The 139,332-nt window shown below is 34.3% G+C and overlaps 19 protein-coding genes and 1 long non-coding RNA gene across 33 annotated transcripts; 9 read left to right on the top strand and 11 right to left on the bottom strand.

Moving 5' to 3' along the window:
* Positions 1-5,863: 5,863 nt before the first annotated feature.
* Positions 5,864-8,638, top strand: LOC108225295 (uncharacterized). 3 transcript variants are annotated; one of them, XM_064079641.1, is made up of 4 exons: positions 5,872-6,256; positions 7,663-7,855; positions 8,092-8,253; positions 8,459-8,638. In XM_064079641.1, the coding sequence occupies exons 1-3, from the start codon at positions 6,206-6,208 to the stop codon at positions 8,220-8,222; spliced, it is 375 nt and encodes a 124-aa protein (XP_063935711.1). In that variant the 5' UTR covers positions 5,872-6,205; the 3' UTR covers positions 8,223-8,253; positions 8,459-8,638. The 3 variants fall into 3 exon arrangements, with proteins under 3 accessions (XP_017255621.1, XP_063935711.1, XP_063935710.1); XM_017400132.2 differs by having other exon boundaries at positions 5,864-6,256; positions 7,663-7,750; positions 8,092-8,638; XM_064079640.1 differs by having other exon boundaries at positions 5,873-6,256; positions 8,092-8,638.
* A 376-nt stretch (positions 8,639-9,014) lies between these two features.
* Positions 9,015-10,306, top strand: LOC108225341 (NAD(P)H-quinone oxidoreductase subunit N, chloroplastic). The gene is made up of 4 exons (XM_017400183.2): positions 9,015-9,554; positions 9,646-9,762; positions 9,857-9,942; positions 10,064-10,306. The coding sequence occupies exons 1-4, from the start codon at positions 9,168-9,170 to the stop codon at positions 10,125-10,127; spliced, it is 654 nt and encodes a 217-aa protein (XP_017255672.1). The 5' UTR covers positions 9,015-9,167; the 3' UTR covers positions 10,128-10,306.
* Positions 10,307-20,692: 10,386 nt separating this feature from the next.
* Positions 20,693-26,636, top strand: LOC108227769 (heat shock protein 90-6, mitochondrial). Of its 2 annotated transcripts, none has more exons than XM_017403096.2 (20): positions 20,693-20,991; positions 21,524-21,703; positions 21,788-21,861; positions 22,441-22,566; positions 22,653-22,746; positions 22,824-22,907; positions 23,015-23,158; positions 23,245-23,358; positions 23,432-23,497; positions 23,595-23,672; positions 23,755-23,859; positions 23,939-24,079; positions 24,172-24,264; positions 24,359-24,436; positions 24,588-24,842; positions 24,939-25,041; positions 25,309-25,486; positions 25,571-25,676; positions 25,775-25,864; positions 26,216-26,636. In XM_017403096.2, exons 1-20 carry the CDS (start codon positions 20,893-20,895, stop codon positions 26,414-26,416), a joined length of 2,409 nt encoding a protein of 802 aa, XP_017258585.1. In that variant the 5' UTR covers positions 20,693-20,892; the 3' UTR covers positions 26,417-26,636. The 2 variants fall into 2 exon arrangements, with proteins under 2 accessions (XP_017258585.1, XP_017258583.1); XM_017403094.2 differs by having other exon boundaries at positions 20,745-20,991; positions 21,512-21,703.
* Positions 26,637-27,936: 1,300 nt separating this feature from the next.
* On the bottom strand, positions 27,937-30,827 carry LOC108225308 (uncharacterized). Its single transcript, XM_017400144.2, has 5 exons — positions 30,675-30,827; positions 30,475-30,545; positions 30,283-30,363; positions 30,138-30,181; positions 27,937-28,237 (listed from the first exon to the last, which is right to left on the bottom strand). Exons 1-5 carry the CDS (start codon positions 30,712-30,714, stop codon positions 28,138-28,140), a joined length of 336 nt encoding a protein of 111 aa, XP_017255633.1. The 5' UTR covers positions 30,715-30,827; the 3' UTR covers positions 27,937-28,137.
* Positions 30,828-31,879: 1,052 nt separating this feature from the next.
* Positions 31,880-36,335, bottom strand: LOC108227630 (uncharacterized). 3 transcript variants are annotated; one of them, XM_017402875.2, is made up of 3 exons: positions 36,197-36,335; positions 35,816-35,891; positions 31,880-35,247 (listed from the first exon to the last, which is right to left on the bottom strand). In XM_017402875.2, the coding sequence occupies exon 3, from the start codon at positions 35,143-35,145 to the stop codon at positions 32,194-32,196; it is 2,952 nt and encodes a 983-aa protein (XP_017258364.1). In that variant the 5' UTR covers positions 35,146-35,247; positions 35,816-35,891; positions 36,197-36,335; the 3' UTR covers positions 31,880-32,193. The 3 variants fall into 3 exon arrangements, with proteins under 3 accessions (XP_017258364.1, XP_017258365.1, XP_063935318.1); XM_017402876.2 differs by lacking the exon at positions 35,816-35,891 and having other exon boundaries at positions 36,197-36,332; XM_064079248.1 differs by lacking the exon at positions 36,197-36,335 and having other exon boundaries at positions 35,816-35,956.
* A 2,312-nt stretch (positions 36,336-38,647) lies between these two features.
* Positions 38,648-39,097, bottom strand: LOC108226829 (F-box protein SNE). Its single transcript, XM_017401823.2, has one exon. It carries the CDS (start codon positions 39,095-39,097, stop codon positions 38,648-38,650), a length of 450 nt encoding a protein of 149 aa, XP_017257312.1.
* Positions 39,098-42,587: 3,490 nt separating this feature from the next.
* LOC108226952 (F-box protein At3g07870) lies at positions 42,588-43,934 on the top strand. The gene has a single exon (XM_017401948.2). It carries the CDS (start codon positions 42,795-42,797, stop codon positions 43,914-43,916), a length of 1,122 nt encoding a protein of 373 aa, XP_017257437.1. The 5' UTR covers positions 42,588-42,794; the 3' UTR covers positions 43,917-43,934.
* Positions 43,935-44,176: 242 nt separating this feature from the next.
* Positions 44,177-47,270, bottom strand: LOC108224358 (receptor-like protein 6). The gene is given in 1 exon segment (XM_017398939.2): positions 44,177-47,270. A coding segment is annotated over 1 exon segment (2,769 nt). The 5' UTR covers positions 47,084-47,270; the 3' UTR covers positions 44,177-44,314.
* A 3,241-nt stretch (positions 47,271-50,511) lies between these two features.
* LOC108224357 (receptor like protein 22) lies at positions 50,512-54,066 on the bottom strand. 2 transcript variants are annotated; one of them, XM_017398938.2, is made up of 2 exons: positions 51,060-54,066; positions 50,512-50,801 (listed from the first exon to the last, which is right to left on the bottom strand). In XM_017398938.2, exon 1 carries the CDS (start codon positions 54,018-54,020, stop codon positions 51,108-51,110), a length of 2,913 nt encoding a protein of 970 aa, XP_017254427.1. In that variant the 5' UTR covers positions 54,021-54,066; the 3' UTR covers positions 50,512-50,801; positions 51,060-51,107. The 2 variants fall into 2 exon arrangements, with proteins under 2 accessions (XP_017254427.1, XP_017254426.1); XM_017398937.2 differs by having other exon boundaries at positions 50,512-50,811.
* A 2,076-nt stretch (positions 54,067-56,142) lies between these two features.
* Positions 56,143-66,076, top strand: LOC108227951 (transcriptional adapter ADA2). Its single transcript, XM_017403359.2, has 13 exons — positions 56,143-56,381; positions 56,890-56,948; positions 57,269-57,447; positions 58,467-58,532; positions 58,755-58,880; positions 58,964-59,039; positions 59,600-59,660; positions 59,745-59,800; positions 59,917-60,027; positions 61,247-61,457; positions 62,238-62,448; positions 65,073-65,327; positions 65,637-66,076. Exons 1-13 carry the CDS (start codon positions 56,329-56,331, stop codon positions 65,826-65,828), a joined length of 1,656 nt encoding a protein of 551 aa, XP_017258848.1. The 5' UTR covers positions 56,143-56,328; the 3' UTR covers positions 65,829-66,076.
* A 412-nt stretch (positions 66,077-66,488) lies between these two features.
* Positions 66,489-67,322, bottom strand: LOC108226223 (nuclear transcription factor Y subunit B-3-like). The gene has a single exon (XM_064079351.1). The coding sequence runs from the start codon at positions 67,218-67,220 to the stop codon at positions 66,636-66,638; it is 585 nt and encodes a 194-aa protein (XP_063935421.1). The 5' UTR covers positions 67,221-67,322; the 3' UTR covers positions 66,489-66,635.
* Positions 67,323-77,226: 9,904 nt separating this feature from the next.
* Positions 77,227-78,228, bottom strand: LOC108226457 (uncharacterized). Its single transcript, XM_017401420.2, has 3 exons — positions 77,970-78,228; positions 77,791-77,860; positions 77,227-77,657 (listed from the first exon to the last, which is right to left on the bottom strand). The coding sequence occupies exons 1-3, from the start codon at positions 78,109-78,111 to the stop codon at positions 77,513-77,515; spliced, it is 357 nt and encodes a 118-aa protein (XP_017256909.1). The 5' UTR covers positions 78,112-78,228; the 3' UTR covers positions 77,227-77,512.
* A 2,656-nt stretch (positions 78,229-80,884) lies between these two features.
* On the bottom strand, positions 80,885-81,950 carry LOC108225317 (uncharacterized). The gene has a single exon (XM_017400153.2). The coding sequence runs from the start codon at positions 81,866-81,868 to the stop codon at positions 81,131-81,133; it is 738 nt and encodes a 245-aa protein (XP_017255642.1). The 5' UTR covers positions 81,869-81,950; the 3' UTR covers positions 80,885-81,130.
* A 3,364-nt stretch (positions 81,951-85,314) lies between these two features.
* Positions 85,315-86,406, top strand: LOC108226994 (uncharacterized). Its single transcript, XR_001807772.2, has 2 exons — positions 85,315-85,607; positions 85,896-86,406. It is a non-coding gene; the product is annotated as an uncharacterized LOC108226994 (long non-coding RNA).
* A 3,181-nt stretch (positions 86,407-89,587) lies between these two features.
* Positions 89,588-91,953, bottom strand: LOC108226894 (nudix hydrolase 2). The gene is made up of 8 exons (XM_017401888.2): positions 91,531-91,953; positions 91,071-91,136; positions 90,845-90,982; positions 90,658-90,735; positions 90,503-90,553; positions 90,335-90,369; positions 90,129-90,237; positions 89,588-90,028 (listed from the first exon to the last, which is right to left on the bottom strand). Exons 1-8 carry the CDS (start codon positions 91,930-91,932, stop codon positions 89,813-89,815), a joined length of 1,095 nt encoding a protein of 364 aa, XP_017257377.2. The 5' UTR covers positions 91,933-91,953; the 3' UTR covers positions 89,588-89,812.
* Positions 91,954-93,619: 1,666 nt separating this feature from the next.
* LOC108226802 (nudix hydrolase 2) lies at positions 93,620-95,758 on the bottom strand. The gene is made up of 8 exons (XM_017401794.2): positions 95,343-95,758; positions 95,186-95,251; positions 94,886-95,023; positions 94,682-94,759; positions 94,533-94,583; positions 94,377-94,411; positions 94,183-94,291; positions 93,620-94,076 (listed from the first exon to the last, which is right to left on the bottom strand). Exons 1-8 carry the CDS (start codon positions 95,523-95,525, stop codon positions 93,861-93,863), a joined length of 876 nt encoding a protein of 291 aa, XP_017257283.1. The 5' UTR covers positions 95,526-95,758; the 3' UTR covers positions 93,620-93,860.
* Positions 95,759-100,697: 4,939 nt separating this feature from the next.
* On the top strand, positions 100,698-109,876 carry LOC108227901 (protein ACTIVITY OF BC1 COMPLEX KINASE 7, chloroplastic). 2 transcript variants are annotated; one of them, XM_064079983.1, is made up of 18 exons: positions 100,698-100,915; positions 101,543-102,190; positions 102,377-102,515; positions 102,617-102,742; positions 103,009-103,096; positions 103,183-103,276; positions 104,510-104,603; positions 105,418-105,472; positions 105,605-105,696; positions 105,897-106,067; positions 106,886-106,942; positions 107,042-107,125; positions 107,478-107,562; positions 108,421-108,482; positions 108,579-108,653; positions 108,796-108,900; positions 109,304-109,445; positions 109,544-109,876. In XM_064079983.1, the coding sequence occupies exons 2-18, from the start codon at positions 101,565-101,567 to the stop codon at positions 109,615-109,617; spliced, it is 2,169 nt and encodes a 722-aa protein (XP_063936053.1). In that variant the 5' UTR covers positions 100,698-100,915; positions 101,543-101,564; the 3' UTR covers positions 109,618-109,876. The 2 variants fall into 2 exon arrangements, with proteins under 2 accessions (XP_063936053.1, XP_063936054.1); XM_064079984.1 differs by having other exon boundaries at positions 101,551-102,190.
* A 2,576-nt stretch (positions 109,877-112,452) lies between these two features.
* On the top strand, positions 112,453-118,780 carry LOC108224323 (acetyl-CoA acetyltransferase 2). 2 transcript variants are annotated; one of them, XM_017398881.2, is made up of 15 exons: positions 112,453-112,660; positions 112,789-112,861; positions 113,520-113,618; positions 113,717-113,890; positions 114,005-114,110; positions 114,734-114,872; positions 115,681-115,758; positions 115,839-115,904; positions 116,274-116,359; positions 117,018-117,117; positions 117,242-117,352; positions 117,453-117,494; positions 117,735-117,821; positions 117,907-118,013; positions 118,557-118,780. In XM_017398881.2, the coding sequence occupies exons 2-14, from the start codon at positions 112,813-112,815 to the stop codon at positions 117,994-117,996; spliced, it is 1,227 nt and encodes a 408-aa protein (XP_017254370.1). In that variant the 5' UTR covers positions 112,453-112,660; positions 112,789-112,812; the 3' UTR covers positions 117,997-118,013; positions 118,557-118,780. The 2 variants fall into 2 exon arrangements, with proteins under 2 accessions (XP_017254370.1, XP_017254371.1); XM_017398882.2 differs by having other exon boundaries at positions 112,482-112,660; positions 117,907-118,009.
* Positions 118,781-119,016: 236 nt separating this feature from the next.
* Positions 119,017-125,314, bottom strand: LOC108226485 (transmembrane emp24 domain-containing protein p24beta2). 3 transcript variants are annotated; one of them, XM_017401452.2, is made up of 5 exons: positions 125,154-125,312; positions 124,824-125,021; positions 120,644-120,830; positions 120,425-120,532; positions 119,017-119,410 (listed from the first exon to the last, which is right to left on the bottom strand). In XM_017401452.2, the coding sequence occupies exons 2-5, from the start codon at positions 125,019-125,021 to the stop codon at positions 119,277-119,279; spliced, it is 627 nt and encodes a 208-aa protein (XP_017256941.1). In that variant the 5' UTR covers positions 125,154-125,312; the 3' UTR covers positions 119,017-119,276. The 3 variants fall into 3 exon arrangements, with proteins under 3 accessions (XP_017256941.1, XP_017256940.1, XP_063936055.1); XM_017401451.2 differs by having other exon boundaries at positions 124,824-125,313; XM_064079985.1 differs by lacking the exon at positions 119,017-119,410 and adding an exon at positions 119,445-119,601 and having other exon boundaries at positions 124,824-125,314.
* Positions 125,315-126,711: 1,397 nt separating this feature from the next.
* Positions 126,712-136,922, top strand: LOC108227993 (GBF-interacting protein 1). 4 transcript variants are annotated; one of them, XM_017403439.2, is made up of 12 exons: positions 126,849-127,152; positions 127,582-127,631; positions 128,066-128,168; positions 129,111-129,240; positions 129,408-129,493; positions 129,677-129,814; positions 129,942-130,106; positions 131,129-131,504; positions 133,346-133,643; positions 134,057-134,218; positions 135,163-135,654; positions 135,975-136,922. In XM_017403439.2, exons 1-12 carry the CDS (start codon positions 126,987-126,989, stop codon positions 136,260-136,262), a joined length of 2,454 nt encoding a protein of 817 aa, XP_017258928.1. In that variant the 5' UTR covers positions 126,849-126,986; the 3' UTR covers positions 136,263-136,922. The 4 variants fall into 4 exon arrangements, with proteins under 4 accessions (XP_017258924.1, XP_017258927.1, XP_017258928.1 ...); XM_017403435.2 differs by having other exon boundaries at positions 126,712-127,152; positions 129,408-129,814; XM_017403438.2 differs by having other exon boundaries at positions 126,749-127,152; positions 129,408-129,814; positions 134,144-134,218.
* The last annotated feature ends 2,410 nt before the right edge of the window (positions 136,923-139,332 follow it).

A 139,332-nucleotide genomic window follows, 5' to 3' on the forward strand; every position in this document is an offset into this window, starting at 1 on the left:
AAGAAAGTTTTCACCAGGGAATTTTCTTTATGACACTGGATCATAGTCTAGCAAGTTAAACCTGCATATAATCAATTAATTATCTGCAATGCTTGGCAATATCTTGAATTACAGGTAAACTTTATTTGCAAATTACTGTCGAGCTTGCAAGATGTAAGAAATGTGCATTTTTTGTTATTTTGGCAACTAGTAAAAAGTTAAAGAACATAGAGATATTTTTATGTTTCCTTTATACTTATGACCCAATTAAATAAAACATAATTAATTATAATTTGTCATATAATATATGTAATTATATTTTCAATTTTGTGTTAGATTCTATTCACGATTCTATAACATTTGATTTTAATAATTTGAATGAGATTTAATATTAAATATCATGTTAAGTTCAATTGTTGTTTAAATATGTGATTATATTTTTTTTTAAATCACTTTTTGAAACAAAAATAAGTGTTATGATAATTATTTTTGTTGTATTTTTCTTAAAGTGTTCTCTAGTACAATCTACATATATGACAAAAATCAAAGAAAACTTATTTTCGAGAGGATGAAGAAATTAATCAACTATTTGATCAATTTCTAGAGAAAATTCAAAAGGAATCCATTGTTTATAGAGTCGAGGAACCTATTTTCAGAGAGAACTAAAGAACCGTTTTAAAATATTTAAAAGCATGACTGAAAATATTAATATATGATATGTTGCATCTCTATATAATTAAAGATTAAATAGATGTTTTTTTTTGACAGAAGATTAAATAGATGTTTGATTGCATGTTAGTTCATGTGCAGTATTCAGGAGATCAAATGACACTACTGTTAGTTTAAGGGTTAATTATCTAATTGGTCATTCATGTGGGCATAATTTATCAAATTAGTTAGTGAACTCAAAAAGTATCAAAATGGTGACTGAAGTGGTCATAAATATCAAATAAGTACCTTAAAATATGAATTCAAGCAATAAAAATATTATTTATAAAGTTTTACATATTATTTTTGAATGTTACCAAAACCAAGTAAAAGGTTATGACTTCTAATATTTATGATAATATATTTAGATTTTATCAAGTTAAATTATTATTTATTTTTAAATAAAACAAAGAAAATAACTATATAACAAAATATAAATAATAAAAAAAGTTGATAAAATATAAATATATTATTTTAAATACTAGAATTCATAACCTTATAGTTGGTTGTGGTAACATTTAAAAATAATGTTTAAAATTTTATAAATAAAATTTTTATTACTTGAAATCATATTTCAAGGTACTTGTTTGATATTTATGGTGATTTTAGTGATCATCTTAATACCGTTTTGAGTTAAGTGACCAACTTGATACATTAAGCTCACTTCAATGACCAACTAGATAATTAACTTTTAGTTTAAGTGGGAAGTAGTCAGATGAATAGGCACAATGCACACACAAAAGTTGAAACAATAGAAAGTTTTATTTTGCCTCTTCCTGATGTGTATACGGATGACTCTTGTGGGATTGATGTATGCCCATGACAATACATGAATTATATAGTTTTTGGATCCCTAATTTTTTTTGGGTCCTAGGCGGTTGACCTGGATATCCTCCCTCTAGACCGGGTCCGTTTAATTATTTCTAAACAAAAGGTAATGTAAAATTGCATGATTGGTGAAATTAATTTGAGAAAATATGCATATGATATTCAAGTCGTCAAACAAGATTTATTCAATCAATTGAGCAAAATAATATCGTGCATCTCATATTATTTAGTATATTAATAGATTAAGATTATTTGCCTCTTGATATTAGATCTCCAATATTTTGGGCTTGGTTAATTATCGGGCCACAAAAAGTATTGTTCATTTATTTAACTATTGGGCTCGCAGCTATTTATATCATCTAATTGTGGCCCAATTTCAGGTGTAAATTGTCTTTATCCGTCCTCTAGCATCTTCGAGAAGTTTCCGTATCATTTAACAACGCTATATGTATTCATTACTCATCTGTCTTCTACCATCTTCGGGAAGTTTCTATATCATTTAACAACACTATATATTCATTACTTGCACTCTTCAATTGTATGTGATGAAATACAGATCCCCTACATTCTTTCCTTAAAACTCCTCTAATGTCTCAAATTTTTATATAATTAGCCACAAAAATAGTTACATTCCGGGCTCGAATACTTGAATTTGTCAAGCATTTCATTTTTAGCCGGATTTTTTTTTGTTTACAGGATATAATCTTTTCAAATGATCATTATCATTACTTTTCATGATCCAGATCGGTAAGTGAAAGATCCATAGTTTTTTTTAATGATATTGATTTATGGTCAAATGCGTGACCGTTGGTTACTTACTTGATTACTTTATTCATGATGATCCAATTGATTAAAGTAAACTCAAATAATGGATTAATGATTTTTAACCCCAAATTCTTAACTTTCATTTATTTTTAGAAATCAAAGTTGATCTAAGTGTGAATATATTATATATTAATATTTTTCCATAAAGTTTTTCAATTTTCGTCGATATTTTAGAATAGTTTGAATTTTTTATACAATTGATTACTTTTTATGCATTTTTTGGATTCAAAATACATTTTAGTTAAATTTAAACCCAAGAAATGCATTAGTTAAATTTTAAATTTCTGCAAAGATATGATCACGAGTATACATTTTTCCTAAAATGAACGCATTAACTATTTTTAATCCCATCAATTTAATCCATAAATTATGCTATACTAAATATGTGTATATATATATGTGTGTGTGCGCGCGCGCGCGCGTGTGTGTGTAATACAGTTCTTTTATTTGGTGTGTATACAGGGTATATATAGTAAACAATGAAGAGAATGCTCCACATCCGCTGGTACGTAGTTTACATATAATTTTCCAAGGATCATAACTCTAACAATTCATAAGCTTTTGTTATTTATATAATTGTTAAATTTTCTTTCATTACTTGCCGCATTTGTTAATCAAGGCAATTGGATTTCTAAAGTGCAAAAGAAGCAAGGACCATCAAGAGCGATTCAAGAACTTACTGCACAACTCCATGAACAGCTCCAAAGCGGAGTGCTAGATCAAGAGCAATTTGTGCAAGCGTCATCTGATTATGATGAGAACTTCATTTACAAGCCAAACTGGATGACGCCTTCAAACGAGACTCTTTTAGGAGCTGTTCTACACACTTCGCCAGCGAAAAAGTGAAGTGAAACTGGCAATTAGTACCAGTTCTAATTTGTGGAAGGATGGTGTAAAAGTTTTGTGGAAGAATGGTGTAAAAATGGTAGCAAATTGACATACATTAGTTATTTGTTTGTACTTAAAAAAACTCAAATACTTTTTAACTAATTGATTGGGATGTTACAGTTATGTAGAGCACATATAAATCTTAAATGTTTATTTTTAGAAAATTTTAATTATTATTATTTTTATATTAATTAATAATTTTATAATAATAATAATATAATATAGCTGAATCGGGTTTTAGGTATTTATATGAATATTTTTTTAATATTATATCTAACAATTCAAAATAATCTTAATTGAAAAATTTTAACACACAAGATTTAAAAAACTTGTGAAATAGATTACATACCAAATTAAAAATTTATACATATAGTTGATTATTATAATTTAGCATAAATTATATTATATATTTATATCAATAGACATGATTAATATAATCCAAATCAACATCTTGACAATTTTTACCTAACTACTTGAAAACGTATCGAACTCTTAAAAATATTTGTTAAAAATTGTAAAAAAGAAAATGGATGTATTAATTATACTCAGAGGCTTCATGTCAAATCAAATAATTAATGACCAAATCAATGTAAGGGCAAACCCAGCAGTGATCCAAAGATCCAAATTTGGGGCAGATTACCCCAAATTCTTCTCCAGCAGTGATCCAAATTTGGATCAGTGAATAGTACTGATCCAAATTTGGATCACCACTGTTCACTGATCCAAATTTGGATCACCTACTTTATTATAAAATAATGATTTTGTTATTTTATATCTTTCATTTATCGGAATTAAAATTAATTTATGATTATTTTTTTGACAGAAATTTATGATTATTAATATTTAATTAATAATAGTTTATAATTAATAATTGATAAAATTAATGTTTTAGTAAAAACTTAAAATAATAGGAAAGTAATTTCATTGAAATTAAAAAAGAGTAAATTACATGTATAAAATAAAAGGTCATAAAATGTATAAAATAAAATTATAATATCGGGAAATGACTAGAAAACAATACGATAAATATAAATTTTGATTAATTAATTAAATATAATATAAGTAGTTAATAATGACATTAAATATAAGATTATATAGTTTAATATAAAATTTATGTAATATAATATACAAAAAATAATTTGGATCGAAATTTGGATCACGCTGCTGGAGTTGGTCAGAAATTTGGATCAGAATTTGGATCAGTTGGTGATCCAAATTTGGATTTTTGGATCACAACTGCTGGAGATGGCCTGATTAATGGACTAATGGTGAATGTATGAAGTACTCCTGCAATTGATAAAAAGGAATCGTGAAATTGATAATTTCCCGTGGATTAGTAAATCTTCTTGTTGAGTACATTGACATGTAAATGCAATATAGTGGGTGTTTGGACGAGGCTTAAAAACCTCGCTTCTAAAATTTTAAGTTATAAGCACTTATTTGTACTGTTTGTATTAAAAGCCGAAAAGCACTTAAAAAGCTAGGATCCCTAGCTTTTGTTTCATGATTCTACTTTTTTCCAAACACTTTAATCACTTATAAGTATTAACTAACTTCTAACTTCTACTTCACTTGTTTTACTTTAAGCAAGAAGCACTTATTTTAAACTCACCCAAACGGCCCCATAATTGTGTTTATCACAACATTTTTTTGAGCATTTCCAACTTTATTGTTAATATATATTACAAATATAAATATAGAGACTATGTTAAAAAAAAACACAATTCTAATGAGATATTTCTTATCCCTGTAACTATAATCAATCTTCTGATATTGATTATATGTCCAATTTACGGAGCAATGCAGTAATATTTCCAATCATCTATTATTATATTGAAATAATATATTATAACTATAATAATTTGAAATAATGATTATTATATAATACAATTGGTATGATAAGTTTTTCTCTTCTACCGTGAGAGGTTTTTTTTTTTTTTTTTTATTAACGTAGGAACCCGCAGCCGCTACCCTTCGGGTGCGCACTGGGTAAACCCACGAGTTCACGCAATAGCCTGCAAACTACGTGAACCAAGGTAAACCGCACCTAAGCGCGACAGGCTCTGATCCAGGAGGCATAATCACAAATTCTGCTCCCTTCGGGAGTCGAACCTGTGACCAAGAGGATACTTGTCCCCTCTTTAACCAGCTGAACCAACCCTTGCTCCTACCTTTCTCTGGTTTGTGAGAGGGATTCAGATTTTTAATGAAAGTTCCATTGCTTCAAAAAAAAAAAAATATAATTAATATCATAAAGACATAATATCTCACATTATAAACAAAATTTATACAATATCTTAAAAATCTAATTTAACCGATGAAGACGGACACTTTGCTAGGATATGATAGAAGTATGGATGAGCAGAAATCGGACCGAAAACCAAAACCCAACCGTACAATATGAAACCGAAACCGCTCATATTATAAACCGAACCGCACCAATGGTGCTTGGTTTGGTTTCGGTTATTAATTTTGGAAACCGCACTTTCATGGTTGCGGTTTTAAGTGCAAACCGTATCAAACCGCACCACGTAGTCTAGGAGAATGATTTTTTTTGTACGCTGCGATATTTTTGGTTCGGTTTATTACTCTTGTTTGTAGTGATATCGAGTTGATGTGCCATATTAACGGTCCTAGTTGGCTAGTTGTGACCTGTGCCAAAGGCTCGCGGTTAACACACTCCTCCCGACTCCCCTGTCTTTAAATTAAATACCAGCAGCTCACGTACAAACGCAAACCCTACTTCTCAATTTCTCAAGCGCTTTTAATCTCGATTCTCAATCTTCACTCGTTTTCATTCAGGTCAATTCTTGTCATCATTTTATATTCTTAAAAATGCTTTTAATTTGTCTCGTTTCCCAATTTTCTAATCACAACTCCAACATATCTTAACCGTTGAGTTCTAGTTAAGTCGCACACACTGACATCAATATATTCAGTTGAACAAGTGTTTGTTTACTTCTTGGGTTTGTAAGAAATGAACAAAGATCGCCCTGAGCCGCTTGATTTCTTCATCTGGACTGTTGAGGTACTTTTTTTTACTTCAAGTTTGTATCTTTTTGCTTTTAGATCTTATTTCCACTTTACCCTTTTCGTGATTTTTCTGCTTTTGTTTATTCTTGTTTTACATGATATGTCAATTTTTCTGTATGCATATAATTATATGGCAAAGAGCTGGTTAGTTTTTGCGAAATTGAGGTTAGGTGAAGCGAAATAGGATCATAGGTTCTTGAAATAGGGAGCTTGTTTGGCCAATTGTGAGTTAGTTAAGAGGGTAATGTAGTCACATAATGTGAAATAGGATCAGAGGTTGTGTTGAAGTAGTGAGCTTTATAGCTCGTTGTAAGTCAATGGTTGTTGCAGATAACCCTTGGGATGGTTTGTGTAAAAAATTTAAATTTTCGCCTTCTTTGGTGTTAATTACAAATTAGCAATCCAGGACTACAATATAGAGAGTATGTGATCACTGAGTTGGACTTCCTGTTATTTGCATACCTCTTTGTTTACCGTGTGTCTGCTTCTTGGATCAGGAAGGGACTTCTTGATACATATATGGTATACCGACATGATGAAGAGTAGTTAGAGTGGGGAAATAAGAGTAAGCAGAAAAGGGTGAAGACTAAATGTTAGGAGACAAATGGACAAATTAGGCTTACCTACTTGTTCTAACTGGTTGTTTCATGAATTAGAAATCCTGCTAAAGTAAGAACAACGTGTCATATCTGTTTGTAGGAACATTTGCTTACGTTTTTTGATATTGTGTTTCCTTCAAAGAATACATTATTGCATAGAATTAGGACAGGGATGAAGAATAGTTTATCTCGCCCTTACTTTTCTTACCGAGCTTACTTATACAAGTGCATAAACAAGTTTTTAGTGATCATTAGAGTTGAATGTAAATTAGCATGTAAAATGCTGACTCTTCAAGTTTTAATGTATAAGTAGACAAGAGGGTTATGTCATAAGATTCCATAATTTATAGAGTACCATTGATCTCAGAACGAATAGGCAGAAACTCGTTTGTATAGTTTGCTTGTTTGATCCAACTCAACAGTAAAATTAGCGTAACTATTGTTAATGCTTTATATTGTATCTAAATATTTCTGAGCAACTAATCTCTTAAAAAAGCGTTTGCGCAAGAAAAGTAAATAACGCCTAAAATTGTTGTAACTATTGCCGTACTGTATCTAAATATTTCTGAGCAACTAATCTCTTAAAAATATGGGTGGCAAAAGAAGTAAATAACCACTAAATCTGTGGCTAAGAGCTATAAAGTAGTGATCTATGAAGGTCAACTGAGTAATATAGGTTGACCTCAAGTGTGCAGATGACCTATATTTAGTCTTAAAGAGTGTACAAAGCAGCTCTTATAGCCTATAGGCCATATTATAGTGTGATAAGTAGCTGAGTATGTGTCTGCTTTTGATTTACCAGGATGTAGGCTTGTGGTTGGAGCAGGTAAATCTTGGCAGCTACCGTCGAATTTTCATGGAAAATGGTGTCAACGGAGAATATTTGGAAGGTATGTCGATGTTCACGACAGAACAAATACTTAGGTTTATAAGACAGTGCCACATGAAATGGGGGGACTTCATAACTCTTTGCAAGGAACTAAGGCGAATTAAAGGTCTCTCTCTCTCTCTCACACACACACACACACACTCACACACACACACACACACACCAGAATCATACAATTTTTTTTAATAATGATAAGAAAAACATGCCCCCTTCCTTCCTCGGACACACACACTCCAGGCATCAACGAATAATACAAATAAAGTAATAGGGATAAGAAATACAAGGAAAATCAATTGATAAATATGTGTTTGTCAACTCTTGACTAGTAAATTTTGATATCAGTGGCTTGCTTGAAGGGGGAGCAAAGAGTGCGCCGCCCTTGGTGGGCTCCTCCTTGTTTCTCAATAGTATTCACTAAAGCTGCGAAGCGCAACAGGCAGGCAAGAGTAGTCTCCTTGAAGCTGGAAGCTTGATTCGAGATCCGCATATATGTGCTTACCTTACTATATTATAACGGTCTTTCTAATGTGTGCCCAAGGGCACACAATAAGCACAAACTTCCATGAAAATGGCTTGTTTTGATTGGTGGAATTGATGTGAATGCAGGGGGGGCCATTTACATTTATTATCCATCCACCAATCAAAAGCTAGAATTCTCATGGGAGTTAGTGACTATTGTGTGCCCTTGGGCACACCATAGAAAATTCGATATTATAATATTGTTTTGTTATAGAGGAAATACAGACTGGTAGGACTTTACGTCGTTTTGTTTTGTATTTATTTTCCTCTCACCCTTGTGTAAAGTATGTCAGATTGGTGCTGTTTTTGTTCTTCACCGGAGAACCTTTTCTGTGCAATCCCTTGAGTATATGTTTTCTCTTATGTTGAATATTTGATTTAGTTCTTGGACCAGATCTTTGTGTAAAAAGAATGTAATAGAATGTTGTGCAAAGTCGTTCTTCCCCTAGAAAAACAATGAAATGTGCAGGGTATCGTTTTCGGATGAATATTGGCCTGTTCTGTTCTTTGGTGGAAATTACATTTATAACTGAATAAGAATATTCAGGCAATTCTGTTAAGAACCTGTTGTGAAATTTTACAAGGGTAAAATAAAGTGGTATCGATCAGTGTCCCAGCTGTTCCTACCACTAGCCTACAGGCTGACTCGAAGGTTTTTTGGATATAATCCTTGATTTTTTGGTGAATTTTGCGTCAGGGGTCCACCTTACCTGGAGTTAAAATGAACCTATAAATTTCTTGGTTTATCATTATGTGAATGGTGGTCTGCCATCGCAAATACAATTTTCTTATCTTATTGTGAACCATACAACTTCCAACAATTCAGACATCTTTTCATTCTTTCTCATTGCAATGGCCTTTTCTTCTGCATAAACACTGTTTTTATAAGCAAGTAAAAAATGGCAACTACAGCCTGCTCGTATCATGGCGTTCATCTCCCATCAATTAATCTCAAAAACCAGCATCACATACACCATAGCATTACATCTACCATAGTGATAAGAAAGCAAGGTTCATTCACTCAAAGATGTCGAAAGGGGATCGTAAAATGTGGTCGGGATATAACAGATTTCATTGGAGGAGATCTGGTGAAGTTTGATATAGGACAATGGTTATCGGATGTAGAAGAGCACAAGGCTCTGGCCATCTATACTCCTCATGAGGGAGGCTACGAGGGGCGGTATCTTAACAGGCTGAGGTACCAGGGATACCAATTTTTGGACTTGACGGCGCGTGGGCTAGGTGATCCTGAGACTACACTAACCAAAGTTCATCCAGTTTGCCCAGTAAGTCTGACAGCTACTTGTAAAGAACTTGTAAGATATGTCATTATTGAACAAGCACATATGAATGACAATATTGTCAGCAATGTCGCAGGCTCACGTCGGGAAGCAACCAATAGCAAGGTGGTACTTCCCACCTGAAGTTGATTACAGACTTTCTTTGCTGCCACCAAATGCCAAAGGTCTTATTGTTTGGATTATCGAAGCCAAGGTATGTACTAAAAAATTACCATTGTGCTAGTAGTGCAACTTGAGTTTTTTACTTATGAATTGTGGTTTTGATTTAAGTTGAAATTGATGAGCAGGTACTGTCCAAAGCAGAACTGCAGTTTCTTGCGCTACTCCCAACTCTGCGGCCAAGAGTTAGGGTAATTGCAGAATGCGGAAACTGGTAAGCCCTATCTTTAAGCATTAAAATTTCTTTTCCATGGTGTTGCAACTCCTAAATGACACTGCTTTGCTGATGATAAAGCCAGTTAGAATCTGAATGTATATATGAATTTATCCTGCAGGAGGAAGGTTATGTGGAGACCACTTCAAGATATTGCACAAGGAACCATAAACGATGAAGCTTGATCTCATCGCTCAGCAACTAAAAGATTGTACAAGTCTTTATGTGAAGCTCATGTTGTATCAGAAACTTGGTAGCTGGATAGAAATGATTATTCACTCAACATTTCATGTGTAATTAGATTTGTAAATTGTCCGTAAAAATTATTTCAACATCCAAATATTATGATTATGATTATCATCAACCGCTGTAATTGATGGAACCCTTGACCACTATTTTCACATGATTCATGGACCTATCACTGAATCATGTAACCTCCCAACAACTCTTCATGCTGCTAAAATTCGTCCTTGTCACCGGAAATTTGGAATAATAATCTCTTCTCGGGGTATATTCAAGACAATGATATATTCATATGTTTCCTTCTTTCTTCAAGCATCGACACTCTAGGAATACTATCACAGATCTGGTATAAGTTAAGTTTTGAGTCGGTTAGTGCACAAAACAAAAGGGTAGTTCCAAAAAAGCAGCCTAATGATTCCATTACCAAAATGTATCAGCAGAGAAAATATAAATATTATAGAACTTCTCAAGAATAACTCTCCTTTTAGCTTTAAGTTAAAACTACTAGACTTCTGAAATATGTCCCGTCCTCTATGACGGATAACTAGATACGGGGTGGCTCATAAAATTCCACGGCTAATGCTTTGGTCGTCAATGGAATATGATTCTATAAACACACAGGGTCAATTTACAAGTATCCAAAGGTAAACACAAGAGAGCAATAACATGACCATTTCAACAACATATCCATCTAGTCACAAACAAACAAATAGTTGCTTTCTTTATATATCAAAAAGCGAATGTTTTGTTATTGAAATATGAGGAAATAGATAGATATCTTCAGCTGAACACTACAAACAAAGCTCCCATAGGTGGATGCATCTTGAGAATGCAAACAAAACCGTTTATGCACAATCTGTAAGGATCTGCATTGCATTGATCACAAACTAACATCTCATGCTCAACATATATATATTCCTCAAGTCAACTAACCAGCCACCTAATAAAATATGTTTCAAGTTAGCCATCTCAATTCTCATGACATAAAAGGGCGAAGAAGAAAAAACGAGCAATTGAATATTATAGAGCTTTAAATTTATATATTTCTGCTGTCTTTTTAAACTATCCTAATGTGAAGCTCCAAATATGCAGTCCAAACTTTCTTGTCTATTTCGTTGAAACAACTTATTTCCCATCAGAAATTCAACGATAGAGGACAAAGAGATAACGATCATAGAAGGACTCAATATCAACATATAATAATGGTGTTGGACTATTGCTTTTCAAGGAAAATAGTGGCCCTTAACCTTTTGTTGGAAGGGTAATGGTCAATCGAAGTAATTCAACTGAGGCCGATTTTGCTAGCATAGAAGAAGGGTATATACTAACGCGACAGGTCTAGAAATGACCCTGAAATTATGGTTTGTGGAGACTCTGATGAAATGAATTGCATTGACATAATAAGACCTGTGCTGTGATCATTCTTTGTTACACAATTGCAATATCAGGCAGATATCAGAGAACTGAAGAAAGAGATGTTTCATGAGAACTGGATCCATGATAGTTACTGTGTAGCCGCTATGTTAAAGAAGTCCAGTTAAGCAGAAAAAAGTAGACAAGTTTTGCAAGGCATTACCTAACCAAATATCAACAGCTTACAATCTTCCAAATGATATTCTCCGCTTTCTTTTGTTCTTATGTTCTCATCATTTTGCTTCCTTAAGAAAATCCCTCATATAGCTTTCACATTTACCAACTCATGCTATACATTTCAACTTTTCTTCTTAAATTTAGCTCCCAAGCAGCCGATTCCCCATCCTCCAGAATCAACCACAAGGCGAGAAATTCAGCAGTTAAATGCCAATACAAAAACCATCTCCTCTTCCTATATATATGCACATTATGGTAGGCTAGCTCTTCATACTCCCAAACAAACATGGCAGGGCAATGGGGTGACCAAAGTTCAGTCAGTGCGTCGATTGCTCTCCTCCAAGAAAGATTCACACAGTTACAAAAGATGAAGGAGAAGAGAGAGGAAAAGGAGCATCAAAGGCTGATTTATTATGAGCCAGGGCATACTATGCCAGCCACACCATTTGAGCATTCAAAAATGAACTTCCAAAAAGATCAGAATCACTTATCTAGACCACCTCGCCAAGAATCATCGTCGGTGTCTCTTGGACTTGAATTGTATGGAAACTTCCACTCCACGAGGAACATGCGGTCTACAAACTTATGGTCAAACACTGCAATATCTGCAGAAAATGTTGGAAATTCTGATTATTATAACAACATAGAGGCAGTTATATATCATATTAAACAAGCCAAGGCCAAGCAAGTTTAAACAAAACGCGAAGGTAAAACACATGCATATCAGTGACTGTAAGACAAGAGGAAGGAGAGAAATTGTACCAGTAGCCATAGCCTGAGGCAACGACATGTACAACACGAAAATGACAAGAACAGCTGAGTCGTCAGGCCTTATACGAAGACCTGACTGCTCTTGAAGAGAATATTGCCCCCACCTGCTGCACTGGGGATGCTTGCAACACCTCCTCCAGGATAAAACAGCTCAGAGCTTTGAACTACAGCACCTTCGAAGCTCAACAACGACTAACTCCTCACTCGCCAGAAAACCAACTTCTGAACTGACTGTGTTTGGGAGAGAAAGTAGAGAGGAAGAAGAGAATGTAGGTGTGGTGTGTAAAACTCAGCAACTTAGTCCTCTATTTATACTAGAGGCTAAGTGTAACTGACCACCCAAATTTAATATAAGAATTTAAGCTGCACATTAAAAATAAATCGTAACAGCTGATTTATTATAATGTAACAGCTGATATATATTAATCCACACATTAAACCAGCCGTTTTATATATATATATTTTAATTTCTGAATATATCATCAGTTACAAGTCCAGGTTCATTGTATCTGACTTAGCCCACAATTGTATAATCCGACCCAGTCCAATTGAGCCCAACAGACACAACCCAGCCCAACTGATAAATAAATTCTAATTAAAATATTATATTAAACCAATACGAAATAAAATTCCCCGCCCAGGTCGCCTCGCGTACGCGAGACGCCGAGACATTCGCCCAAATCGCCCTTCGACCCGACCCGTCCCGTCCCGTGACGTGACGTGCCGAGCCGAGCCGAGGCGTGGCGGGGCGGGGCGGCGGCGGCGCGCGCGTGGGCTCGTGAGAACACCACGCACCATAACACACCTTAGTAGTTATGCACTACCCATGTGTGTTATACTATATAAAGCCAACACCCCCCTTTATTTCTTTCAATGTGGGACAAACAACATTCTCTTTCAAGCTCTTTCAAGCCACTAACTTCAACTTCATTTCTCTTATGGATTTCCTTAAGAAAATTCTTAAACCCATACATGAAAGTTTAAGTTCTAATATCTAGAAACAACTTCCAATCATTAGATTATGGAATTAACAACAAGAACATAATAAAATTATGAACTTAAAACACCATTTTCTAACAATCCCCCACAAATCCATACAGAAATGCGTTTCAGGTTTCTTATCATGACTTGTTTTTCAGAGTCGGTACCCTTCCGGGTTTGAACCCTCCTAAGTTCTCTACTTCAATGGCTACCGGATTCAGATGGAATGTTTCACCTTGAATCTTAATCCGTTGGGTGTAACCACTTTCCATAGACAACGACAAATCAACGGCTATGGAGCCAATCTACGGCTTTGAGACATTAATGGTCATGTCTCGATCCTGTTCGTCGAATGCTTCAAGGAATAACCCTTTCCTCTAATTGCGACCACACAATTACATTCGCTTAGCTGGGCATCTCTAGAGATATACTGCTAATATCTCGTCTAACGACTTGATCCCATTCAGAGTTTGTAACACTCTTACTATCTTAGCAGTCACAGTACCTTCTAGGTTTACAGGGGATAGACTCAGATACATAAGTATCATCTATGTAGCAAAGGTACTACCAATTCACCCTTACAGCTTGTTATTACCACATTGAATACACTTCGAGGGATCTCCTCTCATGTGTATTGGGTTCCCACTGTTGATGAATTATGATGGGTTGACAGTCCCATCCCCAACCTTGACTTAAGGACTACTGCAGGTTCCAGTCCTTTAGTCAAAGGATCAGCTATATTATTCTGAGTTCCTATGAACTCTATAGCTATAATCCTGTCAGACACTAACCCCCTTATAGACTTAAGTCTAACTTGGATGTGTCTCTTTGTTTTAGCATTATGCTTTTTACTGCTAATCTTGTCAATAGTTGTTCGACTATCACAATGAATAGCAATCGCAGGAAGCGGTCTGCTTACTACTGGTAACGTGGACATAAGCCCATGTAGCCATTCAGCCTCCGTCCCAGTGGCATCAAGTGCACACAACTCAGCCTCAAACGTCGACCGAGTCACAATAGTCTGTCTAGTCGACTTCCAGGATACTGCTCCACCCGCAAGGGTAAACACATATCCAGTCACTCCATTGGAACCAGACTTCTTAGCTATCCAACTTGCATCACTGTACCCTTCAAGTACACCAGGAAACCTCCTGTAGTGTAAACTAAGGTACATTGTGCCTTTCAGATATCTAAGTACTCTATCAAGAGCATCCCAATGAGTTCTGTTTGGACAGCTTGTATATCTAGCCAACTTAGACACAGAATATGAGATATCTGGTCTAGTACAGTTAGCAAGATACTGCAAGCTCCCAATAATCTGAGAATATCTTAACTGAGACACAGGAACTCCAGAAGTATTCTTGACAAGGGCAACTTTAGGATCATAGGGTGTACTAGCGATTCTACACTGTGAATAACCATATTTCTCAAGTATAGATTTCTCTATATAATGAGATTGAGTCAAGGTTATTCCTTCAGTTGACTGAATCAGTTTGATTCCAAGAATCACACTAGCCTCCCCCATATCCTTCATTTCAAAGTGCCTTTTTAAGAATGCTTTTGTCTCGTTAATAATCTCAATATTGGTTCCAAACAATAAGATGTCATCCACATATAGGCATAAGATGACATACTCACTGCCTTTAACTTTGATGTAGACACACTTATCGCTTTCATTAACTTTAAAACTGAATGGCAATACAGTATCATCAAACTTTTTATGCCAATCCCTGGGAGCTTGTTTCAAGCCATAGATGGACTTGATTAACTTACATACTTTCCTTTCATTGCCAGATGCAACAAATCCCTCAGGCTGATCCATATAAATCTCCTCTTCAAGATCACCATGAAGAAAAGCCGTCTTTACATCCATCTGATGGATGATAAGACCATGGACCGAAGCCAATGCTATAAGCATACGGATTGTTACCATCCTAGCAACCGGAGAGTATGTGTCAAAGTAATCAATTCCTTCCTTTTGCTTAAACCCTTTTGCCACCAGTCTAGCTTTGTACTTATCTATTGAGCCGTCAGGGTTTAACTTCCTCTTGAAGACCCACTTGCACCCAATAGTAGAGCACCCAGGAGGGAGATCAACCAACTCCCATGTTCCATTAGAAACAATAGAGTCAATTTCACTCTTTACAGCACCCTTCCAATGTCTAGACTCCGAAGAGTCCATAGCCTGTCGGAAAGTTAAAGGTTCGTCCTCGACATTGTAAGTGATAAAATCACTTCCAAAATCCTTAACTACCTTTGCACGCTTACTTCTCCTTGGTTCCTCTACTTCATTAGGAGTAGAACTACTACCAGGTTCCGCCCCCACATTTGTCATCTTTTCCACATGATCGGGAATAGAACTTGATGTGTGAGTGGGATCCTTATCATAGGTCTCTTGAGGTATACCAGTCTTCATAGGGTAGACATCCTCAAAGAATGTAGCATCACGAAATTCAACTATCGTGTTAGCCACTATACCATCTATGTCAGATTTTATTACTAAAAATCTCATAGCTGTAGTGGTCTCAGGATAGCCCAGAAAGATACAATCAACAGTCTTTGGTCCTAGTTTCTTTCTCTTGTGTTCAGGGACAAGTACCTTAGCAAGGCACCCCCACACACGAAGATACTTAAGACTAGTCATCCTGCCTTTCCATAACTCTAAAGGTGTCTTATCCATGTGTTTCAGAGGAACTCTATTCAAAATATGGCAAGCCGTATTTAGAGCCTCTCCCCACATGTATTTAGGCAACCCAGAGTTAATTAGCATACTATTAATCATATCTTTAAATGTTCTGTTCTTTCGCTCAGCGACCCCATTAGACTCAGGTGTGTATGGTGGAGTAACTTCATGAACTATACCATTGTTTTCACAAAATTCATTAAAGGAGTTACTTGTATACTCACCACCTCTGTCAGATCTCAAACGTTTAAGTACCTTACTAGTTTGTTTTTCTACTTCAGTTTTATATATAATGAATTTACTAAGTGCTTCATCCTTATGTTTAAGTAAATAAACATAACAATATCTACTACTATCATCTATAAAGGTAATGAAGTATCTAAACTGGTCCTTAGTCAACACACCACCAAATTCACAAATATCAGTGTGTACTAAATCTAACAAGTCTGAATCCCTAACAATGTTATGAAAAGGTTTCCTTATTTGTTTAGCTGACACACATACTTGACATTTAGAATTCTTTTCTATGGTATGTTTTGGAATCAACTCTAAGTTCATCATATTCTTAAGAGCACCAAAGTTTAAGTGACCTAGTCTAGCATGCCATAAACTTGAGGATTCAACACAATTCACAGAAGGAAGAATAACATTATTTAATGTACCCAAAACGGGTTCAGCATTAATTACAAATAAACCATTTGACAAGTAACCCTTGCCAAAAAATGTACCAGTGTGAATAAGAACTACTTTATTACATTTGAAGGAAATTTCAAAGCCATTGGAAACTAAACAGCTTCCACTTATTATATTTCTACGCATGTCGGGAACATAATGCACTCTAGTTAGGGATAGAATACGTCCAGAAGGGAACTTCAGATCCACGTTTCCTATTCCATGTACTTGAGCAGCACTAGCATTCCCCATCGTCACTGTCAAGCTATGACTCTGTTGATAAGATACAAATAAACTAATATCAGCACAAATATGCACATTAGCTCCAGTATCTATCAACCATTCATTTGACAGATAGGTAGAAAATAATACAGGGTTGTAGGAAACATACCGGTCTGCGTTGGTTTCAGAAGCCGTGGCCTCACCAACAACCATGTTCACTACAGGCCCACTTGTAGTTGCAAGCACAGCATTCGCTTGTGCTACCACCTCAGCCTTCTTCGCCTTCTTTGTAGGGCAGTCCTTACTCCAGTGCCCAACCTGCCCACAAGACCAACACGGTTTGTTTGCCTTGGGTTTCTTGGCCTTGTCCTTGTCACTCTTAGGTTTATTAGCGCTAACTTTCTTAGCCACACCCTTCCTTTTCTGTCCTACAGTAGCTACATTTACCTTCGAGCTCCCGGCCTCAGTTGGCATCACATGTCCTTGTTTGGACTTGTGTTGTTCTTGAACCGAGATGTCCAGCATAAGGTTGGTCCAGGTGATCTCTCCTTTCTGTCTTTTCAGGGAGAGAGAGAACTCCTCCCAAGACTTCGGAAGCTTTTCAATCACACTCATAACCTTGAACTTTTCAGGGAGGTCCATTCCGGACTCCTTCAAAGCATGCACTATCATCTCGAATTCATGCACTTGCTCAGTCATGGACTTGTTGTCCACCAGCTTGAATTCAAGGAACTTAGCCACAGAATACTTCTCAAGACCCTGAGAGTCAGTATTATGTGTCTGGTCCAGCTTCTCCCATAAGAGTTTTGCAGAATAGGCATCAGAGGAATACACATCAAACAATGTGTTAGTGAGAGCAGCCAGAATGGCCGCCCTGGCCACACCATCCTTCTCAGCCCACTTCGCAAAGCCCTTTACAGTTTCAGCTTTCTCTTGATCCACCACTGGTTTCTCATACTCCACAACAGGCCACAGACCCTTTACAGTCAACCACAATTTCATTCTTTTCTGCCAGCGAGAAAAGCCTACACCACCATTGAACTTCTCTGGCAAGCCAGTTAATTCAACGGCTTGTGGAAAACTGTAAGTGGTCCAATCAATGGCCACCACAGATGCACCAGAACCACTACCACCACCAACAACGGGAACCTCAGTTTCACTCGACATTATGCTAAATAATATATAACAAATATTCTCTTCAAGAATGTTGGAAATTCTGATTATTATAACAACATAGAGGCAGTTATATATCATATTAAACAAGCCAAGGCCAAGCAAGTTTAAACAAAACGCGAAGGTAAAACACATGCATATCAGTGACTGTAAGACAAGAGGAAGGAGAGAAATTGTACCAGTAGCCATAGCCTGAGGCAACGACATGTACAACACGAAAATGACAAGAACAGCTGAGTCGTCAGGCCTTATACGAAGACCTGACTGCTCTTGAAGAGAATATTGCCCCCACCTGCTGCACTGGGGATGCTTGCAACACCTCCTCCAGGATAAAACAGCTCAGAGCTTTGAACTACAGCACCTTCGAAGCTCAACAACGACTAACTCCTCACTCGCCAGAAAACCAACTTCTGAACTGACTGTGTTTGGGAGAGAAAGTAGAGAGGAAGAAGAGAATGTAGGTGTGGTGTGTAAAACTCAGCAACTTAGTCCTCTATTTATACTAGAGGCTAAGTGTAACTGACCACCCAAATTTAATATAAGAATTTAAGCTGCACATTAAAAATAAATCGTAACAGCTGATTTATTATAATGTAACAGCTGATATATATTAATCCACACATTAAACCAGCCGTTTTATATATATATATTTTAATTTCTGAATATATCATCAGTTACAAGTCCAGGTTCATTGTATCTGACTTAGCCCACAATTGTATAATCCGACCCAGTCCAATTGAGCCCAACAGACACAACCCAGCCCAACTGATAAATAAATTCTAATTAAAATATTATATTAAACCAATACGAAATAAAATTCCCCGCCCAGGTCGCCTCGCGTACGCGAGACGCCGAGACATTCGCCCAAATCGCCCTTCGACCCGACCCGTGACGTGACGTGCCGAGCCGAGCCGAGCCGAGGCGTGGCGGGGCGGGGCGGCGGCGGCGCGCGCGTGGGCTCGTGAGAACACCACGCACCATAACACACCTTAGTAGTTATGCACTACCCATGTGTGTTATACTATATAAAGCCAACACCCCCCTTTATTTCTTTCAATGTGGGACAAACAACATTCTCTTTCAAGCTCTTTCAAGCCACTAACTTCAACTTCATTTCTCTTATGGATTTCCTTAAGAAAATTCTTAAACCCATACATGAAAGTTTAAGTTCTAATATCTAGAAACAACTTCCAATCATTAGATTATGGAATTAACAACAAGAACATAATAAAATTATGAACTTAAAACACCATTTTCTAACAGAAAATGCAACAAGAAACCCATCGTATAATTATGATAGATGGGATGTTGATACTTCATTACATCTGTAAACAGTATACTCTTTTGATCTATTGCTTTCCACTGAGTCTGCTTTTTTTTTTTTTTTTTTTTTTTTTCCATTTCCAAATACTGCAAAAAAAGATATGTAAGAAATAATAAAAAGTTAAGTATTGCTAATAAATTACAGATATCCTCCTTCATTGTTTCAATATTTTAAACTTTCGAGTTTGGACAGAACTGCGGTACAATGCATAGTCCTGAACCTCATGAAATGATTCTCCATTCTTTATCTTTCAAATTCTGATGATCATCCAGAATTTTGTGATAAACAAACAGAACATGCATTTCTGAAAGATTACTAGGAGACCAACATATGGTACAGAGGAGTCCACCGTGATAAAACTAGTTTTGAGTTCATAGTTCAGACTACATTATTATAACTGTAACTCACTTGTTCAAAATATTCTCATGCATTTGGATTTTTTTAAATCCTCATTAAGCCTGAGGATACTTCATAATTATAGTTCGATACATGATTTGTTCTAATTAGGGTGATACATGAGAGAATCGAACAACAAAGTTTGGAGAAGACAAGGATAGCTCATCTCAAACCATAATACAAATCCATTTCAGGAGGGTGTATTTAGTTATTTTTTTTTAAAAAGTAATACATAAAATCATCAACTGCGATTTAAAAAACTCAACACAAAACCAGCACAAATTTGAGATTATTTAATATTTATTAAAATCTGATGTTATTCAAATGGTGACGGATTTTTTTAAATTTTATGGCGGATTTTGTGAAATTGTTCAATATATTTTATGTTTTTTGAAATTTTATCATAATTAATGAAATTTGGAACATTATACTTAAAATTCTAAAAACTCAAAATAAAATCTGCAATATTTTATCTGGAATTCGCAGATACAATTTATAGATTATATATATCATTAACATTTCAGTTGAGAATGCTCAGTTAATCATGTTTAGCCAAAAAATTATTTTTTTATTTTGGAGCAATTGTGTAGATAGATTGTAGATCTGGCCCATTAAATTGAACCCAAAAAGCCCTAGCCTAGTACACAAATTCGGAAAAACCCATCTTAGCCCTTGGATGCAAGACATGCAAGACCAAATGACCAAAATGCCCAAACAGTCAAATCTAAAAACGCAGAAAGTCTTGTTAATCTCCAGAAGTTTCTAAACCCCTTATCCCTGCTTAAAACCCTAACATCGTTGGATCATATAAACCCCCTTCATCGCCTATACACACATTTATATATTTATACTTACACTTCCACACCAATACTAACTCAGCCATCATTCAAACAAAATGCACAAGATCTCTAAGCGATCCGTCTCATCTCTTCTTCGAAACGGCGCCGTGCGACACCGAAGTGCCGCTGCCCCAATCTCTGCTTTCAATCTTTCGGTATTTAACACATTTAAACTGTAATTATATGTCTGTTTGTTTGATTTATGTAATTGATTGTGCTAATTGTTTTGTGGTGATCAAAATACTTTTATCTCTGTTTGCTATGTGTGTGTAATTGTTTGTGTTGGTTGTTGCCTATTGATCGAAAAGATTACTTGTTTTTCTGTTTGTTTGTGTGTAAATCACGAGACCTGAGCCATGAGTTTACTGACCCTCGAGACTGAGCCTCAATTACTCTAATACACCGTCTCTGTTCATTCTTATCTAATGTCATCAAAGTTTAGTGGGTTAATACACCCCCCCCCCCCCCCCATTTATGTGTTTATTAACTGGGTTAGAATCGGAGCAATTGTAATTTTAGTTTCATTACCTTGAAATCAAAGTTTTTTTGATTAGTGTATAGGCTTGATATTGATTCCCGTTTTGAGATGAATGGACTGCCTTTTATTTAGTTTATGATTCTGTTTGTGTATGAGGTTTCATTTTATTTTTTTCTGTTGAAATTGAGTTAACTTAGAACTGGGGACAGGCCGGGGAGGTTGATACGAAACCAAGATGGTACTCAGTTGTACCAACATCTGGTATTTCTGTATCTTCTAAGCTCATCAATATAAAAAGTGAGTTCCCTCTGGGGATACGCTATGAATCAACTGCGGCAGCTTCTGAATCATCAGACCCGCCCTCTGAGAAATATGAGTATCAAGCTGAGGTTGGTTCTTTCAGCTGTGTATGTTCACCTTGTCATAAATCATCAAGAATATATTGTGAATTCATGATGTTATAATCGTAACAGGTGAGTCGACTCATGGATCTCATTGTCAACAGCCTGTACAGCAACAAAGAGGTTTTTCTTCGTGAACTTATCAGGTATTTATTCCATATTGTCAATTTAAAATCTTTATATATTTGGTGAACTGTTGTGATATCTATGTAATAATTGGTTCTTGATTTATTACTGACCCAAATGAACTTGGTGATTCAAGAAGTGAACGGATAAGAAAGAGTGCTGTGAGGCTCACATTATTGGACATTATATCCGTCGAATAGGATTGTCTTTTGTGTACTGTTTTCTATTTTGTCTTTCATGAAAACGATTCTTGTTTAGTGGTCTTAAGTTTTGAATTACCTTGGGACTAGGAATACTAGGATAAAAATGAGTGAATAGGATGTGCTATCTCTTTTGAACATAATAACTATACCTGTATATTGTGTACTGTTTTCTATTTTGACTTTCATGAAACGATACTCGTTTAGTGGTTTTAAGTGTTGAATCATCTTGGACTAGGAATACTTGAATAAAATTGAGTGAATAATAACTATCTCTTTTGAGCATAACTGGTATATTTTGTAAGTTTGTTATATAGACAATGAAGTTAATCTACAGTTTCTGATTGTGCTCTACATACAATAAAAGATTAAAGTGCTGTTATTTTTATTCATATGCAGCAATGCAAGTGATGCACTGGACAAGCTTCGGTTTCTGAGTGTTACAAATAGTGAGCTGATAAAAGATGAAGTTGATCTTGACATCCGTATTCAGGCTGACAAGGATAATGGCATAATTACAATCACGTAAGTTTTGTAGCAAAATTCAAGTGTCTTGGCCAATTATCTTTTCTTAGTGAGCATAGTAAGTTTGACCAGAGTTTATATTTCAGTGATTCTGGTATTGGTATGACACGTGAAGAACTAGTTGATTGTTTGGGTACCATTGCGCAAAGTGGGACAGCGAAGTTTCTTAAAGCACTGAAGGTACAGAGTTTAGATCCTTTATATGTTTCCATTATCCTTGACCAAAGATGTAGTCCTAATAATTTAATATTTGACAGGAAAGCAAGGATGCTGGAGCTGACAGCAACTTAATTGGTCAATTTGGTGTTGGATTTTATTCAGCCTTTTTAGTGTCTGATAGGGTACTGTTTTTTAATATATTTATACTTGTAAATTTGTATGAGTGGCTTGAAACCATGTATAATATTGTTGGTCTTATAGCCCTTAAACCATATGCCTTTATTTGAAGGTTGTTGTATCTACTAAGAGCCCCAAATCTGATAAGCAATATGTATGGGAAGGGGAAGCAAATTCTAGCTCATTTACTATCCGAGAAGAGACTGACCCTGTAAATCTCCTTCCGCGGGGAACCCGTTTGACACTTCATCTCAAGGTTTGCTTGCGATAATTTTCGAGTTGCTTGTTTTAATAGTCTTTAAAGTGTTCTATGCTTAATATGTGTATTGTGGTTGTTAACAGCATGATGAAAAACCTTTTGCCCATCCAGAAAGGATACAGAGGCTAGTGAAAAACTATTCGCAGTTTGTGTCATTTCCAATTTACACCTGGCAGGAAAAGGGATTTACCAAGGAGGTGATTATTGTAGTTTATGTGATCTGTAATGTTATAAACCTACATATGAATCCTAACGTTTGGTTCTATGCAGGTTGAAGTTGATGAAGACCCGGCTGAGGTGAAAAAGGATGAGCAGCAGGATGTGAATCCTGAAGAGGTTTCTTCCACAATTCCTAGAGTTCTGTTCTATTTACATATTATTTTCATCTAAATGGACTCTTAACTTTGTGGAATATATGTTAATTGTGCAACAGAAGAAAAAGAAAAAAACCAAGACAGTCGTGGAGAAGTATTGGGATTGGGAACTTACGAATGACACTCAGCCAATATGGGTTAGCCTCCCTATTAATTTTTTATGATAATATATTTAATGTGGTATCAGTTCAGACTAATTATGTTAGTTGTTTATGCTAGCTCCGGAACTCAAAAGAAGTTTCTACAGAAGAATATAATGATTTTTACAAGAACACCTTCAACCAGTACTTGGAGCCTTTGGCTTCTTCGCATTTTACAACAGAGGTAAAATAATTCTTGAAAAATGTGTATTGCGTTTTGTCTGAATTTATTTACCTAATCCTCCTTTGAATATTGTAAACAGGGAGAAGTGGAGTTTAGGTCTATTCTCTATGTGCCTTCTGTGGCTCCATATGAGAAGGATGACATCGCCAATCCTAAAACAAAGAATATAAGGCTCTATGTCAAACGTGTATTTATTTCAGATGACTTTGATGGAGAACTGGTAACTACAGTAACATGTTTGTTTAAAGGTTGAAGACTACAAGGGGTATTGCGAACTAATTTGTTTTCATTAAATTTTTGTGGATTGATTAGTTCCCCCGATATTTGAGCTTTGTAAAAGGTGTTGTGGACTCAAATGATCTCCCCCTTAATGTATCACGTGAAATTCTCCAAGAGAGTCGTATAGTGAGTATATTCTGTATCACATTGCTCATATATTTAATTTTCTACATCTTCAATTTGCAATGTCACCCCCTCACTTATTTTGTACTTCAACAAGGTCCGTATAATGAAACGGCGATTGGTGCGAAAGACCTTTGAAATGATAAGACGCCTGTCTGACAGCGAGAAGCGGGAGGTATCTCTCTTTTTTTCCTGCATTCTCAGTAACCTTAGAAATTACTTTATCTTAGTGAACTGTTTGAAACAATCCTATATTTCTGAGGGATTTTTCTGCATATATGGTAGCCATAAATCTGCTCACCTTTAAATTCTTTTTCTTTTTCTAGGATTACGAGAAGTTTTGGGATAACTTTGGAAAACACATTAAACTGGGGTGTATTGAGGATCGTGATAATCACAAATATCTTGGTCCTTTGTTGCGATTTTTCTCTTCACAAAGTGAGGAGGAGATGATCAGTTTGGATGAATACATTCAAAACATGAAGCCTGAGCAGAAAAACATATATTACATTGCTGCAGAAAGTGTGTCAAGTGCAAAAAATACACCCTTCTTAGAAAAGCTCCGTGAGAAAGATCTTGAAGTATGTATTTTGTTTTCTTTACCAAGTTCGTATTAAATATTATACTGAAACCCATGTAATTAGAAAAAATTGTAATATTTGACTGTTTTGGTGCAGGTACTGTTCTTAGTTGATCCCATTGATGAAGTTGCCATCACAAACCTGAAATCATATAGTGAGAAGGAATTTGTTGATATTACCAAAGAAGACCTTGATCTAGGTTAGTTCATTTCTGAGTTGATTGATGACTTTTGTGGACTTCGATAGCAAGATTGTCTTTGGGGATACTAAGTTATAGTTAAATCCTTATCTGTTTAATCTCCTTTTTGGTGGATAGCGTATTTAAGTTTCAAAGTTTTTTTTAAATCTCTTTTAAGATGTTATTTCAGTCAAAACTTGATTTAACCAGACAAGGTGTCAATTTTGTAATTTTATTGCAATTTGTTGGTTGTACTTATTTTTTGTGGATGATAAATTTTATTTAAAGGTGGAGAAAAGGACGAGGTGGAAGAAAAGAAAATTAAAGAAGAGTTTGGTCAGACCTGTGATTGGATAAAGAAGCAGTTAGGTGATAAAGTAAGCAAGGTTCAGGTCTCTCAGAGGCTAAGTACATCACCGTGTGTTCTTGTATCTGGAAAATTTGGTTGGTCAGCTAACATGGAGAGGTGATCTGGCTCTTGCCCCCTGGATTGTGCTTAATTTATTAGGATTTCTTTTCATACACTTATTCTTTGCTGAAATGTTTGCAGGCTGATGAAGGCACAGGCTGTTGGAAACAGTAGCAGCCTCGAGTTTATGAGAGGCAGGAGAATCTTTGAGATTAATCCTGAACACCCAATAATTAGGACGCTAGATGTAAGCTGATCTGTTAGATATTTACCTACATAATTTCAGATTTTGGCAGAAGAAAAGTTTGATAGCTCTCTAATTTTGTGATATGGTGATTGATGCAGAATGCATATAGGAATAGTCCAAATGATGAGGAGGCCTTGAGAGCTATTGATCTCTTATATGATACAGCACTAGTTTCCTCTGGCTTCACTGTAAGTTATTATTTATCATCAAGTCTTAATTTTCTTCATAATTAGTTTATACTTGTTTCTACCATTCACAACAAATTTCCCCAACTCTCTGATATAATATTGTTTCACAATCTAGTATTCTTGTAGCAATACTTATGCTTACAGTGCTATTTTTGTTCTTGCTGAGTAGTTGAGTTGCTCTGCATTATCTTTTATTAGGAGTATATGACCTGGTTAATGTATAATTCATTTGTATAGCAACGTATCTAACATTTAGCATTTGCTTTGTGTTGTAATATGGAAAATGGGAATAGTTTATTTTGGTTGGGAATTGATTATATATTTAATATTTAATCTATGCTATTCATTCAGCCTGAAAAACCAGCCGAACTTGGTGGGAAGATCTATGAGATGATGGACATGGCACTTTCTGGCAAGTGGGGATCTGATAGGACCAGAATCAATGAATTTCAACAGGAAGCAGCAACAAACCCAGGAACTGCTGAAGCTGAGGTGATTGAACCTGCCGAAGCTGAGATAGTTGAACCCGCAGAAGCTGGTTCTCAGAAATAAATGTCTGTTTTCTTGGTTTCAGGGGAAGAAAATTCTAAGAATTAATGTATAAATGAGGGCGGTAGTTTCAGAGGCAGATTATTACTGGATAAAATGTTGTCTATTTTGAGTGGTGTAGTTTTGAGAATATTAGCCCAGATGTTAAATCTTTGTGACAGACAGGCTTAATAATGACATTTGAACTACTCAGCAAGTCAGCTAATTTGCAGTTTGTTTCTTAGGTTATCTTTCTTAATTTTTACCAGAAACAATTGCAAAATTGTTTGATCGATGTCCTTTATAGTTCAGAAATTCAGAACCTGAGACACCGATGTCTGTCAGTCAGCGGCACATGTTATGACTCGAAAACTTTGGTCCCCTATTCATAGCTGTAGTTAAACGTTACTCGTTCCAAACCAATAGCTAGCTCTGTTAACATTTGCCCGGGTACTGTGTGAAGATGTCCTGTTCAAGTATTGTATTGATAATGGACACTAGAGAGTTTTTTTGATAGATATGTTTCTGTAATATGATTTTTGTCAAGTATTACATTAAGTTATAAATATACAAAATAACTAAAGTATATCTTGAGCTATTATTTTCAATATTGTATTTGAACTCTAATATATATATATATATATATATATATATAGAGAGAGAGAGAGTGTGTGTGTGTTAATTTCTTTGGAGTACTTATTTGAGTGGGGTTTTGAAGTCCTCATTCTTCAAAATTGAATAAAATATAATTTAGTGATTTCAAAAATATAATTTTTTGTATTCTACATTATTTTTAAACATCTGACAAGATAAAAATTTTAAACATCTGACAAGCTAAAGATTATGTACTACAACGTAATCAACATGCATAACAATTACTTTTATAAATCGCATGATAATGTTCTACAATATGTTTAATACGTCCTCCTATTTATGAAATTAATTGTTGTGCACATTGATTACGTTGAACATAATCTTTAACTTGTTGGATGTTTAAAAATATTGTAGAACAAAAAAAATTAAAATTGAAACCACTAATTATCCAATTTTGACAAATGAGAACTCCAAGACTCCACTGAAATGAGGACTCCAACGAACTTTACTCTATTTAAATAGAGAACTTCTTAAAATGAGAACCGTGAAAACTTCCTTAATTTATCATATTTTGGTTAATCTAAACATCAAACTAGTGGGTACCCAATATAAAAAATGTATATAAAACTAGTCTCTTCCTAGCTAGTCAAAAAAAAAAATCCACTACCACGTCATCAGTGATTTTTTTTTTTTTTCCGGCTAGCTTCACATTTTTTGTGAAGGTTCCCCTAGCGGGGCTCTTCAAATGAATGGGATTTTGATAAATTAAAAAAGTTCACACGATTCTCATTTTAAAAAAGTTCAGCAAGTGCCTATATATATATATTCTGTTAAGCTCGAGAACATAATTTACTATTTCTCTGATGAAACTTCTCTGGAAGAAACCAGTTATATTTACCAATCACTTACAGATAGCAATAGATGATTAACTCTGGCATGAGAACTGTATATATCTCCGAAACTCCTCTGATCTGAATAAATTCATATCAACGTTACTTTTAAGAAAGCTATGATACAAGATGCTCAAGATTTACGTAAACAAGTGTGCATAAATCTGATCAAATTGTTAATTCCTAGTTCAATACTGTCGAGAGAGGAAAGTTTATTGACTAAATTAAAAATAACCCACATTGTCCTTAAGGTGGGAATTCTTAAAATAGCAAGGTAGCCCAACCAGCAATAAATGCAAAGCCACCAAATGGGGCCAACTTTGAGTATGTTCTGTCTTCAAGATAAGCCACTGCATAACATCTGCAGAAATAAGAGCCCAGCTTTAGTAATCACCTTCATAAAGGAAAAACTGCAAGCAGTAGCTCTTTTTTTTGTTTGTAATTTTACTGACAGCTCATAGAAGTACAAGAAATCAATTATCTTAAAATCTAAAATATTCCCTCTGAATCATTTTTAGAGGATTATAGATGTACACCATACGTGCAAGAGCAAGTCCAATGCTAAATGCAATTTAACTGTAGCCGTTGCTAGAATATGGGACCAAAAAGTAATTCTGACGCAAAAATGAACTTGCATTTCAATGGTAGTTGCAAAATGCAACAAAAAATATCCGTGATGTATATGGAAATTATAAACATATCTATCTAAGGTTGCAAATATAGAACCAACTTTGCTTTAATGCCATTTTGCATTCAAGAGCAAGTCCAATGCATAGCTAGCTCTAATATTGAACCGAATCAACAAAAATACCACTCCAATACATAGCCATAGTTAAATGGAAAAATTGCTCATCTACAATCAACTCTATCGATGAGAGACCTTGTCTACTATCCTCCAAAAATCCACACAACTGTAGGCATTGGAAGTTCAAATATGTAATCACTTATTGGAAAGTAGACTTTTCTATTGCATGTAGTTTCCTCATCTTAGAAAGTATAAGAGATTGATCAATGGTGTGATACTGTGGTAATCTATCCATATTTTGACACCAAAAATAAAATTTATCTATCTAATGGTGTTCTAGACATTGTGCAAAACTAGCACAATGCCATATTTTGAACTAATATAGAACAAATTATAAATAGAGCTATATTTTTAACATCACCATAAAGGTAGAAAAAGGAGAGGGATATGACTAAGGTAAAAAAAAGTGAACAAAATTTGTAGTCAAAAAAGGAAATATCAACAGTTTAGCTAATTTCAGAACTAGACATTGGAGAGATGGTGTTGTTTTTAGCACCAGAAATCACTTATCTGTTTTATCAAAGTGATTTTTGGTGCTAAGATAGAACCATGACTCCAAAAGAGGGAGTTTCAAGTCCCAGGGTGTGAAGGCCCAAATCCCGGGTCTAGATTACATCCAGTAATCTTAACTCTCAAACTCTATATGAGCTTATCCAGTAATTTTGACAAAAGCAGAAAGAGAAGTTTTTGATGATCATGCAAGCAAAGAGACTGTTAAGACAAGGATGTGAAGCGTATTTAGCTCATGTTGTAGATACTAAGAAGAAGGCACCTAGCTTAGAAGAGGTTCCAATTGTGAAGGAATTTCCGGAAGTTTTTCCAGATGAATATATTGTCAGGATTACCACCAGATCGAGAGATAGAGTTTACTATGAATTAGCGCCAGGAGGTGAGCCAGTGTCAAAAGCTCCATATAAGATGGCATTAGTGGAGATGAAGGGGTTAGCTAAACAATTGCAGGAATTGTTGGATAAGGGGATGCTTAGACCAAGTGTCTCACTGTGGGGTGCTCCGGCACTGTTTGAAAGAAAAAAGGATGGGAGTATGAGGTTTTGTATACATTAACGAGAGTTGAACAAGTTAACCATTAAGAACAACTCAAAGGAGAAGTTTGTTTCTTGAAGATTGACTTGAGTTCTGGTTATCATAAGTTGGAAATTAAGCCTGGTGATATTCCGAAAACAGCATTCAGAACCAGATATTGGCCGTCACACAGGCAATGTGTAGTTACAGAAGTTGTTTTAGAAAAAACTAACCACCTGAGAGTACCAAATATGGCCACACCCTTAAAAAAGAATATAAATAATAATGACAGCAGCACAAAACAATATGAAGCACTCAAGTTCTGACTCCTTTGCAGTACACTCTCATACATGATCTAAATCTATGTCTAAGCAAGAGCTTTATGATACACCAATACATAAACCATATATGAACAATTAAACTTAGTACTTACGTTCCAGAGAAAGCAAGAATTCCAGTAGTTAGAAGACCTCCAAACTAAAACAAAAACAATAACACCCAATAATTCAGCAACTCAAGTAACCAGAAAACCAAATCAAACAAATATTCGACAATGAAAATAAATTAAAGAAACTGACAATGTGCGGGTGCGTAGCGAGAGGGGCAGCCACCAGTGCTGCAGTGTGAACCAGATGATAAAGAGATGCAGTGTGCCAAACCTATCCAATCATATACACAAAATCCAAGAATCAGCAGAATACACAAATCAAATAAAAAAAGATTGCCTAATTAACAAAACCATATAACATTAAGTAATAAGAAAAGATTACATCTTTATAAGTGGGGTTCTTGGGCTTGAAGGCATGAGCACCATAAGTACCCAATCCAAGAGCTGCCATACCTGTTTGTGTGTATAATTTCAACCCAAACAGCAATCAAGATTATTATTGGACTCATAAGTAAGATTAACCACTAATACACAACATATAATTACTAGTAAAAATAGGATAAGAGGATTATCATTAGATACCGGAAAAGCCAGCGACTTTGTGCCAGATACGGGGATCCATTTTTCTTCACTGCCCTGTCTTCTCACTTTCTTCTTATTTTCTTTCTTGACTTTCTTTATATATAAAAAGTAACATTATGTTTTAACCATTAAAAATGAAGGCCCAAGTTCCTCAAAGTCCCAACTCCCAAACCGACAGAACTGCATGTGCAAGTAATGTGATATCAATTGTGATGTATTATATCCTAGGTTAAAATTGAATAAAATAAACTAATTTTTTTTGGACACGTCATGTGGAATTATGTATTTCATTTTTAAAATTCCCATTTTTATAAAAATATTCATATTTAATTGTTTATTTACAAAAATAAAGTTTTAAGAACTAATTATGTAGCTGTTCAACCAATGAATCTAATTAAGGAATCAAGAATGATGTGAGTATTAGTTTATTGTAAATAAAGCACGGGAAGCTAAATTAATAACTATAACCTTGTCAAAAGTGTGTATAGTATTGCAGTTGATGTAATATTTTTAATATAGAAATTAAATTTAATTGAAAAACAAGTCATTTTGATCCAATTTGTAGGAATCAATAAAAAATACAAAAAAGCAAATCCCATATGATCGAAGAAAATATGAAACCAATAATTAGAGAAATGATGCCATTTCAGTATCAAAAATCAATTTTAAAACTAAATTATATATAACATATATTTTCGCAAAATCACCATACTATTTAGCGCCGTTTGGCTGAACTTAAAATAAGTGTTTTTTGCTTAAAATAAAAAAGTGAAGTAAAAGTGAGAAACAAGTTAAGACTTATAAGTGATTAAAGTGTTGAGAAAAAAGTGGAAATCGTGAAACAAAAGCTAGCATTCCTAACTTTTTATAAGTGCTTCTTGACTTTTTACAACAGTACAAATAAGTGCTTCTAACTTATAAACCCAGAAGCCGGAGTTTTAAGCACGGCCAAACACCACCTTAATCTATTTCAGCACGACCAGACTCACACTGACTTTCCATCAGTTCTACTAGACTTTCCATCTGATTTATCAGAATCATAGTATAGTAGTGCCTTTAAATACCTGGACCGCTCTTAACTCTCAAGCACTAACCGGTATCAAGTGGCTTATCTCCGAACAAAGCAAGGCACCTGTATGCTTTTGCTAATGTTTAATGACGTTACTCTTTCAGAAGCTGGTTTAACACTACTAATGAGAAACGTATATATAATAATAATTTCATTGGTAATTTCTAATCGACCAATATCAGAATAAAGTTATAATCAACCATTGCAACTCCGGGCGCCACCAGAGTTAAACAGGTTTCTTGTTTTCTTTAATCAACTTGTCAATGAGACTGTAAACTGTTATACAAGTTTTTCAACAAAGTTGAGCCCACAACAGAATCTCGAATCGATGTCGCGGATCAGCTTATGATCCCTTCACTCAACTAATCTATAGAACTCTCTCTCTCTCTCTCTCTGGATGTTTGGATCTATACATGGCAAATCTAAAGACTGTTGGAACGATATTCCACCTTATTTTTCTGCTTGACGGGGTGCTTTCTCTTCCTGCATTTCGGGATAATCTTGGAAAAGCCTCAGGTTGCTTGCATGAAACATCTGCTTCGACGACGACTTGAACTGTAGTTCAGTAACAGGTTGGCTCTCTTGAGAAGTAGCCGCACGACTTTCCATATGATAAGGTTTCCCCTCCTCTGTTTTGCTTACTCCTAAATGACGCTCACTTGGAGTTGCAGCACAGCTCTCACCCCAGAAATGATGTTTTTGCTCAGGTTGTACTTCCGTATAAGGATTGAAAAGCTCCATTGTTGTTGTATTACCATTATCTGTATAATGAAGATTTTCTGCAAACATGTCGTTGAAATCTTGAAGAACCTCGAAAGGGGTCTTGTCCACCCACACATCATTAAAATCTTGAAGTACCTCATTAGGTGTCTTTTCCACCTGGAATGCATTAAAATCTTGAAGCACCTCAACAGAAGAAGTATTTTCTGTCTGTGCCTCGTTGAAATGCTGACGACCCTCACCAGGAGTCTCTTCCACGAACAGTTCATCAAAATCTTGAAGAACCTCAGCAGGAGTTCTTTCCACCCTCACTTCATTTAAATCTTGAAGGACTTCATTAGGCGTCTTTTCTACTTGCACTTCAGTTAAATCTTGAAGAACCTGGATTGGTGTCTTTTCCACCTTATCTTCATTAAAATATCGAAGTTCACTGAAATCTTGAAGAACCTCCATAGGTGTCTTCTCTACTTGCACTTCCTCACAATCTTGGAGCGCAGAAGTTGGAGATTCAAGGGCTTGTTTTTCTTCTGCTGGATATTCCCTTGCAGGCTGAAAAGGCTCCCTAGGAGTCACCATACAATCTTCCATCTTATGGAGCATTGTTGCCTTTACTTCAGTTGCTCCTTGCAGAAGCTCGTCCGGAGTTGCAGCGGGATCTAAATCATAGCATCCTTCCGGAAGCTTTGTTCCTGTTTCTTTTAGTACACAAAATGGTACCTGGTGTGAAAAACGCAGCATCTCTCTCCTTGGAATCCTTTTGATGGCATCTCGATTTGAGTTTCTCTGATATACTGTTTTAAAACCATGTAATTTTATCAGAGGGGCAACACTGACTCCAAGCTCCTCAGAGTAATCATCTAGAACTTCCACCATCTCATACTTATGTCTTACTTCGTCTGGCGTTGTGCTATTCCAGTCTGTTGACCAGTTCCGATACACTGCCCATATGTCTCCACTTCTTGGATAAATCCTAACACATCCCCCCCTGCCAGCCTTTTCCCGACTCAAAAGATGAGAAAAAATATTAACTTGATCAAGAATGTCTGTGTTAAATGCTCTGAAATGGCCACAAGATTTAGTAAACCCCGAATCCAGCCAATTCACTAATCCAAATTCAGTATCAGTTTTGGAGCTCAAGTAGCTGATATGAACCTTAAATGGTTGCAGCGATATGACTTGGCGGATTAAACAGTACAATCGAGGCATGCCATCTTCTTCATCATACAATGCCCAGATTTGCTTTGGCTGGATGCACTCTTCTGATCTATCCTTGTCAAAATCATGGAAGTCAGAGTCGGGAACTGATATTGGCACGGACACAGCTTTCTTGAGCTTTTGCTGATCAAGGGGCCCCTCATTGATCATACCCACCTCAGCAAGTGCCCTTTCATTCTTCTTAGCCAGTGCGGCAGCATCTGAAGCTAGTTTCAATTCTTTTAATTTGTTTTGTATTACAGTTCTTGCCTTGTCAATTAACAACTTTCTTGCATCAAATACAGGGGCGGGCGAGTAACGTTTAGTTGCAAGTTCAGCTGCGGTGGAAATCCTTGGATTACATTTGATATTTCCATTCATATTGCTAGACTTTACTTCGAATTCAGATTTGGACGCCAATTCTTCATTTCCATTTCGAGTTGCAGTCTGCACCTCAACCTTCATCTTTTTAGCAGGTCTACCTAGCTTGGTGACTGTAGGCTCACTGTACCCATTCGGCCCACCAAAATTCATATCAACAACAGCATCCTTTTGATGATGCTTCCCATTAACTTTTGCTCTACTGACATTGCCATTGGTTTGATTAACAACATTAGCGGCGGTAGTTGCTAAACCATTATGATCAACAACTCCGGCAGAAGGTACAGGGTATGTACTCCACTGAAACGACGTTTTGGAAACACAATCAGAATTATGCCCAGAATGATGTCCTGTAACCCCACTCCCTGTGAAACATACAGAACTGGCTGGAATACAGGTACCCCCATTACATCCATGACTTCCAAAACCCTTATCAGGTGCATGTGGCCAGGGACTATATGGAAATGAACCAGCGACAGGTGCCGTTCCTGTTTCAACAGCTATAAATACGCCGCGGCAATTTTTACAGGAAAGTCTCTTATTCACGTACTTCCTTAGATATTCATACTGAACATGACAAGAAGTGCATACTGTCCAAAAGGTATCGAGTCTGTTATGAGGTGATACAGAGTTGGAACAGTTCCCACTACCCGTATTCCTTGCAGCATGAACCGACGACAGATTTGTGTGGAGGACCCCAGATGAAATCTGTTTTTTTCTCCTTTGATCATACGACCTTCTTTTAGCATTATCGGATAGAAGTGTAAATGCTTCGGAAACAAGTTTGAATGCACCGTCAGCACCCACAGTTTTGTTCTTGTCAGGATGGAGCAAGACAGCCATCTTTTTATATTGTTTTTTCAGTGTCCACTTATCACAAAATGGCTCCAATCCAAGAATTAAGTAGAAATCAATCTCTCCACCAAATTTCATCTGAGCAGCATAATAAATTTCAAAGGTAGCAACCATTTGAGATATACCCTCCAGTCCAGGACACAACATTTGAGCCTCTAGAGCATAATTCTTTGCCCCAGCATAGTCGCTCACTGCAAAAAGCTTTTCAGCATTATCTCTCGCTCTAAGGGCTTCCTGAATGCTCGAATCCATATCAAAGTTCCAAATTCACCTAAACTTCTGTTGGAAAGCTACAGCCAGAAAAAAGTGTGTCCCAAATAAACTACAATCGTGAAGACAATCATCTCTAGATGCCTGAAAATATAAAGCACTATTACAAAAAAAATATCTGAAGGACTAAAGCTGTAAATAGTTTCATGCTGATGATCAAATTCCAGGAATCATTCCCAATATCAAAACCAACTAAATTTCAATATCAAATAAGTACAAGTAAGATCACGCTAATGCCAAGTCAGCACACCAGGTATCCCCCAGATTCAATTTCCAACATTTCGTAAAATGCAACTTAATTCATACAATGTTAAATGCTCAAAGACAATAACATTCAAATCATCTTAACAAAATCGGTATTCAAATATTTCGCTCCATAAAATTCAAATCATCTTAAACTTGGTATTGAAACATTTTGCTACATAATCTCATGCGATGTCAGAATAAAAAAAAGGAACTATTTTTTTTTTTTTTTATCTCAAGTCCCTGCTCAAATTTTACAGTCCCCAAATTTTATTCAAGAAAAAACAGCTTTTTACCCAAGATCTCAACTTTAAAGTACCAAGGATCTAAGCATGAGTACAAACCCTAAAAACAAGCACATACACAACAAATCTTTACAAACATAACATGAAAGTGAGCTAGAACTCACCCATATTGGAACTGAAGGGTAAATCAACTGACCCAGATGACAAAAAGCTTCAACGATCGTCAAATTAGCTTCAGATCTTAGCACAATCGAAAGAAATACACACCCATGAGTCCAAAACACAAAGAAACATCACAAAGCAAGCTTAATACACCAAATTAAAGCTAAAGATTAAAACTTTATCAAGGTTCCACTAAAGATCAAACAATTTAAGGTTTGTGAGGTCAGATTCCGGCGCCGACAAAACAAGATTCCGGCAAATCGGCGTTAAAAAATAGTGAAACACAGTTAAAGTAAAGCACAGTTAATATTGGTAATATATAGATACATGTATGTATAATATGTATATGAAGTGAAGCTAACGGCTGTGAGTTTAAGTCATACCTTGTTCTTCTTCACTAACTCAATTGGATATGGAGAAAAGTGGACCTTCTTAATTCATTAAACTTTGATTCAACATTTATTTGAGTAATTTCATTTTTAATTTCATTCCACTATAAATATAGTATTATATTTCTTAGGGTTTGGTGGCAAGATAAGAAAATTATTTTTCTAGCAGGGGCTCCTTTGTAAAAGTAGATTTGGAATATTGTACATTTCTAATTAACATGTGTATAAAATATTGCATTAACTTTGTTTACAGCAAAATAAGTAAATAACCCTTCTCCTCACGTATAACCAATTTATTAGTTGCTTTTATTGTAAATTCTATAACATTTAATATTATGAGCAAAAATAAAATCTTTTTTAGTTATATAAACATCAAAGAAATTATATAAAATTAGAATTGTTAAAAGTCGGACACAATATGAAAATAATTCGAACACTATAAGCTTCATAATATAAATTAAACATAATTCTTGAATGATTTTTTCAGAAAATATAAAGGAGAGGATGTCTCGGTAATAACCAGATATTTTCGACAATAACAATCTTGAGTAATAATTATTTATAGGTATAGAAAAAATTGTTAACAATAATTTATTACAAAATTTGAATAGATAAGTACAGAAAAAATTGATTCCAAAGCAAGGGTGATTTATTATATGAAAAAAGGACAAGTGTAAGAAAAATGGCACAGGTGATGTAAGGATACGAACTTAACATGCAAAATGAGAAACCATAAATGAAAGATGAGCAGGGGGTGATCTGACATCACTAGTTGCTGGAGCTTGGAGGGAGATGAACTAGTTAGTAATAGCTGTATGTAACTGTGGTTAGGAAAAAGTTGATAACGTCGTCATGTGTTTCGTGTCTGAAACAGGTAATTAAGCAAAGTTAACAAACATGTGTCTGGAATCAGGCACACAGCACAGCCCAAAAGTGTAGTAAACTTCAAAGATACGGCAAGCCCATTATTCGAATAAGTATTAATCAAAATGTGTACTGCCGGTGACCAAAGCCTTGCATAATTCAAAGTACTTGTTGTCAAGTCCATTTGTGCTGAGTTGACGACATTAAGCATTCATAAATCAAATTTGACAAGTTTAAGTTCCCAGCTATCAGCATATAATGTTGTTTTCATCAAATGTTCACATTTAGTGTAGTATGAAATTATTACAAGACATATATATTAAAATTTAATTTCGCCTCCAACCTTCTCTCAACATTATAATTTTATTTAATGCATAAAATTGATTAATAACTCTTCTTATTTTAATCGCCCATTTTTGCTGTTTGATCTGGCACATCTGAAAGTGAGTCCTCAGGATATATACTTGTTAAAACAATCCCAAACTCCATTAATTAACGGTAAATATGATTTTGAGATTATACTTATCTTGTGATATTACATTTATCTCAAATATAATAATATTGATTTAATTTTGATTTAGTTAGATTGATCAATATATATTATATAATATTTTTTGTATTATATTTTCAAAACTTGTATTTAATATGTTTTCAAAATTATAAAATTATATAAATAAGTTTTATTTATGATTAAAGTTTGATCGATGTAGTTATTGAAGAACTAAAAAAAGTTATTAATTTGAGACGCAATAAATACGTGAAAAATTTGTGAAAACGAGATTTGCGTCCATAGTCATAATTATATCACTGGAGGTGAATATAATTCTTCTATAGTTAACAATAATTCTATATATTATCATAATTAAATTTAAAATTATGAGAACAGAGATATAATCATTTTAGTTGTTGTACACATGAAATAACCCTTATTTTTTTTTTTTCATCACTACTAGCCGTGGCTCGTTATACTCATCCATTTGTTGATATTTTTTTTAGGCGTGCCATCTTTTTCTTCACTTCTAGTCTTCTTTCCACACATTTTTCAATTCTTTTGTCAAATCCAAATATTATAAGAGGTCTGGTTTTATTTTATTTTTCAGAAATAAAATTAATTTTAAGAAAAAGATAGATAAATATATACTTAAAATATTTTTTAGAAAAAAAATGTAGAAATGAGACTTATTTTTAGAAAAAAAATCCAGGCCCATTTCAATTGAATTATTTAATCGAAAATAATTAATTGTGAACATTTATAATCTTACATGCGGCATCTTCTGCATGCAAATGAAACTCAGCATCAATATGAAATACAGGAAAATAAGTAAGATTAACATTTTAAACATATATAACATTTTAATATATTAAATAGATTATTGCAAACATCAAATAAAAGGAAAAAGAAAATGAATCAAAAAATAGATTGGATGGTACGCTTCAGTGACATGATAGCTTGGTCAAAGCCTTCTTCCTCGCTTGACCTCACCAGATGTACATGTCCCATGAATCACTATCATTCCTGGATAACAAGAGAGCAAGAGTTCGAAAATAAGTGCATGCCAAGGCCAAGGAGGCGTCTGTAAATTAAATTGCATTGCAGAGAAACATGAGAGAAGATGGCGCAGCCTTGTCACCACCACCCAACATCAACCTCTCATAATACTCCACACAAAACAAAGACAACCACAGCTCAATCTCCTGCTTACTCCACACCCGCCTCCCCATCTCCGCCTCACCACCCCTCCTCCGTTTAAGCCGACTCAACACCGGCCTCACGCACGCCATATACAGCTTCCTGTATCCCCCTAGCGCCACCACCACCGGCCTCACTCCTGATGCCACAGGTGACACGTTGCGGAAGCACAGATGCTCCCACAACGAGTCATTCCTAGTCACCGAGCACCATAGGCGACACACTGAAGCGGCTACACCGAGGGAACGGTCGTCGAGCCGCTTCAGTATTTCTATGAGTATGTCAATGTGGTCGTTAATGCAAAACTTAAATCTCTTCCGCTTGCCAATCACATGAGCCATATGTATATAATGTGTAAAATAGGAGGAGCTAGCTAGCACGTATTTTATTTTATATATTTGGGCAGGAGAGAGTGGTATAAAATAAGAAGGGAAGAGAAGAGAATAAGAGGGAGAAAGAAGAGGCCAAGGAAGAAGGGCCAAGAGCAATGCAATGGAACCAATGTCTTTGCATAGTGAGGAGCATATTTCTTTATTTTCAGAGGGTAAAGCCAAAAATTGATTTTTGTTGTTTTCATTTTGTTATGTTGAATACTCTGGGATTGTAATCATATGTCCGTTGAAAAGAGAAGATAGTTTTGTCAAATGGGAGCAATAATATGTGAACATGGAGGGAGAATGGATGATCGAACATGGAGCATTTATATTTCGTTGTTTGCTTCCTGTGTGTTGGTGAATAATTGCGCTTGCATGTGTGCATTATAATTTATAGCTGGCTGGCTACCCCTGCATGGAACCATTCTTCTTCTGCAACACTACGTTTGAGGGTGTCTATTAGTTCCTTAAACGCATTAGACGAGATAGTAATCGTACATAGTTTGGATCGGGTCTGGACCACGCAAACAAAACCTACACTTATGCATCATGAGTCCTAATCAAATTAATGGATCGGATGTGAACCACACAAACAAAAACCTACAGACTACAGTTATGCATCATGGGTCCTAGTCAAATTAAAAAAATTGAAAATTGCATAAAAACATGTTATAGAAATTTGCAATTAAAACTAATCGATTATCTCTGAAATATTTTTGACAAATAAATTTTTTTAATCAAATATAAATTTTTTCAAAAAAAAATCAGAGATGTTTAGAACATTGCTTCTGGGTATCTAGAATTCTCAGACTTAGGGTCTGTATTGCCAGAAGCGGCTTCTGGCTCCTGCTTATCTTGACCCGTTTGTGTAAAAAAATAGAAACACTTTTAAGAAGCTGAGAATGCTAGCTTCTGCTTCTTTTCCAAACACTTTATTAATTTATTTGCTTCTCACTTTTGCTCCACTTTTTTAGTTTAAGCAAGAAGTCACTTCTTTTAAACTTGTTAAAAAAGCCCCTTAGTTTTAATCATCTGGGAATTGTGTGCGTGACATATGGGGACAACCCTATAGACTATACAGCTACATAAGTGTACAAAGTATACAACCGATGGAATGGGCAGCTGCCTCTAAATATGTGGGGCACAGAGTCAAGTTTCTATATCACGAGATGACTAAACTAGCCGGTAACTACTATCCATCTTCAATTTATTTACAGCGTGGTCAGAATCTCCATTGTCGATTCAGCAGCATCACAAATCATATCAACATACAACCAAGGAGTAGTACTTGGTGATTGATACCACAACAGTAAGGTTTTCGTTCCTATGTGAATGTGACATCTACATGCATATTATATACTACTATCCGAGACAGTTAGTTTTTCCTCTGCAATAATGGAGTTGTATGTACTTGTAAGTCGATAAATATCTGATACGATGGGGTCCATCCGAAATTCTTGCACAGCCGTTTGTTGTCAAGAGTCTGGTCTATAAAGGAAAATTTTCAAGGCTCTTACGAAAGTTTAAAACAGATGCAACATAGGGGCCGTTTAAAAAACTGAGTTAAAAGTTATAAGCAAATTAAAATTTACAAGTGATTAAAATGTTTGGGAAATAAGCGAAAAAACAAAAGTTAGGTGGTGTTTGGCAAACACTTAAAAGCCCGGCTTCCTGTTTTTTAAGTTATAAACACTTATTCGTACTGTTTGTATAAAAAGTCAAGAAGCACTTAAAAGAAGTTAAGAATACTAACTTTTGTTTCATGACTTCCACTTCTTTACCAAACACTTTAATCACTTATAAGTCTTAACTTGCTTCTGACTTCTATTTCACTTTTTTATTTTAAGCAAAAAACACTTATTTTAACCTCACCCAAACGGGCCCTTAGTATTTTCAACTTCTTATAAGTACACAAATAATACAAATTAGTGTTTCCAATATATAAATTCAGAAACCAGACTTTTAAGACCGGCCAAACACCCCATGGAATGCGTGAATTACTGTTTATTCCTGGCCAAAAGGGAGTGGCCCCGCCCCTCGTTGTGTGTCTACATCTCAATTGTTGGGTTTTGAGTTGGAGTTGTGTGTTGGACATGTTAGAATGAGGCAGAGGAAAGCGAGTTCACGATTCAGCTTCTTTTCTTTGTGCTCAGGAATTTCATGCTCTTTTGCAAGATTACAACAACATAATATATCAGCGAGTCCGCTAAATTTTGACATTTCGCTCTCACGCTTTTTTCATGCTTTCCATGTGTGTGGGCGAGTGTAGTCGTATAGTCATGTAGTGTGTGCTCTTATTATCCACATTTAATTTATTCGGAGTTGGAGTTTCGTAAAAATTTCCGATGTTATGATATCGGATCTTTAAAATCTTAAAGTGTTACGGAAAGTTATCCTTTCTCTTTCGGAGAAACCTGACTCACCGGATCTTTCTTTGATTGAAAAACAGGGGTCATGTAATGCAGACATAGTAACAAACTGAAGAAAACAAGAGATAAAAGGTGAGCACAAGGATGCTTAGAGAGAAAACCCCCAGGATGATGCCCAGAGTTTAAATTCAATATGGAAATGATTTAAAATTCTGTATAGAGAGGACACGAAGCACAAGTTCAACTACTATTTTAGACTGCACTCACAAATATTATTTTTGCTAAAATACTTTCTGTTTGTTTTTTATTGAGTAAAAAAATATATATAGAAGCAATGCGTTACTTAATTGTTGTTTTGGCTTCATCGTATTTCTTATGTTTGGCTGTTTGGGTGTGGTAAAATTCCTTGCTTGTTGCGAGCAAATCGTTACATACGTTTAAACTTTAAATATAGACTTACTTCTTCGAATTTATTGTGAAAATCAGGAATTAGAATTGATGGGTGGACTTGCTAACAAACAAATCGTACATACATCCACAATAAGTACTCCTCACAACATATCAAAAAAATCGAGAAGCAGTAGTATTGAATGGAAGGGCTGATTAGGGATTCATCGAATGATCGGGGATTAATCAGAAAAATTAGTCGAATTAAAAATCAAATATTTTGTAATATTATAATAATATTTAATATATTAATTTAATCTACTACATAACATATCATTAAAAAATTTATAGTGCTCAATCGCATTTTGAAAATCCAATCGGAAATACATGTTACATGAGATTATTCGGCCAAATCAGAATTTTTAGAACCATGCCGCCAGCCTATACTGATTTCTACTTAGTATTTGAACGGTAGCAATCAACTATTATTAACCAGAAGAGTCTTCAACACTTTGTAACAAGAAACTGCAGCTCATTCGGGTAGTCTTTGAGCAGTAGCCCGTAATTTGAGTATCTGATTGGTTCAATACCATATTAACGGTAGTGCAAGCATTATGATGGTCTTAATCACATGAGAAAAGATTAGCCTGATAGTATGATTTAAGGTTGACCAACCTTCTGGAAGTTAAGTTATGTGCACTTGTCTTAATAAAGAACTTTCTTTGAAACATCTGCAATGGCTACTACTAATCAAAGTCACGGGTCAATTAATTTGACATACGACTCATTCTTGTTGTGTAGGAGTGATCATCAAGTAACATTGATTTTTCTCTGCTTGTATATGTTTTTTGAGTACTATATATTCGTTATTTGCTAACATCAACCATACACATCTCCTCTGCAACACAATGTGCAGTGACAAATCATCTATAATGGAAATTCCTTGGCACCTGATGGCTGATATCTTGTCAAGACTTCCTGTGAAGACCATAGTTCATTGCAAATGCGTATGCAAAACATGGAGCCATCTGCTCTCGGAACTTTACTTTATCAATCTGCACCTTTCAAGATCACCTGTCGGTCTTCTAATTTATCAACGGTACCAATCTGGACCTGATTGTTTGAAGATTGGTGAATTAGAGGATAAACCTGATCACCACGACGTTCACCATGATCCGTTGATCAGGTCTGAACCTAAATTTGGCCTCCAGGATACTCTTGATTTGTGGTTAATTGGTTCGGTTGATGGCCTGGTTTGTTTATGGCGATATTCTGTTGATGAGGCAACTTATATATGCAATCCGGTTACACGAGAGTACGTGCTCCTTCCTGATAACAACTACATAAGAAAATCATATGCAATCGTCATTTATGGTTTTGGGTCCGTTGCATCCACAAAGCAGTACAAGGTGGTACGCTTTTATCAAGGAAATTATCCGTCCGAGGAAGGCTCGTATATATCAGAATGTGCAGTCTACACACTTGGCGAAGGCCAGTGGAGATGTTTAGGACATGTGCCCTTTCTAGTTGGTGGCCGTCAGACTGGTGTGTCTGTCAACGGCAATCTTCATTGGCTAGCTTATGAGCGAGATAACGTTAACTCTCATGAACTGGTGTGTGCTTTTGATATGGAGACAGAGTCTTTTCAACTAAATGCCTCTGCTGAGTCTGCTCCTTTAGGTGATCACGAATATTATGTTAGAAGCCTGGGAATTTTAAGAGGTTGTTTGTGTGTATGTGATAATACATCAGAGTCTGAATTTGTCATTTGGGTAATGAAGGATTATGGACTAAAGGAAAGCTGGACTAAAGAGGTTGTCATCAGAGAAAATCATGCTAGGCCGTTAGATGAGATGGTTCATGTACTCAAAGTTTTTATGGACGGATCTATATTGATGTTATTCCGCGATGATTTTATGTTCACTTATCATCCTGGAACCAAAACTGTGCAAGAACTTGAGATATTTCGCGATCCGTCCCGGGGAATATTTGATGCAATGCTTTATGTCCCAAGTTTCATAAGACTTTAACAGTTTCACTTTGGAGAAGGTTTCAGTGTATTAATTCTCAAATGTAAAATCTTTTTGCAAATAATGCCCAAGGTTCAGAAATGCTTTGTACAAGCCATTGCATTAATCAGGAATTTGATTGCTTAAAGATATTAATATTTCGATTTTCGAGTGGGTGCTGAACCTACAGACTGCTCAACTTCAAATTTCAAAAGCAGAAGACACTAAGCTGAAATAAACTTTAGGTGCAGTACTAACACATACTTTCAACAAGATACCTGCATAAAATTCACAGTATATAAACTATCACATAAACAATAATATATACCATTATTACAACTTACAAGAGACTGTTGGTAAATCACATTTCGGGACAAACATCTGTTAACCTGCAAGTTGCAACATTCTGATCCTCATCACTATCTCCGAATGATCGATCTCTTCGCCCTCCGCTGCTTCTTTTCTCTGCATGCAAAGCTCTGGGCAATCGAACTTATCAGCCATGGGTATCGATCCGTTAGAATGTTTCCCATTACAAATCCCACCACCAGTCCACTTCCGACTCCTGCTAATATGAACATCCAATCAAAACCACTCGGAAACTCATATGTATCATCAGAATCACCCTCGTCGCCATCAGCTGGTGGTGAGTGCACAGTTCCACAATTTGATAAAGGGAATGCACATAGTCCTGAATTTCCCACATAAGAACCTTTGTCAAATGTCCCAAATTGCGAGCCTTGTGGTATGTGACCACTGAGGAGGTTGTAGGACACGTTGAAGAATTCAAGGGAAATGAGCTGCGATGCTAATTGCTGAGGGATGACCCCTGTGAGCTTGTTTTGCGAAAGGTCCAACGATTCAAGCTTCGTAAGGTTTGCCAAGGATTGGGGAATGGGACCAGTGAGCTCATTGTTTGACAGGTTGAGTAACTCAAGCTCCTTCAGACTTCCAAGAGATTCTGGAATCTCACCTGTGAAATTGTTACTTGAGAGATCGATAGCAGTGAGAATATTTAAAATCTGCTTGTACTCCGTTTCTACACCCTTATTCACAAGAGTTATGGAGCTCTGCTGTTGTTGGTAATGCCAACTGCGAGTCTGTGTGTTAAACTCTACATCAATCCTTATATATAGTTCCGTGTCTGGACTATGCATTTTCATAGCATTCCATATCTTGATATACTCCACAGGCAAAACACCCGTCAAAGAGTTGTGAGAGACATCAATAATCCGTAACATTGGGAACTCTAAAGGACTTCTGGGGCTTCCAAGTGCACCATGAAATTTGTTGGAATGCAGAAAAAGAACCTGCAATTGAGGAAGAGTCCCCAACCAGGCGGGGAAAGTCTGTTCAATCTGATTATCTGATAGATCTAAAATCTCAAGCATTTTACAACTCATCAAAGATTTTGGTACTTCTCCTTTAAGCTGGTTTTGACTCAAGTCAATTTCCTTCAAATTGCAATCTTCTGAATACAATTGAGGAATAGTTCCAGAAAAATTGTTGCTTTGGAGATTAAGAGATGCCAATGAATTGCTCAAACATCGAGGAATAGGCCCACTCATGTTGTTATACGACAAGTCAAGTATTGTAAGGGACATGCCACTACAGATCAAGGGTGGAATATCTCCGGTTAGCCTGTTGTTAGACACCCTGTACTCAATTGTATTTGGTGGTGGAACTGGGAGATTCCCTTGCAACATATTATTTCCTATGTCAATGACTTCTAGACTCTTACTTGAGAAAACAGTCAGATTATGTTCAATAGATGTAAGGAAGTTGGAAGAAAGGTCAACTGCCCCTAGATGATCACTAACATTCCATATCCAGTGTGGAATTTTCCCATGAATACTGTTTGCACTCAGGAATAAAATCTCCAAATTATTTTGTAACTTCAAAAAATAGGGGATCTTTCTCAAGTTACAGCCATCCAATTGTAATTCTCTAAGAGTTGGAATGGTAAAGTTAATGTGATGGTGGGTAATGAAGGTTATATTGTTGGAAGATAGACTGAGAGACTCAAGCTTTTTATGACTGAAAAAAATATCAGCCTCTACTGTTCCAATAAGATTATTTCTACTCAGATCAAGAAATTCAAGGTTTTCGAGTTGAGAGAATGAGCTCAATATTGGGCCTGTTAGTTCATTATTGGACAAATCTAACTCAATTAAGTGGGTCATGTTCGTTAGGCACACTGGTATTTCACCCGCAAAGTAATTGGAATCAAGATAAAGATGGGTAAGTTGGGTATTGTTTGCAAGAGATGATGGGATGTCACCATGTATATTGCAAGATTCAAGGTTCAAGTAAGTAAGTTTGGTTAAGTTGTCGAGCCAGGAAAAACTTGTAGATTTACTGAATTTGTTAGAGGAAAGTTATAGATGAGTGAGTTGGGTCAAGTTAGCAATAGAGGTCGGAATTGACCCTGAAAAGTTGCAGGCTCCGAGTTTCAATTTAGTAAGTGACTGCAAATTTCCGACTGAGATTGGCAGGTTACCGGAGAAATTTGTGAAGCTAAGTCTCAATTCCTTGAAGGAGCTTGTTCGGTTAAACTCTGGCAAAACACCGGTTAGATTTTCGTTGTCTCCCACATCAAGAACAAGCATGTGGGGTAAATGGAAAATATCAACGGGAAAGATACCAGAGAAGTCGTTTTCACTCAGATCAAGGTAAGTCAATTTGAACAATTTTGACAGCTCGGTTGGGATTGGGCCAGAAAAAACAGAGAATGAGAGGTCAAGGCGAGATAAACTTGAAAGATGAGAAATTTCATGTGGGATTGTGGAGCGCCGAAAGTTATTGTCAGCCAAGTTTAGGGTCTGAAGGTGAACAAGGGTAAAGATATTGGAGCCAAGAGTGCCATAGAGGTAGGCGCTGTTGAGGTGAAGGCCAATGATATAACCAGTTTTTTCATCGCATTCGACCCCATGCCACGAGCAGCAATCAGTACCATTTTCTCCCCGAGCCTTCCAAGATTCAGTCTTTGAGTAAGCAGACGAATCATAAGAGGCGGACTCATTAAGTGAAGGGCTTTGCTTAAAGTGTAACAAAACAGATCTCTCATGATCGTGGCACAACATAGCAGCAGGGGGCATTATGGTATGCACCCTAGCAATAACATGAAGAGAGTATAGAAGAAACAAGAATATGAAGTTTTTAAGACCGTCTCCAACCCATAACACCATTTTGGTGTGAAAAATACACCAATTTGGTGTGAAAACTACACCAAATCAAAATTTCACTCCAACCCATCAACACCATATCCTATACCAAAAAGAATCTTTTACACATTAAATGGAATATTCACTCTTTTTAAGGTATTTATATCATTATTGAATTTGTACTTAAATTTTAACATGTTCAATAAACAAGGACCTAAAATAATTATAAATTCATTAATAAATTCATTAATAAATTCAAGAGGACAACTTAATTATATGAATTCCCATGCTCTTCCCATATGTGCTCGATCAAGGCATTGCGAAGTTCAAAATGAGCTTCCTTATCTTTAATTTGTCGATATCTACTAAGAAAATCTTGAAATTCGTCATCTCCATTTCTTTCCATTTCGACAGCGGCAGAAGATGTTTCCACGTAATCATGTACATGTCTCGTTCATCCTCAACTATCAAGTTGTGCATGATAATACATATGTGAGGGTATACATATGTGAGGTAATTTTAATCATTGTGTATTCCATTTTTAATCAAATCTATTTAAAAAACATATCTTCTATATAAGAATATAAAGTTATTGATATTTGGAAATAAATAAAAAACTTGAGTAAAATAGTAAAGAAAGAAAATTTAAAACAATTATGATTAAAGAATAAATAATATAACATAAAACAACTTTAATGGGACATAGATGGAATAATTTTGTTTTCATTAACATATGTGAGGGTATAGTAGGTATTTTGGAAAACTCCAAATTTGGTGTAAAAATTGCACCAAATCAATACTTGACACCAAATTTGGTGTCAACCAATTCATTTGGTGTCAACTTTACACCAATTTGGTGTTGGGTTGGAGTGAATTTGACACCAAATTTGACACCAAAATGGTGTCTTGGTGTTGGGTTGGAGTTGCCCTAAAGCTGTACGACGCCATCGCATATATGTAAAACTCTTCGACTTCTGGAATTTAGAGTCGTTGGATAGCTTTATATATATCACGCTAGTGTTATAAAAAAAAACTGGGTAATCTAATTCACCTAGTCTTCCACTGAACAAGTTGAATACCTTTTTTAATTGCGTATGAAGCATTTTTCTTAACTTCTTCCAAGTAGTGGAGGACTTGTCAAAATTCTAATTCAGTTTTTCTAATTATGCTTCCTAGATAAATCGCAATTCGAATTCACTGATCATTCAATTTGAATATTTTTCTTCATCAAAACTCACATGAGGATTAGATAAATATAAAAAGTTGTCAGGTATTCGAATTCACTGCGCTTTAGATTTGAATACTTTTCTTGATAAAAATAGTGTGTTTCCGGTCTAAGGACTGGATTAAGAGGTTTGTTGTGATTAGAATTTATTGGATCTTTAACTAAACTAGTTGAATACTTTTCTTCATAAAAAATATAGTGTTTAGATCGGATTAAGGACTTGCATGTTTAGATCGGATTAAGGACTTGCCGCAATTCAAATTCAGCCAGCCTTCCACAAACAGCTGAAATACTTTCCTAAATAAAAAAATATTGTGTTTTGGAAAGTACCATGCAAGGAAAATAAGTTATTCAATAAAATTATGTTTTCATATTTTTTAAAAACTAGCTTATAACCCCTCCCAAGCACGAGTTTAAATAATTTTTAATTTATTATAATTATAATATTTTTTTTATTTGATTGCATTATCATATTCTCAATATACTTATATACATTATCTTTATTTATATATAATACTTTCTAGACTTTTAATCCTATTTTAATTTAATTATTTATAAAAAAATATTTTCAAATATATGTTATGATATGAATTTGTTTCGAAAATAATATATTTTATTTTAGTAAAATCATCGTGTTGTTTACTATTTCTTAAGAGATGAAACAATATTTTGCAATTGCCTTATAGGTTCCTTAAATTTTTACTAAAATTTAAATTTATAGTTGGTTTAAAAGTAATTAATATATAAATCTAACAGGATTTTTAAGTTAGATAACTTGAATTTATAATTAAATCGAAACCACGTGACAATTGATTATTAGTGATATTAGTGATAGTGACATCGTTAGGGCGGATCATAAAAGGGGCTGGGGTTGGCCCTAAGGTGAAATTTCAGTCGACCCATTCATATTTGTATATGTGTTAAAGTTCATCCCGATGAAAAAAAATAAAAGCCATATTGACTAGCCAAATTCATAAATTGTCTTTACTTCTTTAACACGGTTCTCTACCTTACTTTTAATGAACAAAAAATATAGGTTAAACATTTAAAATAGGTTAGACACTTAAAAGTACGTGATTCTTTTAAATTGTTATTGGACAGACTTGTGTAATACAAAATTATACATGTTTTCATCTTTTGTAAATGTAAAATTTTAAGATGTTTTTTAAATATGTGATTTATGTATGCTCTATAGAATTATAGAGTTTTTATATTTTTTTTAGACTTAATATTGATTTCTCTTTTCCAATTTATTTATAGATTTCTAATAGCTAATCGTCTCATTATGTTTTAATCCTGATTTATGGTAATACATATGTACGTGTATGGGTATATGCCATTGTTTTAAGGAGTAAACTTCAGAGTTGTGGCCAAAGTTTGCACCGGTTTTCAAAAAATTGGCCAGAGTTTCAAATTCTCAAAGATGGCCAAATTTTGGCTCCACTTTTTAAAGTGTGGCTCCCGTTAAATGTCCCTAACGAAAGCCTAACGGGAGTCACATTTTTGAAAAGCGGGCCAAAATTTGGCCACTTTTCTCAGAATTTAGAACTTATTTTTACCCTTCTGTCCGTTCCAAATTCTCAGAAAAGTGACCAAACTTTGGTCCCCTTTTCAAATATTTGGCTCCCGTTAGGCTTCCGTTAGTTACATTTAACGGCAGCCACATTTTTAAAAAGGGAGTCAAAATTTGGCCACGTTTCTAGAAATTTGAAACTCTGACCAACTTTTTGAAAATCCACGTAAACTTTGGTCACAACTTTGAAGTTTACTCTTGTTTTAAGGTTTTTCCTATTGTAAATAGAACATTATTAATGTGCAAATGTATACCAACGAAAAAAGACTCTGGTTTGCCCTTGTTTAATTCCTATTACGTATCTAGACTGAAATTATTAATTCGAGGAAAGCTAATATATTGAAGGAAACCCTCAAGACACAAGAGCCTGAATATATGGTTCATACCATACTTGGCTTCATTTTATATTTTATTACAAGCAGAGCCGACTCTGGTACCAAGCTGCATATACTAATGAATGTGGTACCAAAAAAATTGAATGTTCTGGGGGCACAATTTTTTTCTTACAAAGAATAAAAGTGATTGAAAATATATGAAGATGCACGATAGAAGATAAAATTTAGAGGACATCGGATAGGAATCTAGTTCCAGATATATACTATAGAAGATTCATGAATAAATTTGCTACTGAAATTGCTAGAAGAAGAGTAAGAGTTCCGAAAAATGAACTGTGTATGCATTTGATTTTGATATATAGTGCAACAAATTTTAAATTCGCTCGAGACATCCAATTTTTCAGGGCCGGGCCTGGTTATAAGTGAGGGTGCCGGAGAATATCATATACTTTACACTTTACATACAACTACAAGCTCAGACATCTGAAACGGCAGCTAAAACTTTTCACGGTGTTTGCATTACTGCTGAACTTTAAATTGTAAAAGCAGTAGACACAGTGCAGAAATAAACTTTAGGTGCAGTACTAACACATACTTCCAACAAGATACCTGCATAAAACTATATAAACTATGATATAAACAATAACGATTTTCCTAGTGTCTTCTATGTGGACATGCTAAGCACTATATTTTATACGTATAACTTATTTTGATTGACTCATACCCCTGCATATACAAAAACTAAACCAATCAAAATAAGCTAAATGTATAGAATTTAGTGCTTAGCATGTGACCATGTGCACACAGCAGACAACTCAAACAATAATATGCACTATTATTACAACTAACAAGAGACTGGAAACTCACATTTTTGGGGCAAACAACTGTTAACCTGCAACATTCTGATCCTCATCACTATCTCCGAATGATCGATCTCTTCGCCCTCCGCTGCTTCTTTTCTCTGCATGCAAAGCTCTGGGCAATCGAACTTATCAGCCATGGGTATCCATCCGTTAGAATGTTTCCCATTACATATCCCACCACCAGTCCACTTCCGACTCCTGCTAATATGAACATCCAATCAAAACCACTCGGAAACTCATATGTATCATCAGAATCACCCTCGTCGCCATCGGCTGGTGGTGAGTGCACAGTTCCACAATTCTTAGATATAGGAAATCCAAAGAGTCCTGAATTTCCTACATAAGAATTGTTGTCAAATGTCCCAAATTGCGAGCCTTGTGGTATGTGACCACTGAGGAGGTTGTAGGACACGTTGAAGAATTCAAGGGAAGTGAGCTGCGATGCTAATTGCTGAGGGATGACCCCTGTGAGCTTGTTTTGCGAAAGGTCCAACGATTCAAGCTTCGTAAGGTTTGCCAAGGATCGGGGAATGGGACCAGTGAGCTCATTGTTTGACAGGTTGAGCAACTCAAGCTCCTTCAGAGTTCCAAGAGATTCTGGAATCTCACCTGTGAAATTGTTACTTGAGAGATCGATAGCAGTGAGAATATTTAAAATCTGCTTGTACTCCGTTTCTACACCCTTATTCACAAGAGTTATGGAGCTCTGCAGGTCTGGGTTACCCCAGATGGAAGACCGTGTTTTAAACTTTATATTAGTCGTTATATATAGTTCCGTATCTGGACTATTCATTTTCATCGCATTCCATATCTTGATATACTCCACAGGCAAAACACCCGTCAAAGAGTTGTGAGAGACATCAATAATCCGTAACATTGGGAACTCTAAAGGACTTCTAGGACTTCCCAGTGCACCATGAAATTTGTTGGAATGCAGAAAAAGGACTTGCAATTGAGGAAGAGTCCCCAACCAGACGGGGAAAGTTTGTTCAATCTGATTATCTGATAGATCTAAAATCTGAAGCATTTTACAACTTATCAAAGATCTTGGTACTTCTCCTTTAAGCTGGTTTTGACTCAAGTCAATTTCCTCCAAATCGCAATCTTCTGAATACAATTGAGGAATAGTTCCAGAAAATTTGTTGCTTTGGAGACTAAGAGATGCCAAAGAATTACTCAAACATGGAGGAATAGGCCCACTCATGTTGTTATACGACAAGTCGAGTACTTTGAGGGACATGCCACTACAGATCAAGGGTGGAATATCTCCGGTCAAACTGTTGTTAGACACAATGTACCGAATGGTATTTGGTGGTGGAACTGGGAGATTCCCTTGCAACATATTATTTCCTATGTCAATGACTTCTAGACTCTTATTTGAGAAAACAGTCAGATTATGTTCAATGGATGTAAGGAAGTTAGAAGAAAGGTCAACTGCCTCTAGGTTATCACTGACATTCCATATCCAGTATGGAATTTTCCCATGAATATTGTTTTCATGCAGGAACAAAAACTCCAAATTATTTTTTAACTTCAAAAAATAGGGGATCTCTCTCAAGTTACAGCCATTCAGTTGTAATCCTCTAAGAGTTGGAATGGTGAAGTTAATGTGATGGTGGGTAATGAAGGTTATATTGTTGTCAGATAGACTGAGAAACTCAAGCTTTTTATGAGTGAAAAAAATGTCAGCCTCTACTGTTCCAATTAGATTATTGCCACTAAGATCAAGAACTTCAAGGTTTTCGAGTTGAGAGAATGAGCTCAAAATTGGGCCTGTTAGTTCATTATTGGACAAACTTAACTCAATTAAGTGGGTCATGTTCGTCAGGCACACTGGTATTTCGCCCGTAAAGTAATTGGAATCAAGATAAAGATAAGCAAGTTGGGTAAGGTTTGCAAGAGATGATGGGATGTCACCATGAATATTGGAAGAGTTAAGGTCCAAGTAAGTAAGTTTGGTTAAGTTGTCGAGCCAGGAAATTTTTCTAGATTTACTGAAGTTGTTAGAGGAAAGTGATAGATAAGTGAGTTGGGTCAAGTTAGCAATAGAGGTAGGAAATAATCCTGAGAAGTAGCAGTCGTTGAGATTCAATATAGCAAGTGACTGCAAATTTCCGACTGAGATTGGCAGGTGACCTGAGAATTTGTTATAGGAAAGTGAAAGAAGAGTGAGTTGGGTCAAGTTAGTAATAGAGGTGGGAATTGGTCCTGAGAAGTTGCATGCTTTCAGTCTTAATCCAGTAAGTGACTGCAGATTTCCTATTGAGATAGGAAGCTTACCTGAGAATTTTGTGAAGCTAAGTCTCAATTCCTTGAAGGAGCTTGTTCGGTTAAACTCTGGCAAAACACCGGTTAGATTTTCGTTGTCTCCCACATCAAGAACAAGCATGTGGGGTAAATGGAAAATATCAACCGGAAAGATACCAGATAAGTAGTTTCCACTCAGATCAAGGTAAGCCAATTTGAACAATTTTGACAGCTTGGTTGGGATTGGGCCAGAAAAACCAGAGAATGAGAGGTCAAGGCGAGATAAACTTGAAAGATGAGAAATTTCATGTGGGATTGTGGAGCTCTGGAAGTCATTGTCAGCCAAGTTTAGGGTCTGAAGGTGAACAAGGGTAAAGATAGTGCTATTGGAGCCAAGAATGCCATAGAGGAAGGCGCTGTTGAGGTGAAGACCAATGATATAACCAGTTTTTTCATCGCATTCGACCCCATGCCACGAGCAGCAATCAGTACCATTTTCTCCCCTAGCCTTCCAAGATTCAGTCTTTGAGTAAGCAGAGGAATCACCAGATGCAGACTCATTAAGTGAAAGGCTTTGCTTAAAGTGTAACAAAGCAGACCTCTCATGATCGTGGCACAACATAACAGCAGGGGGCATTATGGTATGCACGGTAGCAATAACATGAAGAGAGTATAAAAGAAACAAGAATATGAAGTTTATAAAGCTGTATGACGCCATAGCATATATATGTAAAACTCTTCAACTTTTGGGATACTGCTTAGAGTCAGTGAATAGCTCTATATATAACAATGTTTGAATATGAGAGACTCAACCACACTGCGCGACCTGTGGATCACAAAATCGGAATGTCGATCATATCCACACACAAAAGAGTCCAAAAAGGAGAGACTTGTTTACAGGAATCATTCCAAGTCTTGCCTAATTAACTTCTTCCAAGCATAGGACTAGATCAGAGGACTCGTCGCAATTCGAATTTAGTGGCCCATCGATTATACAGGTCGAATACTTTTCTTCGCTAATGGATTTCTTGAAATTTACGCGCTTCCAAGTTAGAGGACTATATTAAGAGACTTGTTATACTGAATACTTTTCTTGGTAAAAAATATCTCGGCTAGAGGACAGATCATGAGACTTGTCGCGATTTGAATTTATTGACTCTTCAACTTACCTCCTCTTTATAAAAAGGATTGTACTTCCTCTTTTGAAGACTAGATCATGGTACCATTAGGCATTGATATTGCAAACATCAACAACAGTTTTTTACTAAAAAAATATGTGAAAAATTGTTTGATAGATCTATATTCCTGGTTTGAATACCAGATCATATTACCATTGGGCATTGATACCGCAAACATCAACAACAATTTTTTACTAAAAAATATGTGAAAAATTGTTTGATAGATATAAAAGCAGTTTTTCCAAAAAACAGATTATAACTGAAAAACTGCTTTTAATAGTAAGTCCACCTTATATTGAGAAATATAAAAAGCGACACTCAAACGATATACTGAAGATGATAAGTTTACGTGTATCTACCATGTCACAATCCGAATAATCTGTTTGATTGTTTAAATTATCGACCAAGAATGAAATCTCATGCAAATTTTTATGACTAAATCAAAATTACTGAAGATGATAAGTTTACGTGTATCTACCATGTCACAATCCGAATAATCTGTTTGATTGTTTAAATTATCGACCAAGAATGAAATCTCATGCAAATTTTTATGACTAAATCAAAATTAACACCCTCATTAAAGTAGTAAAGCAAACACCCTCTCACCAAGAAGAGCAAACAAACTGAACTTACAAACAAAAATGTCGAATAAACTTAGATCTGAGAAACCTAAAAAATACTCGGTTCACACTCAAATCCAAAAACCACCATTTGATTTGAAGAAAAAAAAAATCGGAGGCTCTAATGATTTAGATAAAAAAAAAAAAAAAAACAACCATACAAATTAAATGGGAAGAAATCCTTGTCCAAAAGGGAGATTATTGAAAAAAACAAAAATAAACAAAATAAATTAAAGTAATTGAGGTTTTCCATTGGGAATTGAATCATCAGAATATTGATTAATATGACACTTGAAGAGAGTAATAATATTACAAGAAGGTCAGTTAAGTAGAGTATATAATCGTGGACATAACTTTCGAGCCAACAAATTATAGGGTGTCGTGTTATTTGTGAGTGTCACAAATTTGATGAAAATAATCCTTAATACCAGTGTCTGATTAGATGGAAACGACCTATCACTTTACGATGTGCGGCGTATCCTCTTTCTCTTATTAATAAATTATACTTATGGTCGATTTTTCCAACTCTGTTATTTGGACATTATTTATGTATTTTGCGAAATCTAAAATCCTTTCTTCAGATTATATCACGTTTAGTTAATAGAAAAAGTCTAATACACTAGGAAAATATTATTTTAAAGGTGGTCTAATTATATGGTGGATTTTTAATCAATCTAGGCATCTAGCTATTTACAAATCAATCTAATCTTATTTTCTTTATTATAATATAATACATATTGTCAGCTCCGGGAAAAATTGTAATATTACCTCGTTTTACTAATAACCTTGATCGGGGAATTTGAATATCATAAATATTTAATATAAATATATAAACAATTTTTATAAATAAATAAATTTTATTACTGACTATAAATTTAATTTAAACTTTAATTACAACACAAAAAACTAGTCACCATAAGTATATATACTTTTTGTGTGCAAAAAATTATTCATAAAAAGCATATATAGTATGTAACTATTATAATCTGGCAATAAAGATGAAAATGAAATATATCTTTTATCCGATTTTAGAATAAGGTAGTACAAGTTACAACGGTATTCAACTGACAATAGAGTATATAGTTTCATCACCTCAGTGTTGTTGCGGACCCGACCCATTAAATTCAATTTCTAGGGTTTCAATTTGTAAAGCAATTAGCTTCAGTTATTACAATCGGGCGCTTTTTGCCCCGAATTGAGCCCTAATTCAGCTTCAATTCGGGTCCAAATGGGTCGCTCTCGTGCAATTCCCAACCCGGCCGACGATGATCCCAGCCAAAGGTATAAAGTTTCAATTTTTACATTATATATGAACACACACAGTAATTATATAGATGCACATGTCTTGTTTTATATGTTTATGTTCCTACGTGTGTATAAATTGAGCTTATATTGTACTTATTTTAATTAAAAAGTTTGGTTTGATACATATGAACTTGAACTTCAAGAAGTGTATCTTATTTTTTGCCTATGTGTTCTTGAGTTAATTTTGTATAAAAAAGCGTTTTATGTATCTAGTGGCATGTATCTATATGCTTTTCGTGACAAAGTTATACAAGTTCATATTTTTCTACTTTTAATATGTTATGTTGGTGCATATTTTGTGTTTAGGGGAAATTTTATTTCGATTTGCCTACAAACACTGGTGTTTTAAATGTTAAAGCTTGTGTGTCTTTACTTATTCTTTACAAAATTATGCATTGCTGAACATGATAAACTATATTAAAATTTTCCTCAGAGCTGTTAATATTCTTTGAATCCTGATTAGATTTTCGTCTTTTATTTTCAGTCGATCAAAGAGAAAGCGAACTGCTTCAAATGTGGAGAATTTAGAGTCTGCCGCAACAGGTATTCTGTCAATGAATTGTGTTTAAGTTAATTAACACAAATTTTAAAGATATGGGGGAATATGTATTGTTTGTTCCTTTTTAGGAAATATGTTTAGAATAGGGGTGTGGGCCGTCCAATTAGGATTTTTTTACTGCGTATTAAGCTAATAAGCTTTAGTTGTAAAACAAAGAATTCAGAACTAAATTAAGGCTTTATAGTAACAGCTTATAATTTTAGGAGTTGGTTACTTGATAACAATTGTCTGCTGTTCCTTTGTGCCATCTATAATTTTATCACTTGTAGTTTATATACTATCTCTGTTTTTTGGATTGTAATAGGTCAAGGGACAATTGAAGGGAAAAAAGCATTATACCATTGCAACTATTGTAACAAAGATATCTCAGGAAAAATTCGCATCAAGTGTGCAATGTGTTCCGATTTTGATCTTTGTGTGGAATGTTTTTCAGTCGGAGCCGAAGTTTATCCTCATAAAAGCAATCATCCATATAGGGTTATGGTTAGTGTTGTTACAATTTTTTCTCACTCTAAATTATTGCCTGATTTATTGAGGGGACCGTAACTGTTAATGCTCCTACAATGAAATTTTTAACTTAAGTTGTACATACTATAGAGGCACATAAAGGAAACCTTTTTCTTATGTTAAAGTGCATGGGTTATCCCTTAGAATTAGGCATCATCATCAGAAGCACCTGTATTTATGTCTTATAATGTTGGTATTGTTGCACATATTGCATTTACATGGACTCAAAGTTTGGGCATAATTTATTATGATTTTATGTGTATATTCGGCTTGTTATATTTATTTATTTTAATTGTGTGAAATAAATTGCAAAATAATCAATCTTAATTTTGTTTTCTTTGATGTTTATTTTTGATACATATTCCTTCCATCCTGATCCATTCTTGCACAGTTGTTACTAATTAAAAACGACCGGGTGAAAGGCAGAACAATTAATTGAAGTTTAGGAAGATTGACTGGACAACAATCCAGTGAATCTTTCTAAACATCAATTGGTTGTTCCGCCTTTATCCCATCCCACAAGCTGCTTAGAACTTTCTCCTTGTATATTTATTTCTTATCCTTTAAGCGAACAATAAATTAATTCATTGAATGGACAACAAATTTTTTTCTTAAGTTTTTTATAGAACAATAAATTAATCCCTAACAGTTCTTAGGACTTGTCTTCTGTGATTCAAATTGTCAATGAGCATATACCTGTGTTGGCGCGTCTTTACTTGTTCCGGTTAACTTTTATAGTAAAATCCAGTATATAGATTGAAAAGTTAATAGAAGCCCTTCTAATTACCACAACTGGTTACTGGTTATGATTTAAACTTCATTATTCCAGCCTCGTGTTTAAGTCAAGCTTATTGAAAATATATGGCTGTTACTTTTCATATCCTGAGAACATTAGTGAGGCATATGTGGGCTTGTCTTGTGACTAGAATTTTCTTCAAGATATTCCGTTCTCCTGTTTATCATTATTACTCTGCTTCTTGTCCGTCATTCAACAGGATAATTTGTCGTTTCCGCTCATATGCCCTGACTGGAATGCAGACGAGGAAATTTTACTTCTAGAGGTATATTTATATAATTACCTTCTGGTTGAAGTTCTGTAAGTCATAATGGTGGAGTTATCTATTGGCTTATTATGCTAGTTGGTGCATGGAACTTGCTCCTTTTGTGCCTAGGTGGATATAGAGCCTTTCGTGTTTATTACTTTTAAGAATATATTAGAGAAAAAGTTTTTGAAAATGGTACACTGCAAAGATTGCTTGTAAACTTTTGCCTTTTTTTGGTAGGGTATTGAAATGTATGGGCTGGGGAACTGGAATGAAGTCGCTGAGCATGTTGGAACGAAAAGTAGATCTCAGTGCATTGACCACTACAATACTATATATATGAACTCGTTGTGCTTCCCTCTTCCGGTATAGATATGTCTTGTTTATTCAGTTCTCTGTTAGTTTAAATTTTTTATGAAACAAATCTGAAAATATGCTATATCTCTTAGGACATGTCTCATGTTATGGGCAAGAATAGAGAAGAACTCCTTGCTATGGCCAGAGAGCAGGGGGAAGTAAAAAAAGGTTAGTTTCCTGGTTAGACATTGGAAATGCCATCACTAGGGGACCCTTTCAATAGGTTGTTATTCGGTAATAATAGCATTATGTGCAATGGCATCATCTTTGCTAGTTTCTAAATCATTTTATTACCTCATCAACTTTGGTGTTATAATGATTGGACAACAGGTCTACAATTTATACCGAGAGGTTTTTGCAAATTGGCAAATTGTGAATGTTACTGCAGTAAAAGTGCAATGCTTAACAGCTCTTTACGATAAGTACTGACTGTAGATGCTTGCGTTGTAAACTGATAAAATCAATTTATATTTCGGGGAACCAGTTTGAAACATTTATATAGGTTATAATATAGTTTTTCATAAAGTTTCTGTCAGTGAGCAGAAGTTTTCTCCTGACCAAGCAAAAGAATTGTAATCGGCTTAATAATTGCTAACATTTTTTGTTTTCTTTAAGAAAATGACGTTTCCTCCATCTGCTGTGTGGCCAATGGATATGTGTTCGCTTTTTGTGTAATGTATGATTATGCCGGTAAACCTGTTACATTTTTTTTACTCTAATTGCTGCAGGACTTCCAGTGCCAATGGAACTTACAGTGAAAGAGGAGTCTTCATATCCTGCAAGAGTGAAGTATAGCTTGAATTTTATCAAATTAGCAGATCTATTGCAACTTTTCATTCAGTTCAATCACTCCTTTTAATATTTCATGGTCAGGATCGAAGATCAAAGCAGAGACGTTCTAGGGAGACCGTTATCTAGCTTAGTTCCTGGTGTGTTGTAATATGTCATTGTCATGTGCTCCTATTCAGTTTAATTATTTCTCATATATACACACACATTCATACTTTAAATTGTATCAACTAATATATGTTCACTTGAAAATCAGAGGTTGGAACTGGTGCTGGGTCCAGCAATGGTAAACCATCCGCAGGGGGGGTTAAAAGGGCATCTAGCATTGTACAGAGTAAAGTTGATTCTGATGGCCCCAAAATAGAAGGTAGTTATTTGTTATGTACCCCATATACAATCTCAATGCAAGTAAGAAATTTACCCTTGGGTTGTCTATGAGTGATTGGAATGAATGAGACTGAGTCGAATAGGTTACTTTGCTGACATCTACACAATATCTGTTCCTATTTTGTTTTAAAATACTAAAGTAAGCTTTAGTTCTTCAGATTTCTAAATAAATGTTCATTTCGTCTCCACTTACACGTATCTAACTTCCTTTGATTTACGTCTCTTCCCTCTTTTTATGATATGTATGCCAAAACGGTAATCAATAAAAAGTATTATAGTGTGTGATGGTATGAACATTGATAAAAATGAGAATAACTCTTTGAAGAGACCGGAAATAAATAAGTCTTGAAGATCTGGACCGTTGCTGAAACAGGATAAGATAAAACTCGCTAACTAAAGGAAGATGACTTCTAATGAAACAAATTTTGTTAGATGACCAGCTCTGTCAGAACCTTGAGGGTTAAGTAGTTGGGAAAATCCCTAAACGGATCTTGTATCAGCCTCACTTTCCCACAATTGAATGCATTTAAGGATAAAAGTGTTTCATCTTAACACATTTACTATGGAGCAAAATTAGTTCGAGGAAACAAGTTGTCCCCATTGATTTGAAAATATGTGGATTACAAGATCTAGTACCTTGTAAGACAATATAATTCTCATAAAGCCTTAGGGTGTTGGGCAATGCCACATTGCAACTAAATAGATCTTATATCATCAACATTTCTTTTTTAAAGTTGGTGGACGCAGATATCTTAGAACTGTAGCCAGTTGAACACAGCATAATGTTTATGACATAGTTGCCAACAGCAGACTGAAGCAACAACCAATTATATTTAGTGAACAGTTTCGGAGAGTTTCTTTGTCCACCATATGATATATGCGCCTGATGGACGGATCAAGCTTCACACATTCTTAATTTGAACCTTTTGACAGGAATATAGGCTGAGTATTAGGCAGCCAATCTTCATCTGGGGGATTTTCTCCAAAACCCAACACGAGGCCTTGAGAAACTTGCATATGTAGAACAATGGATGGATCTTGGAAAGATATAGTTGTTTAATTTTAGGTTTTATGTAACCTTTGGATTATTTTCCCTACATGCTAAATTTTAGTACTATTTCTGATTCTGTGGAGATTGAATTTATTGTAGCATTGTAATTGCTTGATTAGATTGTGTGTAATGTTATATTCTTATGCAGACAGGAGTGTTGGAGAGAAAAAACCTAGGATCTCAGGAGATGAGGGACCTTCTTTGACAGAGTTAAGTGGCTATAATTCTAAAAGGCAGGAGTTTGAGATTGAATATGATAATGATGCTGAACAGCTGCTCGCGGACATGGAATTCAAGGATACCGACAGTGATGCTGAACGTGAAATTAAATTACGGATATTGCGCATATACTCAAAAAGGTACATAGCATTCATATTTTTCTTGAATATACTTTTTACCTCCATACTTCTGCAAAGGATGGTAGGTGTTCCTCTAATAAATGTCCTCAGAGTTGGCCAAGGTGTATGCAAACATTTATTGGCGCTTCTTATAATTGTGCTCTATGTTGACCCTCTAGTGAGATACACTATTACAGCACCTGGAGTACTAAGTAGTTGGGTAATATAGGTGAAGCGGGTGTTTGGGGTTAAAGTCAGCTTACATGGGCTTTAAGCCCATTTCAACTTACAATATTATCATCTTTGGAAAATTTTGTGGAATGGGTTTATCTCTAACTTATTTCCTGATAAGACAAAGTGAGCTTACTCGAACTTATTTTTCCCAGCCCAACTTATCCACATTTTGACTTGTGTGCTTGTTTTTGGTTTTTGTTTTCAAAATTTGTGTTTTTATGTATTTGCAACATTTTATCTGACTTAAAAAGTTTTTTTTTTTTTGGTAATTTGATGAAGAAATATATATAAATGACTTATAAGATATAGATTGCCAAACATTTTGAATAGATTTGAAGTAATAATATACTTATCACTTATATGCCACTTATTTCATTCAAGACAAAAGTGACTTTTTTAAGATACCCTGTTTTCGGTTTTGGTTTTAGGTGTGTGTGTATATATATATTAAGTATCTTTTCAATTTCTTTGATATATTCTTAAGCAATGTTTTTGTTTCAACTCTGAAGACGCAAGTTTTTCCTTTTCTCCCTTCCTTCCATATATAATTCATTTGTCTTCTGGCAGGCTCGATGAGAGGAAACGTCGGAAAGATTTTATACTTGACAGGAATTTACTTTACCCTGATCCTTTTGAGAAGGATCTCACTCCTGAAGAGAAGGAAATTTGTCAGCAATTTAGAGTCTTCATGCGATTTCATATGAAAGAAGAACATGCAGAATTTCTAAAAGTTATGATTGAAGAGCACAGGATTCGGAGAAGAATACAGGATCTTAAGGTTTGATTCATTTCCGAGACTTGGGTTCAATAAGCTTAATTTCTTAACATATCCAGCGGTATATATTCCATCCCTTATCTAAATGAAAATTGTTGACTAGTTTTGGAAAAATATTATCTTACAGATTGTGGGCTAAGAAAATACTCGACACCATTTTAACTGTGTTTGGTGATGTGAAATTCATTTCAATACTTGCTTTCTAAATGACATGAATTGTGTTTTCAATACAATTTCTCGAACTTGGGCTTACATGTGAATCTCATGGTACTGAATTAAATTCAAATCCAAACTTTATTGAAAATAAGCATGTCATTTAAACCAAATTTATCATTTGAAATGAAATCATATTATCCAAACATTCGATGAAAACTTTGATTGTTGTTATATTGATTTAGGGTGTTTGAATTCCCAATGGGCTTTTTTAACATATTACTTTGTGGCTGTGGCTACGGAATGTATTAAAGTTATGATTCCCATTGAAGCCATTTTCTTATATGAAAGAACTTTCATCTGAGATTTGTACTTATTTCTTAACTTGTTCATATAGTCTCATGTCTTTTCTTGAAGCAAGTTCTTCTTGGAAATACACTTCTGAATATATTACACATAGTTCGGCAGGTTGCTCTTTTATACTCCCTCCGTCCCATACTACATTTCCCTATTGACTTTTGACTAGTCAAATTGACTATACTTTGAATGAAATTTATATGTATCATATAATTGGAAAAAATAAAGAAAATTGTGCCATTGGAAAGTACATCTAGTCTATTTTAAAATGTAACTTTTTATTTTCTAAAGTAATTAATAATTTTTTTAATATTTAGTCAAATATTGGTCAATTTGACTTTTAAGATACTGAAAGGGAAATATAATTTGGGACGGAGGGTGTACTAGGCTGGCAGTAATTTTGGTTATATTTGTTAAATGAGTCATGACCTAAAAAATTATTGCACCCCCTTTAACCTATCAGGAGCCTTTTAAAATCAATCTAGATCTTTGTCATGGATTTGGCTCTGAGATAAAACTTAGTTTCTGGTGTTCGCATAGACACTTTAAGAATAATAATATCATGTTATAGTGTATAAAAAAACATAATGAGGGATTTGGGTTTTTTAGGACTGCTCTTGAGAGATTTCAAACAAAAATAAGTCGTTTATCCCTCGTGTAGGGACCAAGTCCACCCGCAGTTAAACCTTTTATAGAGTAAACCCTGGAATCTTAAAGTATATTCGTTTATGGGTAAATGAATATTTATTATTTTGGATGTATTTTATATGAAATTGTTAGAATTATTTTGGTTAAATCGAAATCTGTTTGTGCTTCAGTCTTCAACAATAATAAACTTGTTACTTACACTCGGCAAATTTAAAAAGATTTATTGCTCCCTGTGTACATCTCTCCAACTATTCTAATGAGATTGTTGAAATTATATGACCAGCTATAGACGAAGAAATTATTCAGTCAGTACCGAACAATAGAAATGATGAGAATGATTCTAAACCTGATGACATTAGCGGTATCCCAAATGTCAGGGGGGAAAAAAAAGCAGTACAAGCAATATATGCTTCATATGATTACTTGGTACAATGTGAATACAATATATCTGGAAGGAAGTAGGAGTTGTGTATGCTCATACAAATAGTTATTAAAGAGGTTTATTTTGGATTTGGGGGAAAGTAAAAACCAAGGTTATTACGGCGCCAAGTCGAGCCTCGGCGCCCGGATACCTTGGAATCGACTAGTCGAAAAGACGCCTGACTAGTTGAAAACAGTCGACAAGTCGTGATATATATTAAAGATTATATAATATACTAATATAGATAAAAAGTTAAATGGTTGTGTTGGGGTGAAGTTCAGTTTGGACCTCAACACTTAAATTGGAGACCCGCTTGCCATTGCAGGACTTGGTGCATAGATACTTCGTATGACATTACGGGAAATTGCAGAACTTAGAAATACTATACAAGTCGGAATCACTTTGTTATGCAATTTCTGTAATACTATACAAGCGAGAAATACTTCCTTTTTTCCACTATGTCCTGCAATGGGTGGTCTAACAGGTCTACAATGGAAGCGGTATACACTGAACTTTTGTCTATTGTACATATTATATTCGTATATACATATGAAAGCATTATTATTTAATGTTTATAAAGAAAACATTTGAAGTGCCCATATGAAACATAGTGTTGGAGCCAATTTTCTGTAGTTGTAAATTTAATCCGGCATAATGTCCAAAATATAATGAATCAAGATGCCTTAATAAATGACTCAAAGTATGTACAACTCTTTTTTTATGGGATCGATATGTAAGCAATAAATATAGTCGATAGCAATCATGAATACTTGCGCCATTTGACTGTAGTCTCTTGTTCAGAAGTACAGTTTGCTAATGATTTATGTTTTGCTCTTGTGATCATTTGATATATATCACGATCAATTGATTGGATATGATCAAGGAAGTGTGGTTTAAGCCATATCATATGCTAATATGGTTGAAAGTTGAAAACTTTCTGTAACATTGAACAGTTTGTATAAAACACAAACTTCTGATACTTAAACTCATATTGCCTACCCACGTTCCTGCCCCTGTAATTAATATTTTTTTAAAAAACTTGTTGCAGGAAGCTAGGGCTGCTGGCTGCCGCACATCCGTTGAGGCTGAGAGGTTTATTGAGCAGAAGCGCAAGAGAGAAGCTGAGGAACATGCACGCAAGGCGAAGGAAAACTCTCAAACTGGGCCAAGTGGTAAATTCTTGCAGAGGGCAAATCATCTTAAAGGAGAACTTGACAACAGTCCAAGGGGAGGTCCTCCTGGGTCAGTTTTTGAAGACTGGAATGTCAATGGATTTCCAGGAGCTGATTTACTCTCTGAATCGGTAAGTTAATGCTATACAATTTTCAATCCTAGAAGGTGTCTCCTTGTGTGAATTTTGCTGATTGTCTATTTATGATCAAAGAGCTTTCTTGATTTACTTCGATCTTTTATTAGGCTTCATATAGCTGAATAAAAGTTTTTACCTTCCATTTAAATTGAAGTATAAACTTGACCTTATTGTTGCTTCATAGCTGCAAAATCTCAATTCAAACTGGCATGTGAGTGTGGGCTGTTTCTACTGATACTGCAGCAGGCTGTTTCTTTTAATACTGCAATCTAACCATATGTGATATACTGCTATCTATTGTAGGAGAGACGGTTGTGCAGTGAGATCAGGATCCTCCCAGCACACTATCTAAAGATGCTGGAGACCTTGTCAATAGAGGTAATGAAAGGCAGGCTTTCGCAAAAATCAGATGCACATGTACTATTCGATGTTGATCCGGGCAAGGTGGACAAAGTGTATGATATGCTTATGAGAAAGGGGATTGTGCAACCATGATAACATCTAATCCCAACTTCAATGTTATTGTGATTTTTCATGAAGCTTGCATGTACCACCATGCCTGCAGTTTTATTGCCTAATCGAAGTTACCAAATACAACATTTATTTTACTTTGCAGCAATTAAAATAAGTTACACCTAGTGTATGATAGTTAAAATTCAGATGATAGGATTTGTTGTATGTTATACATTACACTTGACAGTGTCAATCATTAATGATGAAATAGTAAAGAGACGTTTTTGTAATTTGGTATCATTCTTTTTTTTACCTCTACCTTTTCAAATAACATAATGATATTAACAATGCTGTTAAAAGGTTAATTAGAGAAAATTTGTTCTCATTATATTATTGTCTTCTCATAATACAGTCTAGTATTAAAGAAAAGGATGATATACTTTTTCCTATATTTAGAATAAAATATAAATGAATATTATTTCTTGGTAATAAAATAAAATGATAGTAAATAGAATAATGCTACCTTCTTTGACTTTGGGTATCATTTCAAAGAGAAAGAGAGAAAAATTAATAAAACTAGTATAATTAGCTTACTTTGAAAAAATAATATTATGAATAGTTAGTAGAAAGAAAAGGACCAGAGTGTAGAGTTGATGAGTTTAATTAGATAATTTACTGTGGAGGTAAATAGGGTTAGCAGAATTGAATTAAAATACGAGTATTTATAAATACAAAAGCAAGAGGTGGGAGAAAAAGAATAAAAGAAAATGCCTAGTACAAGTACAACACACACTTTGTAACACTACTCATACACCACTACTTGAACACTCGTCACTTTGAGAGCGGGCCCTACCTTTGTCTCCCGCCGGACCCACCACCACCGCCAATCCCTCCACCACCACCGCCGCCCACTCCCATCCCCATCTGATGATACCCTCCTGAACCATACACCTGTCCCTGATTACTATTCCCCCCACCACCATTATACTGCTGATACTGCCCCGCACCACCACCGCCGCCGCCGCCCTGGTGGGCCCAGCTCTGGACCCCACCACCCCCACCCCCACCCTCATCTCTCCCTCCCCCACCGGTTCTCTCTCCCTCCATCTCTCTATACTTGGCGAGATAAACTTTGAGAGGCTCCACGTACTCCTCGAACCCTAGCGTCGTCATCGCCCACAGCAAATCGTCGCCGTTGATCGTCTTCCTCTTCTCTCTCTGACACTTGTCCGACGCCTCTCCGGTCACGAAGCTGATGAACTCCGACACACACTCCTGCACCGTCTCCTTCGCGTCCTTCGATATCTTCGCGTTCGCCGGCAACGCCTTCTTCATGATCCTGCTGACGTTGGCGATCGGGAGGAACCTGTCCTGCTCACGCGCCGACAACTCGCCGCCGTTGTGGCCGCCCGATTCGTTGTCCGAGTCTGCCATAATTTGGCGGGAAGAATCGTATTATATGTATTGTGTAATATGCGTCTGCGTTTTGAGGGGAGGAGATGGGGATGGATTGTGTGTGAGTTTGGGGTTTGGGAGGGGAGGATTTTATTCTTAATCCGTGGCGACACGTGGAGTGATTTAGAGCCGTTTGTTTTGATGATAAGTGTTACTTACGTGGGAGTTTGGTGGTCGTTGGATGGTTGAGTGGGGATAGAATAAAATGGATGGTTGGGATTTTAAGTGGAGAGTTTACAGCACATTTTTAAATTTTCCTTTAATTTTCGAAAATAATATTACTGGTTTATTGATTATATTTTATTTGACAGCAATTTTAAATTCTTCAGAATTTTTTTCTACAAATCATGAATTTATAGGTCCAATTAGTTTCCATTTTTACATAAGTGAAGATCGATGAGGTAAAGTCAAAGAAGAGGGTATGTTAAAGCCTACAAGTCAAATGATGCTATCTTCGACTTCAATTTTCAGCTTCTAAAGGTAATAGTTACATGGGGTGTGACGCTGCGGACTCAGTAGGAGAGGCTTTTTCGAGGTTAATAACAAAGGCGTCGGACTTAAATGTTTTAAGCGGCATTGCACTTCCTCGCTGTGAAGTGCCAATCTCACATTTACAGTTTGCGGATGATGTTGTTATGTTTCTTGAAGCTGATAAAAATTCGATAGTGGGTGTCAAACGAGTACTGCAATGTTTCCAAATAGTCTCTGGTCTTAAGATCAATTTTGCGAAAAGCTGTTTGTATGGGTATTCTCTTGATGAAGACATAGTCAAATCATGGGCAAACATTTTGGGTTGTAGTGTGGGCAGAGGCGCTATGTCTTACCTGGGTGCTACGTTAGGGTCGTCTCCAAGTAATCTTCGCTTCTGGGATCCCTTGATTAGGAAAATAAAAGCAAAAATTGAGTCTCTGGATGCTACGTCTATCTCTATTGCAGGAAGGGTCATTATTTTACAATCGGTCATGGACAACATTCCATCTTACTGGTTAAATTTGTTCAAAATCCCGGAAGGAATTGTAAAGCAGGTGGAGCTGATAAGAAGACGGTTCTTGTGGGGTTATAAGCAGGACTCTAAACGTAAAATTCATCTGCTAGCCTGGCATAAAATTTGCTTGCCTAAATCTAAGGGAGGCCTGGGTATTGGCTCCATGAGAATCAGGAACATGGTCATGCTATCAAGATGGTGGGGGAAAGCTTATAGTCAGAGGGGCCGGGGCTGGAATAAGTTATTGTCTAATCGCTATGGCCCTGGCTGGAATTATGATCTGAATCTAGTAAATGTTAATCGGTGCTCTCCAATTGTTAAAGGCATTGTAAGTGTTAAATCAAGTCCGATTGTTTCCTCAGTTCTCAATTCCTCAAAATTTTGTTGGCAAGTCTTCAGCGGTGACAAGGTTATGTTCTGGGAAGATTGGTGGATAAATGACAGGGCATTTAAGGTTAAATTTCCATCTCTTTACGCCATCTCGACAACCCATCACATGTCAGTTAAAGATTTTCTCTCTCTTTGGAAGAGTAATGGCTCGGAAGCAGCTTTGTGGGTGAACACTCCCAATTCAGAGCAGCAGGCTGAGATCATTGGCCTATACAATTTGATAGATCCAGTCCGGCTAAGGGAGGGAGAAGACAGAATGAAATGGATACTGGAAGAAGGAGATGCGTCCACAAAGCGTGTTCGCCATCTCATGGAAAAATTATCAAATCCAGATTTATTTAATGACACCTCTGTGGACAAAGATTGGCTCTATATCTGGAAGATAATTGTACCTCCAAAAATCACCATTTTTCTTTGGAAATTAGTATGGCAGATTCTCCCAACACGTGTTTTTCTTGCTAAACGTATTCAAAGTGTACCGCAACTCTGTCCTTGGTGCAGCATTGTCCCGGAAACTCAAAGTCATTTGTTATGGGAGTGCCAACCGGCGCAGTGGGTTTGGTCTTTTGTCAGTTCATGGTGGAGTGTGAAATTACCCCCCTTGAGCTTATGTGATTTTCCCTTGATGAGGCTGCTGACAATGGTCCACAAGCGACAGTTTCGCCGAGTATGGCACCTAGTGATCACAGCTGCAGCATGGTCAATCTGGTTAGCCCGAAACGAATTGATTTTCCGTAATACAAGGATAAAAAAATCCGAGCTTGAGGAAATCATCTTGTACAGGGTTTCTAACTGGGGTGATGCTCTGAAAATTCTCAAATTTGGTAACACTCCGATTTGGCGAGTAAACCCTCAGGGTGCTTTGGCAGTCCATTTTCATAATCTCTCGCGTAAATACTGGGAGTGTCTCCGATTTTCTTTTGATTTAATCTGTGAGGTACATGGTTTATTTTCAGCACATGGTTCTGGAATGGGGGGCATTGGAGGTGCTATTAAAGATGCTGGTGGAACAACTATTTATGCTTTCTCTGGACCTACTTTTCCCCATACTAGACTCGAAATAGAAATTATTGCTATTCTCCATCTGGTACTTTGGGTAGTGTCCAATAATTGGCAGTCTCGGAGAAGTGTAATTTGCTCGGACTCAGTCAGAGCAGTTAATATAGTTAATCATGGAGTGCACTGGGATTTTCCGCATTTATCACTACCAGCCACTGCTCAGAAGCATTTAAATTCTACCATTTTTATTCAATTTGTCCCAGAAGAACTGAATTCTAATGCTGTGTCCTTGGCAAGCTCAGGAATATTCAGGCCTGCTTTGACTGAATTTTGGGCCCCCAAATGCCCAACTTAGCTCTATTTCGGGTTCATTTCTTTTGGCGCTCCTTTTGTATAATATGGTTTGATAGACATGCTCAGCTTCAGCAGACCATGCTCTGCTGGGTACGTTGCATGTGATCTTGCCTGCACTGGAGATTGCAAAATCATGGATGGAACGGAAGCCGGAGTTTATGACCATTGAGCAGGTGCTGCTCCTCATGGGTTATGGTGTTTGAGTCATTGATCCCCCTGTTTTGTCCCAGTGTTTGTCTAAGTTTGTTTAGGTTTTAGTTTTTAGCTCTAAGCTTCTAAGTTGGTGTTAGGTTTCTCTTTTGTTAGAAACTAGAAATTCTGGGACATAGTCTGCTGATTCCAGGGGTTGTATGTTTCTTTCAGGGGTTGTATGTCTGTTTTCCTTTTTAATGAATTTTGCTTGCGTTTCAAAAAAACTTTTTCTCCTCCGTGAATGTGCAGATCAGAATGAAACAATATTGCCGTCACATAAGACACTAGGAGGTTCAGGGTCTGACCAACAAGTTCAAAGAGGATGACAACGTTGGCAATATCCGCTTCCGACTTTTTTTTGGATGATAAATCGGCCGGTTTCATTTTCTCGAAAATGAGAATGCTAATTTTTTGTTTCACGATTTTTATTTATTTTTCAAATAATCTAATCACTTATAAATTTTAATTACTTTTTATTTTTAGTCCATTTTTTTCGTTCAAGCTAGAAACACATTTTCTAAATTTACCCAAACGACACGTATCTGTGAATATTTTTTGAAAACAAACTCTAATTTATTATATAAAAATGTAACTCGGTGATTGTATTAAACTAATAATCTAAAGATATATTTTCTATTTTTAAGCTATTCAATTTGAATTTAATAATTACAATTATAATTATGGTTGAAAGATCTAGTGAATTTAATTGAGATTATCTAAAATGTATTAAAATAAAATGATATTGTAATGTTGATGATTTTTTTGAAATTTTACAAAATAAATTGTGAGATTCTTTAGTGTACTTTATTTTCTAGAATTCCCTTCATTTCAAAAAAAAAAAACTCTTAAGAACTCTTTATCAAACTCTAGGATAATTTATCACAAATCCGCCAATTATTCCGCTTAAAATCAAAATCAACTATAATTAATGAAAAATATATAAATAATTATAAACTTATTAAAACGTATACTACAACAAATTGAGTTATTTACGACGGAAATTAACCCTAATTCGGTCGTAAGTTTATTTAAATATATTATTCTACTACGGACAAGTCAAAAGTCGGTAGATGAATTTACAACGGATAGAACTCATTGCATCATAAATTTATTTAAATATATTATTTTACAACGAACAAGTAACACGGATTGAAATAAATAAATTTACGACGGATGAAGTTCAAAGACGGAAAACAACTTTCCGTCGTGATTTGACGCAATCGTAAGTTATCCGTCGTAAATATCTCGTTTGTTGCGGTGGCAGAGCGAATATTACAACATGTAAGATTAGAGTTTTTAAGAATGTTCGGGTACCTTTCGATAATTTATTGCTTGAGGGCGCAATGACATTAATACGAATTCATATCGTTGAAATCAAAATTTAGAATGTTTTAGAAATTTCAGTTTCTGTGTATATATTAAAATTTACAATGTTAACGGATATATATTACATCTTTATAATAATGTAAACCTCCATAATAATATAAAATTTATAAGAGTATTTTAATATTAATTATAAAATTTTACTTTGTTATGAAGCTTTTTAAATTTCAAGTAAAGTCCAATTTTAGAAACTAATGAATCTTTTTTTTATAAAAAAAACTAATGAATCTTGCGTTTATTATAATCTTGCCCCCATTTATATCTTACTCATATTTTGCTAAAATAAATTCATTTCGTACATCTTCTAATAAATTTTAACAAATATATATAATAATTTTGAAAATTTTACAATTATATTAATAACATCTACTTATGTACTGCGCCCAATAACTGAAGTCGTATATCTATTTTGATCGGCCGAAATAAAAAACCCCGATCAATTTGAAGAAAAAGTTGATAAATATAAATAAAAAACCATGCTCCTAACATATTTATCAGATTATATAGCATAATCACGAATATAAAATGAAAACGATATTTGTATAATTATCTTACATCAACAATATTATTAGTGAATATCATCGACCAGTCAAGCCTAACCTTGTTTGTACTCCATACTCAGAGCTAGCTCTGAACAGCACATAAGGATAAAAATGGATACTCAAGCTTGGGAAGAACTTTCATATTTCTTACCTATGCTTCAATTTCAAATCTCGAACACTTGATGATTCCCATAGAGATATCAATTTCAATCAAGTTTTCTTCATTAATTTCTGCTAAGAGTTCCATAAGGCCATGCTGCTTGAATAATATGGCTTCTGCCGAAAAACTTTGTAGCTTGAATTTAGGACTAACGTATAAGCCACTTGGTAGAGCTATTTCAATCAAACTCTCCTCATCAGATATCGAACCATCTGAGAATTCTTGGCTGCTCCAAGAGCTGCCCTCCGAAGATAACTCTTCGCTCTCCAAATAAGAATCTGACGACCTAAGACTTTCATGCACTGCATTTTCTTCTTCAAGAGATTCTTGCTTGTTTTGCAGTGACATTATTGTGGATACTGCTTCATCCCCGGCTTTAAGTTTATCCTTAACTTCGATGTCCTCCTCGGAGTGAAACACAACCTCATGATTTTCCACTGTTTCCTCCACAACTCTATTTTTGTTCGATGAAGTTGAGAAGATATTAGTAGACAAAATCAGCAGACAAGTGAAAAAAAGAAATGACATTATATAACAGAACAAGCTGACAAAGGTGAGAACAACGGCAACAGCAGCAACGCATGGTGCTGATTGTTTTATGAAAGAACACATGTTTACATGAGCTTTTAGACAACAATTAATTATGTATTTGAAAGGAAGTTAGTAGAAGATGGAAAGAAATTTAAAGAAGTGGAAAATAGATGATTGAAAAACGAAGGAAAATAAGGAGTTTCCTTTCAAAATCAAGATCTTCAGCATTAATATAAATTAATTGTTATTTAGAACCTCTGAGAATGTGGAACTAGTCACAGGTGGTTAGTAAAATGTAGTTGTTGAAAATATATCAACAATTAATCCAACCTATGATAGAAGAAAGCCTCTGAGTGGTTTGGAAAAATCAAAGTAGTAAGAGATTTGAAAAAAAATGGAAGAAACTGAAGAAAATAGCTAGGGTTCTTGATTTTTTTGCAGATGAAATGCTAATGGAGTTGAAGTTGCAATGGATTATATTTTCATTTTAACACTAACCAAATACTGAATACACACTTCCCCATCCACCTTCTTAAAAAAATGGGTGTTATATATTAAACAACAAAGGTGGTTTTACTTTTACCCTAGAGCTGATTCTCTAGAAAACCCTAAAAAACCCACTGGTTTACCCTATCTCAGATTACATCAAAACATAGAAACTAGAGAAGCCATGTGCAAATCTCTAAGCTCAACACATGGCACTTTCCACCCAATTTTCAAACATCACATACTACAAAACAGAAACAACTTTAATATTTTGTAAAGCCAAACAGATTTTCCTGTCAAACATTTCCTCCTTGCAACCTCAAAAGGAAGTTCAGATTTGCAGGCACTTAGGTTTTCTTTGCAAAAACATTAATTTTCATCTTCCTTAAATTTGATACATATCGATCATCACAAATTCATAAAAATTCCAGGATTGCAGCATTACGTCTACGTAAAGAATAGCTAAAGAATTTTACTTATAATCTTCTGCGTTTCTTTTTATATCGTGTCCTGAATGATGGTATTATGCATGCTTAATTAATGTAGTCTCATTAACCATCAATATGTGTCTACCTTGATCTATGCTGGTTTAGTCCTATACCGATTATTGGTTGTGCATACTAATTCTTTTTTTGCATCTATGTAATATATAAACAAATAAAATTCTTCATAATTTTGGCTTAATTTACAACATTAATTCACTAGGAGAGACATAGAGTTATCTTCTTGTCTGACTGAGAAGAAAATTCCGAGGCTCTGGGTCAGAGAAACACAAGTAGAGCAAATTGTAGAACTAGCTTTCCTCTTAAGGTAACTAAGTGTGTTCGTAGATTGTTTATTCTTAGATCACTCAACTTAAATTACACAAAATCAGAAATGCTGCAGTGAGATAAAGTATACTAAAATCTGCTACCGCAAAACAAAAACGAAGGAGACACAAGAAGAAGCTTCCCACAGTCCAAACATGCCTATTTTTGGTTCTTTTAAGAATGCATACTCAAATGTGGGCAATTAACAAAGGGGTTTATGGTGCCACCTGTTGGCCAGTTGGTGGTGCTACCTTTCACGAATTCAGAGGGAAGGTTGCATAAAATCCTCAATTACATAACACTTCTGCTCAAAGTTTAGACTACAAAACCTTGGATACGACCTTAATTTTTATGTGTTAGTATTACTTAATGCAAATCATGTGTAGGTAATCGAGGATTTTGTATGGGGCAAAGGAATGAGATCAAGAAACAGAGTGGATTTTGCAAGGCAGCATACTTAACTTATGTTTTAACTGCGATAATCGATTAATGGGAGGGGACCATCTAGTTTACTTGTGTGAATGTGGATTTTTGTTGAGTAGGAGTTTCCTTGGATCAAGAACAAAGATATAGATAGACCTCAGGACAAAATTAACATTTACTTGGGTGGTCACCACTCTACTGGTGGTCACTAGTCTACGGCCTATTGGTGCCTAGTGTATTGAAACTCTCTCTTTTCTAAGTTCTAAGTGTGTTTAATAAACTGTAAACAAATGTCATTTTACATGAAATAGGTTCGAAAGATCAGTATTCCCTAACTAGCAGTAAATAGGTTCACTAATTTCGTGTGCATTCTTTTATTGACAGTGGTAAGTTTCATACCTAATCTCAATCCAGTAAATTAATGTTCTTGTTTTGTAAATCATGTCAAAGTGAGTGACTTCTGCTGTTCTGTTTATCTCGTGTCTGTTAAGAACTCCGTCTATAAGGAATTAGAAACTGGTAGGAGATCCTCGCAAGAGTCTAAATAATGCAATTGTAGGGATTTTTCATGATAAACCTTGCACCTATTATAGGAACACATCCTCTGCAAAAATGGATGGATTGATTCTCATGTATCACTAGGAATGGCATGCAAGACCTGGAATTTTGTGCGCAGAATGAAGCCATCTCGAATCTTTTTTTTTACTTGACTTTCTCCTTTCTTGAATCCACAGGATTTAAGATGAATTTTGCTGTTAAATTTGGTGGGAGTTCTGTTATTGCAAATTGCAATCAGACCTAACAAGAATATAATCATCCTCTGCAGGATTTGAACCTACAAAAATAGGTTTTGGAGATCCACGCTCTACCGAACTGAACGAGTGCTTTCTTATCACAGTAGATATACTGTAAAAAAAAAGGTCCTTTTTGAACTTAAGATCTTAAAATGAAAAAGATTCTGTATGCCCAATTTGATTAATCTCATGGATCTTGCTTGCCATTTGTTTCTTCTTTTAGAATTGGTCTTTTTTAATTATAAGAAATCATCATCTGGATGCGGACTTGTGAGCAAAAAGGGTCATAAAGAATTAGTCCTTTGAATAACAGAGGCTTCCAGATAGAAAAGATTTGATTGTTCAAGTTGTATGCCATTAATAATTATTTACGAAACGGACCACTTAAATTAGCAATATATAAGGTCGAACACAGCATAAAAAGTAGGGTTTGTGAAGGATTTCAGCTCTGTCCTTGTATTTCTTGAAGCAGCTGTTTCTGGGGTGAACTCGTGGCCTTAAAAATGACAAGTAAACATTTGACCATCGCTAAAATAGCTATATCAGCGGACCTAATTTCCACCGGTTAACCTGTTTAGAATGGTGAGACCTTCCTCATTCTGCAGACAGCTCTAGAACATGTCATAGTTGCAGTGTCATTTTAACCTTAAAATGGTAAACTTTCGAAACAAAATAGTAATTTATACTTGTTTGATCTAATTTTACTTCTCTTCAATTGCAAGTTGCTTCAAACTCAAAATATATTTCATAACTTTGGGAGATGCAAGGATTTTTCATCATTACACTGTTCATACTGAGGATTGCTGTGATTTCCTCACAGCGTAGTATTCATATAAATATATATAGGCGATTTTCATTCCTTCGTGAGCATATCTTGTGTGTAAGAAGTTGTCTGATAGATACTACTGCAGGAAAATGTTCTGCAAAGAGAAGAATACATTTCCCGAGTCTGAATCCTTTCACTAATCAAGAATCATAAGTAACACTCGAACTTGGAAGATACTAAGAAGTAAGGTTCCTGAATTGCCTAAACTTCTGCGGCATACACCTTTAAACCAACTTCCAGTACACGCATATCCTTACTCTCAGGAAAAACCTTTACCTGTTGTTATGAAGCAACTGTTCATTCCAAAACCACCAAGTGATGAATTTATGACAGCATTTAGTTCAACTCATCGTTTTTGGGGAAAAAAAACTCTGGAACTATACGAGCACTGTGAATTTTGCTGGTCCTGAATTTTATTCCTACATCATGAACATTGGAAATATAGCGGATGAATGGGAAATGTAAAAGTTCCATTACCTACATAATTCTAAAATTTCCAACTTTTTGCTACTAATGCATTTTAGCTACTTCAGGGGCATCTTTATTAGCAAAACATAAAAAATCTATATAATTTGACCAAGATGACCCTCTTGAGCTGTTAAGAGAGGCAACTCTATCTTTTTGCCTCTTGCTTAACAACATTGCTTTGAACAAGTTATTTGCTAGAAAGAACATACTTATTGGTTTGGTTGAAGTGTCATTTCTGTACAGGTTGGTCCAAAAACCTTGCAAAGATTTCTTCTGTTAAATTTCTAGGTTTGGGGTGTGGGATACTATGAATCAAGGCAGATGATATAGATGTTAGTTAATACATTGTGCAATATCATATATGTTAAATAATACATTGAGAAACATCAGTCGATCAACCCTCCCTAAACCGTAGGGTATTGGGAGGACTTAATTGAAGCATATATCTGTAACTCGCCCCCTAACTCAAGGCCTCATTTTGAGATTTAAAATAGATCACTAGGAGACTATCTTTGGGGTTACACTCGACCATAGTAAGGTAAGAGGGTTGATTTTGAGACATATCCTAGACTGAGTTCCAATACCATGTAATGTAACTGGATCATATATTCTGAACATATACAAATGGCACAAAATTACTAAATGAAAGTAAACAAATTCACATAGCAAAAGTTTCCTCAGTAGGCAGGTTTTTCAATCTTTCTTTATAATCTGCTTCAATTATCTGGTTGTACAACAGTAAGTGATCAGCGATGATACAAACATCAAGACACATAATACATGTAAGTTACTGCAAATATTGAGTATTCAACACACTCGAAAAATCAGAATACTTAAACATGGAGCTCCCTGATTAAACAACAATTCAAAGATTCAGAACATTGTATGAAGTATCCCTCTTCAGACAGCCAAATGCCAACTATGATATATCATCGAATAGGGGCCTTAATCCAGCCATTAAGAAACGCGATGGCTAAGATTATAAAAGGTGTTGACATGCCAAATAAGATGATGTAAGGTAAAGGTGTGGACATGGGATTCTCCCCTTCCCTTTCCCCTGCTGTTTGCCAATACCTGCATTAATTTTTATGCAATTACTATTTGATTTTCTTGGTAATTTATCTGCAACTAGGAGCAGATATGTAGCATCATGCAAGATGTGACTAAAATTTTACTAACAGAAATATTTTGCAATGATAAGGCTTACTGTTCTGGTTCTTGTTCCTTGGTTATAAACTTCTTATCCTTTTGTTTGAGGTCTGCTTGTTCACCACCACCTAAAAAAAAGAAAAAGAAAAAAAGATCAGCATCATACTATACAAATATCATGTTCTATGCTATAAAAGAAAGAATGTATATACATGAAGCAAGAAATGGTAGCAAGACCTGGCTCAGCATAGATTCTGAATTGTTTGGCCTTTGTTGTTGGTGAGGCTACTGTGTGAGGAAGTGCTAGTGGTGGTGAGAGTTTAGTGGAGAAGGGTAGTATGGGTGTGATTGAAGATGAGATGGCTAGCTTAGTTGCCATTTCTCAGAAATAATTTGGGTGATGATTATTTGACATAGAGTATGTATATTTTTGTGTTTTGGATATTGTTCATATGGATATAATAAGGATGGTCATTGGTGGCTATGAGCATCAACACTATTACACCAGCACCATCATACAAAACATATGTTATTGTATTTGGTATTATTTTTTTTCATTTCCATGTCAAATTCAATATAGCATTAAAATTTTATTTGGAGCAAGAAACATGTCAGTTTTTTTTTATTAAAATGCACAAATCTATTAAAACAATAAATGTAATTCGTCCAAATAAAATTATTTTAAATTTTAATATCGTTGTGATTTCATGTATTTTTAAATTTTTAGTACAACATAGACATTGACACATCTCAAGCGCAAAAATAGAACTAAATTTTGAAGTTACATAATTTATCATTTTGTAACTGTAATTAGGACCGACAAAAACAGAAATGAACATGAAATTAAAAATGAAATATAAACTAATAAAAATTGATAAAAATCGCAAATTATAAAATTGAATTGAGCAAAAATCAAAACTGGTTCAAATTTTGTGATTAGGGTTCCTGAACCAATCTTTTTTAAACCAGGTCGATTACTAAAGAAATAATAAATAAATATTAAATATTATATGTAAATCACGAGCCTTGTGTTATGCTCTGGTAGAAAAAACTGCCCCCAAGTCAATCTCTGCTCCAACTGCGGATGTTCTAGTTCATTTCTGCTGTTCCTTCCATAAATTTGAATGACATTATTAGTTTTTCACCGAAACTTAACTTAGAACTGAGGTTTTTAAAACAGAAACGAATCATGATTTTTCTGGCGGTTGAGGTTTTTAATTTTGAAATCCAAGACTCCGAATTTTGGTTTCAAATTTGTCTGATTTTCAATTTTTAACAAACCTCTGTGTAAAGTTGATCACCAAGGGTACTTCGAAGAGATGAACATAATCTAGGAAGGTCTCAAGTTTTGTCAAGTGATAAAGAAAAAAATCTCCTTCGACAGGCGCATGTACATGACAGCAGCTACAAGACACTGTGAAGGAAGATCCTGATCGATATCGGAACCATCTGTCACCACAGATTCAATCTTCGAAACATCACTGGTGGTGAATGATGAACATGGTATGGGATAGTTCACTGGAATCTCGTCAGCTCTGTGAATGCTGCTATCTTTTTAAAGAACCAAATTGTTACTATTATTTGTTTGAATGTGAGGGCAACTGTCGCACGTGTAATAGTTTTGGAGTAAGCTTAGCATTGTTTTAAAAATCATTCTTGCATATCTATGAGCAGATAAAGTTAAGCTGAACATATGCGATATGATGTTGGAAAGAAGGCAAAAAGATATCATAGTATATGAGGATCGACCCTTTATGTCTTGTAATTTTATATTCATGCCAGAGATGTTATTGTGCAAGGATACAATTACTTTTCGTTTCTTACTCATACTATACTTATACCGGATTTGAAAAGGTAATCCAGATGATCTTGGTTTACCAACCGGCATTGGTTGTCGATATCAAGCCAGCAAGAAAACAGGTGGATTGATGAAGAAATGCTGCAATGTTGATTTTTTTTGCATGATCCTGCTCACTCCTGAAGAAGTAGAAGCGATCTGATGCAGAGTAAGAAAATTGTAGATCGAATTCTTTCTTTCTTGAATGGAACCAGATCATTTTAGTGAACCACTAAGCCAAATCTTCACGGATTTCGTTGTAAAATTCTTTAGAGGATTGTTCGAGTTATATTTATCCATAACCTGTTTTTAATCATCTGAACTCTAAATTTATACGGTGAATTGTTTTCCAGACAGTAAGCTAAACCAAATATGCTCAGTACATTTTAGTAGAAATTATAGTGATATCATTTTTGAGGACTAAATATAAAACTTATACTAATTATTATTTAAATATGAAAATGATGGATGTTGTTTTGTCCATAAGTAACCTAAAGTAATCCCTTGTTGCAAGTGGTAACAAGAAGATGGAGTACGAAGATTAACTAAGTAATTAACTATGTGATCTTTAAGATATAGATTAATCAACATTAGTTGTCCCTAATGTTCAGAGAATCGCTTCACAGTGCAATCAATGTATTCTACTTTTACCCACTATGATGGTGGAGATTTGCATTAGCACCATATGTGTGATCTCACTTTATTCATCTTTTCATCTAGACACGTCGATAGCGTAGAAAGTGAAGTACTGATGGTAATAACTTTAATAATCTCTAATCTCTCAGCAGGATTATCAAATTATCAGGCAAATCATAAGATTGTCTTCTTCTGTGACAACAAAAGGGCATGTGTTAATACTATTAAGCAGGGGATTAGTTTTGTTCTCGCTAGTCTTCTAGCTACATAGATGCTTCATCCCAGGAAACTCTGTAGGCTCTGCCTCCATGATAACAAGACTGTTGAGTGTTTGATTGTCATTAGATCGAGTACTTGATTTTTGTGATCGGCTAATCTCAGAAACAATTTTTCTTTTCTTTATTATTGACATGGTAATAAATCGACTTCCTTGGCATCTTATGGAAGACTAAGGTCAAGCAGGAGGCTTCCCGGCAATTCCTGCTGCCCTGTTCTTTAGGTAAAATGAGTATAGTAACCAACAAACTTATAATTGTCTACGAATCACAAAGCTAATGATGATCCAGCCATTGAATTTTATATACTGGATTTAATTTTTTTAATGAACTTGCTTGGTAAGTAGAAAGTATTATATGAACTTGGCAAGAAAACGTTGACAGTAGTATTCGGGAGCTACAGATGATTAGAAATTCAATAATTGCTCAATCAATATTGACACAAATCCATAGCAAAACATTTTAGACAGACTGAAAAACGGGCTGTAATTGAACCTGAAATCCCCAGAAAGCACGAGGGAAAAAAAACCTTCTACTCCAAGATAAAAAATAATGGGATGGAGGAAAAGAAGTTGCAGGGGTTAAAGATTACAATATAAGATATCTGGTGGTAAGACGATTAGGAAGATGATTTGCGCGGGTACTAATTACTAAACCATGACAAGTTGAGGCTCATATCTGATGCCATACTTCATCTTCCTTATGAAGTCGTCGCATTTCTTGTTTAATTCCTCTGTACTCCATAAAAGAGTCTCTTGTTCTTCCTCTTCTTCGGTATTTACTAATTCTAATTCTTCATTTTCTTCTTCTTCTGCTTGTTCTTCGTGTTCTTGGACAGAATTCAGTTCACTCACCTGTTCTTTTTCATCATAGTCTGTTGTAGATGTCACAAATTCACAACCCTCGTCCATTACTCTTGTTCTTCTTTCAACTTGCTCAGGTTCAGTGACAGATTTAATATCAGTCTCTTCCTCTGTTTCCGCAAGATCATCAATCTGTGATTCAACATTATTTTTCTTACTAAACTCAACAGGTTGATGAGAAATGACATTTTTCTTGACATAAATATTTTCTCTCAAGTCCGCAGATCGGTGATGTGAAGGCTGAGCCTGAACTCTGATAACATGACTGTCGCGATAAAATTCAGTCCCTGGAGGAGCAGGACTCGAAAACAAGCCCGAGGTTTTGATGACAAGAAGCATAAGTCCATTGCAAAGAAGAAATATAAAGTGTCTGTCAGTGGTAGTAGAGCTGAAGAGTTTGAAAGAAGAAAAGTAAGTAAAAATAAGGGAAGAGTATTGGGAAGAAATGAAAGCCAGAACAGAGAGTGATAGCAGGATTTGAATCCTCCTCTTTGAAGAATTTATTGGCTTGTTGTTATGAACCATCTTTAGTTTGTGTTGAGAGAAGTTGTCTCAACTGGGAAGCAATGAGAGTGTTTTGTGATATGAATTTATGTGAGACCCTCTCATTGGGTGGCGCTATATATAGGATCTTGAGTTGTACTAGAAGTTTACCCGGCACTCTACCACAAGTTTATTGGAGACTCTACTGGGGGACATCTTTTCCAATTATTTACGAGCAACTGTTGTGTACATATAAAAACACACACGGATTATTCTAGAAAACATTAATAATTTCAATGTGAAAATGACCAACATCCATTTTTTTTAAGAATCTATACTATACTATAAAAAGCCAACATAGGTATAATTTGTAGTCGTACAAAATTTTGGTTTGGTACTCTCCTCTAAAACTAAAAGTCTACAACGATAGCTATTAAACAGTTTCATATACTAAAAACACTCCTTATGTATATTAATATCTTTTTAAATATAATTTATAATTATTTGAAAAAGATGAAACTACTGTTAATAACATATATTAATATTAAAAAAAATTTATAGATAAATGTATAACTAATTATAAATATACAATTTTGAATATCTTTTGTCTAAAATACATATAAATAATTAGAGACACTACTTTTTAATTATAACATATTCTACTCGAAATTTAACTCTAACGTGTTCTATTTCATTACAAACACGAAACCATTACGTAACATATGAAGATATATGAAATATGAAAATTTTGATTTAAAATTAATTGAATAATAAACTATCACATATTAATATCAGAAAAATAATTATAGATAGATAATAAATTGTGAAAGCTAAATTTCCGTTAGAAGATATAATCAGGTGGTTAATATAATTTAACTAAAATCCAAATTATTAATACTAAAATACTAATAAAATGATGTTAAGATTTAACTTATAATTAATAAATTACGAGTTATATAAGCGCCCGTGCTTTGCACGGGTTAAAGGCTAGTAATTATTTAAATAATGAAGAGTCATACGACTTTTAAAACATCTCGAATCGAATAAAAATTAAAAAGATCATAGGAAACACATAAGCTATATATTGACAATGATATACCCCGATCCGTTTGATCTACCCCGATCATGAATGCAATCATATATAAATTATAATCATTAAATTAAATACACCCTCATCGAGAAGAGCAAAATGAATAGAGTTTGTAAATAAATGAAATTACGATAAAAGATATTGGTCCACTCTCAAATTCAACAAGCGCTCTGCTTGAATTGAAGGGAAAAAATTCGAGAATTTTAATAATTTAGATCTAAGAAACGAGCCAAATAAAACAAATGAGAACAAAGTCTTACCTACAAAATTATTAAAAAACAAACAAATTAATAATTGGGCCGTCAACTATACATAGGAGGTGTAGGTTTAGGGAGAGGACCACTATCTTATTATGTGTTCATGTTAACTGTAATAAGTCTTTATCTATATTAAAATATATTTAATATGACGAGCTAAAAACATCACAAACCAACTTATGAGTTATGATATTATTATGAATCGGGGACATCATCCTAAATTTAATCCTTGATAAAAAAAAAAACAGAACTTTATTGAACTGCACCATTTTCAAATAACGTTACCTTAAAAATGAAATTCTCTTCAAAAATAAAGTAGCGGCCGATAAAAATGGCCTTCAGAATGGGTAAATCATTTAATTTATTTTTGAAGATTTTGTAATTTGCACAACTTTTATATTATCTCCTCAATTAAATGCATAATTACCTAATCCACGCATATTAAGATATAATCATGACATAGTCCTTTTAATTTCCAAATTTTTTGTTTTAAACAAAATTGTGTTTCAAACTTTTATATATAACATTTTAAAATAATTAATTTTTATGTATGACAAAATTCATATAAGAATTAGATTCAGGGACATGAGAAGTATTATTCCAATTTTCAAGAGATGAACATTTTCATCGTCAACCATGACAAGATGACATGATGTATGGTAAGTAGGGGTGGCAATCGTTTCGTTTCGTATACTTTCGTTTCGTGTATTTTCGTGTTTCGTGTACTCGAAGGTGAAACCCGTATCCGTCCGTTATTAATTTCGTGTACCTAATTTGAAACCCGTATCCGATCCGAAACGTTTCGTGTATATTTTTCTTTATAATTTTATTAAATATGAATGATATATTTATACTTGTATACAACTCTCTATAAATTTGTTAATGTATCTATAATATATAGATACACATACATATAAATATATACTTTTACACAGTTATATATTAAATATATCATAACATATATATAATAAATATTATGTACAAATATTTCGTGTACTTTCGTGTATTTCGTGTACCCCAAATGAAACCCATATTCGACACGAAATCTATCGTGTAATTTCGTGTTCGTGTACTTTCGTGTTTCGTGTATCGAAAATCAAAACCCATATCCATTTTTATCGTGTCGTTTCGTTTCGTGTTAGCGTGTTATGTGTCAAATTGCTAGGTCTAATGGTAGGTGGTAACAAATAAATTCCTTTTAAAAATATCGGTCGCGCTGCATCGTCAAATTATGGTGGTTGGGATATTTCACTCGTATAAATAATTTAAGCAATATGAATCGGCTTTAAGTAAAAGGGAAATAATAATTGAAGTTAAGTTGAAGGAAGCTAACAAAAGTTCGATATTCGACATAGGAAATTACTAATGACTCGAGGAGTTGACTTGACCTCCTAAAGTCTTCATGCAGATGCTTCGAACCTTCGAACACGGTTTGGCTACGACATTCAAATCGCGCGACATCATTTTTGACTTCTGTTACGCGTCCTTCCCCGGCAAAAACTAAACGATGGTTGTTAAGAACGATCGTGTTTTTTTTAATTTACGAAAAACAGAGGATATTATTACTGAATCAAATACAAATCAATGCAATGTTGAATTTTGATAGGAACAGATTACCTATCAAAAATACGACCCGAATAAGCATACAACTCCCAAGCAAGCTCATGGGCCACCGTATTCGCAAATAGTTTGATAAAAAACAAACTAATGTTTTTGAGCCACTGCATCAGCTAGGGGTGAGCAAAAAAACCGATTTGAAACCGAACCGCAACCGAAACCGGGAAAAACCGGTTAAAACCGAACCGTAAAAAACCGGAACCGGAACCGAAACCGAAAAAATTAAACCAAACCGTTTTAATCGGTGCGGTTCCGGTTATATTGCAAAACCGAACCGGGAAAAACCGAACCGAACCGGTTATTAAAATAAATAATTAAATATAATTTTTTATAATTTTATAATCTATACATTTGTAATTTTTTTTTGAAAATATATATATATATATATATATATGCAAATCAATCCTAAGCTGTCATACAGATTTAGACATTTAGTAGTTGGGCTTCTGATTTATACGAAATGGGCTTGTAATCTACGAAATAGGCTTGCAATCTTGAATAAACACTTCCATGTTCCACTGCAAGGCTTCCAGCACAAAAAAACTAAACTCTGCTACCCGACCCAAAGTCCCAAACTAACAATTAGGTCAAGTCGTCGAGACTCGAGTCACTACACCACGTTCTATTCGGTATTTACCAACTACAAACATCTGTAATTGTCAATTTGGTCAAAAGTAGCAGGCTAGCAGCAGCCAGCAAGCCAAGCAGCCAGCAACCAACAACTGCAAGAAGAGTTCGAAGAGGAGAAAATCTATCAATCATGGCATCTCAAGATTCTCAACAACAACAAGAATCATTACAACAAACACCTAATGTGGTATAAAACTTGTCCATAATTTTTTTGAACTTGTAATTTTGTATTATATATATATATGTGCATCTGTGTGTATGTAAATCGATTTGTTTTTATAATCTTGCTGATATGTTTGAGGAGATTGTTTTCTTTTTTATAGATGAATTTTATTTATAAATTTAGTACTTGTTTTGGCTCTTGCTTAGCTTGGTTGTTGTGCTGGCTGCTGCCTACCAGTGTGTTAATATATGTTTTATATGATTTATTCTTGCCTGCTTGTTTTAATTATTATCATACACGCTTCATTTATAGGTACTCGTAGATTTGGAAACAGAAGATGTGAAAGTTGTTGATGAACCGGGGGGAAAATGTGAAAAAAAAGGGTAAAAAGAGTTCAAAGGCATGGGAATATTTTGTAGAAATGAAAGGTTGTCCAGAAGGTTATGAAAACGCCAAGTGCAAGCTATGTAATGTGGTTATTGGATGTAACACAAACCGGAATGGGACATCTGCCATGATGAACCATTTAAGAACGGTATGTCCAAAATCACCATTGCATAACAACCTTGATAAATTGCAGAAAACATTGAAGTTTGAGAAGTTGTCCAAGGATGATAAACTTCAAACACTCAAGGCTCATACATTTGATCAAGAAAAATTAAGGAAGAAGCTCGCATTAATGTGTATAAAAGATAATCTTATTCTTGGCTCATACATTTTCTTGGCTGATTTTTTATTCTGATTGTTGATATTTTATTGTATGTGGTTGAAAGGATTGTGATAGTAGGTATTATTCTTGCTCTTATTCTTTTCAGTTGCCTCACACCTTGTGTTCTTCATATGAGTATAATCTTATTAAATCAAATCATGGAATATCAGGTGGCCAAATACAGAGTATCATTTTGGTCGATTAGCATGTTATGTGAAATAGTCACTACATTATTGTTCTCTCTCTGCTTTATCCTGTTAAATTTAACTTCATACTTGTCTTTGTTGTTTGGATAAACGAGTCCATTAACTTTTTTGTAGCTTTGGCTTCTGCTATAAATAGTTAAAAGCATTATAGTCATTTTCAATTTGTATGCTGATACTTGTATGGTGCTATTCCAGGTTCACTTTCAATTTTCTTTATTAACTAGATCGCATAGGCTACTGGCTTCTCTCTTTTGGCAATGGATTTGCGGAAGACTTTTTTACAGGCCATGTAGTATGATAATTTGTTTATGTCATTTTGTAAAAGACTATTTTGATTATCATCTGTAGAAGTTTAAACAGAGAATGTACTTTTGTTATTTGGTGTTGAAACTTCAAATTCACTACTGTATTTATTTTAATCTCTGGATTACGCGCATAATTTTGTCTCGCTTGTAATTTTATAGTTGTCGGTTTTGTAACCGAAACCGAGCCACTTATAACCGAACCGGGATATTTTAAACCGAATCCGAACCGGCGGTTGCGGTTTTCGATTTTAAAAACCGGAGATATATGGTTGCGGTTCCGATTTTATCCCGAAACCGAGCCGAACCGGCCCACGCTCTCCCCTAGCATCAGCAAACGACACTCCTCCACCAACTGACCAAAGTGAGATCGCATGGGAGAAGAACCTCTGATTACTTAAACAACATTTAAACAATCAGATTCAACCGTTATCTGCTGCCATGAAGCTCTGTCTATCCAATTTAGAGCCTCTTCGATTGCCAGAAAGATCTTGTGTTTAATCGGAAAGAAAGAAAGAAAATTAAATAAATAAATTTAAAATCTAGGAAAAACTGAAAACGTTGCAGAAAGATGGAATAAAACTGAGAACCAAGGCGGAACTAGGAGGTTTGGGGGGACTTGAGCCCTGACAAGACTTAAAAAATTCAATAGATTTTTTTTTAGTCATAGATATATTATAAAAATAAAGAAAATAAAATTTTTGAGCTCGTATAATTTATTAAGCCCTGGACTTTTTTCTTTTTCTTTTAAAAAAATAATTGGCTTCATTATTTTTGTCAATTGTTAACATTAATTAATTAAAAAACAATATACAATATGATATATATACCATTTAAGATTTAAAAAAAAAAAAAAAAATTGGGCTTGATTGAATTGTACACTATTTTGTCTAGTAAGCTCATCTATTCAAAATCAAAACAAACCTACAAAGCCCATTAGTTTCTAAAATGCATATAAACACAAAATTGTGAAGTCTATTGCGTATTGCGTTAACTCTTGCTTTGCCTATTGCGACAGCTGCTGTTGAGAGAGGATTATTATTAGGGGTGTAAATGAGTCGAGCCGAGCCGAACTCTAAAGTGTTCGTGTATCGTTTGTTAAAAAATTAGCGAGCTGGAGCTCGAGCTTGGATCGTGCCAAAAATATTGTTTGAGGATCGACTCATTAAGGAATAACACTGTTCACGAACGGCTCGCGAACCGCTCACGAACATGTCTCACGAGCTTTTGCTCACGAACCGCTCATTACACTCACGAACATGTCTCGCGAATTTTGCTCACCAACCGTTCATTAATTTTGTTCACGAGCTTGTTTAATAAACTTTGCTAACGAGCTAGATTATGCTTATAAATTTATTTACGAGCTTGTTTGTTATTTAATTTAATCAAAAAATATATATTAAAATTCTAACAATATTTTAATTTATGCTCTAAGGAAATCAATTCATAATAAACCATGTTCACGAGCTAGTTCACGAACTACGCTCACGAGTCAAGTTCACGAACTCATATAATTCGAACTTGTTCGCGAACTATCGAATCGAACTCTACTGTGCTCAAGTTCAGTTCGTTTATAAAACGAACCTTAAAATTGTGCTCAAGATCGACTCGTTTATGAATCGAACCGAGCTCGAACAGGGCTTTTTTCGAATCGAACATCGAGCGGTTATCGAGCGTATCAACTCATTTACAGCCCTAATTATTATCAATGAAAATTGTGGAAGTCTGATTTGCGTAATCGGATGGGGATCAGTGGATGAATGACAATATAATAGTGTATATCGAGAAGGCAATACTTGCGACTATCGATAACGAATCAGTTTGCAATGTTATCAGCATATGCAAACTCGGAGGATTCAGTTATCATTTATTAGTGCTTCAAGTAAGGATAGCACCACTAGCATATAAAAAAGATACGTTTATTTTTGTGAGATAAAAATATGAATTCTTGATGTTAAATAATTGAGCTCCGATTAATTTTTAATCCTAATTCCGCTACTACTGAGAATATTTAGATGAAAATAAGTTAAAATAAATAAATATGAAAGAGCGAGTGCTGGCATACAGTTCTATTAGCTCAGTATAGGGCATCTTAGTTCAACCTATCTGTACGAGTTGAAGCTAAGCCTAGATGCACGGCTTTTCAATATTATTATCATTTAGTGTAGATCGTAAAGACAAATTTATCAATCAAACATTATAAAATTTGAAAATAGGTACCTAATATTTTTTTTTAAAATAATTCTTTTACGAAACTAACATTCACAGAACGAAGTTACACGTCAAAACTAAAATATTATTAATGGATCCATGATTTTTTTTATGACAGAAGGTCTAATATATTTTGAGTCTAATTTATATTATATTATTAAAATCAAAAATATAAAAGTTGAGTCTAATCTTAATCTAATATAGTATATTATAATCATTAAATCACTTAAATTAAATTGATTAGAAGATGTTATATATTCATACTCCCCTCCTTATCTAAGTGGTTGTAAAGATCTAAGTTCAAAGTATATTATTACATTATATCTTATATAAATTAGATAATATAATCTACTATTGATATAAATTTTTTATTTTATGTTTGGATTGATATTAATTTTATTAGAACTATATATAATAATTAAAATGTATATATAAATATTAAAAAATAATGAAGAACGCCCTTGCACGGGATCATGAATTCCATGTTTGAAAAAAAGAGAATTTTCAAGTTAAAAATTAATTTTTTTTCCTTTTTTGGGCTTATTGAGAGTCGAGACCGGTCCAGTAAGTCAGTAACCCATTAGTTTGTATATCTGGACTTGTAAATTTTAGTTACACTGACTGAAAAGCTCAGGCCCTTTACATGTAAAAATAAACAAAAAAATGGCAACCTTTTCTCGCCTTGTTCTGATGAACTAATTCAAGAAAAAGGAGCCTGTAAATAAAACAAATCATTATGGAAGTGTATGTAATTAAACTTGTTTGATGTGATTACTTAAAGTACTCTTCAGTACTGCTAGTTTACTGTGATGAGATGTCATTCGGAACCACCAGTCCCTCCTGATTGTTGAAATAAAGGCAACTCTTCCTCCTCCCAGAAGAGGCTGCTGTTGCAGGAAGAGCACAAAATCCTGTGTAGTCATTTTCTATCTTTGCCGCGCATATCTTGGCTATGTAATTGAAATGTTCGTTTTTCTGCATATAAGGTTGTGCTGCATATTCTTCAAACGGCATCCACTGAAAAAAAGAAATGTATTCACAATATGCGTAGTCTTTATTTATTCATACTACTGTTTTAAAGTTAAAGATCTTGGCACCATGTTTACGCAGGAACTACCTTGGCTGCGGCTATCTCTGAATCCTGCTTTTGGATATCGAAAGAAAGTGGCCTCAACATGCATGCAAAAAACAGATCGGATTTGCCAAATGATAGATTGTGGCTTTGTCTGTAATTATATCATCAAATCATTGTTAAGGTGGAAGACTTATTTGAATGTAAAAACTTCAGTTAATTAGGCATCCAAAAAAGTACATCTTAATTACCTGACTGCAAGGAGTTCCATAAGCTCTGCCTTGATCTGGAAGTAGTTTCACAATTTTAGATAACAATTCAACAATGTATATATTAGCTTGTAAGCTACTCCTATTATTTATACGGTAGTAGTTATAATCATTCAATTAGAATAATTTTTCATAGTTAAAATCAGTTACCCCTGTTTCTTCTTTCACTTCTCTTATTGCAGCTTCACCTATATCCTCACCCTATTATATCCAAACACACATATATTTGTTGATTAATACATAACACAAAAAAAGGAATTCTGCGAATCAACGAAACAGTAAGTGAACTGAAGCTGACTACTCACCGTGTCAACAGTACCAGTAGGCAACTTCCACAAGCCCGTCCCTTTGAATCTTCCGTTATTTTCTTGGACAACCAGAATCTAGTTTAATAAATTGGCACAAAGAGTTCAACAATAAGGCAAAGAATTCAAGAGTGTGCGCCGTATATAGTTATAAGACATGATAATCATGTAAAGTAAATTAACGCACCTCTCTTTTGTCGTTCATAACCAAAGCGCCAATGCCAACTGTATGGGAAGCATTTGCCGGGAGAGTATGAGCCGTTTCGGGAATCCAGTATGCAAGCATTAAATAAGTTGGTTCTGCGTGATGATACCAAAATCCTTGCTGCACAAGTGTTATCAGTAAATGATCAAGACGACATATACCACCAGCATTCTCAATTTGGATAGAATTACATGTTTGTTTTGAGTACCTTGACTGCAGTTTCAACAAGATTTGCCAACTCTATAGGCAATTTAAGCCATATGCCTTTCTTCCCCTGCAATTATAGTTTTCAATATATAGATTGAATATAGAGAATAATACCTTGTTTCATTAACAACTTATGTTGTGTTTGGTTGGGGTGAATGATTTCAGAAGGAATGGAATGAAAAATGAACTATCTTATAGACAATTTTTAAGAAATTTCATTCCTTCCTCCATTCCATTCCTTACATCATGTGCTAGATATTACACCTTCAATCTGAGATGGAATGCTCCATTCTCTCCAATCCTCAATTTCTTCTCAAATCTCATTATAGCAATTTTGCACTTCCTCAATTTTTTTTCAAAACTTTCTTCCTATCTCTATTAGTTTCAAATATTTTTACTCGTTCCATTCCATTCTTCCCAACCAAACACAACATTAAAGTTTTTGCTCTATAATTAAGTACCTGTTCCCTCCAGTGAGAGATTGATTTTCGAAGCGAAGTATCAAATACATTTGCATTTATTGGCTTTTTCATCTCTACAACAACTCCTCCAAACGCATCATCTGCTGCATCAAGTATATGGATTTGTTCACCGCTAATTTCTTCCACCGCTGAAGAACTTGGTTTGGTAGCAGTAACCGCCATGATTCTAATATCTCCGATAAAAGATCCCTCTAAACTCTTGATTTCCGTTGTGAATGTTGATGTTGTTACGTTCTCGTACACCACGACCTCGATGATATTTACACGTGAGTTTAACCTCGAGTTTACACAAGTCGAAAATGAAAGAGTAGATTTCTTGAGGTTGAGAAGTTGTAGCAGCTCCAACGTCTTTGACAACTTGAAATTGCATAAAGTATACATAGATTAACGATTTGTGTGGTGTGTCCATGTACACATACTAAATACCAAAATTTATGAATTATGATGATTTCACTTACCTTCTGTGATAATGATGGTCCCTTGCATTTACGACAATCATACCAATCAAAACTCTCAAATTTTATAAATATTAATGCTTAGCATGTGTTCATGAGCACACACTGAATAAACTCATAAATTAACTACAAAGACATTATGGTGAGTGTTCGTATCAAATTCGTGGCGCAAGGAAGGAAAGAGGTCTGTGTCGCAATTGAGGGGATAATTGAACGCGTGCCCATGCAGGCATTATTATTGTAGTATATTTTATATTACATACTCCCTCCGTTCCTAAATAATAGTCGCTTTGACTTTTTGCACGTATTTTAAGGTGTAAAAAAAACATACTTCTACATATTATTTTTGAAATTTTCTTTTTCTGAATAAAAGTTTAACATCTCTATTTTTATTCAGAAAAAGAAAATTTTAAAAATAATATGTAGAAGTATGTTTTTTTTACACCTTAAAATACGTGCAAAAAGTCAAAGCGACTTTTATTTAGGAACGGAGGGAGTATTATATTTAAATCAAATAAAGTGCACAGATTTGAGTTGTTCCCGTTTTTACAGTCGTTCATTTCAATATTGACCATGTCGAAAGTGAGGAAGGAAAGTTTAAGACGTTTACGTTTATTACAAAATTAGAGTTTATAGTTTTTGGCAAACTACGGTATATTATATATGGTACTGGTATGTTCCTCGTGGAATGACCAGAATTTTGGATTTGCTTTATATGCCAACTTCTTTTAACAATGCCACAATCTGGTCGAAACACATCCAACACTTACCTTACCGATACAGAAACATTTTTCAGACATTGGTCGCTTATACTGATTGACTCAGTTGATTTTATAATTTTTTTCAAGAGAATTAATAATTTACATATATTTATGTTACATAAAATTATGATGAAGTATATATTTATATATGTTTTGATTTATATGATTTTATTTTCATAATTTTAGTATTTTATACAACAACTATATTTAAGGAGTTTTTGGTTTTATAATGATTGGGTATATTTTTTGCTCAAAAAATTGTAAATGTTTTAAATTATTTCAAAATATGTCAAATAAACACCACCGGGAACTGAGGACTTTATCCTAGGAGATGTTTTAACAATGACATCAAATATCAAATAGATATCACATGCATAATTTTAACTAAGACTTTTATGATGAAAGATGCTCCGAAAAAGAGATCAATAACGTTTAGTGTAACGGTATCTTCAATAATTAATATATATTATATATAAAAATATAGAGACTATGTACAAAAAGATCAACTTCAGTGAAGAGCCAACCGGTGATGTTATGTTGGTTAGCCCATCTATGAAGTCACATCATTTATAATCATAATATAATAATTTTTTTAATAATTTAAAATAATTAAAAAAATATTATTTTTACAATATAGTCAATTAATATAATCAATTTTATTAGAACAAAATATCTTATAAATTTGACAAGTTCTACATAATATTTTACGAATACAATTTAATCAATAAATTTTTTAATGAACAATGTTGCAGATACTCGAGCAAACGTAAAGTAAGCAAGCTCAACTCAATGGCAAAATTGATGATTTAACCAAGAACAATCAAATGATAGTAATTGTTAACAAGAACAATGTCGCTATAATCTTATTCATCTCTAAATATCACACCCCAAATTTATTACAAATTAAAGTACAAATAAATAAAAACAATGACAACCTTTTAATGCCTTCTATAAATGCTTAATTCAATTAAAGAAGCATATAAATAAAACAAATCCTTAGGCTAGTTATGCCATAACTTGTGTGGTGTAATGAGTTAAACTTTGAACTTTTATGATGTACTCCTTAATCAAACTTTCCAATGTTCGCAGTAGTTTACTCTGATGAGATGTTACTTGGAACCACCAGTCCCTCCTGATTGTTGAAATATAGGCAACTCTTCCTCCTCCGAGAAGAGGCTGCTGTCGCAGGAAGAGCACAAAATCCAGTGTAGTCATTTTCTATCTTTGCGGCGCATATCTTGGCTATGTAATTGAAATGTTCGTTTTTCTGCATATAAGGCTGTGCTGCATATTCTTCAAACGGCATCCACTGAAACAAAGAAACGTATTCACAATCTGCGTAGTCTTTATTTATTCATATTACTGTTTAAAAGTTAAAGATCTTGGTCTTGGCACCATGTTTACGCGGGAACTACCTTAGCTGCGGCTATCTCTGAATCCTGCTTTTGGATATCAAATGAAAGAGGCCTCAACATGCATGCAAAAAATAGATCCGATTTGCCAAATGATACCTTGTGGCTTTGTCTGTAATGAAATTTTCAAATCATTGTTTAGTTGGTAGACTTATTTGAAAAATGGTAAACTGGAAAGTAGAAGGAACTTTTATTACCTGACTGCAAGGAGTTCCATAAACTCTGCATTAATCTGGAGATAGTTGAGCAATTTTAGATAACAATTAAAAAATGTTTACATGGCTTGTAATTATACCATTTGATATAATTAATCATTCAATTAGAATAATTTTCACTTAGCTAAGATAACTTACTCCTGTTTCTTCTTTTACTTCTCTGATTGCAGCTTCACATATATCCTCCCCCTGTTAGGTTGACATAAAGTTTGTTGATTGCAACATAAACAATGGTCTAATGTGAATTAATGAAACATGCACTAAGTTAAACGACGCTGTCTACTTACCACATCAACAGTACCCGTAGGTAGCTTCCACAAGCCTGAGCCTTTGAATCTGCCATTATTTTCTTGGACAACTAGAATCTGATACAAGTGAAACAACAATGTACAAAATTTTGATATTCAGAAAACATGACAAAGGGTTTGTATATAACTGAGACACGAGAAATGATAGTATTATGTATGTAGGAACTGAAGTACTGAACTAACCTCTCTTTTGCTGTTCATAATAAAAGCACCAATGCCAACTGTATGGGAAGCATTGGCCGGGAGAGTATGAACAGTTTCAGGAATCCAATACGCGAGCATTATATAAGTTGGTTCTGCGTGATGATACCAGAATCCTTGCTACACAAGTGTCACCATGTTTAAAATTGATCAATACATAAACGAATAAAAGAAAAGGTGGACAAAACAATGCAACTCAAACCACGACTAGTGATTTTAATAATGGCGCATAAACATGATCATGTTCAATTTGGAATAGAATCAAAGGTTTCCTCTCTGTACCTTGACTGCAGCTTCAACAAGATTTGCGAGTTCAATAGGCAATTTGAGCCAGATGCCTTTCTTTCCCTGCAATAATTAGTTGTTAATAAATAACATGTTAAAGTTTTTGCTCATATACATAAATAGTAGAGTTATCATTAATTAGCTATATATGTACCTGTTCCCTCCATTGAGAGATTGATGCTCTAAGCAAAGTATCAAATAAATCCGAATTCATAGGCTCTTTCATCTCCACCACAACTCCTCCAAAGGCATCATCTGCTGCATTAAGTATATCGACCTGTTGAAGGCTTATTTCTTCCACCGATGAAGAGCTTGATTTCATAGGAGTCACAGCCATGATTCGGTACAAAGAAGCTAGTACTGCTTTTAAGTTGTTGAAGATGGTACACAAAACCAAATAACCAATGATGTTAAAAACTTGAATAGACCTAATTAAGCTTGTAGTATTTATAGGAAAGCTAGAGCAATGTGTTTATGGAGGAGATTGATTTGGAAAATGTACGGAAAAGTAGAGAGTAATTTACTTGAGGTTGCCTAAACTCTGAAGTTATACCAGTTTTAAGTTCCAACGTCTATGAACAAATATATCTTGGAAATTGCAAAATCTAAATATTTATAGTAATAGTTTTGCTACTGTGTTGTTGCCTTGGTGGTAGATTCAACATGCAAGGAAAGAATGGAAGCAGGAGGTCTTCTTCCCAGGGAAGGGGGTAAATTAACGTGTAGGAATTTTATTTATTTTATTACTCAGTTGAATTGTTCCGGGAAGCCCGCGTCTGCCAACATTATTTTCAGCTACTTCATTTTTTGTATATCACGTAATTCTCTGTTAACAATATATATTGTTGACGGTTTCATAAATTGTTCACAATTACGCGTAACCATAGAAAGAAAGTTGCAAGGAAATTTTTCAGTTATCTACCGATGACTCGATGAGTATATAATGAAAAAGAAGACTTAAATTTCATGCATTACGAAGCAGTTTAATTAAGCATTTCCTGTAATTTCTTGGCAATATAGTTAGGTGGCAACATCGATCCGGGAATCCTCCCAGGGGCTTCTTTTACATAAAACAAATTTTTATAATCAATAATTTTGGTGTAATGATATGTTAGTATAGATCCATTTAGCTACTATACTCTGCCAATCTTTGAAGAGAGGCGTAACGATCCAATATTAAAAATTAAAATCGACATATAAAAATTAAATACATGAATCTTTTGTGCTGGTTTTCTTTTCTTTTTTTTGGAAGATTTTGTGCTGGTCTTTTGGTTTCTATTCAAACAAAACTAAAATATGATATGTCTATTAATTTCGAATATATATTCTTCCATTTCACCTCACAGCTGATATACTTTCCTCTTTTTTTTTGGTAAGCGATATACTTTCCTAGTATTCGTATAAAAAATAAACGAAAAATTTCCTAGTATTATATGAAAAAAAAGAAGACTTAAATTTCATATAATTTGTATTCGTATAAAAAATGAACGAATTTAAATCCGATTTTATAATTTGAACGAATACCAAGTCGGATCCTTCTCATCAGGGACGAAGCCAGCAAACATCCATAAGGGGGGCCAAAAAATTTTCTTCAACACAATGAAATTTTTCGGTCAACGCAGCAAAATATTTAATATAAAATAAATACAAAAATACTAGTAAAATAATTACAGTAGAACCTTGCCTTCTTTTAAACCAGAAAATCAAATATATAATTGTGTCAATTAAAATATTTAGCTATTTGTCTTTAGATATATAAGAGTATAAAATATGAGGAAACTCATCATAATAACTCTAAATTATACGATATCTCAAAAACTAAATATTATGCTTATTAATCTTAAAACAAATATTATACTTATTTACAAGATGACAAACTATAGTTTAAACAAGTAAAAATATTACCTGGATGATGAAATTTGAATTGATGATGAGTAGAAAAATATTAATATTAATTAAAAAATTGATAATGCACAAAGACTAACTTTATTCTACGAAAATGAATAAGTGGGGTATAAGTTTCTCGGATAAGAAAGTCTCCACCAAAAATTCTTATTTTTGTAAAAGAATTATATTGACGTTTACCTTTATCACATAAATCTTTTTCTTAAATAGTATAATTATATATATATATATATATATTTGTTTATTTTTATTTATAAATTTGGTCTAATACATAAATTAGAGAAATCTAAAAATTAACACTTCATATTATAATGTTAATTATCTCTTAAGAGTGAACAAATTTTTTGGGGGTGGCCAAATTTTTATATTTATATAAATATAAAGAGAAAGTATAATTTTTTTCAAAATTATATAATACAAATTATAGTATTAGGGAAACCCTAGGGGGGGCCATGGCCCCTTCTGGCCCCTATGTAGCTTCGTCCCTGCTTCTCATGCATATTTATTTAGAGGGTTAATTATCAAGTTGGTCACTGAAGTGAGCTTAATGTATCAAGTTGGTCACTGAACTCAAAACGGTATCAAGATGGTCACTGAAGTGGCCATAAATATCAAACAAGTACTTTAAAATATAAGTTCAAGTAGAAAAAATATTATTTATAAAGTTTTACACATTATTTTTGAATGTTATCAAAACCAAGTAAAAGATTATGACTTCTAATATTTATGATAATAAATTTAGATTTTATCAAGTTTATTTATTATTTATATTTTATTATATAGTTATTTTTTTGTTTTAATTAAAAATAAATAATAAATAAACTTGATAAAATCTAAATTTATTATCATAAATATTAGAAGTCATAACCTTTTACTTGGTTTTGGTAACATATAAAAATAATGTGTAAAATTTTATAAATAATATTTTTTCTATTTGAACTTATATTTCAAGGTACCTATTTGATATTTATGGCCACTTCAGTGACCATCTTGATACCGTTTTGAGTTCAGTGACCAATTTGATACATTAAGCCCACTTCAGTGACCAATTAGATAATTAACCCTTTATTTAGAATAGCTCGAACAAATTAAGAGTACTCGAATATACAAACTTAATAAAAATACTCGAATCGAATTGTAAATCATGTATATTATTATGTATAATATATATCATAAAAATAATATTTATATTAATATAATATTTTACAAATATAATACGCTACAAATGATTTCATTTTAGTTATAGTAAATAATTATTCGAGTATTCATAATATTTTAATTATCATCTACGAATACGAATACAAATATACAAATATAAGTAATTTGGTATTCATTCCAATCGAGTTGAATCATATATGAATATTGATATTCGAACTTGAGTCAAATTTGAACAAAATTATATAATTTTAGTTTGAATGGAGCAAATCCGAATCAGTAATTATAAATTCGAGCTGATCCGATCGATCATGCTATTATTAGTACGTACATATTCGACTCGCTTTCACCCCTGTCTAACACATTTTATTTTGATGATACTGACTATATTGATTGGCTATATTTTAATAGAATGTTATTATTACTAGTTGTTATAAATAAAATGTATTATTTTAATATGATAATTGATGATGTGACAATTGCTACATGTGTATAGTGGTTCGACAAATATATTTATCATATTCACGGAAGTTTCCTTAAAATCTAGATAAAGAGAGAGTTTGATTGAAGTGTTCATGGGATTATCTATATTTTTTATTTTTAATATATTAATTCATTATTTAGCTAAAGATTTTTGTGTATCCTGAAAGGAAAAAAAAGGTGCGTATTCAAAGTAGAGATAAGCTTTTAAATTATTAATGCATTCAACTTATGATGTATATTTTAATTTTTAAGTAAATAATATATGAGTGTAGGGCTGTAGGCTCGGCATTTCCGGAGAAAATGTCACGAACTCACGACTACATGACAATATGACATGCCACATTCGGGTCAAAATGCATCAACATAAGTACCAAGACCGGACTCGCTACAAAGCGTGGACTGGTACCTGGTACGACAACTACAAGACCAGGGACACTACCTTGGTAAAATTCACTGGAACATAAGACTTGGAAATCTTTAGCTACGAACACGTTGCTTCTTGACATGCATGAGCCGGGACCTCGTGACCCCGGTTATAAAGTCCTAGCAATTCTGGAGGAAAGACAGAGGATCGCGACTTGAATGTTGTTAAACTGATATACGACGATTTAGTCAAACGTTTTGATATATATTTTAGTAGAGTAGATATCAAGATTCAGGCTCGAAACTAAGATGATACATGTCTTAATTAAGCTTTCTAAATAAGACCTTCAAACATCGGAAGAGAGCTTGTAAGATGTCAACTGATCAACTACAGCACAGATAAACAATAGAGGGTAAGTGGAGGTTTTGGTGTGGCTAGAGAATAGAGGACTGCAACGTGAATGTTATGAACCTAGTTTATAATCATGGCCGGCGTCGTTTAATTCACAGAATTCGGAATGAAATTGAGGATGAATTTTGTTTATTTCAAACTCATACATGCTGTTTGGTTGTAGAAAACAAAACTTCAAACCCAGATCTCAAATTCTCAAATATGAATTAATTTTTAAGTGGGTATGAGATGGAGGTATAAGAATTATTCTCAAATAATAATAAATTTATAAATTATTTAAATTATTATAAACTAATAATCTTATTTTTCTAAATTGAATATATTCATTCCAGCACTCAACCAAACACATGATATTAGATATGATATTAGAAACTCATACTATCTTAACATGATTCCTCGTTCCAACATCATACCACCCGGCGAACTAAAAAATTCTTTAATTATTTTTGGAACTAAAAGACCCCTTCATTTCATGTTGTGTTTAACTGGATAAGTCTAAAAATCACTAAAAACAAATAACAGAATTTGACATTTTAAAATAAAATATTACAGGAAATAAGAATTAAAGCACGATTTAGTGTTGTAAAACGATATTTAAAATTATTATCTCCGAGAATGGCATTTGGAAATTTCTGAAAACAATGACAAATTGTACTAACAAATCCACGGACGAGCAGTCGAGGACGGCCATGTGAAGTTGGGACTTGTTATTATAGAGGAGAGGCCGCAAGTGATTTGATAATGCGGGTGAAAGAGAGAGCTGGTAACGAGTACACGTAAATTAGAAGCAGACCAGTCATATCATCACCAAAATATGCTCGATGGCCTTATTATTATACTCCACACACTAGCACAAACACACACTTGTTTATATATTTATTTCATTTTACTTTGTAAAATTAGTGTTTTTAAGTCACACTCGCTAATTTAGCGGGTGTTTGGCAACCCATTTTAAGCCGGACTTCTCGGCTTATAAGTTAGAAGCACTTATTCGTACCGTTTGTGTAAAAAGTCAAGAAGCACTTATAAAAAGCTAGGAATGCTAGCTTTTGTTTCAGGATTTCTACTTATTTCCCAAACACTTTAATCACTTATAAGTCTTATCTTGCTTCTAACTTATACTCTACTTATTTATTTTAAGCAATAAGCACTTATTTTAAGCTCACCCAAACGGCCCCTTAGTTTCTTATTACACAAACCAAACACTCAGAAAAGACAGAAGCTAACAAAGAAAAAACTTGAACACTAAATGTGCACGACACATGTTTCTTCATCTGTTTACTTCCTGCCCAATTCTTCATCACATCATTCATATCTAACACTCTTGTTCTCAACTTCATTTAACTAACTGGAGTTTATTATTACATGTTAATTTAGAATCTCCTCACACCCACTTCTCTTTAATCTCTGTAAGTCATTCTTGTAGAATAAAGTTTATTCTTTGTTTCTTTGTTGATTGTTTATGCTCTGTAAGTTCTTGATGTATCCTTTTGCTTACTCATATTTGCTACGGGTTGATTCTTGTGTACACTCAACACACACACAGAACTGATTGTTTGATCAGTTTTTGATTCATCTTGAAAATAATGTTTGAAGCTTAATTGTAATTTAGTTACTTCAATTATGTAATGAGTATTAAAGATTATTTTTTGTTTCTAAATCATATTGTTTTGGAGTTAATATTTGGTGATTGGAGATTTTTATATGAATGATAGGTTTAGGTTGTATAATCTGAATGAAATGGCAATTGCCTATTGGCGAATTCTATCAATTGGCTTAGAAACTCCTGACATGTATGTTATACCTTTAGCATCTCGGGCTACAGTTAAATGTCTAGCCAATGATTGGTAAGAGTATTGGTGGAATGACTGCATAATTTTTGGTGATATGGCTGCCTTGATCACGTTTGTTGCTTTTTAATATCATCTGCAAATTGTGCTCTTCACACTCTACACTTTACTCTGCTTCTGTCTTGTCATTGAAATTATCAGATTCTATGTTTGCTTCACTGATGTATAACTTTTAACTGTTGTTAGTTCTTCAGCTGTTGCACATTAGATGGCGGCAATACTGGCTTCACATAGCTGCTATTGCCGAAATGTGGAATTATCGAATCAAGGGAAAACACTTGACGGCCTTAATTTCTCGAGCTCGGTTTCACTAAATCAAATCATAAGAATTGAGAAGACCAAGACTGGGAAACTTTTTAGGGTGCATATTGAAGCACGGCAGGCTGAATTGCCAAATAAATATGGTGAAAATGGTAAACCCGTTAAAATGGTGCCAACAAGTGAGATAATGAAGAGAAATCCAGCATTAGTTAACAATCCAGAGACTGTAGATGGTTCACAACGGGTTGTGAATGGATCAAAACCAGCTGTCAATGGCTCAAAGCAGGCTTTAAATGGTTCAAAACAGGTTTTTATCAGAGAAAGCAATGTTAATGGATTTCCCTCTGGCTTAATGAAGTCCCCCAACATTAAAAAATCTGACGAGTTGCCCCCAATCGAAGAGCTGAAAGTCTTGCCCTCAGATGAAAGCTTTAGTTGGGCCAATGAAAACTATAACTCTGTGCAAAGAAGTATAGATGTGTGGTCTTTTATTCTTTCTCTGCGTGTCCGTATTCTGCTGGACAATGCAAAATGGGCATATGTAGGAGGCATCACAGAAGATAAGCAGGCAAGCTTGTTACTCCTTAATGGAATTTTCTTTTGTTTCAACATACCACTTTAATCCTAAGCAGTGGCATGTAACAGTATTATCTGTTTCTGTTGGTAATCTGCAATGTTTGGTAGGTTTTTATAACTTCTTATGTGTATGGGCTACTCATAAATAATCATCGTTATTATTCATTTCAATATTTAGAAAACTAGGAGACGGAAAACAGCCTCATGGTTACGGGAACGTGTGCTACAACTTGGTCCGACTTTTATCAAACTTGGTCAGTTATCTTCAACAAGGTCTGATCTATTTCCAAGTGAGTTTGTGGACGAGCTTGCAAAGTTGCAGGTAATATAACTTTTGCTCTGTATAATTTGAGTCATTTATCTTTAATGATCAAATTCTCTAGATTCTGATTGTTTCTCTAAACATTTCTGTTGTTTTTTTAGGATAGGGTACCTGCTTTCTCACCAAAGAAAGCAAGAGACTTTATCAAAGCAGAATTAGGGGCTCCAGTTGAAATACTGTACAAGGAATTTGAAGATCAGCCAATTGCAGCTGCTAGTCTTGGTCAGGTTGTTCAATAATTATTAGCAATATGATTTATATGCTTTTTAAAATAGTAGGGGTGTTATTCTGTATATCTAGAAAGTACTAAAAGATAAATATGAAGCCCAAATGGAAATTTTATTGAAGTTAGTTGTATGATAAACTGATTGAGCACCAAACTCTAATTCATACTTTATATACATAATTGGAATTTATAATATAACTTTTCAGTAAGTTTATAAATGATTATGGTATGTCTTACAATTTCACTTACATTTTTTCTGTTCTTTAGGTTCATCGGGCTATCCTGCACAATGGAGAAAAGGTAGTGGTGAAGGTACAAAGACCTGGACTGAAGAAATTGTTTGACATTGATTTACGTGAGTGTGCATATTTTAATCATTCCTCGATCCATAACTTAATAATTATTTTATGCCTGGCACTAAGTATCGTACTGTTTATTCAGAAAATTTGAAGCTGGTTGCAGAGTACTTCCAGAAAAGTGAAACTCTCGGTGGTCCAACACGGGATTGGATGGGAATATATGAGGAATGCTCTAAGTAAGTACCAATCATCGATATTTTTTGTTTTTGTATATAATTTAATGATGTTAACAAAGGTGTGAGAATTATATTAGTGAACTGCATCTGTTTACCTAGGTACCGTTTACTGTAAAGCTCATTTAACTTGTGAGAATACATTGTTGTAATTCACCTCAAAATATTCTCTTAAATGACCAATGTTATTTTTTCTGTTATAGTGTAGCTGCAACTTAAATTGATAATTTAAAAGCCTGCAAAGAGCTTTAGCTTTAGTTAGCATCCTAAATTCCTAATACCGTTACCGTGTTCGTACTTGGATTAGTGCAGATTAATCTTTTGTAGTATGGTTTTATGGTTGACTTCAATTAATACTTCCTATTTTGGCAACTGGAATTTTTAGTACTAGCATTTTCGAGATATAGTAGTTTGTAAACGCAAGATGTTACATTCTTAGATGTAAGATTTACTAACTTCTTGTCTGGGTAGGATTACAAGCGACATAAAACTCAGGCATAAGTAATAAGTCAATTATAGTCCTTCCCAAACGCCTCTAACTATCATGAACAGGTTATTTAAACATTGTTGCAAGACAGGAGATAAGACGTAATACAATTACAGATCGTATTAGGTGGATTATTCAGAATTTGTGCTACCCCAAGGATAAGCATGCTCTTCTATTTATCTACTACGAGACCTATAATATTACTAATAATCTACTTATCTATCCCAAATTCTCAAGTCTTAAACCATGTATAGGACTCGAGGAACTCCAGGTCCAAGTCTAGATATCTTTTCGAACCATTGCATGCTGAGTTCCTTGTTATAATTAATTGCAAAGTCATTTAGCTTTCTTACGTAGTTAATGTGTATTGTCTCATTTCTCGTATTTAACATTCCTTTTATTGTGCAATACCTTGGTAGGTACGACTGTATGAAATTTTTATCCCTTAATTTTTTTACCTCCAAACACATTGCTAAAGATAAACAAATCTAATCATCTTCCACTTTTAGTCATCTAGTAATGGTCACTAAACAGTATTAAAATGCAATTCTAGGTATGATATATAAGATTGTTGTGCTTAGCTTAGTGCGTAATGCTATTGTGTTGAAGCTAAAAAAAAAAAAAAAAACATTGAATGCAGTTGGAAAATGACAATCAACTATATAGCATTATCCCATTCATGCTTATACCTTTTGCATTACTTCATAATTTTCAAGATGATTGGCATTTACATTTCTATGAAATTCCAGGATTTTATACGAGGAAATTGATTACATAAATGAAGGCAAAAATGCTGATAGATTCAGACGGGATTTTCGAAATGTCAAGTGGGTTCGGGTGCCTGTATGTATCTTTCTGAAATACTATTCTCAACTCTTTCTGCATGTTATAATTGAATAAACTGAATATGATTTAGGCCAATACCCAAGATCTAGTGGGCCTCCACATTTGTAGAAGTTTCATCTCTCAGTGTTAAAATGTTTCGGCCGTTGTTTTCTAGTTCCAATAACATTGTGAGCCTGTCAAAGTAAGAAAAAAAGAGTGCGGGAAACGACAAACTTGTTCGTTTGGTTTCCAGAAAATTTATGTACTAAATTTAAATGTTAATAATTCATCAGCTTCAACATACTATAACCAATTTTGATAGTTATTTACTAGTTTTTGAACAGGCAGTTTATATTTGTCACTCAATCTTGGGTAAACAGTCTTTGTTATGTTTATTACTCAACTCTTCTATGGAATATGAGACTTAATTTTCTTTTACCTTAATATAATAAAGCATTATTTTCACTCATACATGATACAACCATCTGTTTTAGTTATAATTTCTCCCCCTATGTAGTAAATTGGATAGCCTCTCTCTTTGTGCCATTGACATTTCTAATATTAATCACGACTATGCAAAGGACTACTTCTTTATCAACTAAAGGAGAGCTTTCAAGATATATCATGCTTTATTGTTGGTTTATGGATTTAAGTTTCTAGTGTTCCATTAAAAGTTTATTTAGCAGTTGCCTCTTTTATTATCTACGGGGGACCTGAAAGTAGTAGAACTGGTTCCCGTTGATATAATCATACAGAGCATGATAGTTCTTTTATCACTGAGAACAAGGGAAATTCACTTGTTTATGTTAAAATCAATTCAATTTCCTTGTAGATGGTTTTCTGGGATTATACTGCGATGAAGGTGCTAACACTTGAATACGTTCCAGGTTATATTCTAAACACGTTGTTTTTGGTGCTATAATTTGAGTTTCAAAGAAACATTATAAGTTGAAGAGTTATAGTAGTACCTCTTTTGTGGTAAAGTTTCATTGGCATTATCTTGTCATCTCTGTGAGCAGGTGTCAAAATAAATAATCTAGATCTGGTAGATGCACGAGGATACAGTCGATCTCGAGTTTCATCGCGTGCTATTGAAGCATACTTAATACAGGTCCAGGACCTTATCTTGTCATTTTTTTATATTGTCTTCCTTTTGAGTAGATAAACTTGGCTGAAAAACCCAGAGTAGTATCAGAGACCTAGCGATTGTACTGCTATAGCCTCATTCTAATTTGGATTACTTATGTAAAATTGCCAAATATTTCATAAGATTCTTTTCTACTGGATATTTCTGGTAATCGTTATTTGCAGATACTGAGAACTGGATTCTTCCATGCCGATCCTCACCCGGGGAATCTAGCTATTGATTTGGATGAATCACTTATTTATTATGATTTCGGTATGATGGGGGAAATTAAGTCCTTTACGCGTGAGAGATTGCTAGACCTTTTCTATGCCATTTATGAAAAAGATGCAAATAAGGTATGTGTTACTATCTTTTCCTGTTTTCCATGTGTATGGGCAGTTTCAATGAGAAATGGAAGTTACTATCTTGTATTCTACCTTTTGGTTATTTAAGTTGGAATAATACAGAACCGGAAGACATTATTCCCGTATTACTTGGCTTGATCATTACTCTAGATCTAATTTTTAGCTAAACATAATACCCTAATGAACAAAAAGAGAACTCAACAAAAGAACGTTTTAAGAAAAGATAAATCAGAAACCAAAAATGTTGCATTACTAGCACTACTATCTGTTGTATACTAGAAATGCTCTAATCCTCTCAAAAATTTAGTGGATGTGTGAGATAAACTACTGATGTTTGGAGTTTGGACTTATTTTATTATTTTTCTATAAACAATGGTAAATTTTAGTCACCATGCTTTATTTTTGCATGGAGCCTCTACAATGTATTTGCTCTTCCTGCTTGCCTTTCTAGTCTTTGCTCTAGATGAAAGCGTGACTTACCAATATCTGTTAAACCTTCCTTAATGATCTCGTGACTTTAAGAAGCCTTGTGTCTACTTTGTTGTGCTTGCTGCATATATGACTATATGTAGACCAATATGCAGTTTCTTGCCTAATCCAACAGAATAGCGACATTCTTGCAGCTCCAAATTTAAAAACCCACCCCTCCTATATTATTTACACTCACTCGAAATTTTACTATTGTTTCTATTTCCCTATTGGTAACTTGGTATCAAATAAGCAACTGCTTATTTTACTGTCGTGGTGTGTCATATAAACAGTTAGTGCATAGTTGCATCTGTTTTAAAGCAAGATATGATATTATGCAGGTCATAAAAACTCTAATAGATCTTGAAGCACTACAACCCACAGGTGACTTGTCGCCGGTATGTAATCAATAACTTACTCTATATCATATACTCTTAACTTATATACATAACAACCCTTTATCAGTGTTGAGTCTGAATGTACCTGTATACACTTAGGTAAGGAGATCTGTGCAGTTTTTCTTGGATAATTTGTTAAGTCAGACGCCAGATCAGCAAAAGACTTTTTCTGCAATAGGAGAGGTATGAAGTTTTTCTGTTAAGATTGAAACTATTCATTACATTTTTGTAGACACGATTGTGATGTTCCACAACACTGTTATCTGCGTTTTTACATATTGTTATGGTCATGAATTTCCAGAATAGCCCTACTAAAAGCATAGTTATCTTCTTTTTTCAAGAAGGAACTCCTTTCACTAATAAGGAACTCGTACAAACTAACATCTCAAAATAATACATGCTATAATCATCACCTATGTAAGTATGTTTAATATTATGTTTGAATTGTCATGTGTCTCTTTTAATTGAACTTTACTTAAGCGGTCAGGCTGATGTTTTAAAGAAATATAATAATCGGATGAGAAACTATGTGCAGGATTTATTTGCAATAGCCGCTGATCAGCCATTTCGCTTTCCAGCTACGTTTACCTTTGTGATCAGGGCATTTTCAACACTTGAAGGTGCTCATATATCTCTTTTTAGTTCTCTTATATTATTGGCTTTTCAAATATGATTAGAATCACCCCCCCCCCCCCCCCCCCCCCCCCCCCGATGATTATAGGATTCATGGCGCAGAATACAAGCCAAAATCTAGTTCCAATTTTCTGTGAGAAAGTACATCGATGATACCCAAGTAAAGCATTGTATATAATGCAACCTGCACATGTCTGAATCCTGCTTTTCTGAGTGTACCATTTTGATGCCTGTTTCCAGTATGTATTTATCTAGGATATGTATTACTAGCGAGTAAGGTGCATATTAGTTCAGACCAGTAGGGACAACCCATTATTTTAGAAGACCATAATAACTGAAAGAAGAAGTCCTGCCCACCAACTCAATCCTTGTTGTCTTTCTCGGGATAAGTACTGAAGCTGAAGGTAGGAACTCTTTATCCTTTTAGGAAAATTTTATTTCTTTTGAAAAATCCTGACAGGTTATAAGGATATTGCAAAAAATGTGTCTCTTTGAACATGCAAATTCCAGCCAAATGTTTCTTCATACCTGGAAGCAATTAAGCAAGACACATGTAATTGCATTACTGTATAAAGTGTCCTCAATTTACGAATTCATGATTCGTTTGTAATTATAAAAATGCCTTACTCATGACAAGGTAGAGGCTGTATCATTGGACGGTGTTAACTAGTCAGAATATTTGCTTTCTTACATTTTAGATTAAATTCCATGTTAACCAAATTTTTCTAATGAATTTTTGCTTTCTTAAAAATCAATTAAATTCCATATTAGCCAAAATTTGATTTAGAATTTTAGATGAGCATATATAAATGTTTCCGCTTCTTTCTGATTGGGATGCCTTTCAGGTATTGGGAAGACCCTTGATCCAGATTTTTCCTTTGTGAAGATTGCTGCACCTTATGCTCAGGTTATGTTTGTTAAGACCTGTATCATGTTTAATTTTACCCTGGGTTTCTGGTATTCTTGTTAAGGCTTTAGCTCTAACATAGTAAATAAACTGCAGGAGCTGTTGGATATTAAACAAAGCCAGCGCAGTGGAACACAGCTGGTAGCAGAAATAAGGAAACAGGCTAATGATGTACTGTAACTTACAATTATTTCTGTCCCTGAGATTTTACTATAGTATTACCTACTCTGCATTGAGAGAGAAAAAAAAAAAAGAACTAAGTGTGCGGTTTATAAATTTTATCTCTCTGAAGCAATCTAACAATTTAGTTTAGGCTAGGACATCCACTGTGTCCATGCCTTACAGAGTTCAGCGAATAGAAGAGTTTGTGAACCAGCTTGATGCAGGAGATGTGAAACTTCGAGTGAGAGTCCTGGAGGTAATTTTTGCTTATTGTTTACTTATGAATTCTCCTGCATGCAGGCCTTGTGTTAGTAAACAATGTTCATAATGTCATACAAAGTAGTAAAAGATCATTTTATTTGGGAAGGATATATTAGCCTACCCTAAGAAGGGTCCCTCTGTGAGTTTAATTTACTAAGGGAAGTGAAAGTTTCAGACTGAACCCTCCTTACGTGTGATCAAGCAAGTTACTTTTTGTGCAAAAATATGTGACTTTATACAAGGAACCTCGTGAGAAACTTGGCTAAGGGGCTGTAGCTGAGATCTAAAATAGAAAATAAGCGTTCTATTTCTGTGAAAACTGAGCATGCTTTATCACTTCATTCTTGTCTTGCAAAATCTAATATTTGATATGAATACATGTAAATGACTCTCATCAGTCGGAGAGAGCAGCACAGAAGGCGACAATACTACAAATGGCAACACTGTATACAGTTTTAGGGGGCACCCTCCTAAACCTCGGGGTCACACTCAGTAGTCAAGGGAATCTAGCTATAGCAAACGGATCTTATGTTGGTGCAGGTAACATTGTTATTGCTGGTCTATGCTTCAGAATAGTCCTTTTTAAATCACTCCAGCTTTCCAGTTGTAGATCACTGACATATGCTGATTAAATGCAGGTGTGTTCCTAGTTCTACTTGTTCGATCAATGCAAAGGGTAAAGAAGCTTGATAAGTTTGAGAAAATGATATGATATTAGGAAAGCACTAGGTGATATTCGAAAATCTCACTCCCTAAATCTCTGTTTATAGAACATCTATATTCTTTTAGTCATAGGAAACACAGTTGGTATACAAGCTATGGTGCTAGTTCTCGTTAACGTCCCCCATGTGCTGGACGGTAATATGTATAGAGACGAGAAAGCATGAATAGCCAAAATTTAGTTTTATTTGTACTTGGCCAAAATTTATTATATACACATATAAATAAAAATACTTGATACTTACGTGGAATGATCAGGTAAAATCAGAAACTCATTGTTCGCATTTTGGTGGTAGAAGGCATGTTTGTTGCTAAAGCATTGCTGCGATTCAATTCCAACAATACTCTTTACGGTCGTATAAACTAAAAATTGGCTCCCCCAGAATCTTATGTATTTTTGGGTTTGCGGTTGATTTATGAAACTATATTTTCTAGAATGCTATGATTTTAATATGCAAAATCAAACAACGTCAAGTTAGCTGAGGGAGTAGAGGAGGACGGACGGTGAGTCAGAAAACGTGCAACTAGTAACCAGTAACCACCTTATCCCGTGACAGTAGTAGTAAAACAATAGCTAGAATAATCAGAGGGAGACGTGGAATAAACTGCAAGTCTATCGATACTTGTTTTTGTCATCACTGTTTCGATATCATCCCTTTGAAAATAATTTAAGTTTTCATCACACATTGTTTGTTTTTTCCTTGGTCGTCTAACAGCACTCCATGGTCTTGGACGACCATATTAAATTTCTATTCAAATTCAAACTGCGTGCTATAATTAGCAAACAAAATAAGTAAAACCAACTATTTAAAATTTTCAAAAAAAAAAAAAAAACCAACTATTTAATATACATAAAACTCTTTTGTCAAAATAGGACAGAAATATAGAGTTTTCCTTTTAATGGAGAATTTATTTATAGGACAGTGTCATTACTATCTTTTCAGTTACACCTTGCACTTATTTTCACTGTCAACCAAATGCTCTAAGCATAAATTTTCCAGATTTTTTTCATTTATTGTTATTTTTGTAGAAAGATTGGCGATTAAAATTTTAAACAGAACATATGTTAAACTGAATCATCACATAGTTGGTCTAGAGAAATATATCGTTTAAACTAATAACCTTGGTTAAATTTTATATAAAAAAGGTTATACCAGAGAAAGAAAGATTCTTAAACTTTTCTTCAAATATTTTTTATAAAGAAATAAGTTTTTAAAGAAACTAAAAAAGAATTTTCTTCAAAGTACCTGATAAGAAATGAGTCTTGCAACCAAGCCTTTTAGGTAAATAAACAAATTTTATCAGGAAAAGTTTAAGAACACGATAATTTTATATGAAACGGATGAGAACCGAAAAATCTCCCAAAATCCTTATGATAGGTCGCATGTTCAGAAATGAAAATTTTGGCCATAATCATTTTGTATAGAGCAATGCAACAGGTTGTTTTTAAGTTAAAACTGATTGATCCTCTCGATTGTTATCAGCGGTGGCGTGCTTTCGCGTATTTCATATCATTCCGATTCGAAACAAACATAATACTCCATCTGCTCCATCAATTTTTTACGTTTGGTTTGGACACGAATATTATGAAATATATAAAAAGTAATGAAAAAGAGAAAGAAAAGTGAGTGAAGTGAACTCCGTTGATTTTTAATGTATAAAAAGAAGATAGTAAAAGTAGTGTGAAATCGAGTAAAAGTAGCGTGAAAATGAAAGAAAAGTTGGGAAGTGGTAGAACCCATTGACTATTTTGGGTAAATTTTGAAATGTAAAAAATTGGAAGGGTATCCCAAAATAGAAACGGCAAAGAATCTAGTGGGACGGAGGGAGTAATATATATTTGTATATATTAAAATATATTGGAAAGTGCTTAAATACAAACTAAGTTAGTGTGCAAACTGCAAACTTAATATAAGCCCTCGGATTAATTTAATATAAGCCCTCGGATGAATTTAACCACACACCAGTTGATATACACCCTCCCACACATATCCTTTCCGTTTTTAATTTGAATTTTTTCGTCAATCAATAAACTTTTTTTAAATACGACTTCACTGTATTTTTGTTCATTTCGCAACGATCAATTTTCATACCATATGTGCTATATTCCGATTTGATTTAGAGACATTTTAATTTTGGTTTATTGAAATATATATTTTGACTAGCGGATTGAATTAGCTGTTTATCGTAAAACTGTTTGGTTAATAGCTGATTGATTAGCTTTTTCTCACACAAATTAAAACCTCTAAACAAAAAAACTACTCAAAATAATTTTTTCAAAATAAGCTTTTTGGATCCAAACTTCTATTTCAATCCGCTAACTACAAAACATTTATATTTGCGTATTCTTATGGTCAAACCTCTAAATCAGCCCAAACCTCTAATTTTGCCTCAAACCTCTTACTTCCAAACAAAGCCCTAATAAAACTTGATATCTAACGCCAAATATATACTCCCTCCGTTTCAAAATACATGTCCACTTTAAAAAAATATATTTGTTTCAAAATACTTGTCCACTTCAACTTTCAATGTACATTTATATTTCCAAAATCAACTCTCTACCACATATTACTAAGTTATATTTCCAAGATCAACCACACACCACATATTATGTTCAATTAATGACTTAACACACCTCTTTTTTCTCACAATCCACTTTTCTTAAACTATGTGATTTTTTTAAAGTGGACATGTAATTTGAAACGGAGGGAGTATTATTTTTTGTATTTTAGTGGATAACCAAATCTCATGTTTAGTGGATAACCAAATCTCATGTTCAAAATCTGATAATCAGATGAGTTGCGTGTATACGTGAAATTAATGCCGTTGATCTAAGTTAAACCCAAAAAGGAGAATCACCTAGACAGGCTACAGGGTAGCAAGACATACAAGTACTAAGTATAAATTCGTAGGCCTAGGCGCACACTCTTTGGCACTGACTTCAAGACCAGCCATCGCCACCTACATACACACACCAATCTCTCCCTTCCTGCCCTCGCCAAAACCCCCTAATTAATACACACGCGCAGGCGCAGGTATTTATATTCCCCGTATAACAACATCACATGTACTCGAGCATAAACTCAAACATCTTCCGCGACTTGTGTTCACTTCATCTTGTCTCTCTTTCATTACATTAACTCTCTTGTTTCTGTCATTTTAGTTGGGGTGATCTTGCTTCTCACAAATGGCTCCTGCTGCTTCTACACATTCTTCAGATACCATCAAGCCCAGAGGTCTTTTTCTTTTCACTCCTGTTTTTTTCGTTTCTTTCCTTTGCTGCACTCTTAGTTTGTGGATCCACATCTATATAGCGATCTTGATTACTGCCTTAGCTTATATGACTTGCTTCTCTTTATTTTTTTCAAATCTTTAATATCTTTTATTCAGTCGATTTTGATTTATGAGGATCTCAAGGTGCCCATCAGTCTATCGCCATTGTGTTTAGGAACTTGATTCGAAACAACTATTGTACTAGGGGTTCCGTGTTGTTAACTTCATTCATGTATGAATTAATCATTAGCCAAGCCCTGATTTGAACTGGGTAAGAAATGATCAAGAAACAAGTCTTTAAGACAAGATAAATGTAAAGAAGAGGCGGTGGATGAACTTGATTTCAATTACTCATTACTCATGGGGTTCCCTGTTCTTTAGTTTCTGATTATATTTATTATGTTATCAGCGAAATTCTGATTCTGATTCAAAATTGATATTTAAGTCTCAGCCAAGATATATGTACCATTGCATGCTTATATGCAACAGCGACACTAATGGCTGTCATGAATGCTGGGAGATGCATTATGTTTTAGAATTCTGTTTAAATATCCTATTTAAGTGATTATTTTTTCATTTTTTGAGCTTATTGCTTAACCTTTTTTTTTCCCTGCTGCGCAGATGTTTGTATTGTTGGTGTTGCGCGTACACCAATGGGAGGATTTCTTGGGACCCTTTCATCCTTATCAGCCACAAAACTTGGATCCATAGCTATTCAAAGTAATAATAGAAAAATTCCCTTTTAGAACTATGTTCCATTTCCCTTTTTTGCTTTGCACCAGTAGTAATATTGAAGCACTTTCGATGTTTACCTGTAGACGCCCTTAAAAGGGCAAATGTCGATCCAGCACTTGTACAAGAGGTTTTCTTTGGAAATGTTCTCTCCGCTAATTTGGGTCAGGCTCCTGCTAGGCAAGCAGCTCTAGGGGCAGGTTTGCCTAATACAGTAGTATGTACTACCATCAACAAAGTTTGTGCATCAGGGATGAAAGGTGAATCCTTCACACATAGAAACAGATAATCTTATCTTTCATTCTTTCCCAAGAATAAAGCTTCTCTTCCTATATATACTAAACTAGAAAATGGTATAATGTTCTCCTTTGCAGCAACAATTCTCGCAGCGCAAAGTATTCAGTTGGGTATCAACGATATTGTTGTGGCTGGTGGAATGGAAAGCATGTCCAATGTCCCCAAATACATAGCAGAAGCAAGGTCTGCACTCCTTGTCACTTCAGTATATGTGATCTGCACTTTCTACTTTGTTCTTGGTTGTCTATTTTTGTTTCTAATAAAGGGTAAATCATAAAATTTTGATGGATTCATTTGAATGCAAACTAACAATATCTCTCTAACAGTATGATACTTATACAGTTATACTTCATTAGGGTCGCAGGAACAGAATATTAATTTTCTTATTTGATTACTGACCACTTGTTCACATTATACCTGAATGTATGACCAGTATAACTGCATTATGTTGGTAACCATGCTCCCTTCACATCATCAATCATCTTCACCACAGTTACCTTATTTTATAAGAGAAGTCATGACATAAGATGTCAGGCATAACAAGTATAGTATCTTGTAGTGTTCTAATTTAGGCAGATAACACTATTGATTTTACTGGTAAATGCTCCAACCCCTGAATTTTAAATACGAGTACTTGATTTTCTGTCAAAATATGTTATTTGTCATATACAAGGAAGAAAACAACTGATATGCATTTACATAGAAGCTGCAAGTAGGTTGTATAATTTGCTTCTGCATTTATACAGATGTATAACCATCTTTGTTGCACAGAATGACAGCACATTGTAATCTAAACTTACTTGCAGGAAAGGATCCCGGTTTGGACATGATTCTCTTGTCGATGGATTGTTAAAAGATGGGCTTTGGGATGTGTATAATGATTTTGCCATGGGATCTGCTGCCGAGATATGTGCCGAGCAACATGGTGTCTCAAGAGAGGATCAGGTAGCTACACAGCACCTACAAGTTTGTTTTGTTCATAGAAACCATGACATATGATAAGCATGAGTCATAATGTGCTATATTAGCTATTTGTGAAGTTACAATAGTCTTATAATATAACTATTATAAATAAAAGAATGATTTTATAATAATTTTATACAAGCTTAAAATATAGGATTGTATTGCGACTTCCAAGTAATAAATTTTAGTTATAACAGAGCTCTCATTGAATATTAAAAAGGTCCAGAATATGTCATGACTAATGTTTACTCCCTCTGTTTTACTCATTCCTATACATTTCTACACGGGTTTTTTTCACTGCTCACGCATAATGCTTCTATAAAGTATAGTTTTATAGCTTATTTTTAAAATTTTCTTTTTCTGAATAAAAATTTTAAATTTTAAATTTTTATTCAGAAAAAGAAAATTTTAAAAATAAGTTATAGAGCTGTTGTACTTTACGGGAGCATTAAAGTGCATGCCGCGTCCCCGTCCCTCAATGCATACAATTCAGGGGGACGAAGGGAGTACTATTTAAGCCCATAAGACCCATAATATACTGACCAATGGATTATCGTTAGTTTGGCTTTAATATAATAGTATGGATTTGATCGTATGTGTGTTTGCTTGTAATACAGTATTCTCTGACACAAAACTTTGTCTGTTTTTCATTTTGGTATTTTTAGGTCAAGGATTGGTAGTCGGCACATATAATATATAAAAGATCACAAAGTTCATAGTATAGAGTACTTTAATTGTTTGGACTCTCAGAGTAAAGCTAGTAATCAACTCTTTTGGGTAATATATGCAGGATAACTTTGCCATTCAAAGCTTTGAGCGTGGCATTGCTGCTCAAAATGAGGGTGCTTTTACGTGGGAAATAGCACCAGTAAGTAATGGGGTTGGCTATAAGAGACTTTTTGCAGTTATTATTGGTGCCCACTAAATCATATCATCATTATATTTTAGGTTGAAGTTTCTGGGGGAAGAGGAAGGCCATCAACGATTGTTGACAAGGATGAAGGTCTAGGAAAGGTGAAACTTCGTAACAATTGTTAATAGTTATGCACATAGATCTTTTCCTAAATCTGGTATATTTTAGAAATTGGATCTGCTTTAGTAGATTTATTGAAAAACAAAACCTTTATTATCTTATATTAGATTTGGCATTAAAAAAGGTGTATAATCTCTATTTATTCTGGTGTAAAATGCTCACTTGGGTATATGTGACTGCAAGTTTGCATTATCTGTTGCCAAATCTAAAGCGAAGTAATTGGGAATATATGAATCTATTGTATGCAATTGTTTGGGTTCATCTTTCTCATACAAAATTTTTCTCAGTCTTGTGCTTATTGCATCCTTAATTGAACTTTGTTTCCATTATGCTCTTCCGTGTTTTAATAGTTTGACGCTGCAAAGTTGAAAAAGCTCCGTCCAAGTTTCAAGGATAATGGTGGCACCGTCACTGCTGGCAATGCTTCCAGTTTAAGGTTCATTTCTATCTATAGTGGATTGGTGAAAATTTTCATGTTCTATTGTTTAAATTTTGATTATGCGAGATGGTGTTAACTTCGTAAATAACTAAATATTGTTAATTGTTTCCGTCGATAACAATGCATGATATCCCGGTGAACTGATAGTATGTTGATTATGGGATATACACACACACTTCTATGTCTAATTCCAAGGGATCGGGGATACCTTGATAAGAGGGTGATGTAGGCTATGCAAGACCCAAAAAGAGAATTACAGACAGACCCACTATAACTCGAACCCACCACGGAGTGAATAAGAGGTCCAAGCTGCAGATCAAGCCATAAACATGCATACCTACCACCAGGGAAAACCATGAACCACATTCATCTAGTAGTAACCCTATCTAACATTTTATTCGTTTAGTGAGTATTGAACTCTTCTTCACTTGAAACTTTCAAGGAAGAGGTGATACAGTAATTGTTGAGCCAAAGCCAATGGGTAGAGGCACTTCATTAGATATGTAGTAATGTCAAATTTTCTTTATTTAATTTATTCTAATTGCAGTTTGTTTCTTCGCTTGATTCCAAAACTTTTTAACTATATATACAGCAACAAATAAATAAAGAAAGCATTTTAAGATATGTAGTAAGATATAATTGTTCGGTTATTCAGTGATGGTGGTGCTGCACTAGTCTTAGTCAGTGGAGAGACAGCAGTGAAGCTTGGACTAGAAGTGATTGCAAAGATTGCAGGTTATGGTGAGGCAGCTCAGGTACTTGCTAATATATTTTAAATCTGATGCTGCTAAGTTCACTATACAGTAAAATAGATGCATGGAATATTGTGTAATGATATATTACTATGTTTTTATTTAAGTTATGATATGCCTTCTGCAGTCTCCAGAGCTATTTACAACTTCTCCAGCTCTTGCAATACCAAAAGCTATTTCTAGTGCTGGCATAGAGGCTTCTCAAGTTGATTTCTATGAAATTAATGAAGCTTTTGCGGTAAGCTTTCGAACAGAGTTCATTTGACCTAACTAGTAAGCCATATCTAGGCCTGAAACTATGATTGCCCGTATTTTAAATTATCCTATGGTGCCTGCAGGTTGTGGCTCTTGCAAACCAGAAATTGCTTGGCCTAGATCCAGTGAGTTCAATGTACCTGTTATACTATATAATCTCTTGCCACCACCACACACACCATTTGGGTGTCTTTGGTTGCACCTTGTCTTTATTCATAAACCAACTCACTACCATTTCCTGCTAAAGGAACAGATATAATATCAAATTATATGTCTGCAGTCTTCCTTTATGATCTCCATATTTCTTTTGGTAATTGCTCCCGTCGGCCTGTGTACTGTATGTAATATCCTCGTTTTGCTTGCAGGAGAAGGTTAATATACATGGTGGAGCTGTTTCTCTGGGACATCCCCTAGGTTGCAGTGGCGCTCGTATCTTGGTCACTCTTTTGGGGGTATGCTTATGGTAGTTTAAAGATTTTGAGTATGCACTTGTAGTTTTTCTATATAAACCCTTCACATTAAATAAACCCTTCACAGGTACTAAAGAAGAAGAATGCGAAATATGGAGTTGGTGGTGTGTGCAACGGCGGAGGAGGCGCATCAGCACTCGTTTTAGAGCTTGTCTAGTTCTTCTTATCAGGCAGGTATAATAAGGAAACGTGAAATAAGATCTTGATGTTATTTGTGCGAGGGTTGCATTGAGTTCACTGATACTTTAGTTTTCTTTTACGGTATGAAATGAAATGCATTGGACATTATCTCTGCAAGTAACTTGACTATAATCAAACTAAGTATTCTGCTCTGCAGACATATCTTGTAGAGTTGCAACAAGTCATGGTCGTAATAATAGTTGGGACTGGTCTTTTTAACATGTCTATCAGTGGAAGTTGTAATCATAGTAAGCCATATGATATTCTCTTTTTCAAAGGACAATTCCAAATCCCGCCAGTACTTGTTTATGATTTTTGCAGAACACATTCTTGTCTTAGTAGTGGGTAAACTGATTGCGTTAGTGGTCACTTTAGATCTGTCCTAGTTGGTTCCTTTTATAAGATTCTACCCACTGGAACTTTTTAATCAGATGTTCACATGGTCTGGCTTAGTATTTATCAGGCACTCTGTTTTTTTTTTTGGGTTAATAAAATTGTCAGTCTTTCATTCTGACTGCTAGTTGTTGTTTGATGCAGGATAATCACATGGGACGAGACAATTGTGCTGTGAAGACTTTGGTTTATATGACCCTCCATGTGTTGTGCTATTTTGCCATTCATGCCCCCAACCCTCTTTTGTAGAAGAATGGCTTTCTTTTCTTATGTTTTTTTCCAAATATCAGATAGTGTATTTTAGATCAATAATAACGTAGATGCAGTGTTCTCTCTACCAATAATAAAATCAGTTTGCAATGTTTCCATGTTTCTCTCTTTATGTCCCTCACTTGGAGATTTTCAAAAAGTTTATTAATTCAAATACAATAATTTTAAAAAGATGCACGAAATACGCCTAAACAATGGTAGGCACTTTCTCGTCAACTCAAATTGTTGAAAATAGTAATTTTACGTTGATATATGCCCAAAGTCAGAACTTTTTATACCATTATCAACAATTAGCAAGTTCTGCTGGGTACCTCGCATCCAGACACTCTTTAAGAATACAAAAACTGAGGTTTAATAAATTTAATCAATTTCTCAATTTTTTTTAAAAAAAACAATTCATGTAAATGCATCAAGGACTAGACAAATATTGCCGAGACTTAAAATTAAATGTGGAACAAGGAAGGTGTGGTAAACAGTCCGCTCCATCTTGTGAACTAAAACCAATTGCTCCCAGAGCTATTAAGAAACAGGGAGCATAGTAGTGGTTTTCCAGCTTGCAATGTTAGTACTTTCAAATGTGAACTCAGCCAATATCTAAACTCTGGATGTCCCAAGTTTTCGTTCAAAAAGGCGCTGCAGGAGGTACACTTGCAGTACGCTAGCACTAATAAGTGCTGCAGATTCGAATATTGCCTTGTGGATTGCTCTCCTACTCAGCACTTCATTCACTGAAACCCATGGTCCAAGAGCAGAGAGCAGTGTTAATGAAATGGTGACAGACTATTGTTTAAAGTAGGAAAAAAACATTTCACTCAGAATTGAAAATTAAAAGTCTACTGCATCAGCACAGTGGCGAACCCAAGATTTTAGTGGGAAGGGGAGCAAGTTTCGTGATAGAACCAATATAGAGAATTTTAACCTGGTTCAAAAGATATTTCCTTTAATCAGGTGTTGATAGATGAGTAATAGATGAAAGATTATGTTCCAACAGTTGTTAAATGAATAAATCTTTAGAAAGTAATTTTAAATTTACCAAAGGAATAACGAAATTCCAAGATAACTGAATAAGAGTGAAAAAATGGTAGGTAAAAAGTTAAAATGATCCTAAAGAACAAGAGATATAAGAAATTAATTATCATGCGAACACAGTGTTACTAAAGAAAAAACCTGCATGAAATTCTTAAACAGCGAATCAACTGAACTAAGCAAAAAATCAACAAAATGCACCTGACATCAGTTATAAAATACATTTTGAGGGGCCTGTCCCACCCTCACCACCATTTAAGTTGGCCCTTGCCTAGGTTACTATGTAGTTCCGACAGGAGCACTTTGTTGGCTACGAGACAAGCAAGATGCTACTATAACGACAAAGCAATGCCTCAACTTGGAATAAACACTTGAAGAGACAACCTTCTAGCTATGGTACAAAATGGAATTCACTTTAACATTTGTATTGCCCACAAGATTGCCAAGTAATTTTATGTAATAATAGTGACATCAGTAAAGTTAGGGAGATACACATTCACAAGTTGCACAAAAGACTTCAACTAAATACAAATTATAATACAGCTTCTATAATAACTGAACTGTCCGAACATAATCTAAATTTGTGTATATTGGCTATAAATTTCACATGAATTTCCAAATTTAGGCCATGTCACTATCACTGTGTAGTATGTACTAAAAATTATTCCAATGAAAAGGAAATATAGCAAAACCAACTCAATGTTTTGATATTGTACCTATAGACTGGCGCATGGTCTGAGCCTCTAACCAATGCTGTTCAAATTGGATGCCGTACAGAGCTTCCTCTAACTTTGTTATTTGTTCCAGCAAGGGATTAAAGTGCTCTGCAGAAGTTTATCTATTAGCTTACTTTTATGTTTAAAGGACAGACACAAGCTAAAACAGAGGATAAAAAAGCATAGCCTTGTGCAAAAGAAAAGTGTCACTTAGCTTACCATCTTTTGCGTGTTGATCATAGTATGCGAAATGGCCAACATGCACATCAAAGTCTATGGTTTCATGGTAAGGTGATTTATTTGTAAAGCAGAAGCGATATACGCCTCTCTTTTGAGCCGTAAACTCATACTTCTCGCTAGTCTTGTCACGGAAATCATGTATCTGGTCACCAGAAGGTCCTTTTATCTACATTCATAAGAATAGGAAGTGAAAAAAAGTAAGGATTGAACAAAATCAGGACATTAGCATAGGTACAGATGCTTTTGGTACTCGATATAAAATAATCTCTTTTGAAGTAATTGCACTAGAAGTGGCCTACTTCAACAAATGTAAGACTCCTTGTGATAATCTTTTACGTGTGACATATCAAATGATGATTGGTTGCTTTGTCCAAAGCGGAGAGGAGTGTTTCCTAATAGATTTCAAAACATTTGGCTACTTGGATACTTATGCATAGTTCTCAGAAGAAGTATGTATTAACTCGTACCTCCCTTCACAAATAAGAGAGTTTCCTCTTACAAAACTTGATAGTTATAATCTTTATAGTATGTAGTCAAGAATATTACCATGTGCTTAGGCTAGCATATGTTATAATATGGTTTCCATTTTCTTCTTTTTAGGTTGAAAAGATGTGAACTTATGCATAATTCTCAGAAGAAGTATGTATTAACTCGTATCTCCCTTCACAAATAAGAGAGTTTCCTCTTACAATGACTTAATAGCTATAATCTTTATAGTATGTAGTCAAGAATATTACCATGTGCTTAGGCTAGCATATGTTATAATAAGGTTTCCATTTTCTTCTTTTTATGTTGAAAAGATGTGAACAATCATAACATATGTTACTCGGACTCGGCTAAAAGTGTCCAACATGGATAGGAGTCCGAGTGTCAGACTCAGCAATAATTTGAAAATGTTACATGTTTTTGGCTTAAAATAACTTTCTGAGTGTCTATACCCATGTCCGAGTGTCGAGTGTCCGACACGGGTACTCGACACAAAATGAAGAGTCCGGGTAACATTTCATAACTACTTTTACACAAGAAGTATATATATATGAATCGATAACTGTAAGGTTGCCGACTCTCCTTTTACCTTAACATGTTACAAGGATAGCTTAATAGGTACTCTAATGCTTATGTTCATACAATTGTTTTCTGGAATATCATTCTTTTGGATTAAGTGGATCACTAAGAAACCATCTATGGGTAGTAATTCAACTTCAGTGTACCAACAATTTTTTGAGAATGTTCCATTTATTTGATTGAAGAACGAATCACTAAGAGCCTATCTTCAAGGCAATATTTCAAACTGAATGCTCCTTTATATAATATTTATATATAAATATAGGCAATATCTCAAACTGACTGCTCCTTTATATAATATTTATATACAAACAAATATATACCTCGACTCAGATGGGAACTTTTTTCATGAGCAACCTAGTAATTCCACGCCATCCCATTGATTTTACACTAAAGAAAGGGATGAAAAAAGGGAAGAGATGGTTAGCTATAAACGTAAATCAACACTCCCACATAGGTTAGTTAACTTATATAATTTAATAAAAACATGAAACACAATTGTTATCATCCGTCCTGACTTCAAAATTACAGATTATATCTGAATAAAATTACTAATATTTAATTTGATACGCATATAGAAAAATACAGAACATACTTGATAAAACACTGAAAACATAATTTATTATATAGAACGAATTACTAAACACGGACTTAAAAAATTCACTGAACAACAATATAGTATAAAATAATATACAATAAAAATACATATCCTACAGAACATATTGAATACAAAAGATAAATATTTAAAATATTTTTGTATAAGAATTCTTTTTTATCAAATTTTAAATACATCACATAACTTTTGTTTCAGTATTCAAATGGAATTCTTTTTTTTTTTTTACGAACAATGTTGCGGCTTGTAAGAAATTTATGATAATTGAAATTATAACTTAAAATAAAATAAAAGGCACAGAAAAGCAATACGAGTATAGCAAAAACAGTTACAGTAACACTTAAAAAAAAAAACTGAACACCTAATATATTCAGCACACACTTAAAAGAATTATTGAACACCAATAATATTAAAGAAAAAAATAAAAGACACGATAAAAAATTATAGAATTGGAGGAAAAAATTACGGTAAACACTGAAGAAATAAAAATATATATAACAACTAAATAAAAATTACATGACACTTAAAAAAGTTACTGAACACCAAAAAATTTACAGGACACGCTTAAAAAAGTTATAGAGTCTTGGCCTATATTTTTTATATCAAGTAATACTTTTGTATTTTATTTTATGATTTGAACACACAAAATATATATGCGTTATAGACTAACAATTAAGAAACAAAACAAATTTACAAAATAGAAACATCACTGGATATTCAAATTACAAAACATAATATATATATATATATATATATATATATATATATATATATATATATAATGCAAAAAATTTAGGAAACATGAAACAAATATACGCCAACTAAAATATAAAATACAATACATTAAAAATTCAAATGATTAAAATTTTAAAATAAAAAATATTATTATACAAAAAAAGAAAAGAAATAGGTCATCATATTCTGCCGTGGTGCAAGGGGTGCTTTTTCCATATCTCATCGGTTTTAAATTGTTAATTTGACTTGAACTTATTTTTTGCTCTCTTATCCTAATTCATCGCTACATAAACACAATCTAGCATTAAATCTGGAAACAAAAGTAGACACAAGGATTACCTACACTTGGCTCATTGATGGTTTCTAATCAGATCTTTTAGCGATATAATATTCATCTACACTCTTCATTCTCTAAGACTCTTGCTCACATTTAATACACACTCTTGTTTTGAGACTTGAGAATTCATTAGTTCAAAATCTAGTTTGTCATGAGTTTTTAGATTGCAAGCAAGTGAACAAAAAAAGTTGAAAGATTAGGCCGAGGAGTTTTGTGCTAAAAGATAGCTAGAGTTTAGCTTAAGAATCATTCCAAGTGGGTCGTTGACCAGGCCATATTTATCAGCCAGTAAAGCACGGAGTTCATGCGGAGAAGAAATATTTAGATGCGCTCTAAAAAATTAAGTTTTTATTAGATGCAAGTTTGTAATTAAGTATATGTATTGTTTCTAGATATTCTATCACAAATTTGCATATACAAAACAGCTATCACTTAGGTATTAAAATAATTGAGGATCGTCTTAAAAACCAGATATAAATTTGATGAATATTTAATATGTATGGCAATATATTTGTAGCTTTCCAGGTCTATAGGGCCATTGGCGGCATGCCCCCCTGAATTTTTAATTTTTTAAGGGACCCACGCATATAACATTATAACTATATCCCTCTCAGTATAATAATAATAAACTCTCCTTTGCATAAAATCTAACCATATTGTGCCCCCGGATTATGTATTTTTAAATTGTTATAGTATTTATTTTCTTGTTTTCTTTCGACAGATGCGTAGAGAGAGAATGAACATTCAAAAAATATCTCCAATAATCTCATAGCATCCATTCATCTCTTTAAAGCTTAAAAAAGAATTTAGACTACATTCTAGCTCCGCCACTCTATACACCAATAGATTTCATCCTATGTTCAACCTTGTCTTGTATCAAACTGGTATTAAAGACGAAAAATCTGGTCAATCTTTCATCCAACCACCAAGCATTTCTCGTCACCAAGAGGTAAGAACCAACAAAAAAACAGTTCATCTAAGCACTATACACTCGGGAAAGAATACACTCTAAATAAACTCACAACCACCTCAAACATTGTGAATTTCATATCCTAGACCCTTCAACAACATTAACATGCCAAATTCTGTAAATTAAAGGATTACTTATTCTTAGGGTTTCCTTAAACAATTAAACTCATATTGTTCTGATTGCCAATACAACGAAGTGGATCGCTAACATTAACAATTATACAAAAAATACAAAAATGCCAAGATGCATCTGACAGAGTGATTCAATCATTTATCCACCAATATAACAACAAAAATGACACAAGACAAGAATTAAAAAAGATAAGATTCCAGATACGAGACAAGTAACCCCGACCCAAATCATATCGAAAAGAAGATAATTAACGGAATAGGCAAAGGCAACACAATCAGAAATTAAATTAAAAGGGGTAATGAATTACCACAAGATCAACACCGTAATTATCGGAATTCCAAGGAGCATCGGACTTGATAACAACAAAAGAGAGATGAACATTATCGCCTTCGTATTCAACTTTATGTGACATACATTCTTCTCTATCTATCACAAATCTTATCCCTTCTGCTCCTCCGGTAATTAACACAAACAATGTGATTAAGATGAGTAACGCGTTTCCCATCTGCGAAGTGATTAGAAACAAACTCCAGATCAGCCGCTATAGAATGAATCTATGTAACGAGAGGACAGTTGTTAATCTGTTATTAGACGGCGTCGTATCCATAAAGCTTTTAGACCGGCTTAACCACATTACCCGCTTCGTCAAGCAACCAAAACCGAACGCTCTTCGTGTTTTCTGTCGGAATCTCTCACTCGTTTTGACGGAAACTCTTTATTATTTGATACTGTATTTTGATGTTTACCCCGCATCTTTGTGAGAGAGTATACTGTATTGTGATATTTGCTATTTTCAGAATTTTGAAGATAGATGCCGTCTTCACAAATAGGTTCCCGATAAATAATTTAATAAACAGTTTAATTTCTGAACAATATGGATTCTATCATCTCAAGCGACGCAATAATATTATGTTCACATTTTTAGAAAGAAATTAATGTTTTATAAAAAACATGAATTAATGATAAAAATTTAACTAAAAATAGAGGAGATTATGTAAAATTATGTATGAAAGTGTGTATTTTAAATGTCTCAAAAACATTATTAGATTAGATTAGATTGATTTGAGAATCATATGATGTTAAAAGTTTAACGGAAGAGGTTTTTTTTTACTAATAAAATGCTCATTAACCATATGTATTCATCAATATAGTCAAAACTTATGGTCAACTATGATCAAAACCGTCATTAAATATAATTTAAAATACCAAATTAAATGATATCACCTCATATGTCATATAAACTCGAAGAAGAATGTTAGGTTCCTCAAAATATTGTCCCAAAATATTTTCTCAAATTACGTGTCAAATTCTGATTAATTGTATTTACTCCAATAATAACGATATTTTGTATATACATCAATCACCCGATCAGAATTCTCTACTTGTATGTCACAACATTTGGTAAAATAAAGTTGGTGTACTCAACATTACCAAGCTCAAAATATTACTCCTTTCGTCTCCTTCAATTTTTAACATCGGGGCCTATAAAGTATAGTCTTATAACTTTTTTTTGGAAAAAATTCTTTTCTGAAAAAAAATTTGATATTTAAATTTTTATTCCAAAAACGAAAATTTTAGACTAAAGTTATACTATATTTTATAGGCACGTTAAAGTGTTTGTCAAGCAGCGAAAAATAATAATTAAGAAATTAAAAGAACAGAGAAAATATCAAATATGACCACAAATTATTTATTAAAACATGTATAATTACTATAATTAACAGCCTTTAACATGATATCATCTTAATTTTAATCAATATTATTAAAAAAAATGAATAAGATATTTCACGATCTAACTAATTAATATCGCATTTATCTTTTATTAATATACGTGCATTACCAAGCACATACATCATAATCAATTTAGAAATTTAAATAGATGTAAATAAAATTTTAAAATAATCAACTTCCTACATTGAACGAAGGCTCGACAAATATGAGAATATTATAATATATTATTGAAAAAAATTTCAGGGTTTTCATAAAAATTTAATATAAATTACTATATGTCAAAATAGTTTTTCCACAAATAATAGAAATATATACATTTTAACAGAAAATTAAATAAAAAAAGTTCCATTTCCGCATTGATTGTCCTTTTGTTAATATTTTTTCAATTAAATGAAAAAAGTTAAGATATAAAAGTGTAAAAGAAAATAATAAAAAGTGGAGGGGGTGAAAAACCAAAAAGCCCTACACTGCCAAAGTCTCTTCAACACACACAGAACTCGTATGTATGCCCCCCTCTTTCTCTCTCTCTCGCTCTGTTTCTCTTTTCTTGCTTCTCTCTCTGTATCTCTCCCTCTCTCTATCTTATACATACATAGAAATTATTAGATCAAATCCAAAACCCTCCAGCAAAGTCTCATCTTTTTACCACCCACATCATTAATTCATCATTTGCATTCCATTTATACACACGCACACAGTTATACACGCACACATACATACATATATATAGATTATAAGGATGAGTAATGGAGGGGGAGGCAAGGTTTCGATTCCAAGTAACATGAAGAAGACGATCCAGAATATAAAGGAGATCACGGGTAGCCATGATGATGAGGAGATATATACAATGCTTAAAGAATGTAACATGGATCCTAATGAGACTACTCACAAGCTTCTTTTTCAGGGTTTGTGTTTTTTTCTATGTGATCTCTCTTTGCATCTTCTTTCTTTTATTATGTGTACACATGTATGATTTTCATATGTTTATGTATGTTGGTTTTGTCTGATTTTAGGGAGTGAGTTTAGTTGTGGTTTATTTGTGTTTTGATATACTAACTAATTTGGTGATAGTGGATTGTAATTTGGGGAAAGATGTGATTTTTATCGGTTTCAAAGTTGGAAGATTTATAATTTTATTGGCCCTTTTATTTGCTAATGAGAATCACAAACTTGATTATGTGGATTGATTTTTATACGGAGCAATGCTTCCGGAGTCCCTAGTTTTGTTTCAGTATCGGTCTCTAGTCTCTAGACTCTAGTAAAGGTTTGCTTTTAGCTAATAAATTTCCTTTTTTAATCTTAATGTCATAACTCTTTGACTTTGTGTTTTGCAGATACATTTCATGAAGTCAGAAGAAAGCGTGATCGAAAGAAAGAGGCAGGGGTTAGTTAGTAGTTTAAAATAAAGTCTTTATTTATTTTTTATATATGCACAATGTTATTGATAATGTGATTGTTGTGCAACATTAAAGAAAGTTACTCTACAGTTGCATATGCAGCAGTAACAGAAAACATATATTGGTATATTTAGGCTAAAAGGTCTAAGACATGCATGTTTCAGAATATTCAAGTACAATGCGCGCAATTTGCTTCTTTAAAAGTACATGTAAATTTACTACTGCATAACACGAATGTAATAGTTATATATGGTTAGTGTATAATTGTGCTATTGCTCTTGTAATTTATGCGTCTTTACTCTTCAGATACTTCCAATTTTTGCATGAACAAGTACTGGGAGTCTAATTACTAACATAGAAATATAATCTTATTTGCATTAGTAGTATTACAAATATCCTTTTTTTCCTGTGTTTTTTGCAGAATGTGAACAAGGAGTCATCAGAATCAAGGTGGAAACCTGGGATGCAGGGGCGTGGCACTAGGGGAGGTCGGGGGAACTATTCATCTCGTTATACATCTCATGGTATTTAGATTTTTCCCTATTTAACAGTTAATTTGGTTGTCTTTCTATAATATGAAACGAGTACTGCTGCATGCTAATGGGTGTTTGAACTGCTATTTTATGTATCTAAGAGAAAGAGCTGAAATACTTGGCTTCTTTTGAAGGTCTAATTATCTTATTATGATTGAACTTCTATTTGAATTTGTATATAAAAAATTCTGGTCAAATCTAGGCCCCATATGTGTTTTTTTGGTTGATTCTGATCTGGATTTAGATATCTAGATAATATCAAGCTAAATCGTCATTTAAGAATTAAAACGTTTACAACTGGAGTTTCACTATCACAAGTATAGACTTGCATTTAGAACTTGGAAAAAATCGTTCCCAAATAATTAATTTTTGATGCATAGTTTGTGTTTAATAAACAAACCAGGTATACCTGTGTATCCCACTCAAGAGTAGGGTCTCGAGAGGTAAGATATAAACCAGCTGTAAGTTTTTTCGGTGAGACCTCCCATATTTGAATAAATAAATAAATGAATGCATGATGTTAAAATACAATAGACAATGGCACAGTGGTAATGGAGTGCAGTGTATATTTAGGTTAGCTTAATGTAAAGCCTAAATGAGCGACTTATAAATTTGCTAATTCTTCTTGTAGTTTAAAGCAATTCTTTGTTTTTAATTTATATCTCTCTAAAAGCATCGCAATTTCATTCTTGTATATGCCATTCGAACTCGAATTGGCCTGGAGTTTAATTCGAGTGTAAGCCTCCATAAATCCTTCAAAAAGGAGGATCTGCACTTTGGATCACTTGGGAAATTCTCACTATATCTATAAACTTATTATTTCAGGAGTCTGGATGTGTAATGGTTATCTATTTTTTTAACCGTGTGAATTTATTCTTCAAGTATATTTACCCGTGCATTCACTTGAGATTTTACATCTATCTGTTCTGTCAGATGCTGGTGGTACCCGAACTTCTGCCTCAGTAAAGGAAAATGGTCCGAGTCGAATTCTAGAGAAGAGTGTTGGCATCTCAACCCCTCCTGCTTCCAAGGATATGAAGCATAAAGTAACATCTGTTGCCAGGTAATGTGTGTGTGATTGCGCGTCGTGTTTATAAATGCAATATAAAGTAACTTCTTTGTCTATGTTGTTTCAGACCCCCTTTGTAAAAATATGAGAAATTTGTACTGAAATGGTGTAATATGCTGACAAACTGTGTATATCTTCCTCTGTTTCAATATTATTTGCAGCTCTGCAACTGTCACGACTGATGGTTCTTCTGGTATAGCTTTTGAAAGTGCTGGAGTCACACAAGCTGGCAGTCGGTTCACAGGAGGTGAGAATAACCAATCTGTAACTTCAGCTGACATTGCTAAGGTGGAGGGCCAACAACCACCTATTCTTTTGGCTGAGACCCAGAAAATCACTACAAATGGTTTTGTAACTGTGGAAGCACCTAGTCTTGTTTTGCAAAGTTCTAGCAATATTCCCACTTCTGGAACATCTGTATCTTCTACAGGAGCCTACTTCTCTGCTTCAGATCCTGTTTTAGTGTCATCTCAGGATTCGCGACTCCTAAGCGCTGTCGGTACAATTAAACGTGAGATCATTCCCGAACAGACTTTCACAGCCCCTGTTGAGAGCAAATCAATTACAGGTAGGATTTGTATTTTAGTAATTAGTAATTATGCATGATGTAAAAAGTTGGACCATAATCCTAAAAGTCAAATGTTTTGACTTTTCAATTTAAATTCGTGCATAAATAATATTAAATAAAATTGCAGCTTTCTCCAACGTTGACAGTTCTTTGGAAGAAAAAACAGGCAGTACACCTCAAATGATCAATAAGAATGAATTGTGTGAATCCTTACAAGCCACAGCTGCTAGTCACATCGTCCCCTCATCAAATTACAGTAGTAGGACAGCACAAGTTATAGGCCCTCAGAAAGGTAGTTGTACACTACATTTTCATGCATAAAGGTTCATTTTAAAGTATTTGTCTTCTGTTTGTTGCTTATTGGGTCAATATGAATCTTTTTGTCTTAAATAATGAAAAAGAAAATTTAGTACACACACACACACACATATTATCAAATAGAAACCAATGTAATTTTAGAAACTAGAAACCACTCTCACAATCACTTCTTATAACTACAGAAATCACGCGTTTATACACTACTAATCACTATTTTATGCAGTAAAATTATCAAATTTTATTTTTGATAATTGAGAATATTTACTTATGTTTGCTATTGGTGGTCAATTATTGATGATCAATTATAGTTGTAAGAGGTCCATGATGGTAGCAAATGACGTTATGAGGTGTGAGGTGGTGGTTGTAGTTACTAGTAATGGTAAGTTATGGTAGCAAGTGGCGATAGGCCAATCGTGGTTGTAGGTGACGGCAACAACAGTGGAAGGAGTTGATAATGATTCCAGGAGGTTCGTCAATATAGTATGAGTGAAGATGATGATAATATACGTTGTATATATGTGTATTTATATATTTATATTTTTGAGATTTCTTATATAAAAAATAGTGATTTGTTATGTACAAACAAGTGATTTTTGCAGTTAAAAACAGTGATAAAAAATTGGTCAGGGACTAGTTTCTAGTTTCTAGGCTAATTTGGTTTCTAGTGGAGTAAGCCTGTATATATTGATAGAGACATTTTATTGACAGTGAGAAAAAAAATTGTTGGATTCAAATTTGAAATATATAAAGCGCCTCTTTGTCTTGCTCCTTTTCTGGTTAGCGGGAAAATTGACACTCTAATATAATGATTGTCAGTGTCACACATTTAATTTTGTTTATTGAGAAGTATAAAAGAAAGCAGCAATGTCACATAAATTATATTATAAATTATGTCCACATATATGCAAGATTTGCTAGTTCATACAACTGCCTTGTTGCATTCTGATACGTGTCGGAAAGTTGCATTGTAATTAATGTTCTCTTTCTAAACAACAGGGGTACCTGCCAAGGAGTGGAAACCAAAGCCCACAAACTTTAACCTTGGTCAAGTGTCTGGCACAGTGGTTTCAGCTGATCCTCCTGCTGTCCCAGTTGAAACTACTAAGCCACGACCTGCAACGGTTCATGATTCAAAAGAAACATATTCTATTCTTGGAAAACAGCTAGAGCAGTCACGCATTTCTGGCAGTCAACATGTTATTATTCCAAATCATATTCATGTACCAGAAGCTGATAAACTAGGGTTTTGCTTTGGAAGTTTTGATGCAAATTTTAAAGTGGTTACACACAATTCCACTGCTTCTGAAAAAAACAAAAGTCCAATTCCTGAAACTTCTGAGAAGACTGAAGAAAGAGCTAAAGAGCAAATAAGGTGCGTCAAGTTATAATTTCCTCCTTTTTATTTGTATAAAATAATTTTGTACAATCACCTGCTTTGGCATATGACTTGTATCCTTTTTACACATTGTTTTAGTAAAATTTGCTTGGTTGTAGTTAATGTGGAGATTGAATTTTTTAAACATTTTTAACAGGAAGATCTGATTCAATAAATTTAGTCATATTTTAAGTATATTACTCTCTCTCTCTCTCTATCTCTCTCTCTCTCTCTCTCTGTGTGTGTGTGTGTTTGTTAATATCCTTCTTTTACATTTTGTCCCCTTCCCTCCCGTTTTTTCAGTAAAGTAGCTGACTGTCTATGTCACGTCCGATTTTCCTAATTTCTCAGCAGTACATCCGCCCCCCTCTCTGTGTCTATAAAGTAGTATGCAGTCCACAGAAAGACACGAGAATGTAGCCTTTTCGTCTGCAACACGTTTAGTTTTGAACTATTCCACCTATACTATTTGTGTTATTTACCTGTTTGGAATTCTTTTTCTTTGAATCTACCAAACCATCTCCTAGTTGTGATCCAGGCACTCAATCTTATTACTCATAGATTATATGTAACTTGTAAACCTGGATAACTTGTGCTTGTCTTAAAATTTGCTTATTCTCACTACCATTTTTAGTTCAAATTTAGGCTGGTTACCTGGGACACTTGTTCATTATTAAAATTTTCTTATGTGGCAAAACATTACAGGAAATGTTTTTTAACTGTATTTTTTCCTTTATGTAAACTAGCCTTTAACCCGTGCGAAGCACGGGCAGGTATATAACTCGTAATTTATTATTTATAATTTAAATTTTAACATTATTTTATTAGTATTTTAGTATTAATGGATTGAATTTTAATTAAATTAAATTATATTATTCAACTGACTATATATATATATATATATATATATATATATATATATTAGTACACTTAATTCGAATTTAGTACACGTAGATTTAAAAATAAAAAAAATCAGAAAATTCAAATCTTTTCCAAACATAGCCGATCGTGTAATACCTTTGAAAGATTCAGTAATTTAATCAATCGAATTTCAAACGTAATTTTGTAATCTTGGTTTTTTTACAACAATAACTTTTAAGATTAGAGGTCGAAAGTGTTATGTAATGGTTCATGTTTATATTGAAATATAACACGTTAAAGTTAAAAGGAATTATATGAAGGTTCTTGTTTAAAAAAGATATTCAAAATTGTATATTTATAATTTTATTTATAACACGTTAAAGTTAAAAATAATTATATGAAGGTTCTTGTTTAAAATAGATATTCAAAATTGTATATTTATAATTTTATTTATAACATCATTATAATTTTTTTAATGTTATATGATAATGAATTGTTATGAGTGTTTTTAGTATTTGAAGCTGTTTAACAATACAATACTAATAGACTCCACATTTGTAGACTTGTAGTACCAAAAGGAGAGTACCAAACCAAAAAATATAACTAAAACCTTGGACTACAAATTATACCCATGTTGGCTTATTATAGTATAGTATAGATTTAATAGTTAATAAATAAATTGAAGGGGTATATTGTCCTTGTCTCTTTATCATCTGGTTCGACATTCTATTTTTCCTGTTTTTTTATGTATCTAAGCATAGAACTATTATAGTATAGACCAGAACTGCGCAACTAATACCATGCTCTCATACCATGCTATTTATGTGAACATGTGGAGTTCAATAGATAATCCTCACCTCTTTGGGGCCAAATTTATGATTATTGAAATATTTGCTTCTGGCTTCTAGTGGACAGTTACAAAGTTTATATTTTGAGTTACTTTTTCTACAAATTCACTACTTACATTGTGACTTCAGCAGCCAAAGTGCCATGGAGACAGTCGAAGAAGAAGAGGATTCTAAGCATTCTGCATCTTCACATGTACCTAACAATTTGACTACTGATTCTGATGTCTCATCCACTGTGGTAGTCCCAGAGAGCTCTGAATCCAAGCAACTGACTGACTTGCCATCAGGAGGTAATCAATATTCTGTGGTGAATACCTCACCTACCTACAGTTTTGGTATCTTGCCGACAATGGTAGCTAGCCAGGCCGCACCAATTGAAAGTACAGATTCTCAAGCTCGTGATGCTTCTCGCCTTCCTGGCTTTGTTGTAAGTCCTCAAGTCTCAGATCTTTAGTATCCCAGGAGTAGTATATGTATCCAAATTTCTACCTTCCTGAAGTAAAGGTTTGTCTAGTAATGGGCATTTCTTATATATATATATATATATATATATATATATATATATATATATATATATATATATATATATATATATATATATATATATATATATATATATATATATTTTTATGTCTGTACTTTCTTGAATCATTAACACGCTGGATTTTATGAAGGCTGTTATTTTCCATGCCTGTGGACTGTATATGTTTTTAAATACGACTAACGAAATTTCATCTTTTGATGAATGCATTCCATACCCATAATTTCACATGACGACTATTTTTTGTAGTCATAGTTTATTTACTGAAACTTTTGGACTGCACATATTTTTGTGCACAGGTACAGCAACCTTATGACCCAAACAGCTACTATGCTCAATTTTATCGAACTGGCACAGATAGTGATACTCGTGTTTCACCATTTCAGTCACCTGGATTTACTGCGAAATACACAGGGAATGTTGCAATGTTGTCGCCACAAGCTTCTCAGTCGGCTCAAGAGGTCTGTTAGTATCACGATCTTTTAAATTAAGTACTTATTCTATACTTCGCCAATATGAATTTTTTTATAATTGGGAACAATGATATTTAGCATGTTTAGAGAAACCATGTAAAATAAATTTTAGGAAAAAAAAACTTACACAGATGCTTATTTAGAAAGTGTCCATGTTTAAAAACAAGTATTAATAATTAATAATGAATAGTAACAAATACTCATAAATTAATGTCCGTTTATATGATTATTGTGTGGTATCATATCTTTAAATTTTTGGAGGAACATATCTTTTTACCTTTAACCCATAATATCCAGTATGTTTTGTGGTCTACTTGGCATTTTGGCTAGGTAGGTTATGTTTCTAAATTAATATTATAGTTGAAAATTGAGCCAATAATAGTATCTAGGTTGACGGCTACGAAGAGTATACTTTTGGGTGCCCTAAATAAGAGATTTCTGTAACTTTGAATGTGTATGTGTGTGTTCGGTGGATAGGGTTAATATTCTAGAGCGTAAGTTATTTAACCTCTTTCCTGAGTGTTGCAGATTTTTCTTTGAGTATATAGTAATTTCTATTACCAGTCTACAAAATAGTCTGATAAAGTCTGCGTAGTAAGTACTGTAGTGACTGTTCACTGGACTTATCACGAGAGTTCCAGAGCTTTTCTACACATCTTACAAGGATTCGGTCTAAACTATACATGTTTACTTTGGAGTTTGGTCAACAGGTCAAGCATGCAATACTTAAAACTGTGGTTAATTCATTTTGGGGTAACAATCTCACTTGATTTGTAAGATTTCAGTTAGCTGGGGATATAAGTAAAATATAACATTCAGCCTAAGTTTTTTGTTTCTTTCTTGTAATGTGTAATACTAAATGAACTAGACTTGTTTGGATTTAACTCCTGTAATGATCCTTTTAAACTTATAGTTACTTACCAACTATGCAGATTGGCAACTCTTTAATATTGTCTACTGCTGGTCCAACTACACTTGTGACACAAGCTGCTGGGGTTATGCAGAGTTCCATTGCTGTTACACAGCAACCACTTCCCGTTTTTAGACAGCCAGCAGGGGTGCATCTACCTCATTATCCTACAAACTATATTCCCTACGGTCATTACTACTCCCCGTTCTATGTACCTCCTCCCGGCATTCACCAGTTTTTAAGCAATGGTGCATTTCCACCACAGCCTCAGCCTGGTAGTTTATATCCAGCTCCACCAGTGGCAACTACCAAATATCCACTCTCCCAATACAAGTCGGGTAACAATACTGGTAATTCAACTCAAATGGGAGTGCCTGGAAGTTATGTACCATATGGCTCCTCCCCTTCTGGATTTAATACTACTAGTTCAGCAACAACAGGAAACTCAGCTTCAAATGATGACCTTGGTTCATCCCACTTCAAGGAAACTAATGTGTACATTACTGGGCAGCAGGTTAGTTTCAAAAATTCCATGCATCGATTTCATCTCTTGTTATTTATTTTATTTGAAATTGCACTTTGTTAAGAATGTATTTAGTTCTTTTACAAAGCGGTATTTTTTTGCACATTTTCAACTTTTACATGATGTAGGTAACCTAGTTCATTATGTAATGTTTTGTTGGAACCATTTTAATGTATGCAGCTAGTCCATCCTATTTGAGCTCTTGCAAGGTCTTTCTTTCCTACATTATGTGCTGTAGTAAATGTTGTAAACTATATTCTATATACAGTTCAGTGCGTCTGATAGGTAAACTTTTACCATGTTCATTGTAGAGTGAAGGCTCAGGTGTGTGGTTTGCTCCTGGTAGAGAGATCTCTGGAATGCAGGCTAGTTCCTTCTACAACCTTCCTCAGGCTCAGATGGGGTATACCGCAGCTCAAGCTGGCCGTGGCAGCTTTGCTAGCATATATCACCCTGCACAACCAGTTACCGCAGCTGCTGTACATCCACTTCTACAGCCGCCTCAGACCATGGCTGGAGCTGTTGACATGGCTGGACCAACAGCAAGCGTTTATCAGCCGTCACAACCTGCAACTGTCAACTGGCCCAACAATTACTAGAAAGTAGGTCTTTTTTTGGCAAACAGGCAATATAAGATGTGGAAATCAGACGAATGGATTTTGTGTCATCTGCTGCAGGTTTGGATGAAGAAATTTGAAGGTGCACCATTGGTTGAAGCTGAGTGTAATTTTATAGGAGGCTGATTTTTGTCTTGTATTTTGATTGATTCACTTGAGGATATAGATGGCGTCATCCTCTTGTTACAGACATCAAACATTCCAAGAGTTACTAGGGCAGGAATGTGCGTGCAGGTCTTCCCTTCTTTTGCAGCTGATATATATAGCCTCTACAACCTTTTATCTCCCTAACGATCACAAGACCTTACGTTTTTACTTGGAAACACAGCCGAGTTTGAAGTCTTTGCACATGTTTTTCTTCTAAACATCTGTTTTATGGTTTTGTGAGACTAGTCATTAGATTTTTAGAAGGTTTATAGTGTCTCCTTTACTTTTCTTCTTTTTTTTATCACTTTTTCCTCGGCATTACATTGTAAAGTGATTTTTGATAGCAGGAAAGGTTGTATGAAATTGTTGTAATTGGTGTAGGTATAATAAGCAAAAGCAGCACATAATTCTTTTCGGTTGCTAAACTATCAGCATCAACAATGGAAAACCTGCGGAGCTTTTGGTAGATAAAGAATAGTTTATTATTCTTGTTTAGATGGTGTCTCATATTTCATAATTACCTTTCGGCCGATGATATTCTGTTGGTTGCTAGGTGTGTGCAATCATATTCCAGAAGTTGGTGAACAACAATACAGCGTGGCCTGCGCGTAATTTACTTTACATTAGCCCGCCTTGATGTTATCATACACTTAAGATAACATATTGTTTTTGCCGTTAGTTCAGTGTTGCACTCTATATATTTGTCACTCTATTTGTACACTTAGCTGGCTAAACTAATTTCTCAACATCAGAAGAGAAGATGCTGCACAAGCTCTTTGGCACGAAGAAGCGAAAGCCTTCTCTTGACCATTGTTTGCTGGCTGAAAGATCTTCTTCAGCCTTGAAGATCATCCATGCCGGAGGAAGAACTGATTACTACTACATGGCAGTCCCCGCTTCACGCGTTATGGAGAAGTACCCTTCGTTCTTGCTAGCAAAGCCTGAGGTTTTCCGGAGGCCATGGGATTCTGTGGTGCGGCCAGAGGAGATACTTGTACCCGGACAGAAGTTCTTTGTTGTTCCCATTCGGACAGTAAAGAAACTGAAACGTAGAATCAGGAAACCTGTGAAGGACAGTTTCCTTGACATGTTCGTGTCCGAATGCTCCATAGATGAGCTTAGTAGCAAGTCATATCTCCCCAAAAGAGATGTTACCAGCAAGTCCAAGGGCAAAGTTAAAGTAGAAAAACGTGGTGTGAGTTTCAACAAGAGTACTGATAAGAACAAGTCAGGTGGTAATGACATGGAGAAAAAGCGAAATGGTGATCAGCTGAAGAAGAGCTCAAGTGGAGCCATGCCTAGCGAGATGAAGACGAGGAGGGTGAGGATGATAACATGGGAGCCATCTCTCACTGTTATTGCCGAGTGTCACGTTGAATGACAAGTGAATACGAAGCTCGCATTGCTTCTTCATCAAATCTGTTTAGCTGCACTTCCAAATACTTTTGTCAACTCATTATTATTTTATACGTTATCAATCCGTCATAGAGATCTGGGTGCGTCAGATGAAATTTTGAAAATGATATCATGCAAAAATTTACATTACATTCATATCAAAGTAGAGTAATATAGTCAAAAATATTATTTTAATATTAACAACAAATCAATTCAAGTACATACAAATATAAAAATATATAAATTTATCATTATATATTACATATACATAAATTTATTAATATAAACATACATATATATAGGGATATGATCAAATAATTTTTTTTTTAAGTTACAAACTTACAAACTTTTTTTTTTTGAATTTTTTTATCCTCCCATCATGTTAATCTTTAATTATAGAAAGTATTCATGTTGAAAATTCTTGAAAAAACATCACAATTTTTAAAAATAACGCATAAATAAATCGTGCATTCAACACATTTGTAATTGGGGTTCAACATCGGGTGTAGAACACTAATTATCATTGTGTTGAATATAGTTATAAAGATGCTTAAACTATACCTCTCGGGTTTGGGTAGGGTATAGAAATATAAATATTGGTTATATAATGCGTTTAACTTAGTTCTTATATTGAAAAATTAGTTTATGTACTTCTCCAACACAATTTTGATCGATGTTCAACAAAATATCTTAAAAAATGTTGAACTCAAGTTATATATGTGTTGGAAAAAAAAGTTTGTAAGTTTGTACCAGAACCCTCCCATATATATATATATATATATATATATATATATATATATATATATATATATATATATATATATATATATTATTTCAATTATTTCAGATAAATAATCTAAAATAAACACAAATAGTAAGAATTTTATTATTACTGTTTATTTAGCTGAATTATTTGTGTTTTTCGTTTCGGCATACGGTTGGCACCAAACAAGAAGCAGAAAATAAGTAGCCAGCATTAGTAGAAGGTAAACATTCATGGTTTATTGCTTTCTAGAATGAGTTAAATGGATAAAGACATATACCATCAACATTTTTCTGTTTTCTTCAAAGAATTTGATTTGCCAAATTAGAGCTAATTTATTATTATAGTACAGATTAGGTAAAAATAATTCAAAAGGAAGAAGACAGAATATCTTACCTGATTATTGTTAAGTGGCTACCTTTTCAAGATTAATTAAAATATATAATTAGGCTAGCTTTCGGGTTCTTAATCTCCTGCATACACGTGTCATGGCTCCGGGTTTAATAAAAAAAAGGTTGTGCAGATAAATTTTTTTGGATATTTTGATTGGGATATGTAGAGATCCACGTTATTAAAAAGTAGGAATCTATAAAAATAAATCAAATTTATAAATTTTAATATTTATCATGTGTCCATAAATACACATGAGAAACCGGAAAAATATACCAAATACCCCTGAGAACATATGTTCGTGATGTTTATTCAATATTTTTGTTTTTAAACATTTAAAATATTAATATTAAAAGT

This window comes from Daucus carota, chromosome 6, assembly GCF_001625215.2.
Source record: "Daucus carota subsp. sativus chromosome 6, DH1 v3.0, whole genome shotgun sequence".
NCBI classification, from domain to species: domain Eukaryota; kingdom Viridiplantae; phylum Streptophyta; class Magnoliopsida; order Apiales; family Apiaceae; genus Daucus; species Daucus carota.

Coding starts and splice junctions, on each gene's coding strand:
- LOC108225295 (XM_064079641.1), top strand. CDS start 6,206: ATGAACAAAGATCGCCCTGAGCCGCTTGATTTCTTCATCTGGACTGTT. Junction 6,257..7,662: donor TCTTCATCTGGACTGTTGAG/GTACTTTTTTTT, acceptor TTGATTTACCAG/GATGTAGGCTTGTGGTTGGA. Junction 7,856..8,091: donor GGAACTAAGGCGAATTAAAG/GTCTCTCTCTCT, acceptor TTTTGATATCAG/TGGCTTGCTTGAAGGGGGAG.
- LOC108226802 (XM_017401794.2), bottom strand. CDS start 95,525: ATGGCTGTGACTCCTATGAAATCAAGCTCTTCATCGGTGGAAGAAATA. Junction 95,252..95,342: donor TCTCTCAATGGAGGGAACAG/GTACATATATAG, acceptor TAATTATTGCAG/GGAAAGAAAGGCATCTGGCT. Junction 94,584..94,681: donor CTACGGGTACTGTTGATGTG/GTAAGTAGACAG, acceptor TCAACCTAACAG/GGGGAGGATATATGTGAAGC.
- LOC108227901 (XM_064079983.1), top strand. CDS start 101,565: ATGGCGGCAATACTGGCTTCACATAGCTGCTATTGCCGAAATGTGGAA. Junction 102,516..102,616: donor ACGAGCTTGCAAAGTTGCAG/GTAATATAACTT, acceptor TTGTTTTTTTAG/GATAGGGTACCTGCTTTCTC. Junction 107,563..108,420: donor GGCATTTTCAACACTTGAAG/GTGCTCATATAT, acceptor GATGCCTTTCAG/GTATTGGGAAGACCCTTGAT.
- LOC108227630 (XM_017402875.2), bottom strand. CDS start 35,145: ATGGATTCGAGCATTCAGGAAGCCCTTAGAGCGAGAGATAATGCTGAA.
- LOC108225341 (XM_017400183.2), top strand. CDS start 9,168: ATGGCAACTACAGCCTGCTCGTATCATGGCGTTCATCTCCCATCAATT. Junction 9,555..9,645: donor AAGTTCATCCAGTTTGCCCA/GTAAGTCTGACA, acceptor GCAATGTCGCAG/GCTCACGTCGGGAAGCAACC. Junction 9,763..9,856: donor TTTGGATTATCGAAGCCAAG/GTATGTACTAAA, acceptor ATTGATGAGCAG/GTACTGTCCAAAGCAGAACT.
- LOC108226829 (XM_017401823.2), bottom strand. CDS start 39,097: ATGGCTCATGTGATTGGCAAGCGGAAGAGATTTAAGTTTTGCATTAAC.
- LOC108227993 (XM_017403435.2), top strand. CDS start 126,987: ATGAGTAATGGAGGGGGAGGCAAGGTTTCGATTCCAAGTAACATGAAG. Junction 127,632..128,065: donor ATCGAAAGAAAGAGGCAGGG/GTTAGTTAGTAG, acceptor TGTTTTTTGCAG/AATGTGAACAAGGAGTCATC. Junction 133,644..134,056: donor CTCGCCTTCCTGGCTTTGTT/GTAAGTCCTCAA, acceptor TTTTGTGCACAG/GTACAGCAACCTTATGACCC.
- LOC108224357 (XM_017398938.2), bottom strand. CDS start 54,020: ATGGCGTCATACAGCTTTATAAACTTCATATTCTTGTTTCTTTTATAC.
- LOC108224323 (XM_017398881.2), top strand. CDS start 112,813: ATGGCTCCTGCTGCTTCTACACATTCTTCAGATACCATCAAGCCCAGA. Junction 113,891..114,004: donor TTGTGCATCAGGGATGAAAG/GTGAATCCTTCA, acceptor TCTCCTTTGCAG/CAACAATTCTCGCAGCGCAA. Junction 117,822..117,906: donor TCTTGGTCACTCTTTTGGGG/GTATGCTTATGG, acceptor AACCCTTCACAG/GTACTAAAGAAGAAGAATGC.
- LOC108225308 (XM_017400144.2), bottom strand. CDS start 30,714: ATGGATCCCCGTATCTGGCACAAAGTCGCTGGCTTTTCCG. Junction 30,364..30,474: donor AGAACCCCACTTATAAAGAT/GTAATCTTTTCT, acceptor ATGATTGGATAG/GTTTGGCACACTGCATCTCT. Junction 28,238..30,137: donor ATTCTTGCTTTCTCTGGAAC/GTAAGTACTAAG, acceptor TTATTTCTGCAG/ATGTTATGCAGTGGCTTATC.
- LOC108226223 (XM_064079351.1), bottom strand. CDS start 67,220: ATGGCAGACTCGGACAACGAATCGGGCGGCCACAACGGCGGCGAGTTG.
- LOC108227769 (XM_017403094.2), top strand. CDS start 20,893: ATGCACAAGATCTCTAAGCGATCCGTCTCATCTCTTCTTCGAAACGGC. Junction 23,498..23,594: donor AGGATGTGAATCCTGAAGAG/GTTTCTTCCACA, acceptor ATTGTGCAACAG/AAGAAAAAGAAAAAAACCAA. Junction 24,843..24,938: donor TCCGTGAGAAAGATCTTGAA/GTATGTATTTTG, acceptor GTTTTGGTGCAG/GTACTGTTCTTAGTTGATCC.
- LOC108226894 (XM_017401888.2), bottom strand. CDS start 91,932: ATGTATACTTTATGCAATTTCAAGTTGTCAAAGACGTTGGAGCTGCTA. Junction 90,736..90,844: donor TTATGAACGACAAAAGAGAG/GTGCGTTAATTT, acceptor TTATTAAACTAG/ATTCTGGTTGTCCAAGAAAA. Junction 90,029..90,128: donor CAGAGATAGCCGCAGCCAAG/GTAGTTCCTGCG, acceptor TCTTTTTTTCAG/TGGATGCCGTTTGAAGAATA.
- LOC108227951 (XM_017403359.2), top strand. CDS start 56,329: ATGGGTCGCTCTCGTGCAATTCCCAACCCGGCCGACGATGATCCCAGC. Junction 58,533..58,754: donor AGGAAATTTTACTTCTAGAG/GTATATTTATAT, acceptor TTTTTTTGGTAG/GGTATTGAAATGTATGGGCT. Junction 60,028..61,246: donor TGATGGCCCCAAAATAGAAG/GTAGTTATTTGT, acceptor ATTCTTATGCAG/ACAGGAGTGTTGGAGAGAAA.
- LOC108226457 (XM_017401420.2), bottom strand. CDS start 78,111: ATGGCAACTAAGCTAGCCATCTCATCTTCAATCACACCCATACTACCC. Junction 77,861..77,969: donor CAGAATCTATGCTGAGCCAG/GTCTTGCTACCA, acceptor TCTTTTTTTTAG/GTGGTGGTGAACAAGCAGAC. Junction 77,658..77,790: donor AAGGAACAAGAACCAGAACA/GTAAGCCTTATC, acceptor AAATTAATGCAG/GTATTGGCAAACAGCAGGGG.
- LOC108226952 (XM_017401948.2), top strand. CDS start 42,795: ATGTGCAGTGACAAATCATCTATAATGGAAATTCCTTGGCACCTGATG.
- LOC108226485 (XM_017401451.2), bottom strand. CDS start 125,021: ATGGGAAACGCGTTACTCATCTTAATCACATTGTTTGTGTTAATTACC. Junction 120,831..124,823: donor ATTACGGTGTTGATCTTGTG/GTAATTCATTAC, acceptor TTATGAATGTAG/ATAAAAGGACCTTCTGGTGA. Junction 119,411..120,424: donor GACCATGCGCCAGTCTATAG/GTACAATATCAA, acceptor CATGGGTTTCAG/TGAATGAAGTGCTGAGTAGG.
- LOC108225317 (XM_017400153.2), bottom strand. CDS start 81,868: ATGGTTCATAACAACAAGCCAATAAATTCTTCAAAGAGGAGGATTCAA.